At 45.2% G+C, this 144179-nt stretch overlaps 1 protein-coding gene and 2 long non-coding RNA genes across 22 annotated transcripts; all 3 read right to left on the minus strand.

The window, feature by feature from the left end:
• Positions 1-4747: 4747 nt before the first annotated feature.
• ATP11B (ATPase phospholipid transporting 11B (putative)) lies at positions 4748-77512 on the minus strand. Of its 20 annotated transcripts, none has more exons than XR_011142957.1 (32): positions 77243-77400; positions 61881-61997; positions 60946-61035; positions 58473-58553; positions 53650-53757; positions 53321-53449; positions 53079-53212; positions 51629-51676; positions 49218-49282; positions 48574-48655; positions 47079-47229; positions 44239-44436; positions 43801-43959; positions 43337-43509; positions 42868-42936; positions 41815-41888; positions 41625-41728; positions 41299-41480; positions 40273-40476; positions 39878-40031; positions 36666-36768; positions 35280-35425; positions 34037-34096; positions 32884-33011; positions 31888-32026; positions 28257-28322; positions 27960-28063; positions 27147-27312; positions 23181-23266; positions 17584-17706; positions 14209-14342; positions 9941-10403 (listed from the first exon to the last, which is right to left on the minus strand). XR_011142957.1 is itself a non-coding variant. In XM_068955196.1 (31 exons), exons 1-30 carry the CDS (start codon positions 77267-77269, stop codon positions 14240-14242), a joined length of 3450 nt encoding a protein of 1149 aa, XP_068811297.1. In that variant the 5' UTR covers positions 77270-77400; the 3' UTR covers positions 4748-4954; positions 14209-14239. The 20 variants fall into 20 exon arrangements, 16 of the variants coding, with proteins under 16 accessions (XP_068811297.1, XP_068811301.1, XP_068811303.1 ...); XR_011142958.1 differs by lacking the exon at positions 9941-10403 and adding an exon at positions 12777-13893; XM_068955196.1 differs by lacking the exons at positions 9941-10403; positions 17584-17706 and adding an exon at positions 4748-4954.
• Positions 77513-118029: 40517 nt separating this feature from the next.
• On the minus strand, positions 118030-124954 carry LOC104149963 (uncharacterized). Its single transcript, XR_695452.2, has 4 exons — positions 124735-124954; positions 124511-124640; positions 119700-119864; positions 118030-118964 (listed from the first exon to the last, which is right to left on the minus strand). It is a non-coding gene; the product is annotated as an uncharacterized lncRNA (long non-coding RNA).
• Positions 124955-141276: 16322 nt separating this feature from the next.
• LOC104149962 (uncharacterized) lies at positions 141277-142993 on the minus strand. The gene is made up of 3 exons (XR_695451.2): positions 142927-142993; positions 141929-142169; positions 141277-141557 (listed from the first exon to the last, which is right to left on the minus strand). It is a non-coding gene; the product is annotated as an uncharacterized lncRNA (long non-coding RNA).
• Between the last annotated feature and the right edge of the window lie 1186 nt (positions 142994-144179).

The raw sequence follows: 144179 nt of genomic DNA on the forward strand, positions 1-144179 counted from the left end.
CTAGGAGCTGACTACATCATTAAAGAGCTGCTGAATTAAAAAGCTTAGGGTGGATCGAGAATAGGCTTTTGCATTGTAACACACAGCTGAATGTCTTAGTACCAACAGGGTAAGGTAGCTGAATGAGTAAACATGTAAATGAGGTTTTTTTTTCCCCTGCAATGCCAACCAACACCTGTAACTCTTAACTCAGAGCTGATGCCGTACTGGTTTCAAGATCTGGACTTATGCTTTAGAAAGCTGTTTCAACACCTTGTCCCCAAACAAATGATGGTATGTTCCCGTTTCAAATTGTGCCAACGATCACTTCTGACTGGTTGCTCTCACCGCACTCTTCTCTATGTGACGAGCCTGCTGCTGCCACAGCTTTTTGTCTTCCACAGCCAGGAAACTGCACTGAATAGCTCCCCCCCCCCCACTCCATATGATGATAATTATTACCCTCCCTTGTGTCAAGGGAGGGGAACACACCTTTGCCCTGCAGTGCTCTGTTACAAGAAATGTTGTGCTGTCACGCCTCGGAGCATCTTCTGATTTTTTTTTTTTTTTTTTTTTGGGGGGGGGGGGGTTCTCATTTTTAGCCACTACTAGACAGGGTTTGAATGCCCCTTCAAGGATTCTTTCCTCTTCCAGCCCTTCTGTTATAACTACTTTTCCTGCTTAAGAAGCAGCAGTAAGTAGTACTTAATCCTTGAAAATGCTGAGTGTGCTACCAGGCGGTGATTCAGCACTGACAGAAAAAAGACCAAGGGTTTTTTTTTTTTTTTTGCTCAAAAAAATGTTCAAAGTCACTCTGCTTTCCTGAGTCAAAAAAAAAAAAAGGTCATCACATGCTATTACAAAAGGCTTCAACATGGACGCAGCAAAGAAGATGACTCCAGCTCATTCCTTGAGAGTTGGCTAGTTTGACCCCAGAACTGAAGTGATTTGTTCAGACCAGCATAATCGCAGAAAGGCTGGGGCAGCACTGCAAATGTGCTGAACAGATAGCTAAAGAGTATGCAAATTTTTTTTTGCCGGGGGGGGGGAACAGGATGTGATTAGACGGGCACCAGCTTGCAAAGCCAGGACTGCACTGTCTGGGCAGAGAGTCTCTCTCCTCCCCCCACCACCCCCCCCCCCCCCCCCCCCCCGAGTGCTGTTACATCTTCTTCGTTGTTGTTTGGTTTCTAAATTTATTATAGGTCTTGTGGAGACTGATTTTTTTTTTTTTTATTTTTATGATGTGACCTTTCTTTTCTTTCTAATGGAAAAATGAACCCATTGTTGCTGTGACAATTGCAGTAGTGCTGTCAAAGGACAGGAGGAGAGTACATATGTGACTTACTTTCTACTTCTATTATCATGGGGGGGGGCTTCTTGTTGGGTTTTATTTTCTGTGTATACAAAAAAGTTTTAGAAGTAAGTAAGAGGGAGGGAGGGGGAGGGAGGGGGAGAGAGAGAGAGAGAGAGAGAGAGTGTGTGTGTGTGTGTGTGTGTGTGTTTACAGAAAGTTTATATACAAAAATACATATACACCCCCCCCCCCCAAGGTCTACACACGCACACAAAGTCAGTAATACATAATGAATAAATGCACCTGCATGAGCATGCACACATAAGTACATTTAGGAAGTTTGCTCTCCCCCTGCCCCCCCACCTACCCCCCCCTCCCCCCCCCCGGCCTGAGCCTCAGGGCAATGCTGCCAGGCTGCTGGGGATGTGTGGGGAGGGACAGTGTGATGGTGATGGGGGTTTGGAGAAGGGACCCCCCCCCCCCCCCAAAAAAAACACAGCACCTCCAACCTGGACGACAGGAAACATTGCAGCCTCACAGCCCCCCCCCCCCCCCAAAAAAAAAACGAGGAACCCCCCCCAACCCCAAGAAACTTTTTTTTTGAGCCACTAACAAACAAACAGCTCTAGACTAGTAGTTAGTATTAAAAAAATTAAGTGTAAATGAAATAATTGAAAAAAACTTACTTAAATAAATGGATTGGAACACATGCAGCTAACACACAGTTTAAAAAAAAAAAAAAAAAAACTGTCCTAGCAGGTTGTGGGTCTTGCTAGTGCTTCTGCCACGTGTAACACATACACACTCTATTAATGTATGTATGCATTATGTAATATAGGTACATTTTTGTATGTATGCTTCTGCAGATGTACAAACTGCACCTCCCCCCCCCCCCAAATTACATATACTTCATAAATACACATGTGTGGAGGAAGAGCCCATGCTGCACGTTGCCACTACGAGGCCAGCACCACTGCTTGTGGGTCCTGGGATGCCCTGGCTAATCCCCATTGCTTTCACCTCAGTTTGCGCAGGCCAAGTGCCGAGCAGCTCCTGACAGCCGTGAGCGGTGGGCAAGTGCAGCCAGCTGCGCTGGGGCAGTAGTGCAGGCCAGAGCTGCTCAGGCCTCACACACAGACCAGCACTAGACAAAACTGCCCCCTTACCCCCCCCCCCCCAAAAAAAAAAACAGGGCTAGAGCAAATGTATGTAACACCACATTTAAAAAAAAAAAATCTGCAACTCGTTTTTTTCCAATCATCACTTTATTTTACAGCCAGACTGCTTACATACCTATAGTGTTTATACCTTAAAATACATTTCCCACTCCCGAGAAAATTTTGTCGGGAGTGGGAAAGGAGAAAAAAAAAAAAAAAAAAGGCACGTGGTGCACCACCCCGGACCTGCTGTCCATCCCCAAATCACCAAACGGTTGAGGTTGGAAGGGACCTCTGGAGATCATCTAGTCCAACCCCCCTGCTCCAGCAGGGTCCCCTAGAGCACTGTGCCCGGGACCCTGTGCAGACAGCTCTCGAGCACCTCCAGCAAAGGAGACTCCGCCGCCTCTCCGGGCACCCTGCCCCAGCGCTCCGCCACCCTCCCCGTCGAGAAGTCCGTCCTCGCGTTCGGGCGGAACTTCCCGGGTCTCGGTTCGTGCCCGTCGCCTCTCGTCCCGTCGCCGGGCGCCGCCGAGAAGAACCCGGCCCCGTCCTCTCGACGTTTTCCCTTCGGACACCGACGCGCCTCGATCAGATCCCGCCCCCCCCCCCCGGCCTTCTCCCCTCCGGGCCGCAGAGCCCCAGCCCCCTCGGCCTTCTCTCGCAGGAGAGACGCCCCGGGTCCCTTCCTCAGCTCGGCAGCCCTCCGCTACCTCGTCTCGGGCGCCCCGCGCCCCTCTCGCGCCGGGGAGCCCGGGCCGGGACGCCGTCCCCCGGCCGTGGCCTCCCCGGGGCCGAGCGGAGGGGGAGGGCCGCCTCGTCGCCCGTCGGGACCCCCGGATCCTTCTCCGCAGAGCCGCTCTCCGGCGCGCCAGCCCCCGGCCCGGACCGGCGTGGGGGGGCGACGCCTCCCCGGGGGCAGGACCCTGCCCTCGCCCCCGCGGAACTTCGGGAGGTTCCCCTCCGCCCGGCTCTCCGGCCCGCCGGGGCCCCTCCGAGCGGCCCTCCGGGGCGTCGGCCCCCCCCCCTCCCGGCTTCGCGTCGTCGGCGACCTCGTCGAGGGCGCGCCCCGTCCTTTCGCCTAGGTCGTCGGCGAGTAAGTGGAGCACCCTCGGACCCGGGGCCGACCCCTGGGGGACGCCGCTCGCCGCGGGCCTCCGGCTAGCCTGCGCCGCCGACCGCGACCCCGAGCTCCGTGATTCGGCCCGTTTTCGACGCGCCTCCCCGTCCCCCCCCGTCCGGCCCGCGCTCGCCGGGCTCGCTTACGAGAACGTGACGGGAGACGGCGTCCGAAGCCTCGCCGAAGGCCGGGGAGACGACGTCCGCCGCTCTCCCCTCGTCTGCGCGGCCGGTCGTCCCGACGGAGAAGGCTCTCCGATCGGTCAAGCGCGACTTCCCTCGGGTGAATCCGTGCCGACTACTCCCGATCACCCTCTCGTCCTCCACCTGCTTAGCGATGGCCTCGGGGATGAGCTGTTCCATCACCTTTCCGGAGGTGGAGGTGAGGCTGACAGGCCTGCAGCTCCCTGGCGCCTCCTTTTGGCCCTTCTTGAACACTGGGGTGACACTGGCTCTCTTCCAGTCCTCAGGCACCTCTCCTGCTCTCCAGGACCTTTCCGAGCAGATGGAGAGCGCCCTAGCGATCACATCCGCCAGCGCCCTCAGCGCTCGTGGGGGGGCGTTCCGTCAGGGCCCAGGCATTCGCAGCCATCAGGTCTGCCTAAAAGATCTCTAAGCCGATCCTCCTCGACCAAGGGAGAGTCTTCCTTTCTCCAGCCTTCCTCTCTTGTCCCCACGGTCGAGGATTCCCGGGGGGTGGCCTTAGCAGTAAAGACTGACTGAAGCACATCCTGCTCCATCGCCCCTGATTTTCTCTTAAGGACCCTAGACTATGACTTCCTACAAGCCATTCGGTCCGTTCCTGACGCGTCGCTCGCTCGCTCCCTCCTGCACGTGGCAAGGAGCCATCACCCGGCTCCAGCCTTCCCTTGCCGCTGGGAGCAGCTGACTGCAGCGGCATGAAAATAACAACTTTGGGAGAAGATTTTTTTTTATTATTTATCGTTGCCCTTACTTCAGTAACCTGCGATACAAAAGCTCTCGGGAAAGCAAGACCCGTCTGTACCGCTCAAGTTCTGGAAGGCTGATGAGGGGCTGCAAGAACGGGCAGCCCAGGTCAGTGCCGATGACCCCAGCGTGACTTGGCGCGCGCGGGCGGCCGGGCACTCTCTCCGTGTTCCTAACCGGGCCGTCGCAAAGCGCCAGAACACGCACAGCTCGTAGCTGCTTGCAATAATTAACAAAACGTCTCAGCTAGAAGTGGAAGTTTTATTTCATAAATATACTTTCCATAAACTGCTTTTTAAAACAACATCTACTGACAGAGCTGTACAACGAGCAAGCATACTGACGTGCTGTCAGAAAGTCTAAAAGGAATGTGAGGCAGCCACAGTGTCAGAGGTCCAAGATTCTTTGTACTCATTATTGCGACAGTTTCCAGCTGACAAGACCCCTCATTTACCTAAAAGTAGGGAGTGAGATCAACATCACCACAAAGGTACCCTCCGATGCTTCTGGCACAGGTACCGTTCCGGTTTTCCCTTAAAAAAAGAAACCACCTCGACTTCCTCCTGTTTCTTCCCCACTGCAATACAATCGACTTGCGCTTGTTCTTTGGGCAAGGTACCAGAGACGTGAGAAGTCTAATGGGGCCATAACTGGGAATTTTAAAAACAGATTCGTGGGTGCAGTCACAACATCCTAGCTATACCTCCAAGCGAGCCCGGTTTTTAACCGCTTTTGCCTTTCTGAACCACGTGCCCCACAGAACATCTTTCATCCCGCTGCCAACGCTGAACAGGGGCGACTGACCAGACTCTGGACGATTTACGAAGCAACTCCCTTTAGCGCTCCCACGTAACAAAATAACACGTGCCGCCACACATTCAGGCGCGTTCCAGGGATTCTCTCGGCCAGGTCGCCCTTTACGTTGTGAACCGCGCTGCTCTTCGCAGCGCGCCCCACCCAAACCACTGCAGCTTATCTGGAGAGCTCTTTGGCCCACGGTCCCTCAGGTTTCATTCGCGTCCATGCATTTTTACATACGGGAAACAACCGCAAAACCACGGTATCTACAGCAATGACGATCGCGTACGCTTACCGTCACACAACATCATAGCGCGGCAACAGCTAGAGCGAGGCGACCACTTCAGAGCGATGAGAACGCTCACTTCAACGGAAGCCGCAGAAGCTCTAGACAGCACAGGGGGGTCTCTCTCCATTGCACAGTTCCGGACATCTCCACGAGCAGCACTTAGCTGAAGGATTTCAGCTGTGGAAAGCCGGAGCTTGGCAACTACAGGCACAAACGTCTCGTTGCTAAGGCGAGCAACGGAAAGAGCCGCTACAGCCACGAGCGGCCCGTCTTCCCTCCTCCTCCTGTTTATAAACAAGGTCATCGACACGGGGAGCGGACACCCGACGAGTCACGCCACCGCAAGCAAACGTTACAGAACATACAAAACGACCAACCACCACCACGTTTGCGGAAACACACCCTACGTTTTGCAAAAAACAGCCTGCTGCAAAAAAGGAAGGGCTACCCAGAAGGCAATCGAGGGACAGGAAAAAAAGGCTAAAAAAAAAAAAAAAAATCAGTCCGCGTTTCCACGACGAACGCTTCGCCCCGCTCCGGGATCGTACCTCAAACGCAATTGCTACGGCGTCGTTTTACAGTCCTCCTCGTTCCGCGACGGCCACGCAGCTGTTGGGTATTCTACACTAAAAAAACCCAAGACGGTCTCAACATAAATGGTTCAGAAGCATCCAGATAAGCACTTTCCAACACCAAATTTCACCGATACCGTTGCGTCCTTCAGAAGTATAGAAAACGTCAGGCAAAACGATTAGAAAGAACACAGACTCCCGAGTCAACAGCTTTGAGACATTTCTAACACTGGAAAAGCAAGATTTTTGCAATACAGACGTCATCCTATCTTAAAAAAAAAAATTTCACACGTTCCAACGTATTACCAAACGTTTCCACTAAGAAACCACAGGTGCCTAATACACACCGTAGGTTGCAGCGTCTTTCCTCAAATAACCTTTTGCACCAAAAAAACCCAACAAATCATCCTGCAAACGTTAACGCCCACAGTTTCAGCACTCCTCCCTTGGCATTTTTGCCCCACCTCCCCCCCACCGTTCCCCAAAACGTACAGGACACGTTAAGCACAAGACATACATTTTAGTCTGTGAAACAACACAGAACATTTCCCATCTGCTTTTCCATCTTTTCCGCTGCTCCCTAAAAAAAAAAAAAACCCATACACTCGGCAACCAAAACGACGGTTCCCTAAACAACAAACATCAAACGCCACTTTTCCTAAAACAGGAACTAAGATCAGCTGAAGACTCCATCCTGTCCGGAGGGTAGCTGCAGAGAAGGTGCTCTGTCAAAGACGCCGCACAGTAAAGGCTGACTAAACACCGTTCTTGCTTTAGCGAACCAAGGACGTCTACCGTAGGCTTTTCCGCCGTACAGGAAACACTCCTCCGAATCCTCTGCGTGGACGTTTCCTCCGCGTGGCAAATTCCTCCTCACCCGTTCACTCCAGATCAAAAAGAATACCGCCACCGTTAAACTAGATTACGCATTTTTGGTCATTTTTGCATAGCACTCTATGGGTACGGACCCAGCGGCCGCCTCACACGCTTTAGCAACGAGGCACACGAAAGCTTCTTTCCTCGAGCAAAAGGAAGGTGAAACGATTTGCAACATCAACAAAACACAGTCACTTTTTCCACCTGCGGGACTCGTCAGACCTAAAGTCTGGCCGTACGCAAACCGATTCGACGCTCCACTAAACGAGAAATTACTGCCCGAGATTTACCGCAAACAGAAAAATACACCTTAGCAGGCCGATGGCGTCCGAAGTTCCCCCCGAACGCTTTACACGCGTGTTTCTTCCCAGCGGTTGTAAGGTCACCGAAAAGGGACAGCAGCGAGAAAAGGAAGAAGAAGAGGAAGAGACGGAAGGTTCTGAAGAAACACATAACGCACGTCAGTTACCCTTCGAATACAGCTCTGCGCTCCTTTGGCACAAGCGCAGTCAACATATTGGTACGGTAGAGGCCAAAATACGTACATGCCCAGAACTGAACCACTATAAACGCTTGGCGCCGGGGCTGCGTATCGCCGTCTCAGCCACCCGCCATACATAAGTTTTTCACAGCTTAGACGTCCGTAAATGATATCCTAGCCGCACAGACTAACGAGGTCATAAGGCCACCCAAACCGACGGGACGATCAGAACGTGACGGCTGACACGGACAAACAAGCACTTTCGGGAAGCGACACGCTGCAGTTTAGAACTAAAAGACGCAGCTAAACAGCAGATATCCGACTAGAAGAGGGAAAAGAAGCCACAAACTGCTTTATTTCTCAGGTATCCCGGGCATATAAAGACTGCCTCAGAAGCAGAAACCGCTGCGAAGAAAACCGTTATTAACGGCTCACATACGCCAGCATATACAGACAGGCAGAAGAGCAGGCAAAAACCGAGCCCGTTCTCTTATTTGGGCGTATCCGGACAAACGTCTCCTCGCTGACCAGAGTTGACAGTCCGCTCCTTGCATCCCCGCGCAGGAACCAGACCTCGGAGCAGGTCTCTCTCACCCAACAGAGAGTCATCGAGTGACATCGTCATACCCGTTACACGCAGTTCGCAGGAGTCGATTTTCAGACGACGCGTTCTTACCGCGATCCGGACGCTCCACGTGGGGACGTAGCGTACGACTGCAGTTGTCGTGCGTAAGCTGCGCTGCGAGCGCCTAACTCACCGAACGCTGCACGTACATTTATCGACACCGGAGAGTTGGCCACGCTTCCATTTTCTGTCTCGCCTTCTCTTTCATAATTCATTTTCAGCGCTTCTCCAACCCATTCGTGAATTCACTTTCATCTATGCCAGCGAAAGAAGAAACGCGCCCGTTGCACGCTCGAGCCGCTACGAGTTTCAAAGCAAAGCTGCAACGACAGTTGCTTGATCGAGTAAACGCCGCCTTTACAAATGAGATCTGGAAATGCCACCTCTTTTGGCAGCCTTCAGTTTATTTGGACAACAATGACAGGAGGCTTAAGAGGAAAACCGAAATAACGCCAGTTACAGGCACGCACAAGAACGACAAAGAGCAGAGCTGTCTGCAGGAAGGACCACCCGCCGCGTGCGACGCCGGGAGCGCTGGACCTCTTGCACGCCTCTTCTCCCTCAGCTCACGGCACGCGGGAGATTTCGGCAAGTCGTAGCAAGGGGGACAAAGGCTCCTCTGGCAACAGACTGAGCACTCACATCAGGAGGCTAGGATTTTTTCTGCGAATTTCGAAAAAAGAAGTCTTGGCCGGGAGACTGCGCTTCACACCGTTATCAGAACCTTGCGGGGAGCAGCTGATACCGTTCGGTCCAAACCCTGAGCTTCACCGCATCTCTATTTAACAGGTAACTTCAGGTGCTATTTAGGGGCTAAGCTCCATTGACAGTGTATTCTACCAAGACAGACTCTTCCTGCGCAGCTTGACTTGCTTAACTGTCTGAGAGGAAGATTCTTCCAATACAGACGGGGTCTCCACGTCAGAGACTGACCTCAAGCTGCATTCTCAAGCCCAAGTCCAGAAGCAGCAGCGTCTCCGCCAACCTAGAGCTGAGGGCCACCTAAGGCAAGGCTCCACAGATTGCGCCGGCAGGAGCGCCGCCGTTTCACCTCCTGCGTCTAAATACAACCGGGAGGTTCAGTACTCCTAGCGGAACGAAGGGACAAATGGGGCTACCCGGGCCCAAACGCGCAGACACGTTCAGACCGGAACCAAGATGTACCTGCAAGACGAACCGTTCAAAGCTGCGCCCGCGCAACGCGCTTTCATTGGCATACTTAGCTATCAAAACATTGCCATCCGTGCGTCAGCTCCCTCAGAGATATGAAGATAATTCAGCATTACTTATATCTTCCAAGCACAACGGGACCAAACATAAACACGTTAGAAAGAACGCAACACGCAAAAATAAATTCCCCAACGTGAAACGGATGCGTTACTCAAAACATTTACACCAGGCAGACACCCGCACAATCAACTTCGCCGTTTTCTCTTTCCCATTTCCCCACGTGAGGGTCAATAACCGTTAACAAGACGCCGGGGCGTAATGAAAAATGACCGGGTTCTACAGCGACCTGCTCTTTCCCCTGTTATTCCACAAGATGGTCCGGAAGTTGACAGTCCTTCCCAACGTGCTGAAAACCATCCTGCCGTCCATTAACCAGCCTAAATATCTGAATCGCGTTTCCCTCTCAAAAAGGACTAAACCGATGGCTCTCCGAACGTAGCTACCGTCCACGGAAAAAACAAGACCGCTCTGCAAGCTACTAAGACAGCAGCCGCGAAAGACAGCTCAAAAGGAACGCGCGTACGTGAAGCGAAGCGAAGCAAAGGGTCACCACGAAAAACACAGCTTACTGTATTTTCAGCGCGTATATTCAGTTCTATTGGATCGCCCAGATTCGGGAGGAGAAACATTTTGCCACCGGGCTACAGTGACGTCAAGTCGCAACTGCTGGATTCCGATCTGCTAATCCGGCAAGAGAGGCGATTCGACAGTCCGAGGTAAAAGCGTTTCTTCTTAAAAATTATTTAGCAACTTGGGGAGACAGCTAGAAAAATTATCGGAAGCAATTACTGTCCAGATGAAGGTTACGCTAGGCCACATGACAAACCACGGTCGGTTTTCAGAGGTTTAGGTCACGCGAGTCTTCTCTAGGGCAGGGATACGGCACTGAACTTGCCGCAAGCCCCGCTACAGGTACGTGAGCTTCCACAAGGCTTTTACAACCGTCCCCGTTAGCAAGCGGGCGAGTCCAGTGCGGAGAGAGTCAAGAAGCTTCTGTCGTTGGCATAGAAGGGATCCGACGAACTCCACCATCTAAAGCGACAACAAAAGAAAAGTTTGGCTGACCGGGAACCTATAATTCAGAGGTCAGGAGAAAAGTCTACAAAAACAAACAAACACACAAACAAAAAGGTCAACGTAACTCTTTAAAACTAATCAATTATTTTCATGTAGACACCTGCAATTCATTCAAACTCTGGCAACTACACTCCAATCGACCGCACGACTCACAAGCCTCTGTTGGCCAGCAAGCTACAGCGCACTCACAACTCCGGAGGATCGGCATTGCTATGAACCGAAATAACCAGGGCTTTCCAGGCCAGCTTTACCACTACAGTTTGACTATCGTGCCCCAGGAATTGAAACCGAATCCGGCACGTGTAAGTTCAGGGACCGCGAACGCTACGATTTCACTTTGGCATCACCTCTTTCTCGTGAAGCCGCGCGGTCCGCGCAGCTGACTGCGGTAGCCCAATATATTGGCGTTCTAACGTTAAGCCTCCCGGGCTGCCTGCGGTCCCGGGCAGGTTCAACTCACGCCGCCTCACCTACACCCAGGAACTTATTTCACCACTGACCGTTCCCTTTAAGCCTCCGTTTATGGCAACGGGAGAAACGTTCCAGCGGTCACAGCTTTCGATTCAGATGCGATCTAGCAACGTCCCTCTCTCAAAGAGGAACCACTTCTACCGGTGATTAAATACTACGTACGGGCCGTTGTTCTCAGTCGAGCTCCTTCTCTGCGATACTGTAGGATCCTTTGTGAAAAACTGGAAAGTAAAAGGTAGCAAGGCAGGAAAGGCAAATACAAAGAATTTAGCCTCCAAACTCACCTCCGTCAGTCATCTGCTGCTTCTTTTGAACTTCTGCACGCGCTGCCTTGCCTAGAGCAGCACTAACGGGCCATCCAAACGATTCGGTAACGATTTCCCTCACACGAGAGTATACGCGATGCAACATTCTTAGCACTTTAGCGACCGACAAGGCGACAGTCGATTTAACGGAACAGACACACAGACGTGCACTCTACCATCCTACGGCACACCCTTTACATTCTAATCGGTGAATGAACCTGTGGAAACTGCTTCCTGCACGCACCCAAAAAACAGTCAGGCAACTGCAAGAGACTATATTCCTGCGGCCCTCTACTCCTTTAAGCACTTACACAACTTGGACGAATCACAGTTTCGATCAAAATTTGATACGGCGTTTGATTTCACGGTCAGCTATCATATTTGACAGAATACCAGCAGCACGTTTTCGACAGAACCCCGGGAGCGCACCGAAAAGACAACGCAAGCTGTCTTACGTCAACATCATCTCAATAGGCGATCCCGGTGGCACAGCGCTCTCACGGACGAGGCGTTTCCAGGCATCGCCTCATCCAACGACAACCATTTGCAGCTACCTCTCGGTGGAATAAGAAGCCGCTTCATACCGCAGAAGCGCACAAAGCGCTCCGTTCGGGACCGCGCGATCTTCCGAAGCCACCGACTCCTAGGTACAATCACGGCAGATCGAGCTGGCAAACAAACGCCAAGCTTGAAATTTAGAGGCGTTTTATAAATCCCCAGAGAGAGTTCTTAACTGACCCTTCATCTTTTCAGAGCTTGCCGTCGTCGCACATGACTTAAGCCATTAGTACGTTACTAAAACAAAACTTTCACGTACCGTGCGGAAAGCGCGCGGGAATAACGTTAATTTCCTGCTAGCACCTTGACTTTTAGACTAGCGTTTAGCTGTAAACGCTGAGTGAAACGAGCGGAAGACAGTGGAAAAAAGCACATAAGACAAGAAGCAAACAAGACTGGAATGCAATAAAGCGCCTTGTTTCTATGTCTACCGCTCGCAAAATCCAGTGAAACTAGAGGGTTAGGAGCCATTTCAACCAGAGGCAGAAGCACAACCGACATACCTTCAGGCCTTTAGCACAGCACCACCACAGTTTTGCATATTCGGTTAATGCGTGCGCCTGCACGTTCCAGCAACGCTAACATTATTCAGCTAGATGGAACTTTGTGTGACAGCCACAGGTAAACAGACAAGACGCCTGAGAAAAAGCAGTCTTCCAAAAGTGCTTCGTATTCTGTCAAATATGATTTCATCTTCAATAAGTATTTTGAAGCGCTCAGAGAAAATCAAAACGGGCGGAAAAGGAGGAAGCAGTAAAAACGCAAAGGCGTAGCGGCAAATCAATCCCAGAACACCTACCTCGTAAGACTGCGCGTTACTAAATCAAACCTCAGCTAAAAATCTACACTTCTCGGATAAGAGCAAAGTGAAAAAGCTGCCGAGCTCCTCATTGGCAAAGCACAGCTTGCCAGAGGACAAGCGAAAATCAAAACACTCAGCGGGACCGCGACCCAATCGTTGATTTTTAGACCAATTAAACGCTCACCTCGTAGATTAAAAATCATATCAAACCGTTTATTTTGCACATCGTGCCCACCTTCTATACAGTGAGAGCTTTGATCAGAAATGCGTTCGATCGTAACAGTTCATTTCTCTGTACGGACAGAAACATTTTGCATAATCACGTCCTAGATTGGCAGAAACGTTAAATTAATTTTCATAAGCAAGCCAAGAGAGCGAAAATGACCGGAACCACGGACACCGCGCACCACGCAAGTCTGAAAACAGAGATGAGCTTCATACCGAGTCAATACCGCAGGGTAAAATTCAGAACTGAGGAAGCGCATCAGTGAAAATGACTCGCGCCAGATCTGATACCAAACGAATGATGCCATGGCCTTTAACCACAAGGGACAAAGTTGCTCAAATGCGAAACGAGTCCCCTCGAAAACGCGGGAGGCGAAACTTCTTCGGGCCTGCCGTTGGCGTGATGAAGGACCATGACATCATTCCGGTGAGGGAGAGATCACGACGTACAAAAGACCATTTTTATTTCTACCCCCAAATATTTCCGCGTTCCTTAGCTAACCCTCTCTACCGGGAAACGGGGAGATGGCACGTGAGCAGACGTAGCGAGAGCTTTTATCACAGCCACGCCTGCTGCAAGAGCCGGACGGCTCCTCAACACCGTTTCCAGTTACTCTCATGGGCTTCAAACCCATCGAGGTTTGCTTCACACATACGGTTTGAGGAGGCAAACATTTATTTAGCGCACGCTTTCCAATGGCACTCACGATTTTGACGAGATACCTTCTAAAACTGAAAAAAAGGCTTAAAATTCTTAGAACCCTAAAGGCTCTCGGCTGTCAATTACTTGGATTTTAGAAATATATTATAAAAGTTATACTACAAAAATATTTAATTTTCCTATCGATCACCAGCTGAAAGATTTAAAGGCTCTCCCGCCAACAAAATGAAGTTCTACTAAGGGCGGGGAGCGTGAGCCTTTTGCATATCTTCAGAAGTAACGCAAACTCCAAGGTAAATATTTGGAGGTCGTACATCAAGAACCAACGGCAACGGTCTCCTGATTTTACAAACGCCTCCTGATTTGCAAAGGCAAAGACAATCAACAATCAGGAGAACACGCACAGCGTCGCGGCTCGATTTTCTAAAGAGAAGAACGTACAAATTAAGAAAAATTACGACAGATACAACACGAGATCTTGTACTAAGCCCAAGTAACCGTTTCAACAGCAATCTTTGGAAACCCACCTCCCCCCCTCCCCGCCCCGAAAGAAAACACTCAAAAAGAAACAAGAAACTAATATGTTAGGGTGAAAAAAAGCACACTACAGAGGTGCGTTTCCTATTAAATCCACACAACCTGCAGCGGGTGCACTAGACATCTACCGCTGCGGGCTCATCGGGTTCCAGTTTATAGGAGAATCGCCTGCAGCAAAGGCTATCGAGAGAAATTCCACACCTGTTGACCCGGGTCGGACTACATCTTCCCATTAGTCGTTCCAGCCTTCTTCTAAGAGGTGCGCATGCTGTTTCCCCATCTGAGAGGCAGCACATGGAGTCCAAGCAGTTGACACCTGAACCTGTCTCAGTAAGCTGGAAAGAAGGGGGCAAAAAAAAAAAAAAAAAAAAAACACAACAATCAGTATCGAGCGACTCTAGCGAGCAAGACGTTATCTGAAACTTTCCTAAGGCTAGCGCGGAACATTTTTCAAGTTTACAGGGAAACCCCAGCAATCAAGAACACCGCCATTTCCCGGGCTATAAGCACAAACGCTCAGCCCGTCGAGCTCGCCAAGGTTCGAACGCGGCCTCGCCAAGAGTACGGTGATCGTTTCGCACCGTCTCTGCTCGACGATGGAACTAAACTGCCTGGCACTTCTACGGGTTATAGCTATAGCAAATCTCCGGAGCACAGCCTCATGCGGCGTAAGCCGTCATGCCTCGATTAACCCCAGGGGAGGTCCAGCCATCTGGACAAGCTGCAACTCTGCGCTACTTAAAGCGAGCTCTATCCAGAGACCAAACTTCAGAGCAAGGCCACAAAACAACACGCAGCAAACCGATCGCAAGCTTTCATTATTCCTCCACAAGCACAGAACGCTACTTCCCGTAGCGATCGAGACGCCCTAGTCCAGGTGAGACGACTAACGACTACCCCCCCTAGCTCGGGAAAGGCGCCAAAGCGCGTTCCTCCCCTGGTAAAGATCTTTGTCTAAATACAAACGGCAGACTGACATTAAGGAACTTCAGTCAGACTCACGCTACTATGAAGCACAATTCACAACTAACACAGTACGCTTTCTACTGTCCGCTCTGAGTATGTGAGAAAGGGACCCAAATCAAACGAAAGAAGTCACACGGACACGTAACGGTTTTAAACGCCGTCTGTCGGCACGCTCCTCTACGTTAGTCTCGAGCGCTGGTCAACCGCAACGCAACTAAAACCCAACAGCAATTTTGCGCTACCGCAAAGCTGGAGAGCGAATATCCGAAATCCATTTTGCTATCCTTTCCAGAAGGACATAAAAACACAGGGTGCGGGCAAGGCTTCTTAATTCACTTAAAAACTCCACGAGCGCATCCTGTCAAACAAAGGCCCGACACAGGGGCCGTTTTTAAGCGTCCGTTACCTTCGCCTCGCTCTCGGTCGGCAGCGAACGACAAAGTCCGGGAGGAGTCGTCTGAGCCTACGGCAGGACACAGCTCACTTTCAAGAGCTCCCCTCGCTTTGGCGCGCTACGGCAGAAGCTAAGGCGGACGACCGCTGCTGCCCGACAGACTTCAGTTTCCAGACCTAACGTCTTTCCACGCCTCTCACGCTTGCCCAGTTCTGCAAGGAGGCAAAGAACCTCATCCAAGTTTCCCTACCGACAGGGCCCATGATGCGGAGACGTCCTCCTTCCCAATCCCCCAAAACCGGCACCTGCACAGACAACCGTTTCAGAACGGCACGCTTCCTACTAATCGCGACCAAAGGCTCTCGGAAAGCCAGGAGAAAACGGCAGCTGGGGGGAAAAGGAGGGAGCACGCGGGCCAACCGGCCAGCCTGATCTTCCACGCCGAGAGGAACACGGAGGCTCACCCCGGGCAGAAGCGGCACAGACTGGCACTCCTTCCCACGTCTACCTCTCCCCTCAGCTCTGTTCCGCTTCCCCGCGGTCTCTGCGGTTCCTTCCCCCACGCCGCTTAACACAACGCTTATAGGAGCGCCAGCTATTCGCAACTACCCTAATCTATAGACAGCGTTACAAACTGATACCCGTTTCAGTCGCAGGAGCTCAGGGGCCACAAACGAGAAGCGCGCTCAGAACGCGCGCCGCCACACCCCTAACGCTCGCTCTCCAGGTCTCCTTGCCACAAAGTCAACTTTTAAAAGGACAAGGTACCTTTGTAAACCCCTGCGAGACAGCAGCAGCAGCACCACCACCACCACACCAGACAGAGCCAGAAGGGGCCTTCGGTAAAACAAAACAGACAACCCGCTACGCCCCGCACCCGACGACGACGCACCGCGACCGCAAACGTCAGCAGAGCCCGAGTCCCGGAACTTCCTCAGTCGACGGCCATCCTATCTAGTCACAACGGTACCGTCACGGAACGTACCACCATTACGAAGAGCACCGATCTACAGCTTTGCCGAAACAGCAAATACAGCCTTCACGGCGATCTAACGCTGCACTCGCAACATATCGAACGGCAGACTACACAAAGGAATTAGGCGGTCAAAAGCAAGCTCCCTGAAGCGTGCGCACTGATCTCCAGTGCGGCGTCAGCAGCAACACAGAACAGCACAAAACACCTCCAATCCAGGCACCGCAGAGGGAAAGCACAACCTTCAGAGCCCCGGGCAGAGGAGGTCTGGGGGATACTACGTGCCCACGTGAGAGCCAGCAGTCCCAGACGCCACTAAAAACCGACACTAAGAGCAACCAGAAAGTCACCCAAACCCGCTCCCGAGCACCGAATCCTCAGCTCCGGATTTTGGGGGGGGGGGGGGGGGGGGGGGAAGGCTCCTCTTCACTAAAACTCTTTGGTATTCTCAAGCCAGGTACTCCTCTATAAAGACTCAAAATCACACGTGCACAATGACTGACAGAAGGCATAACGTCCTCTTCTTTTCAAAGAGCAAACGTGACCTTACAGAACCTCGGACGCGATGCTTACTGTCTATCTAATCCCCAGTTAAGCGTAAAGTAACATTAGGAGAGCGTTACAGACACGGCCTGAAAACAAATGCAGTTTTATACGTAGGCACGCTGCGTGTCACCGCCCGGCAAATATAGACTTTTACATTTACGCCAGCTGCCTGGGAGACAGACGTTTATATTATGCCAGAGAGTCTCTTTCTGTCACTTTCCTCTCTGTCCCAGACAAACGCAGACATCATTTCACACCAAAGCAAAGCCCGACACAGTAAGACGGCGGAGCAAAACCGTCTCCGACAACCCGAACCGCGTCCTCAGGAAACAAACGGCAGGAGGCCCAAGGCCCAGAAATTTCAACAAACCTAACGAAATGCCTGCTATTACTGACCTCGGGGCTGCAAATTAAGTAAGGTCTTCTCAAAAGGTAAGATCCGCGATGACAACCGCACGATACTTGATAGCATAACAGGCCATTTCCTGCGATGCACCAAAAAGCCCTTGACACGCCAAATAAGAGAGAGCGATTCAGTCCGATAAAACACCGCCAAAGCCACACTGCGACGTACGCTCTCTTGCAAATAGCAAAAATAGGGGTGTTCTGGGGAGGGCCGCACGACCGACTCGATACCATAGATATGTAAACACGTATATACACACACAAACACATCAGGGTACAGCGAGAGTACTACCTAGCGAACGTAAGAACTGTCCTGCAGTCTAGATGGATCTAGCAGTTGCCTATCGTCCTCCCCTCTGCGCTCGCTTTCAGCAAAGTCACGTGCTGAGCTGACTGAACCCTTATCTTCTTCCATCTGGAAGGACAGAAAAGCAACACAGCTTACAGAGCACCATGCTTACATCGATTTGCAGCAATTATCACATTTATTGATTTTTCCACTTCACAAACACGCTCTTGCAAACAAGGCATATTTACATGGGAAAGAGGCAATTTCCCCCAAGTTAATCGGTGACTCAAACATGGCTTACCAGCACACCGGTGTTCAAAGGCACCATAGACTCTTTGCGCACCACGGACTAAAAAGCAACAAAGCAGTAATTTGGAAACCTAGTTTAGATTTCGGGATCCGTTTCTCCTCCTCCGAACAGGAAGGATCGTTTCAGTTTGTTCCTCGTATCAGAGGGGGTCCTACACGCAGCCGCAAGACAGACCTTCCAGCTAAACTTTTAATCGCACTGAAATACGCAGCGGGTGCTTTGTTGAAAATGAACCATATTTATCCCCGTACAGCGAGTTAGGAACGCTCCAGCGTATTTCCTTGAGCCCAGGCCCTAGCCGCCAATCCGTCTGATGCCACACGGACGCTTCACAGCATCACCGAACGGTTGACGTTGGAAGGGACCTCTGGAGATCATCTATAGTCCAACCCCCCTGCTCCAGCAGGGTCACCTAGAGCACGTTTCCCAGGATCGCGTCCAGGCGGGTTGTGAATATCTCCAGCGAAGGAGACTCCACCGCCTCTCCGGGCAACCTGTGCCAGTGCTCTGTCACGCTCACAGTAAAGACGTTTTTCCTCCCGCTCAGACGGAACCTTCCCGGGTCTCGGTTCGTGCCCGTCGCCTCTCGTCCTGTCGCCGGGCACCACGGAGAAGAGTCTGGCCCCGTTCTCTCGACGTTTTCCCTTCAGATACATACTCACACGCCTCGATCAGATCCCGCCGCCCGCCCGCCCCCAGCCTCCTCCTCTCCAGGCCGAACAGTCCCAGCTCCCTCAGCCTTTCCTCACAGGAGGCACGCCCCAGTCCCTTCCTCAGCTCGGCAGCCCTCCGCTGGACTCTCTCCCGGAGCTCCACATCTCTCTCGTACTGGGGAGCCCAGAACCGGACGCAGTCCTCCAGATGCAGCGTCCCCGAGGCCGAGCGGAGGGGGAGGATCGCCTCCCTCCACCCGGTGGCCACGCTCTCCCTCACGCAGCCCAGGATACCGTCGGCCTTCTCGGCCACAAGGGCACGTCACTGGCTCACGGTCAACTTGTCGTCGACCAGCACTCCCAGGTCCTTCTCCGCAGAGCTGCTTTCCGGCAGGTCAACCCCCAGCCTGGACTGGCGCAGGGGCTTATTCCTCCCCAGGGGCACGACCCTGCACTCGCCTCTGTGGAGCTTCATGAGCTTCCTCTCCACCCAGCTCTCCGGCCTGTCCAGGTCCCTCTGAACGAGAGCACAACCCTCTGGGGTGCCAGCGGCTCCTCCCAGTTTCGTGTCGTCAGCAAACTCGCTGAGAGCGCACTCTGTCCCTTTGTCCCTTCGCGCAGGTCATCGGTGAATACATTGAACAAGACTGGACCCAGCACAGACCCCTGGGGGACACCGCTAGTTACAGGCCTCCAACTAGACTGCGCCACTGACCACAGCCCTCTGAGCTCTGCGATTCAGCCAGTTCTCAATCCACGCAAATCCACCGATTCAGCCAGTTCACGAGAGGGCTACTACTATCCTACAAACGCTGGCCCGGAACAGCTACACCGCCACTTACGTTTGCAACGTTCTTCCAGTTTTTCTCCTCTCCATCTCCTTAAATCAAGTAAACCTACTACTGCTAAATCATGTCATTATTTCAACGCCACCAGACAAAACGACCTCGACCTAAGAACCTTCGCGCGCTTCCGTGACTCAAGATAAGCGTCACAGAATCCGTTTTCTCATTTATTCCCTCTTCCTGCTGCAGACTAGCTCACAGATCAGCACCGCCCTATGCCAGACGCTATACAAACCCATGAAAGAAGACGTTACGCTCGTTCACAGTTCAGCACGTTGAGACGTTCCGGTCCGCTTCACTAGCACGAGCGCACGTTGGCACGTGAATAGACGGTCTTCTGGGAAATCCTACGTTCCCTACAGAAAACACGGACTACAACAGGAACAGAAAGCTGTCTGCTCTTGACTTCCACACAGCTGGAGAGGACTAGGTCCGATAGCTATTAGGAGGGAAATCAGAAGCAGCAGCAACTAGAGGGAAAAAAACAAACAAAGAAAAAAAACCATCCCAGACACGTAACGAAGGCCTTAAAGATCGGGCCACGAATCTTTGCACGGAGACAGCTAAAGAAAGCAGATCTGCACAGAGAGGAAGCCGCCCAAACGTCAAAAATCCAAAAGCACAGAGAATTGCATCAGTGATTAGAACTGCCTTCAGAGACAGATCGAAAAAGATCCGTTTGAGCGACACTGCCCGCTCACACGTGGCTTAAGATGTCTGCCGGTTCTCAAGCACCGAGACATTACGCACGCACGCACGCACCTTTACGGGCAAACAAGCCTCCCGCCTCCCGCGCGGAACTTCGTGCGCCCAGAAAAAACCGAAAGGAAACACCGCAGAGCCCAATTAGCACCCCAAGACATCTATTGCACGCGTTCCAAGACCCTCAGGAGAGACAGCCACGGAGGAAGGAAAGAACTTTGTCGAAAAGCAAGTACTCGGCCATCCGTCTACCGGAAAGCATAAGGCCTGCACCCGAGCCGCACTGCCCGATTTCCTCTTCGTCCCCGTTTACAGAAGCGACAGGGAAGGTCGGAGGGAGGAATTCAACAGCTGAGCACAAGACCGCCTTCCTGACTTAGCACGAATCACACAGACACCTAAAAGACCCTCCCCCCAGGCTGCTAACCAGTATACCACCAGACGTACTTATCAACCCGAACGTTTCACGTACGCTCCTCAGGCCCACGTCGGCATATAAAACAATCGGTAATACCATCACACACATCTTTTCACCCGCGTTCACAGCTGCATTCACAGTCATTCTCCTTTTGCCCATCAACGGGACAAGAAGCACGTTCGCGGAACAAAGCGTAGCTCCGTTCAACCGGGCGCTAGATCCCTCTCCAGGTTTTTACTACACGGTTACCCAGCACCGAAAAACCCACCAAATTCCTTCCAACAACCTACGTGCTATCCGCAGTCACAGAGGACGCAAAATTAACATCGAACGGGCACGTACAAGCGAGGCGGGACAGAACTAACCACTTACCGCTACCTTCACCGAGCGGCCCTTTCTTTTCCCGCTCCCGCTTTCTTCGTTTCTTCTGCTCTGTAACTTTGGAAGCGCAGACGGCCGTCCCGGACGCTACAGAAAGCGGCCAGCGGTCTTACCTCCACATTCATTTTCGTTTAGCATAGAAAAGCGAGCAGTTTCCATCTCTTAACTGATTTTCCCTTGCCCGTTTCAAGTAAGGATCCTCAGAATGGCTCGACCTTCGTCTGAAGACTATGAACAAAGAGCCGCAGAAACCCGAGTCTGCGGTTCTTTCTCGTTGCACTTCACAACTTCAAACCGGCAGCGTAAGGCACTCGGCGCGTACAAATCCCTGGGATTTGGACACCTAACACCAGCTACTCGAGTCAAAGCGTGCTCTGCCACGCATCAGAACCGGATGTGCGCGATCACTTGTAAGTTTTTCCAACTCCTTCCCAAAGTGTAATATAAAGTCGTGCCCCCCCCCCCCCCCAATTTGCACACGTTCCCCCATTCTCAATATTTTAGTCACTGCACTGCTACGTTAACAGACAGCTTTATCTTTCCTTTACCACCCAGCGGCATAACCCCTAAAACGGGCTCAGTTGTGAAACATTTAAACAGCATCTTTTAGCATAAAACCTTCGGGGGACCAGCGAGGCACCGCGCGGTTCGCTGCAATAGCCAAGCGGGAAAACAGGCTTACTGGAAATAGACTTAATCCAAAGTTTCAAAAGGCAAATCACTTCAAGGACCCTGACAAATCAAGAACTTAAAAAGCCAACCTATACCGTTTTTGCAGTGGAAAAAAAACCCCAACACGTTCCTAAGGTTACTCAATTCAAAGAGGTGTACTGCAGTCGGCCTCTGTTTTAAAGGTAATAAGAGCCGAGCTTTAAAAACACTGGCTCCCCAGAGCGTCTAGAAGTCTCAACGGCAGACCTCCCGGTAGATTTCAGCCTGCCAAATAACACTTACAACACGGTAACAAGGGAACTGAACACAACGGCCCCTTCAAGCTTCTCCTCGCAAGAGCCTAGCGCTCTCTGACAGAGGAAAAGCTAGTCCGCAACAAAACGATCTTCCTTTTCCCCCACACTCCTTCCTGCCTTTTACCTCCTTCTCTCCCCTTCCCCCCCCACCCCACTACTTCCCTGCTTTTTAATCTTCCTTTCCCCCCTTTTCCCCACTTTTTCTCTCCTCTTTTCCCCTTCTTCCCGCCCCCCCCCCCTTTTTTTTTTTTTTTAAAAAAAAAGGACTTTTGTGGCCCTGGTTGCAATTAACTGTCAAAAATCTTCCGCCAGTCATTTAAAAGGTCAGCTTCCTCTCTCCTCCTTTCCCCCGTTTAAACAAACGGGAACAAATTCCCACCGAGTCTAGGTCGCCGGCGTGCCCTAGTACTGACCGGCAGGTATCGATACCTCTTCAGACGCCACAGCGACCCCGCCAAATCACGCTTAAAAAAACGCGTTCTCCACATTACTTCCTGCCACGGGACACCGACGTAGACAAGGGCGGGGCAAAACGCCAAACGGGCTAAGGCATCATTCACGCATAAGCGTGTCTCTGTCTTACAAAGGACAACCAGCACGTGATAACACACACATCATACAGCGACCTCGGGGCACTTGACCAGTTTCAGAATCCTAACCTACACACACACACGGACACGCTCTAATCTTCTCTCCGACGGTTTGTTAGATTTTGTACTCAAACGCCTTTGGGAACACGCATCCATAAAACAAGGCAAACAAACAACACTCGCTTCACAGAAGCGCGAAACCAACACGAAAAGCCTCGGCTGCACACGCGTACGTACGCGCCCGCGCTTCCAACGTTTCCCGCGCTTTCCCCGCACGTGAAAGCAAATTAAAACGGGCCAGCGATTGGCAATACGCCGCTGCCTGAAACACGCGGACCTGCCTGCCGCAGCCTTATGAAGCTGACGCGACCCGACATGCAAAAAGCACTGTTAATTTGGATCACAAAGAAATTAAAAGCGTTACAACCATGCTAGAAACGGCGATTATTTAAAAACGGATGCAAGAAGGGCTAGGCCTGTACTCTGAGGGTTGAGCATCATGCTAGGGATGTTTTCCCCTAAAAAAGAACGTCCCGCACATGCCACTCGGGAGAAGCGTTCGGCTCAAAAACACAGAGCAAAGCCAGGAAATATGCCGCGCCGATTGTATCTGCGCTCCAGAGACCGCCCTCTCGACCCGCGACTACTCATGCCTCTTCCGTCTCTCTCAGCACTGGTTAGTTCGTCTTCAGCATGCAAAAGAGTTGACGAGGAACCGTCCCTCCTACTCTACCTAATTTTGCTCAGCTGATTCCTTGCCCTGGACAATGGCTGCAGCGCGATGAACTCGTCACTTAAAGCAACTCTCTTGGAGTACATCTACAATGGGACAGAAAAGGGATGGAACATACATGTCAGTAAGTAGTAACAGCAATTTTCTAAGAGAGAGACACAGGACAAGACATAGTGGTTTAAGCGGAATACACATCATATACAGAACACACGCCCGATACTTTCGGGACAGTTCCCGGGATCAACACAGCCGATTATCGTTCGCTAGGACCACACTTAAACGCTCCTCAGCTTTCCTGCCGAGGATAAAGGCCTATACGCTTATAGGCCTGTGCTTTACCTGATGCGTTTATCCAGTACTAACTTCCCCCCTCCATACTGTCGTGACTTACATTTACCCAATAGATTTCCATGTCAATCGAGAGCCTCCTTACCGGTCACTTCTTCCCACACCGTATAGGAGTCGGAAAAAGCGGCCAAAAAATTACACGCACGCACCCTCGGTGCGTTGGGGAAGGCAGAGCCAATCAAGCGCATCCTGCTATAACGGTCAGCACGCGCCAGCCTGTCAATTTTGGAAGGGACTGACTTCCCAAACACGGGATGGATTCCCCTCAACCCCCCCGTCCCCCCCCCCCCTTTTTTTTTTTTTTTTTTAAGAGAGCGGTGACACAGAACAACATTCGCATCTGAAGATTTATCTTTAACAAAATTCTTCCGGCGTACTCCTCTCACACCAGTTAAATCTCTCGGCTCCGTTAGGAGCAACTTAGCTGCACGTTAACGCCTAACCGGTGAAAAATTAACTACCTGCTCATGTTACGCCCTCATACTAAATTGAGGCACGTAACACCAAGTTCCTCGTACGGTCCGGGGATTAAGGCAGATGCCTACAGAGGCAGCCAACTCAGAGCGCCGCGTCAGCCGAGTCGCGCAGCCGGCGCGCTCTCAGCTTCTGAGAGGCACCGCGGGGCTGAGCGGTTCAGAAAATTGTGTTACGCCTGCTGGGGGAGGAAGCAAACATAATTGAAACAGCTACAGTTTTTATTATCGGTGACTCGTTCACGTAACGATTTTCCTCGCCACGATAAAAAGCCTTAGTAACTGTAAAGGAAGCTCTGCTCTTTTTTACCCTCGCACCCAAATACCCTCATTGAGTCATACAGTCAACAATGAAAAATTAAACATCTCCGACTTATACACAGGGTGCACCTATACTACGGAAAACGCATTAAAATGGCAATACACAGCTCTCCACTCACTCCTCGAATGACTTCCACAGAGAGTTTGCCTAGCTTGTAGGACAGAAAGATACTCTACCTCTCTGCACCTGCGCGTCAGAGTCCTTTCCTGTGCTTTGAAACCGAGAGAAAAACGTTCACTAGAAATCTCAAACGAGCCTAACGAGGCATAACCGAGAAAGCAGCGCTCCGTCGCTTCCTGGCGGCAACCGAGCCAAACAAGTCGGTCGTACGCGCCCCTTCGCTTATCTTTAGTTCCTCGCCGCAAGAGTAGCCTACGAAATTCAGTGGGGCCGTCCGTCCCGTTAAGAGTAGGAACATCTCAACAGAATAAGTCTTCTAAAAAGTAAAAAAAAAAAGAGGTGGCTCCTTTTGGCAAATCCATTTTCCACTGGGACTCCACCACCAGATACGCACACAGAAGCGGCTGAACGGTTGAAGAAGCGTTTCCGGTCCCATCAGATTTTAGACCCCTAGCTAAACTTTGCAGCGTCCGGAATTAGGTATTTTCCGAAAAAAGGCAGCGTTGCATTAGGCCCGGACAGTACCGCAAACGTTGTCAAATGGCAAAGCCAAAAGTGTGTGAGAAAAATCAGAATCGCTACTAGAGGGGCACAAAGCAAAATCTCCTTGGCTGTGAACCAAGTTATAGCCAGGAGAAAGAGGTCAGACAGGCACAGTTCTTCCCTAAAGGAGAGAGATCCGATCACGTCCACGATCACAGGACTGCAGCGGAGATGAGCCAAAAAAATACTTTCTGAGGACTTCATTCAGAGAGCAAGAGAATGCAAGGAGAAGTATACAGATAAGGTTAGGGACCAGAGAATCCCTTTTTCTTCTTTTCTTTCTTTCTTTCTTTCTTTTTTTTTTTCCAACCATTTTCGGGACCTGAGAAAACATAGCAACCGTACTAATCCACTGCGAGATGGAAACAGTCGACTGTAAACAGTGCAGGAAGGACGGAAAGCGTTCCGTAACGAGCTCTGCGTAATACGCAATCAAGAGTTTTATCAAGCGTAGCGGAGCAGCTTTCCAAAGGCTCACGGTTTTTTACCTTGCGTTTCGGCCGCTACACGCCAGGGCTAGAAAAAGCAGCTACTGTTACGCCAGTTTGGAAAAGGGTCAACGGGACCATCTCGGTCAAATTTAGCTTGGCCAGCCTGGCGTCGATCCCAGGCAAAGTAAGAGAATGCCTCATAGAGATTTGCATTAATACAAACCAGAAGGGTAGTACCTCGAGTACGTAGCAAGCATTTATCAAAGGAATTAAAAGGTTAGCCGCTCAAGGTGACAGCATCGACGTAACGCAGCTAAGAGCTCTGCAAGGCACGTAGCTCAACGTAGTTTGGATTAGGCAACTAGGAGACCACAAAAATCAATAGAGCACGCGTTAAAGGGACTAAAAACTGCTACCAGGTTTCAGAACGTTAACTGTAAACGGGACATCATCATCAGCTGGGTGCTTCTCTGTTCACTTCCTTTTTTTTTTTTTTTCCCTTGGCCCTACGCTATGAGGCTTCTCAGCAAAGAGCTAGAAGCAAAACAAAATAATCGCTATTTGCGCTTGCAGAAGAGAAAAAGACACAGGAGATAACAGGTCGGTGACCTATCTTACGGAGTGAGCCGAACACGCTCGGGAGACTCATCGCTTCCGTTCCTGACACGGACGTACGCTGCGCTGGAACATCGCGCTCAACGGCGATACCCAGAATTCACGGTGCAGGCTGAAGAACGGCAAAGATTATAGAAGAGGCACGAGAGCGATCAAAAGACTGGGAAACACGCTTCACAGAGAGACTCAAATTCAATCTGCTTACTCTGTCAGTGAGCAAACCGACTCGATCGGAAAGCTAACCGCGAATAAAAAAAGACGTTGCTAACAGAAGACTTCAGTTTGGCAGAAAAGGGAGAAAAGGATAAAACGCTGAAGACCCAAGGCAGGGAGAACAGCTAGCAGAACAACGCGCTAGGACGACTTCTCCGTAACTGTCGCTATAAAGAAAGAAACACGCTAACATAGACGAGATTTTTACCTAAAAGACAGCCCAATTTAAACGAGAACGATTTCAAGGTACGTACGCGCAGCCCGCGCTAGGAGGAGGAAGATTCTATCATCGCAGCAGTTCTTCGGGCCTCATCCACGCATTGATGAAAACACCATACAGGGTAATTATCTTTAATGACATAATCAGCCACCAAACACACGGCATACGGTACGATCAAGACTGGAGAAATACTAATTAAACCGAGCCCTCCCAAAGTAATTTTTTTAAATTATTGCTTTCCTTACACGTTAAGAACCGCGCAGTGTCAATTACAGGGGAAGAAAGAGTTTCCAGCTAGACAAAAAAACGAGAATAAGTTTAGTTACCAGGTTTACAGCAGTAGCATACACACGCGCAACTTGAACCTTCAATACCGTTGCAAGCGGAGATGGAAAAGAACTGAACGACGCCCCTGTAAATAATTCTGTCGCTATTAATAAATTGATTACTTGTTAATAGCGTCACCTTCTTGTAAAACGGCGCCCTCGTTTTGGGAATTTCAAATTAACATTGACCTTTCCAAACGAGAACGCTGTCTTACGCGTTCGACAGCGCAACGGTTTAAGAGGCAGATTAAAGGCCAAAACACCCCAGGAAAGATCAACCGGTTTTACGCGACAGATTTCAGTACACGTATTCTCTTCAACGCTAGCCAAGAGGGATATAAAAACAAAACATTACCTGAGCTTTTTCAGTACTTGTCGGTCGCAGATGTCTGTACAGCACTTTCTTCACCACGTCAAGAAACAGACAAGCGACTACTATGACGATTATGGCAAACCAAGCAGAACCACTCGACAGCAGTTGAACAAATACAAAGTACATGTCCTGGGTGTGTAAAAACGGCCTGAAAAGTTAAAAGAGGTGGCAATCACTAGACAAAACTTTTAGCAGCAACAGGACAGGACCGAGCGGCTAAAACTTATGCTAACGCGTGCCGAATCGTTTGGGACGCGGGGTGGCGACCGTACGGCGTCCGAGCGGAAGTCCAGGAATCCGTCGGGACCGATCGGCAAAGAAACACCGGGGAAGCACCAGCACAGAAGTTAGGAGGAAACCGGTCCCTTCTCAACTCTGTGGCAGGAAATCACGCGGTATCCTGCCCCTCCGAACCCCAAAACGCAAGCGAAAAGCGTATCGCTTCCCTGACTCTAACCTCACTGCTCTCTCGTTCCCACTGCAACCGTTTACCTGCTACACAGACCCTTCGGGAACCCTATCTGCTTTTTAAAAAGGAAATTCTCTTTACAGTCACAGGCTGCTGGCTACAAATAATTCCTGCCCCCGGGCACAGCACAGCTCAACAGCTACGCTTCTTTTCTTCAAAAAGAATCGCCAAAGCCAAAACGCCGCTCCAGGTTCAGAAATCCGTTTCCCGACACCCGGGACAAAATTCAAGGCAACGGGGGGGAACGCGCTACTTCAGCGCAGCGTTCTTTCATTACCTTCTTCCGTCGCGCGCGCGCTATAGAAAGGAGAGAAGAAGGCACTCACCAGATAATTCCCCCGTAAAACAAGGAGAATATGAAATAAAACACGATGGATCCCCAAGTAACAAAATGGTTTATCCACGTCCAGAAGTGAGTTTCTAGCGCCATCTAAAACAAAAACAAGCATGTCAATGAACTTCCTTTCTCCCCACTTTATGCTTCGCGATGGTTAAACGTCTTTCTCTGGATTCCTCCAGAACCAACTACTTCCGCCCAACTTTTCATTCGATTTACAGTTAACGTTCCATTATGTATTGGCCTACAAATCCAAGCACAGGGAACAAATACTGTAACATCATACCTTCATCGTAACAGTTATAACCATGACGGTGAAGACCAAAGTGCCGAACGTCCAGTTTCCGAACATCTAAATAAAAGGCAAGGCAAAAGTCATGCAAAAAGATCGGTTAGGAACATTCACGATAAGTTAGGTTTTTCGCAAGTCAGCTATGCTACTGAAACAAGTCTACGGACAGAAGCTTGTGGCTTCACTAATCACAGTTAATAATGGAAGAAGGATATGACACAAACCACTCTATTAAAAAAAAGAAAAAAAAAAGGTGATATAAATTATAAGAGCACAACTAACAGCCCACAAGCCCTATGCCTTCTCGGTTCAAAAGAGATCACCGAAAGGGCTACACGTAAGATGAAGAAGCCCCAAACAATAACATGGAATGACAGGAAAATGAAGATACCTAATCCACCCGTTAGGCGTAAACATCCCACGAAAAGCAAACATCGGGTGGAAAGCAGTCACTTCGACAAAAACACAAAACGCTCGTCAATTCGAGTTTAAACGTTTCCAGAACGTTCTCGACATGCAGCATCGTGCGCAGGCTCGCTTTTTTCCTAGCACAGTTTTACAATTCAAAAATAATGGTGCCATGGCATTTTTCAAAGAAAAGGCTAAGGAAAAGACACTTTGTTTCAAGGCTAACAAGCAAACGTTAAACAAACAAACAAACAAACAAAAAAAAACTAGGCTTCAATCCTAACGCGTTTTCCTGCCGTCACTTTGGTATTCTCTCGTCCGCGTCTGGCGGACCACCAAAACTCTGCGCGAGTTCTACAACCGCAAATCGCAGCTCTGGCAACCAAGCTGCCGTTCCGCAGGGGTCCCGCCGCTCCGCTTTCAGCGCGCGGGGACCGCCTTTCGGCGGCCGTTTCTGTCGCCGACACCTTTAACACTGGACAAGCCCTCATTTAAATATTTATCGTTAACCACCCACGCGAGCAAGGAGAGAGGTGCCACATGCAGACAGGCAATCAAACCCATCCTGGATTTGAGCGGTCAGCACGAGGCGCGTGGAGGCCCGACAGCGGGATTAACGCAGCTGTAGTCCTCGTTGCAGAGCTCTGACCAAAAAAACATACCAAAAACCCAACGACCCAATCCCCGTTCTCACAACTTCTTTTCTCATCTTTACACGTGGCAAAAAGTTAAAGCGGCCACGACTTTGGATTTACTGACAATTTTTAAAGGTAGCGGATCTTTGCTGTATCCGGTCTTCCGAAGGCGACTATAGGTTTGAGAAGCAAACAGGAAACGTGCGACAAGCAGCACGTCAGCGCTCACCCTGAGGGAAAATTCGGCTACTGCCTTCAAGCAACCTGTGAAAGAAAGTGTCTTTGCTAACACTGCTCTACACGGTCACAGAGTCAGAACGCAGACCACAAACAGGCTCTTGCCACCATTTTATTTTTGAACTTGCTTGCACTGTGGATGCTGCATCTTTTAATCCTGTGAAGTAACAGATACAATATTTTGCATCTCCTCCTCTCCTAGACTCTTACCATTTGCCTGTTAGGTTTCAATATCTGACGACGCGCACAGCATGAAAGAGGGGGGAAAAAAAGAACTCAAAGATCAGGTTGTCGCGCAACGTTCCGACGTAAACCCAACACACCACGCGCTTTAACAAATTATGTACAATCCGCTCTATTGCGCTGCGCTCCCCACCGATAACGGGCACGAAAAACGAGGCTACCGGCGGCGCGCTGCCTGGCGCGGGCACTAGGCCGCATCACACGTTCACAGGCCGAGATCCCTTCTCGCAGACTGTTGCGGGAGAACGCCACCAGTGCACACGGGTACTGGTAGCCTTTACGTCACGTTACAGAAAACACGAGCAGCCAAAGGGCATCTGAAAGCTCTGACCTCGGAGGCTCACTCTCTAGGTATAGTTAAAGAGTCGTGAAGTTATGTTATACGAGAAACCATACAAAAACCTTCTCCGTAACATTTACATCAACACGGACTCTGCTCTCGATTTTGCACGACGACACACTCTAAACAAACTAAACATCTGTCACTGAACGCAAAGTAAAACGTCTCTTTCTGCCTGCCGCACGTTCCCTAAGCAACTCTGAAGTGAAGTGCTTCGACTTAGTCGACAACTGCTCAGAAACGCACTGATCCGCAGCGCAAAGTCACTTCACTAGAAAACTACCGAAAGCCCGTGACCGGAGTCACAGTTATTTCAACTAGGAAGTCACGTAGCCCGTAAAACTGGCAGCAGAGAAAATCCATACCTTGATTATACAAGACGTTTGCGGCTGAGCCGCAACCACCTCCACGTTTTTATCAAACGTCTCACGATGGAACTGGTACTTCAGCTAGCTGCCTCGCCTCCCGCTACCGCTCCCTTCTCTGCACGCTAACTACCCACGCGCACGCTCTCCGCCGTGAGCCGCTCGACGATCCGGGCCATCGTCCGTTCATCGGTATACAGAAACCTTTCTCTTCCTAGACCTCCTGAGCTCAGGCCCATCCTCTCACACCAGGAGATCAACACGAAGATGTTATTTTTGGGCGAAGCGCCGTAACTCGCAACCCTACTCAAGGCTACACGAGAACGAGCGCGCGCTTCACGTCAGCGGTAAAAACGGCATCGTAAGGCCAGGAAACGTATTCCGGATCGCCAGCTAAAACAGCGTTACGAGAGGAAACCAGAATCCAATCGTTCCACACTGGGCTAAGGAGCTCGCAGCCGGGGAAGGGAGGAAGCAGACTTCCAACGGCTTCGTCTCCGTTTGGCTTTCTGTCAGCGACTTTTCCCCTTAACCGTCACCTCTCCAAAACAGAAAAGACCAAGGAAAACAATGAATTAGTGAATGAGATTATCAAATACTTAAACCAAAAAAACCCCAAAAATTCAGTGAATTAAAAAGCATCACTCGAAAGCAGCCTACACGGGCTAATTGTCAGAAGCTCTTAGTAATTAAACAACGCATTTTCAGGAGAAGCTTTAATACTTTCGGTTCCCGTCTGAAGGCGCCACATGTGATGACGAGCGCTCGAGAGAAGCCAGCGTTTGACACCGCGGTCAAGTTTTAAGCGCGACTCAAAACGAGCTACGAACGAACGAAGACAAACGCTCCTCTCGAGAGTCACGAGGCCTGATCTTGGCAAAAGAGTAAACACCACAAATTAAAACAAGGTTCTAGACAAGCGTAACACCTTTATTATCTAGAAAGAACCGGTCTTCACGGATACGTGCTTTCTGTCGACGGCAAGTCCTTCTTATACCCAAAAGAAAAAAAGATATTGAACAGAGCAGGAAAGCAGAGAGATACAACGTTGTATCGCTCCCTGCGATTTACATTTCAGAAATAAAACTAGAAGAATCGTGCTACCGGGAACGCGAAAAGTTCTGCGTCACAAGTTTTGCCAGAGTCACGCCCAAACGTTAATCCATCGCATTCCTCCCCGTTCCGTTTCCTCACGTTAAGAAACGTTAACGCTGAGAGCGTAAACAAACAACGGCAAAGCCTCTCTGATCTTTAGGCACTGCACAAAATCTAAACATTCGTAACGTAATTTACGAATAACGTTGAGTTATCTAACCCAAGGGGATTTGGCAAAATTCGTGCGCTAGAAAAAATTCACCACCAAGCACAGTAGAGGTATACTTCTTACGATGTCTTACCTGGCCGTTTCCCAGCAGAGAAGCGTCTTCTCCCATTAGAAGATACGAGCCGTAAAAGAAAACAAACGCATGAAAGAAGCCCAAGACGGTCCAGTAAAGAAACGGTTTAAACCCCAGATGGGCATTCTTACTGATGTCCCTGCAGAAACAAAACAGATTCGGGATTGCAGGTGGTCCTTACACGACCCATCAGCTATCGACTTTGAACGAAGGCTACCGCTCGCGTAAACGCAACCTTCCGCTGCCCCGAGATGCGCTTAGCGAACGCTACCGTCCCCCCAAAATTACGGAAACCTCGGGCAGAAAGGACCTCAGAGCTTACTGTCGCTATCTGCCTCCGCTTCGTGCGATCGGGCCGAACGGGCCAAGGTCAGAACGGCACAAACTAAAATTTCTCTCCCCAGAGGTCGAATTACGAGACGAAGAAAAGGCGAGCTCTCCTCCCATTTTCACGCCTGTTCCCCCTAACAGACCTTTGGGGGTGGGGACAAAGTAAAGGACACCCAAGAGACACTTCTTTTTCCCAAAAGTACGCACGACCGTCTCCCGTAAACGGTACGCAGCGCAACGCGCCGCCACTGGGAGGACGTCTAATCCTACGGAACATCACGTCTCTTTTTAGTAAAGCATTTTGGCCGCGATTCACCTAACCGCAGCGTCCCCGTTTTCCATTTTTCACGTCCGAGCGACTTTCACCTCCTACCCGTAAGGGGCGAGGACGTCGGAGGTCACGCGAGGCGAGCGCGCTCCGTTCTCGTCCGGTCTTAACGTGACCGACTTTAAAAGACGCTTCTCTCAGATTCCCGATTTGAACTACCTTTTGGGACGACAACTGCCTAACTGCAGTTCTTTCTCCCTTGAGGTAGCTAACGCAAACCGTTTCAGTTACGGACACAAATACTGTAGGAACGCCTAATGGCAAGTTCAGACTTCCACAGATGCCGCTGCTCTTCTAAATGACGTGCCACCGCGGCAACGCAGACAGGATATACATACCGATAGAGCACAGGTTTACTCTGTAATACGTGCGGATGCACATGCTGCTCAAAAAGACTGTAGATGAGGACAGGCAAGGAAGTGAAACAAATATTGTACAGAGTCAGGTATACGCTGTCATAGAGCGTCTGAAAACGGAAACAAAGACCGAGCGTTGTAAAGACAGTTATTCATATTTATTAAAATCTTCACTTAGCGCCCTGATAGTAGCACCAAGCCACCTAATTACGTGGGTTTACTAAGTAGAAAAGGAGCTATACTTACACAACCTACCGAGTAACATTGAGTTTTTTCTGTTGTCAATTATTACACAAGCTATCCAATTTTGAAAACAAAGCGAGACATGCGTTAAACGTAACATGTACGGTTTTCCTATGCGGTCACCCCTTTACACGCAGAAGCTTGCCAGCAGCAAGAGGAAAGCATGCAGAAGAACTCGAATCCCGCAAGCCTCCTACTAAACCTCTCAAAACGAGTAAAACGGCAAAAGAAAAGGTGCGTTACGATATGCGCAAGACTCGTAGAATCAACAGCACCAAATTTACGCGTACAGCGGCACAAAGGACTTTCTTCTGCTCCCCAGGAAAGCAGTTGTGTTAAAAAAAAAAAAAAAAAAAAAAGAGAGAACTTATATGCCAACTGCACGTAACCAAATACTAATTATGATTACATTTACTTTAAGCCTGGGAAACAAAAGTCCAGCGGTTAGTCATGCAATTTTGAAAGACGTCGTCGGCCAAATCAGCCAGCAAATTGCACTGCCGATTCAAAGAAGCCCCCGCCAAGTAAAGATTCCCTTTTGGAACGGAAACACTTAAGGGTCATTTTAAAACCTAGATGGTTTTGGACCTCTGAAAGAGCTTCGAGGCACGTATTTACTGATTAACACACAGTTGTTAAAAAGCAGGCTACTTAGCTGCCACATCGAACAAAAAGCTCCTGCACAGAGTTCACAGTAATAAGCAACCCTCCGTTATCCGTACAAATTCGCGAACGATACGCGACTCGCTCGTTAGCGATAACAGAACAGCTGCGGAAAATCAGTCCGCACGTTTGCTTTGGAAGAGGGGAAGAGCAGCAACTCGTTGCTTTCTCCCCGTTCTTCCAGCGACCCCATATACGCTTACCAAGACGTAAGGCATCCGATACTTACTTGTTGGGAAAACAAACAGAAGAACTGATATAAAAATTGCGGTGTAATAAAGCACACGTTCTGAAAGACAAGAAACGAGGGAAATAATTAGTCCTCTGGCATGTCCCGTACAACCCTGAAAGACACGACTAACTCTCGTCAGCTGGCAAAAATACACAGCGGGAGAGCGTAAGGCATCTTCTCACCGTTTTACTCGGCAAGGCGAAGCAACGGGCTTCGCCGAAGAGCCTACTTTGTTTCCCCTTCGGCGCAAAGAATCTAAAAAAATTGCAGCTTAATCACGTCTTGTGCTTGATGAACGCACCGCATGAGCATTAAAAACCGCCCACAGAAAGTCCTAAAGGAGGAAAAACCCCTCCGTTTCCCACTCAGTTTCTTTCGAAAGGTCAACCGTTTTCTTCAAAGAAGAGTTTCCATATTTTATCCTAGAAAGTCTGCGCCCCGCTTCGGCGAGGGAAAAGACAAGAGGACACCAAACCCCAAAGCCATGCAATTCTATTTAAAGGACAACAAACAACAGAAGACCAAAAGGGGCTCGGCTAGAACCCCAGATTCATATCAGGCGGGACAGTGAATTCCGACTTCCCGTCGCACCCGATAATCAAGCAAGAAAAAGAAGCCATCGACAAGCTCGTCCTGCTGATCGGTCCCTTTAGCTTCCCGCTGTCCTGCGGGCACCCTGAGAAAATTCCCTCTCTGGCGCTCGCTTCCCTCGCAGCGTTTCACCTCAGGATCTCTCAAGTCAAGGCTAAGATTAAGGCGTGCCTAGGGGCACAGAGCACGCTCTCTCCCCACGTGCTTTCTGCGGGCCCTTCCCTCCCTCAACTATTTGCTGTGCTCCTTCGCCCTTCGAAGGAAGATTAGGCGGTACAGTTGATTTTAAAATCAACAGAAAAAAATTCTTTAACATCTGGCTAAAGAACGCGGCAAACCTCGAGCCGGCACGCTGCTTTCAGCCAGCCAACGACGACCGCTTATCAGGGGATAACCGCCAGGGGAACCACTAGGGGAACTCCGCTGTGGTCTTCAAGACCTATTTTCAGGTGGAAGCGCTAAGCGACTTCACGGTTAAGCTACCGCACTCAGCTGCGGAAATATCAACCCCAGGACGTGTGTAAGCACAAAGGTATTTAATCTGTTCCCAAGGAAAACGCCAAGTCAGAAATAACTTTCTCACCGGAAAAAAGTTACTTTTTTTTTTTTTTTTTTAAAATGAACTTCACACTTCACTCCAAACACTTACCTTATAAAAAAAGTACTGTACAAGGGTTGCTATTCTAATATAGTAAAAGTGGCCATGAACAAAAAGCAACTTGGAGAGGAATTTAAACCGTGCTATTGCATAGTCGCTGTTTCTTACAGCTTGTCTTCCTTCCTTTCCCATGATTCCTGTTATATTTGGGGAACAAGAAAAAACAGATTAAGCACTAGCACAATGAAAGTTTCACAAACACATATGTGACAGCCACATCTTGCTTTTCATGCACTTCAACGTTATAAAGTCTTCAGCAACTTTCGATCCCAAAATAGGGCATTGTTTCTGACACTTAGGACCGAAGAAACTTGCTGCTTTAATGCTGATCCAAAAAAAAAAACAAAAAAAAAACCCCACCCCCCACAGTACTTCTGTCAGCTACGCTTAGGGAAACGATTTATAAGACAACATGGAAATAATACGCATACAGAGCCAAGAAAAATCCCAACCTTCTCAATAAAGACATGCAGCCCACTATCGATCCCTCAGTTTACTCAGTACCTTCTACTTCAGAGATAAAGCAGCACCTTCTAACGGTCCGTAACTTCCGCTAGCAGGCTGTATCCACGGCCTTCCAAATCAGGACCACAACCAGCCGTTACATACATCTTTTTAATCACGTAACGGCGACGGACTGCACGACTTCAAGTACTAAAACTTTTATAAAAGATCCTTCACCATTAACCGTTATCGCAAACGGCATCCAGAAAAAGTACGCAAAGGAAATACCAAAGCTGCTTCTGCGATGGGCACCAATTCATTTTGTGCTTTGCACCCGAGTTACATAACTCGGCAGAAAAGAAGCAAAGCAGGTTTAGGCCAGGTAACGGAAAACATTATAAACAGAGACATCTACCGAGCTCAGCTCAGAATCGATAACGGTCTCTCAAAAGACGTAACGAACACCTTTTCCTTACAGACAAACCAGACATAAGCAGCGTTTCGGCAACGACACGCAGGCGGTGCAAACAGCGGGCCAAGAAAGGCTAAGGGGTCAGGTTTACATAGCAGTTCACGCTCTGACCGTGACCGAAGTCAGAGCTATCCACTCCCCGTTTTTCATGCCGAGCACTTCCGAGATTCTGGCTAAAGAAAACCTTTTCTGCTCTTACGCCAGCAATACGCAGAACCTCCGCGTAGCGGTCGACTACATAACGTGATCGTAACGCTGCCGAAAGCAAGCGGCTTTGCATTTTGCGTGTCACTAGAATCACGCTACAGCGGATGACAGATTAATGCCCTGTCATTCAGAGGTACAAAACCTTTAGAGGCTGATCTGTTGGTAAATACGCGTTCGGATTAAGATTATTCACGCTGTAACTCTCCCCTAAAAATTGCATCTCGTTTGTTGTTACGTCCACAGACAAAAATTACCTATGCCAACGTGCGCTTCTTGTATCATGCTCACATCATTAGCGCCGTCACCGACCGCTAACGTTATGGGTTTCTCCGGAGAGGTTTTTAACAGTCGCACTACCTGGAAGAAAAGGCAGAAGTTTTAGAGTGAGACAGATACACTAGCTGCAGGCCACGCCGCTAGATCCCGAGCGCCCTAGCGACTTACCTGCCAGTAACCGTAAGTACGCTTCAAGAACGGGCTAAGAATCGGCTAAGAAACGCCTCTGGCGTTTCACGTACGCCAATTCACGGCGCCTTTAGAAAAAACGTTCCCTTCGGAACGCAAGTCTAATTTAAATATTAAACCTGCTGAGTTGGCACAAATGAAACTCCCGCATAGTCACCTCTTCCTTCACAACTCTTACTTTGTCGGTTTACCATACAGAACAGTCAAATAAGGGTTAGAACTGCAAATTTAATCCAAGATGTAATCCCCTTCATCAGACTGTCCGCACCCCATTTTCAGAATTATCCACACTAAAGTTCACAGAAGACGCTCTTATTCAGCGGTACAAGTAAACACAAGAACTCTCGGAAAAAAAGTTTATTACACGAACATCTCCCGGAACGGCTAAACAGCGCAAGAGAGGGACTCGGGCGGAGCGGGGCGGGGAAGCTAACTCATAAGCACCAGCATGTAGCGCTATTAAGGAGAACAGCTCCTCTTCTTTTTAAAGGAGCTTCGTTATCGCCAACGGGTACGCCCAACGAGGTACCGGAAAGTCACAGAAGAAGAGATGACAGAAAGACGAGACGCTTCTGTCAGGCCCTGGAATCCCCGAAAGAGCGGCACTGCAACCCTACTGCTCCCAGAAAGGAAAGAGACCCTTAACGCAAGAGCCAGCAATAGTCTACACAGAGAGGAATTCATTCGATGAGGTATTTGCTTAGAGAGACGTAGCAACTCGTTAGCCTGCCAGGTAAGACAGACAGCTCTAACTAAAGGCATAAGCTTCACGAATCCAATCCAAAACTGGGCTACAGAGGTGAAGGCGCCGCATGCAGATCCAGAGGGCTTTCTGAAGAAGGTGAAAACCTTATTACCAAAGAGATAACGTGCGTTTCCGCGATACGCCAGAAAGCACACGGGGGAAACAAAGAGAGCCACAACGGCGTGCGCCAAGTAGACCCAAACAACTGCATTCCGATAACCGAGGGCTAGCTGGCAGCGTTCAGAGAAGTCCGCCTGACCGCGGGAACGCGTTTCCTAATTGCGGGTACTGATATTCAAGTTTAAAGGCTCTCCGTTCCCAAGGAGTCATTATTTCAAGCACATTTAACACTAGTCAGTCTTAAAAAGGCAGCAAAACTGCAGTATGTCACCCAGATCCGTCCTCATTAGAAACCGAAGACTGCGGTAACGTAGACGGACAAACGAGGCCAAAAGGGCAAGACAAACCCTCTGGCCAATTTTACCAGCCGCCGTTAGCGGCAGCTCTGAGCGACCGACGCAAAAAACGCTTTCAAAGGCATCAGAGCCACGAAACGTACGAAAAATACATACAGAGCTAGCGAGACTGGTGGCCATATATTAACAGATCCAAAAAAAAACCCAAACCAAAACAAAACCAAACCAAAACCAGACAAACAGAGAAGATGGAAACATCAGGCCGAGCTCCAGCTCAACCACGCAATCATCATCATAAAACGCGTGCCTGTAGCAGAAGATCAAACACGAGGCTAGAAAAACCTGCCACACGCTTCCTTCCCCGCCCTACCCTGCCGTGGTGTATGGTATTTCTTTCAGCAGTTCATAGGCTTCAGCTTTACAAATTAAAAAGCCACGGCCTTAAAAATTTGGTTTCACTGCAAGTCATGACAAAATACAGGAAATAACGGAGATGGTCTGCTGGGCAGGATAAGAACTAAAGAGAGAATTACTAGCTGCTATCTGCCAAATTTGGCAGCAGCACCAACACACGTGACGGACAGGATTTTATGGCAAAATAAGAACACAGACACAACTTGGGCAAATACCTACACTTTAAAGAGACACGGGAGACGGCACAAATTTCAGCAGCGAACACACAGAGCGCGGACGCTCATCAGGAAAGCTGCTTTTCTCCGAGCAGTCGCAAACAACTTCCTTTTAACGTTTCACACAACTTGCTAAAAAATTAACCAGCGCACACCTGAACAGCTTTCTAAATAAGCGATTTCAAAAACGGCACTGAAACTTGAGCCAACTGTTGGAAGCAGGAAGGGAGAGAGACTCTCAAGCATCACTAATTTTCATTTACTCGAGACCCGCTTTGCAGCGGGTTAAGCAACAGTCTCTTCCAGGGCCTACTAGTCTATTGTTGCAAATAACTACGTTAACAAGCGAGCCAAAGAGTTCACCCAGAGGCTAAAGAAAAGCACGAAAAACAGCAATTCTGAAGACGTTTCCAGCTCCGGCCAGACAGGAGCCTACGCGTCCGTAGATCTGCAGGAGACAGACATCAGAACTCGGCTTTTGCAAGCGGACAGAAACCACTGCTCGACAGGATCCGAAGGGCACGGACGTCGTGGAACGCGCTGCAGCGAAGCAAGTAAGGCAACAGAGCTACGTATTTGTTCCGCTAACACGTAGGCTACAAGGACGCTTCCTTCCCTCTTCCCTGCTAAAGACACAAATCTGTGTAAATGCTTATGCCAGACTACTTGCCGTTTTCTCTCCATTTCGAGATATGCGTTGCAACAAAAAGACAGCACTCAAAACCAGAGAGCAGATATTTACGGAAAGCAACTCGAAAGCGGATACAGAGGTCGTCACACGTCAGACAGCGACCCGAAAGAGCGCCATCGTGTCACGATAATTAACCTCGCCATCTCAAATGAAATTCGCTTCTCCTCTCTTCCGCTCCACAAAGCAAAAGTGCCAAAATCTGACTCGTTCTTGTAATGCTTTATTCTACCAAAGGCTACTTCGCGAAAAGGACGTTACAAGAGGAACAGGTGGCGGTGGCAATAGCTCGTCTCTCTGTCTACTTACACGTTTCTATAAAAGCACGTAGCCGGTTAGCACCCTTAGTTTAAGGAGCAAGTTCCTCCAGTTCAACCGAGTTTAACAGCGATTCAAAAGTCAAAAAAAAAAAAAAAGGCCAGGCAAACGGACAAAGCGTTTGCAGAGGTCCTTGTCTCCTCGCCTCTTTTAGAGAGCGAGCAAAAACCACTTATAAGACAATCCTGACTATATCCTCACTTACCTTCGCTTTCTGAAGGGGTGCCATGCGACAGCACAACACTGCGGAACAGTTTTTACAAACTTCCATGAACAGTTTTTCGTGTTCCCTGAGCGCGAGAGAAAGGCTGGTCCCATCCACAACCAGTCCGTGCTGGATAACGTGGTCTTCCTTTATTCTATTCGGGGACGAGAGGGTTTTTGCATTGGTGGGAGGGAAATTTTTCAACTTTGCTACAAATTATGCAGTTGCTCATAATAAGCAGAGAGGTAGGCCTGTCAGACCGCTTCTTCAAGTCTATCAAAACCAAAGTAAATTCATGTGTTTGGCACGTCAATCAAAGCGAGGGCCACAGAATTTGAAATTTAAAGAAAACCAAATTAAGATCATCACTGGGATAGCGACAGCTGGTATTTTACCTCTTGGCTAGCTGCCTCAGTTGCTCTGCGCACGTACTGTCCGATTTGTGCTGCACGAGTTCAAGGATGTTCATGGTTCTATGAAAGTGTCCGCACGACAAACTGACGCTAACAGCGGTTTCGTGCTTATCTCCGGTGAGTACCCACACTTTGATACCAGCCACTCTGAGCGCTTCTATAGTTTCCTGGACTTTCTCCTGCAGCCTAGAAACAAGAAAATCTTAAATAACCAACAGAACACTTCAAAAAAAAACCCCAAAAAACCAAAAAAAACCACCCCAAAATCCAAACAGAAACAAAAAGCCCCAAACTGCTCACACCGTAACACCACCGCTACCATTCAGACGATTTCAGACCGCCCTTCCAACGTTAAATATAGTTTCAGAGAATTACAGTTCGGTAGATGACGTATTCGGTTACCACCAATATAACGAAGGCTTCGATGAAACCAAACCTAAGTAAAGCGATCCAAAACTCGCAATACGAACGTCTCGATTTAAATTAGGCAACACGCTGCCTTTGAGAAGCTTTAAAACAGTCCGTAACGATTGCCATCTCTTGCGATGTACGGACCATCTATCTAGCGCTCTACGCATACGCCCCAGCGTACAACACGCTCATCAACTTACAGAACATACATTACGCAGGCAGAATGATTTGTAAAGCCAGGCAGAATGATTTGTAAAGCAACGTACCAAAGTTCTCCCGAGGAATTAGCTATTGCCCTTAATATTCACTGAAATTATCCTGACTTTGTTTCACGCACATGTGTTTCACGCATGTGTTATGAAGCACATCTCTCCCCGTGCGGTACACGGCATGGCATTGCTATCACGCGAAAAATCAATCGGAACAATGCGTGTTTGAAAGCTCCTCGATCCAAAGACAGCGGTAAACATACTAAACAAACAGCACAGAACTTTTAGGCATTGCCGGACAGTTTTTCACGGCACGTATCATAAGGCAGCAACAGATCCTAAACTCGCTACGTTTCTGAGTGCAGTTGGCAGAAATTCCATCGCATACTTGTCTTCTACTCCCGTAGCCCCAAGCAATTCCAGATCCCTTTCTATGAAGCTGAACACATCCGCTAATTTTTCTTCCCGTTGCTGTAAGGCAGTCCTGGCCTCGTGAAGGCGTTTGCCGATTTCTTGATACTCCTCGGGTGTGAATCTTCTATAGGCTACGCACAAAGTTCTTAGTCCTTTCTGTGAGGAAATAAAAGACTACGCTCAGAGTAGACTAGACTCGGACCTAACAAGAAGGCGTCACCTGCAACTCGTCACTTCAAGCCTCAGAACTCGCACCAGAAGAACTTTCTTGCTATCAACTGGGCAGATACCTACACTTACCAAGGCAAATTCATCCACGTGTATCCTCGTTTTGTCTATTTCTCCACTCTTACTACGAGGAAGAATAGAAGATTCTGCTCCCTTCGTGAATAAAAGCTTCTCCCCTAACAAGTAAAACAGAATAAAAGTTAAGCACGCACGCGATTTAAGAAGTTATCAACTGCAGCTCGGGCATCTTCCGATCTCTTACCTGAGGGACTCTCTACAATGACGCTCATTCGTCTGCGATTCGGATCAAACTCCAAAACATGAAGCAATTTATACCTTTATTTTCGGTTTTCATAAAAGAGGGAAGGGGAGGGAAAAAACCCGATTTAGAAATCAATTTCCAGAGAGAATTACTCATAAATACACACTGACCCCGCGGAGCTTTCCCTGACGCGTCATTTTTGCATAAAACCTCCGAAAGTAACGCTAACGGCTGAGGAACAGCCACCGTTACCTCCATTTCTGCAGTTAATGGCTTCTCAACGCTCTGTGTACACCGAGTTCTGTCCCATAAGAATTACGTTCTCCGACCAATAGGAATTTCGATTCCTGAGCACTAGCTTTACATCCGGAGATCATCATCAGCTCCTAACTATCCGTTTATACTTGAAGTCACGCTAAAAGGATAACTTGGAAACAACGTTTTACTTTCCACGCTCAACCAATCTACGCAGTCGGGATCCCCAACGACCGGACTATTTTTGGCAACGCTCGGAAAAAACTAGTTTTAAGAAGTTAAGTCTGATGAACTGTCAGAACTGACTGAAACAGATCAAAGGGACAAAAGATGCTACGACACACCGCAGAGACAACGTTTCTGCTCGGTCGGGGCAAGTTTAAGCGATGCGATTACGCACGCGCGACAGTTGCCGGCATAGCCGATTCCGGGAACGCCTAGAGCCGAAAGCACAAACTAAAGCTCGAATAAACACTTCAGTTTGCCAACGCTAGCAGAGTCCCAATTTCTGAACAACGGGCAGAGCCGTAAACTGCTATAATATACGCCTATACAAAGCAACTCGCACATAAAATTCTTGCATTTCAGTACCATTTGGTAAGGAGTAAGATATAAACTGTCTTGAGGACAGCAAAGGAAAATCATTACAGACAGGGGACTTCAGGGAAAGGGGAGGGTTTTTTTTTCCCCCTTTGTCTTGTTCGGTTTTTTTGAACAGAGAGAATTAAATAGAGAACGTGATTGTAATCTCCAACATTGTTTGGCCCTTCAAAAGGAGCAAGAAATAAAAGGGAATACCTTTCTCGTTTTCCAAGACTTTTTACTTCCATAGCGTCCCCACTAGTTCCAGTGAAGACTACTCCAACGCTAAAAGAAAACACAAAAGAGACGTCGGATCGGTACTTCAGACGAAGCGCCTGTTCACCTGAACGTTACCGAACGCAGCAGAAAATAGGACCCTTACCCCCCGTTACCGCTCTCCGTTTCCAGGGAAAACGAAGAACGCCCACCTTCTACGGCATGTTAAATAGCAACGTATTTGGCCCAGTTTACTCGGACAAGGACTTCCATAAATATTTTTAAACGCCGCGTCATAATACATCTAAGTCTTTCCGCTCGTTAACTCTTTGCGTCTCTTACGTAAGCTGTCAGCGCTAGGCCCTGAGCTTTACGAACTTTTGGTGCGCTTCTTCAGATTGCTTTCAGAACACATTGTCCGCCCTGCCAGGCAATTCCTGCCTTCGGTAATCTTGGCATCACAACTCACCGGCTCGCAGCTTCAACTAACGCTTTCTCATCCGGTGAGGAAGCATAATATTCCAACGGGGATGCTATTCCATTGGCACGCCAGGGAGCGTCAGCACCGTCTGTCTGATCCGCGTTGATCTGCACCGTATGGCAAAGACAAACGGCTTTCAAGAACAGCTCTTCCTCTTTCACCTATAAGAAGCAAAAACGTTATTTGCAACATTTAGATACCCACCCAGTTTGGAACACACTTTAAAAAACAAGATGTTCTGACTTAAAAAATCTGCCAAGCACTCCAAGTTAAAAAAACACCACACCTCTCAATCTATTTAATACAAATCATGCATCAGTAACAGTTAATAGCTTCAACCTACTCAGAACATTTTATTCTTTACCGCACACACTCAAAGACTGTTTCTTCACAATGAAGTATTTGCTATCTAGCGCGTCTAAGCGGGGGGGGGGAGAGGGGGGGGACCTTACCAAATCATGCCTAGTTCCATCTGGAGAATCTTCAGACAGCCCCTCTGGAGTTAGCTTCCCATTGATCTCTTGGTACTTTATGCCATTGATGGAGCACTCACGAAACTGCATCTCATTTTCAGTTAGCGTACCAGTTTTGTCTGTAAACACATACTCTACCTATCGTAAAATAAAACAGAAAACAGGTTTGCAATAACATATACTTTCCACAAGGGGAAAAAAAAAAAAATCTCCACTCACTCTCTCTGTTATATACCTTTTTTTTTTGGGTCACGTAAGAGAACTTAAAATTTTAATCTCTGCCATGAAATAAGATGCTTATACCTTACTTTCCAATTAATCAAATCGTCAAAGCACAATCAATAAGAAGTCTGCAGTAATGACATTAAAAAAGTAAAATAGGAGTTTAAAAAAAAGCCAACGTATTTTATTGCCCACCTGTCCCAGCTCCTCATTGAGGTCTGAGGTATTTACTTGCGCTCTCTGGTTTGTTTCTTCGTGATAGAGGTCAAGATCCCAGCCGATAAAAAAAGATCCGAGAAATTTCTGCATCTCAACAGTCACGTAAAGTGAAATAGGTATGATAAAATTGTAGAGTACCAGAAAAGCAAGAAAATCCGAAATAAATCTCAGAATCTACGAGAGGGAAAAAAAAAAGAAAACGTAAAGATTACTGCAGGGATCAGGGGAAACGTGGTTACTTAGGTATAGTTCAGTACGTATGAAAAATGACAAACTAACAGAGCTGAAGGAGGCCCAAGTCCCCCGCGTACATAAGAGAAACGGCACGCGCAGCGACGACGCAGGCGTTTCCAGGCTGCCTCAGTAACGCGTCTTCAGACCGACGCAAAAAGACCGCCTCAAGCCATTACCGGCTGCTTCCGCTTTCAGGTTTATTAATTTTTGCCTTCTCTACCGAGTCTGTCAGGGAGGCCGCCAATTACTATCAGCTGCAGCGGCGATTCTGTAACCCAGAAACTCTCTCGAAGGAACTGAGACCGAACACACGCGTTGCATGCTCCATCTAATGACGTCACTCATAGCCTTTTCTAAGGAACCACACGCTGCGAAGGCGATACCCAACAGCTGATGCTCCACGTCGTCACAGACAAACCCGCAATATGCTCCGTGGGTATTAAAAACGGTTTAGGACAGCACACTGACAAAAGCGTTCCTGTCTACTGACGTCGCCCGGTGAGGCGGGCAACCCGCGCTACCCGACAGAAAGCGACTGTGTAGATTTCAACGGCGCAGACTTCCTTTACGCCTCTTCCAACCGCCACCGGGGACGTTCGAACGTTTCCCTACACAGCTGCGCAACACGACCACAGAAACTTCTCTCTACTAGGTCTGACAATTCTAAACCCTGAAAGGCAGTCTTTCGGCCTCTTCGAAGGTCCCTCTTCTAAATTTGCCCAGCAAACTCAGTATTTACGCTGTAAATACCGAACAAAGGAGATCCGAGACAAGGAAGACGGGGACATACCTTTCACCTCCACCAATATCTGGCATTGGGAAAGCATTTTGGGGAAGCGCAACATAAAGTAGTCAACGGCTCGCTGAGCTACCTAACGACTGCTCTTCCCGATCAGGGAGCGTTGCTATAATTACTTAACAAACATCAGCACCATCGATTTCGGTGCCTTACAAACACCCAGTAGGTTCTGTGCCTTAAGAGATCTTCAAAATTGAAACAGGCGAGACAGATCAAGACCGAGGGCAGTAATTCAAGAAAGAGAAGATACGCCAGCAGCGACGACGACTAAAGTCAGCGAGCTTTCTCAAAACCGGTACATCACAGGAGTAATCTGGAAGATACAGGATGGATGAACGGAGAAAGCATATTAAGTACTGGCAGCCTACCGAAAATTGCAAAGCAGACTGTGGAAGAATACAGTAAACAAGGCAAAGGAAAACAAAGACCAGAGGGGACAGAACAGAAGGAAAGCGACAGCGCAGAAACCGAAGAGGTTCCGTACGCTCCCGAAGACAAAGGTGAGGGGACGGAACACTTCTGTAAATACCCACCCTGTCTCTTCTCTGAACTGAAAAGGCTCAACACGTTATTCTAACTTTGATAGCAACGACTTCAAATTATTACAGAACCCGAGCCTTTACCGGACCGACCGCTTCAGACAGTAGAAAGTGTTTCCAATATGCGCAGCTACTACAAAACAAAGTCACTAAACAATTTGAAAACTACGCAACTCATTCGGTACTGGTCAACAGCGACACTTTCAGACAGAATATCTTGAAGTACACTGAAAAGGTTTTGATAACTGCATCGATAACAATCATTCAAAACAAAAGACGAAAAGTGAAAGTGGCGTGCTATAAAAAACAAAAAAACCCACTTAACTGTCCCGGAATCACAGAAATTCTCCAATTACTTCTATTTTCCTTCTCGAATCGCTACGTGCCAACAATAAGTTTCACTCTGCTCTTGAAGAAAGAACAAACTCCACTAACTCGGAATTCGAACTCTGAGCACGCACGGCAACTAGCGAGCACGTTCAACCCTCGACTCACGGGAGACAGAGGTGTTCGAAGTCTGGACGTCCAACTCCTGCGTTCGGAAAAAAATCCCCCTCTTCCGCTTAGCGTTAGCTTCGTTCAGCTCCTGAACTGCTTTGGAAAAAGGTACGCTCACACAGACATCAGAAGTTTAAAATTAAAAGAATACAGAAAAATACAGAATGACTACGTTATACAAAAGTGAGACATACTTCTCGGAACTGCAGAGCTCTAAGAACGTTTCAAGGAATCCTTCCAATATCTACAGAAAAGCGAGGAGGCAAGAGGGAGCTCGAGTAAAATTACAGCCTTAAAAAAGCGTCCGAACGTTCTCAACATCACAGAACGCCCGAAACGCCTAACCTGCGAAATCATCGCCACAGAACGGGCACAGGAGCAGCCATTCTCTTCCCCTTTTCCTTTAAGGAAGGGCACAGACACCCAGAAGAACAGCAACCGTAAGCAGAGCACCACCTCAGAAACATGCCGTGCCAAACATATCTATCTATCTACCCATCATCTCCCGGGCTTTCCGTAAAAGAAGAAAGAGTCCAAGCGTTCACAGACTTAACGTTTTTCTACACGAGGGTCAAGACACCTAAGACCAAAACTCTTGAAAAAATCCCGAGCTAACGACAAACACATACGCAAGCGGATCACGTGCTTGTGTAAGCTACATCCAGGCACGGAGACATTATAAAGGCCACACTCAACATCTGGCGGTTGAAGATTCCTCAGATACGCAACTGGGTAGAACACGTTACCTTACTGCTGTTTCTTTCATGCTCCGTTTTTTCATTGTACCAAGGCTCATCCCATTTTTCTTCAGCTTGCCAGGCGTATTTTAAAATAGTACTCAGAACGGCTTCAAAGAGGAGGATTATTAGATATATAATCAAGAAGGAATTCATAGACCTAGAGAGAGGCAAAAAAAAAAAAAAGAAAAAAAAAAGAAGCCGTTTCAGCTCATTTGACTTAACCTGCTGACACACTTAAAATATTAATCGAGCCAAAACTTATGAGACAATTTTTTTCCACGCAGCCTGCATTTCACACGGATTTAAAGTTTCGATATGATAAATATCAACAACACGAGTGAAAATAAATCCTACATCCTACACTCTACCTATAGAGATAGGAAGACTAGATTAGGGCGGACAGTTGACTCCCCAACAGTTGACTCGTGCCACATCTCGCTCAAGATTCTGGGGACTGGCTTATACTTCTTCCCGACATTCCCTTCTTCTCTGAGGATCGAGCGAGGCTGTGAGGGCATTACAGAAGACCAGCGCAGAAATCCAAGGCTGTACCTTTTTCCTCAGTTATAAGAGCACTTCTTTGCCCGTCCACTTACTTAATTCGGGCCGTCCTATACCCGGATGACCTTTCAGCCTTGTCAATATTCTGTAATGCCAGCCAGATCATCTTTTCACCCCTTGCTTTGACTTTCTTGTGCATCCTACAGATTTGTTTGTGCCTGCTTCTAGAAGAATAATCAGCTGCGCGATCGCGAAAGAAAAACATCTTGAGGCTAACACAGATTTTTTTATAACTGGAATAAAGGCAACATATTAGAACTGTTTCTCCTTTTAACATAATTCATCGAGTTCAACATACAAATCCGTATCATAGTAACGGTACTCCACCACCCAACTACAGCAGACAGATTTTTAAAACAGAACGTGCAACTCTCCTAAGAGGCAAGACGCGTTACAAAACGTATCTGCATAGGCCATATACCCTCCGGTATCTACGACACAAAACCGTTTTCCATCAGCGGCAATGCTAAGAGTAAAGAAAAAGAAATTTCTCAATGATTTAGACTTCGGTTGAGCCCATCCTCTTTAAAGGCCGGGTGCAGTCTCACGCTTATGATACAGCAAAGGACGCAGAAAACAGCAAAGGCTGGGACTGGCGTGAAAAGCATCAGCAGGCACCCGGGTCAAGGCGGCGCTCCACCTTCCATCGTACGATCCTCGCGCCTCAGAGAAAAACAAACCAAGCCCCCCAAAACCAAACACACTTTTCCTATTTCGGTCCTTTTTCAGCTTGGGTACTCATCTCTAAAGGCCACTGAAAGTAACGACAGAACCTTAAAAAAGAAACAAAAGTTACCACTGCGGCTTCCTACCGAAGACAAGGCAATCGCCCTCTCTTCCCCTGCCTGTAACCCCACAAGGAGACCGCACGGGCTCTACCGCTACCGGGGAAACACCGAGTTACGATTCTACAGATAAGAACGCTACAAAATAAACATACTTTTCTACTGCCGACCGTTTCTGAGATTTACTCTTGTAATTTAATGCCATCTTTGTCTCCATACCTGTATACACCGCAACACCTGGGAAGAAAGGGAGGGAAAAAGGAGTTATATTTTGCTTTGTGCATACATACAACTTGCAGAATTTTTAATTTTGTTTGCAAGACATAGGATAAAATCAAGAGGTGATACTGTCTATTTCAATACAATAGCGAAGCAGTATTTTCTAGGCGTTAGTAACATTCTGCAACAGCAAAGCCGGGCTATCGTAGCAATCGTGGCAGCTACTACGATGCCGTTCGTTATTACGACTGTACCGCTCTCCAAACGTACTTCTTATGGAAATCAGAACGGTAAATCTCAGGAGGTCTCGAACAACGGATAACTAACATCAATCAGGCATCCCTTAACGTTAAGTTACTCCTTTATCAAACCACTTCAAATATTTTCACATAGCGGGGCCGGAACCTCATATCCGCAGAGATTCTCGGGCATAATACCATACTTTCATCTACAGTCATATCCTCTCAGGTAACCAGCGGCAGGGTTATTAAGAGGTCTTCAACGCAAGTAGAATTAAACTACAGTTCATCATCACACTTCAGGAAGAGAACGCTCTTTAAGTACTTAGATGTCTACAAACCAAATATTTCTTTAGTGTTTTTTAGTCTTGCTCCACGGAGTAAGAGACTTTCAGGCCCGAGAGGTCTAAAAAGAAAGAGATACATGAGCATTTAAAACCAATTTGTTCCGTATTCCGTGACACTAACAAAGTCCCGTTTCCTACGCACTGAGGTCCTATCAGTTCCTACCCCAACTACTCCACCCCCCACCCTCTCTGGCCCCACTTGGATTTCTTCGGTCCCGTTCCCTCTTCTCCCCACCTCACCCCCCACCCCAAACTCCACAGAGCTCTCAGCGCCCTTTAACGTTTCCTTCGGGCACTGTAATAACTCCGCCACCACCGCTTTCAATATCCCGTAATTAGCGACTGAGCCTAACGTGCAGAACGGCTGGCTCAGAAAGAGCTACAAGCTATTCGCAACGCCAGCAGAAAAAGCCTGTCAAGCTCACGCCGCAACAGGAGCGCGCTTTCAGGTCTGGCTATTTTACTTCCACCCCCCTGTCTAACTGAAACCATCTAGCAGGTTCTAAGGTTACATCAGAGAAACACAGGCAACGATCTAGACAGACAGACAATACAGCAGCACAGGTTCCCGCTTTGTCATGAAAAAGTCTAAAATTTTACAAAACGTTTTTTCCCTCACACCTATCACACCACAGTAATACAATAAATCATCAGCTAAATTAACTGTAAACAGTGCTGTGTAAACAAAGCTACCGCTACGAGCAAGGTTCACATAACATTAGAGTCCTATGCTCTACTCCAGCGGCTGGATCGTCTTTGAAAAATGCCAGCACGGTTGGTTTGAAGCCACACAAAGGTGCCTTAAAAAACAAAAAGGACACCTTATGCATATTCCTGGGTTCGAGTGGCTTTGTAGTCCGCAAAAGCAGTTGGAGAAAACTCAAAATACAACACTGGAATCCGTGCACTGCAGACTACACGAGTTCATCTTCGGCAGTCAGAAGATACAGCTCCACCAGCAGCCAGAACCTGCGACTCTTTTTTCACGCTCACCTTAAAACGGCTCTGTTATATGCTGTCAACCAAATTATTTGGGAGATCATCCCAACGCTGAACCTGTCAGCTCGGCAGCAACGAAATCTGAAAAGCTCTAAGCTAAGCGGCAACTAAAGCGATCTCAGGAGACAACTGGGCATCGGTTCCCCCCCCCCCCCGCTTATTTTTTCCGTGCGCGGTTAGGGCACGGGCCTTGAGGCCAAGCGATCTGGCTTCTACCCTCACAGATTTCACGCAAAACCACAGGTAAATCATTTACTCGCTCCGAGCCTCATTTCACTCCCGTCTAAAACAGACAGAACGTCTACCAGCCTCATAGGAGGCTCACCGATTTAATTTAGGAGCGAAAAACCTTCTGTAGGCTATGCAGACTGAAGGCTTTATGTTCTAGGCATATATCGCATGAAAAATAATACTGTTTTAGTATTGTTTCAGGTTTTACTGAAAAAGATAGACTGTGTAAAAGATAACATTGTGGACATTAGAAGAGCGAAAGATTCCTAACGGATTACTCTTTCGCTGTGATACGCTCAGGCATCGTTAACACAGCCCTTCACATTTTAAAGACAGGTAGCAAAGTTTTTTAAAAGTTTGATTACCAGTACTTTTCAGCAGGAAAAAAAAAAAAAAAAGAGTCGCACGCTAATCATTCCTGAAAATCTGGCCAGCTCTCGTTAATTTAAATTGACTGGCAATCTTGGGAGGAAGTTCATAGGTAGCTCTGTAAATGCCTTCGCATCTTGAACTTGTTTTTATAACTTCCCCTGCGTTCTAAGGGATTACTCTACTTGCTGCAGTCGCACAGGGAAAAGTTTGCGAGCGCACGACTGCGCGCACACCATTATGAATTGGCTAGCACGGGTGTAAGCATTTACCATTCCAGTCCAGGCAGTACGGTAGTTTGAGATATATGCTTAAAACTATAGATTTGTAGCAGAGGTTTTGTTACAGTGGATCAGGAACTTCTCCCAACTTCAACACAAAAACACCCGCTCAGCGCCTTGGATAAGCAGATCACAAGCGCTCTGTTGGGGTCTACATAACCTGCTCCTGGAAAACGTTTAAGTTCAATAAATGTTTTAAATAATAAACAGCAACAGCGTTCCCAAACAGCAACAGCGTTCCCAACTCATCACCAGTACCTAAAACAACTATCCCGTCCGGAAACAGTCAAACTTTCCAGAACTACACGTTCATTCGTAAAAACGGGTAGCAGATGAACTTCCACTAATTCTTCCTCAGTTCCAGCGTAGGTACACAGTCACAACTGATGCTTCTAACGAAAATTCCCCCCTCCCGCTTTTTTTTTTTTTAAAAAAATTCAGCAGTTAACTCTTTATGCGATGGTCAGGGTTTAACCACTTTCGTTAGCTCTAAACACTACATTAGCCTTGTAACATTTCACTTACCGTACAATTTCCTCATTTTGCTGACTTACAGTTATTCTGCCAACAAATCTATAAAAGAAGGTAACGCTTCAGAAACATGAAGTCTCCAATGCATATACATAAAAAAAAACCACACACGCAACACCCCAGCCTACTATACCTGCAAAAAAGTCATTAACAGTACACGAACATAAAATAACTACCTTCAATTTATCGTTTGCAATATTACTACAAACAACAGGACAACACTGGCAAATTTTACAAGAGATTTTCAAAAACTGAAATAGACATCCTTCAGAAAACCAGTCCTTTAAAAAGCCCACTAGCCTTCATGAATAAAACCACAAAAAAGGATACTGCTGATTTAGTTGAAAGAGATCAGGCCGTTTCTTGACGGGCCAGTAAGACCTAATTCCTCAAATATATACCAGTTATCGTATTATCCACTAGAAGTAGCAATTTTACATTTAAGAAAGCCAATTTACTCTGTTTTGGCAGTCCGTAACTATCATGTGTTTTGCATGATTACTCATAGCCCAACAGCGAATAAGCATACAGTTGTAAACTTCGGCAGCAGTTGGACCTTACTCACTTAACGCTCTCTACACCCTGAGCTAAGGATCAAATATTTGAGCGTCCGTTTAGGCCAATACACGTACGTTTTCTAAGACTCTAACGTTCCTCAAAGATCCCAAAGCTTACTTAAAAAGAACTGCCGGGATACAGGTCGGATTTTAAAAACCGTTACTCGATAGCTACCGTTTTCGTACAATTCACCGTTTATCATACGATTCAGAAGTAGCGCGATATTACAATTTCATTAATCACGGTACAAACAGCCGGGTGGGAATATAACTTTTGTTTTACGTAACGTCATTTCACAGGCTCTACTGGATCGCTTGCTGAGGTTAAAAGCCAAAGTTGAGCGTACTGCAACGCCGCGGGTAACTACCTGGGTTTCTGTTCTGGAGAACGGCGTTCAAATCTTTTCCAGACCATAAGCAAAAGTAGTCACCCTGACTAACGCACATCCGTGAAATTAACGTAAGCCTACAACCGTTTCCTACAGTTAATTCCAAAAAAGTGAAAGTGCTACGCAAGACCAAAATCTCCCGGAGAAGCCGATACACTTCTTTTTCTTTACCCTGCTCAAACTTGCTGGTCATTTAATTTTTACCGTAAAACCGAGAACAAGTTTACTAGCGAGGAAAGGAACGTACATTTGTGTCAACATCAAAATATGAAAAGTAACTATGCTATAATTTCTAATTTACTACCGAAGCACTCAAATTTAACTTGCCGTTAGCAACTTTGAGTAAATACGTACGTATAACTACTTACGCTCATTATTAAAACTGGATATTTAAGCAAGCCTCTGAAGCAATTTTAACCCCAGCAAGATGCGCGCCACTCCTAGCATTAAACAGGTCGTTTCGATTTTATTTCTAAACCTTTCCTAACAAAGCGATACCTGTATAGATCTGCTTCTGGCTGCTGACACTCTACAACAGCTACAAGTTTGTCCAGGTTGGCAACCGACTGCAACACTGCCGTTTCTGGGACCGCAACGTGCGTCTGTAAAACAGTGTCCGTTAACTTAACGATCTAGAAAAACGGGGAGGGAGCAGAGAGGGGAAGGAGGAGATCCAATAGGCTGAAATAAAAGTGCGAACAGAAATCAATAAAATTGTATTTCATAGCAGTAACCCGGACCTTAAGATTGGTCTCTCCATCCAGACTCGCAGTAGTAACATGACACGAACCGTCCGCTCGGTCAGATGACAGAAGCACCAGATCAACAGGGAAAGTCTCATCTTTGGCTACTCTGACAACGTCACCCACCTAAAGAAGGGAACACAAACGAGAAGCATACAGACGGAGCTTTACAAGTGAAGAATTCATTTCAGCATTGCCCTGAATCGTTATGAAACGGGTCACAGCGATTAGCGATTAAACAATGAAGAGCCCTAGCTTTTTTTGTCCCCCTTCAGAACTTCAGCTGTGCAGCAGAAACCGTTTTCAATTTGTCTTGAGGCACATACCCGAATGTTTTTAGATCTAGTTTTTACAAGACCGCCGCTTCTAACAACGTAAACTGGAGCACCATTTACTTCATTGTCTGCTTTATGTCGCAGCCAGTCTTCGTAACCCTGTAGAAAACACAAAAACTTACATTTCAGCAAGAAACACACAAAGCGTAACAAAGCATCATTAACCCTGTTGCTAACTTCTCTTCAGATTCTACTCCAGCTGTTACTCAGGAATCTGGGAAATCTCTTAGTTTTTACTCGTTCTATACGAACAAGTAACGGCAAGTAAAGGAGCAAAAGCGGTGAAGGAATTTGCAATCCCACATCCTGTTAAAAACAAACACAGACTGAAATTTTCCAGAGACAAGAGAAAAACACGCTCATGCAATCTGAGACCCATATAGACTAATATACCCCAAAACAGGAAACAGCCATTTCCAGTCTCTCTCACAGATTTGGTTTTTTTTTTTTTTTTTTTAAACGGAAGCAACAGATTCAAAGTACTTTCTCATGTCATACCATACTGTTTTCAGAGAGCTTATTATAGCTGCTGCCACTGTCTATGTGTAAACTCTTCAGATTTTTTAGTTTTGCGTTATATGCTGTTCATATATCGGGGCTGTATAGCAAGCGAAGACGACAGAGAAAGTTCCAGTTCTTCCAGAGCCCGAACACAACATTTCTGAGTGAGGGAACTTTTAACAGTTTACTTAAGCAGTTCTTCTTCACCAGATATTCAACACCTCTTCACGAGCCCTTTATCCCAACCACACGCACGTGCAACCGTTTTTAAGTGCGAATGCAGGTGTATTTCTCCGTTGCGCATACAATCCACACATTGCTTATTTAATCTAACAGCATGATCACCAATAGTACGATCTATTATGCCCAAGCCCAGCTATCGCTTGGAAAATCCCATCACTGAGCAGCAGTTGTTATCAGTCTATACAGGCACTTCAGCTGTCACGTATCTTTCTGAAAATAAGAACAGCGCTTACATATAAGCGAGTATTTCCAAGCGTCTGTGTAGTCTGTCACTCGCTCGCTAATCCAGTCGAGATGCAGGAGCAAGAGCGCAACGCCCGCTATCCCACGTTCGACTCAAAACGACAAAAGCAGGCTCGCATCACGGGGAGAGCGTGCAAGCTCTCAGCCAGGCATCAAATTCAAAACGTGAACGCAACTAAGAGAAAAGTTGCCGCAAATTCTTTTTTATCATACAAAACCGATCACCAGCTTATCAAAAATGTCCTTTCCTCAAATACCTATCAGTCGTTAAAAAACAGAAGCCTCTACAGTCTCTTGCTATAACACGCTACACTAAGCAATTGACGAATGTCAAAAGACATTTTCTATCAGCTGATCCACAAACTTATTTTACCACACAGAACCAAACGATTCTTCAGCGCTACCATCAACAGCTGTTTAGTCATGCGCTAACCGCTGCACGATTACCCTCACGATTGCTTAGCGCTCCCAAGTTTGTGGCAAAACCACACACGTTGCGCTGATCATTCAACGGATGAACGTTCTTGCGCCACCTCTTACACCCTGGCAAGACTCCTACAACCGATTTGCAATAACAGACACGTTTTCTAAAGGGTTTTTCTGCATACACAAAAACGTGAAAGAGAACGAAGATGACTTTCCCGGAAGTTTGCGGACAGAAGAGGGAGACCTTTTAAACAGCGGGCATAATCCCAGCTCAAGCTAGAACACGACAGGCATTGGGCGGGAACGTCATAATACGAACGGTACCGATACAGCACGCGTGCTGAGCCTTGACTAGGCTTTGGAAGAAAGTTACGTGGCAACCTAAAGAACCAGCAACATACAATGAACTTTTTTAACCTTAAAGCAGACCTCTGCGATTCTTCACTCGGATACTACCCTCCACGTACCAACGCTGTTACTAGCACAAGCAGCATTACCGGCAGGGGGTAAATGCTTAAAAATAAATAATCAGAAGATGTGTAGTGACAGCGGCCACACAGAAAGATACTGGGAACTCAGAATCTTAAAATCTCTGAGTAAGAGCCTATAAGAGCATTTTCTGATCCGTTTGAGAAAGCATTAAGAATCTGTACCTACAGCTCCTTGTTAAAGGTGACCGATAGAAGAAAAAAAAAGGATTTAACTAAAATCCAGTAACCTTGGGGCATCCGTCTCGAATCTGAACAGCCGAGCAATACGGGCTCTTGGCAAAGAACTGAAGTGTACCTTCTTCAGAAAGTACAGATTTCAGCGCTTTCTCCATCTGACACCTACTCCCGACATCATAAGGGTGACACCTCGCAACAGGGAATTCCTACAGCCCAGTTAACTCTGGTCGGCTTAAAACAAAAAAAATTTTACCCACTGCGTAAAATTTTCGAGAGAGAGTTCTTTACGCTCGCTTGCAAATGTCGCAAGAATACCGTTAAGAAAAAGATGCGATAGGAACACATACGTTGTTGCTTAATCTCATGAACAGAAAATACAGACAAACAGTCCCTAATTAATTTATATTCTCAAAGCCTGCTACAATAACAGCATCAAAATACATGAGACGAGGACTATATCAGCAGGATTTGCATGCCCAGTCTTTTTCTGAATTTCCTAAAAACTGCAAAGTGGTTGCTGCTAATTCACTCCACCACCACGTAAACATTCATGAGTCCAATCAACTCGCTTGCCAAACACCTATGAACCTACTGAAAAAAGGACTACATTCCCTAAATTTCCTTGGTAAATTAAAAGATACACATATCTTTGAGGCAATAAGAAAATTCTGGACTCCGCTAAGGACTGCACATCCATCTTCAGAGGCACGAGGAAGGAAGATCTGCGGCTAACAGGTTTGACAAAATGACACAACACGAGCTGTACCGTTTTGCAGTCTCGTACGTCCTTCTTCCGAGCTAGGTGGCACCGCGCATCTGAAAAGAAAAAGTTCCGCTCCTTGCCCGAGATTAACGTAAGGCTGGGTTCTGAGGTTTTCTAGGGGTATCACGCTACCTGGCCTGCAAACAGGAAAGAGTTTTTCCCACCTCCTGCTAAGCCTCTCAAACCCGGACAGGGTTGACAGGGTTAACGCTTTTATTTTTAACTCTTCTAAACTTCTGAGGGTCTAGTAAGGTACAGTTCAACATTCGCTCTGCTGCAACTTTGTACGGAACGTGCGCCTCGATGCTTTCAAACAGTTTTCTTCCCCAGAAGGCTTCTTCCCGTTCCACTTTTGGTTTGAGAGAATAGGGGAAATGGTTTTCAGATCATACTTGGCATTTAACTTCTGTCCTCCAACGGAAGATTTATCTTCCTTCCCTACCATTTAAAGGTCTGTCCAAGGGCAGTCTGCTGGAAAGAGCGCGCTGAACCGTCGAGCTTGCAACTACCGTTGCAGCGGGTCAGGATAAAAACGAGGATCCGTCGTCGCTTTAGGTGGTTACCGATAGTCCTTGCAGACAGACGGAGACAGTCAGAAAAACTCTTAACGGTCTACAAGTCAACCACGACTTGAATTTTCTAGCAGGACAGCCAGAATCTCTGTTCTTGGCAGTTGATGGTGAAATATTTAAATTCGCCGATATAAGACGGGACATCAGGAAACAAGAAGGTGACAGAGGGCTTTGGACTATTTTGGGTTTTACCTAAGTCCAACTTCTTTCCGAACAAAATTCTAGTATTTATAATCACTTGCACGATCTCTTCCAGTTCACACAGCTTTAAGGGTAACTGCCGTTCCCGACTTAAGACCGTAGCTCCGAAACGCGCGCTTTCGGAGCGAGGATAAGAGGAGAGCACTCTGCCTATACAAATGGCACAGTGACAAGAGGAAACGGTAATTCAAAGACTCCTACAGCATTACGATCCCCTTTGCCCCAAACACTACTCTATCCGATGGAAAGCTAAAGCTATTTTTACTTCTGCCCCGATTCCGGGTGGGACTGGGTCCTACTGGCACAGGAGGCAACTCGAAATCCTAGCTGTAGCGTCAAAAACGTCTCCCGCTTACTTTTCAGTTGCCGCGACTGCATCTTCTCCCCAGCCAGAACTATCGACCCTTTTGAAGGAGCAGGTTCACGAACGCTACCGCGCTGCAGAAATTGCAGCCTCCGTTCATACCACCGCTTCATTTACCTGCTTGCTTCTTTCCCCTATCGCTCTAAGGGTTTAAGGAAACGGGAGGAGATCCTTTTCCCACTAGCCTTCCACTGCCTCTAGGTGGCCGCAGGGTCTAGTACAGCGCTTGAACAAGATTCCTGTTAAACTACTACTCAAAAGATTTTCTCATTACAAATGCTAAAAAACAGTCAAAAATCTTTTCTATAACCCCCCCGCTCCCCCCCCACCCCCCAACGCTTTCTGAACTGGATCTTTCACCTGGTAGAGCCTGACAGTTGATGTATATTTTACATCATGAAACACAGTCCTCGAGGCAAAATTTGCCTTTTACCTACTGGCAAACACGGCACCATCGCACCACATACCCCAAGTTCCTTTCCCAGTGCGTTACGTAGGAGGGCTGCTTTTAATACGTGGTGAGGTGTGCCAAAGGAACAAGCGAGGCGCTTTCAGAAAAGGTCTTATGCAAAGTGACACGTGCAGTTTAGACAAAAATGCTGTCTGACAGTCATTCACTGTCCATTTAAGGACGCTGCAGTGAGTCACTGGGCGCTTGACACCTAAGCAAAGTAACGCCCAGGGTCACGTGTCTAACGAGCAACGTTAAACACACAAATTCTTTCCAAAAAAGACATTGGTTCTTTTTCAGTGTCTAAACGTTACCTCGTTCAGAATTTTTAAAGGCACTTAACCTCAGAAAGACTTCGCGCAAAACAGTTTTTCCCTTTTACCTGTTTTATGGCTGTCACAGTTATGACAAAGAATAATGGCAATCCACTGGTAATAGGACTGGTAGGGGTATCTATCATGAGCTGGAAGAGAAGAAAAAGTGAAAATTAGTTCCCAATTTGATTTTACGATTGCACCTTCCAAAAAACCCAATGAAAAAAGACAAGTACTTTTCCAAACTCATCGTTATATACGGTGAGAATTTTTACTGCACGCTCTCTAGTATTTCCGGGCAACGTCCAACTAGCGACACCTACATAACAGATGTCAATAACGATGTAAACAAAGGTTCTATGACGCAGAAAACTCTACCGCATGTTTGTAACGCATGCGCCAACTTTACGAGCCTCACCGGAAGGAAGATTAATTTTCATCCCACAAAGATAAATTCCAAAGTGCACTGCAAAGGAAGGAAATCTACGTTTTGTGAAGCTGTTTCGATACTCTATGCAATATCTCGCTTTACAACGACATAGAGTAGAACAGCAATCACTTCAGAAGTGAAAATGAAGTCAAAAGCAGTAATTTCCTACAGTTCAGATATTCACGAGTCCCCTTACTAAGACCGCTCCTTTCTGGCTCCCGAAGTTAACATGCAGATTTTACAATTTGTGCTATCATTGCTGGCATGCCAAAAGTGCAGTGCATGCACTAAAACGCTGTATGTGGGGGGATGTCGGTGGTTCTCCGCTGCTGCAGAAAAAAACCCCAATACAGTAAAGTGCCGCAAAGAAAATAAACAAAAGAGCTGTTCAAAACCACAGACATTGGCTCGATCCACTTTACCTCAGACTTACGGCATTGCTTTGGGAACCATTGAAGAAAAGAAGAACATACGTGAGGCTTACTCTGTTAAAAGCCAACGATCTCATAGAGAAAATACATTACGTCACGTTACAGCACGTGCACGATCTGTTCTCTTCACTGAAACAAACCGTTTAGAAAACATGACAAAATCAGAACTAGCCTACAATTTTACCTGTTCTTCAACGGTACCATCGTGATCTCACCTTGGAATCACGCTGTCCAAAATACCCTTTGAAAGAACTGTCCAACTTCTGACTGGACAGGCTTAACCCTGACGTTTTTGCCATCTGCGCTCTCTCCTTCCTTCTCAAGGAAGCATCGTATGTGAAGAATGGAATTTCACGCTGGCAGAACTGTCACGGCAGCCTGCTCCCTCTTGTCGCTTTCACCCGAACACCACGGCCCTTTGCCTACTACACAGCTGGACGCGCATCCGTCACGCCTCCCAGGCGGGGAGCATCAGGCGACCAAAACGCAGTCAGTCACCGTGTTTCTGGCATGCGCACGTGAAGTGGACAATACCATTGGATTGTGCTGCACATTTAATCACACAGTGAGAACTTGCCCTAGCCCTGTCATCGCCAGTGGAATAAGGTGGTCATGACAGACTGCATCATCACAGAAGATACCATGGCGATAAGCTTCTAAAGGCACCTTTGCCTTATTTAAAAAAAAAAAAAAAAAAAAAAAAAGAAGGATATTAATGGAATTTCAAATGGCATTTGCATAAAGGTCTGTTCTGATGCTGAAGAACGAAGCTGACTGCAACCTTCTTCCTGTTAGGTTTCCAAGAATAATATCGTTCGAGACATCCCCTGCAAATTGCTACCAAAGGGGTTACGTCTTTTCGTTGTTGTTGTTGCTGTTTTTACTTTTATAAAAGAAATGAGGGTATCCACTCGGGCCACGAACCGAGAGAAGAACAGGATTACGTGCCGAATGAAAGTTCTGCCTTTACTTTAGAGCTGTATTTGTTCATTGACACAATACTGAGATATTACTCTGGTCAAAATAACTGAAAAGAAAGTGACTCAAAACTGAGCTACGTTGGAAATTTTGTGTTAGGAACAAATACAAGCTTTAAAAACAATGCAATGCTGTCTACGGTTAGGTTACAAAAGCCACAGTAATATCTATGACCTATATCGCACCGACAGCGACACTAACCGATGCCTTCAAACCTGACAAACCGTCAATCCCAATTGTAAATTTTTAGGTGTTCATTTTAGGTGAAAAAATTGAACGTGAGGATTTTAGAACCGCCTGACAGCTGCCGATTTACAAAAGCAAGGTTCCACGGACAATAAGAATACTGCACACCCAGAACGACGATCCATTCTCAGCTCAAGAGCGAGCGCATCGCCCGACTCGATGCAATAACTGCCCTTCTGCAGAGCAATGCCCCAGAGGCCCGCTTAAATATTTTCACTTTCATACAGATAAAAATCTAAGGAAGAGTATACTTCGAATTTGGATGTATTCTCTTTAAAACTGCTCTTTTACTTTCACAGAGAAGCTGGAAATGCAGTGTTTTTACAGACAGAAAATTTTAATAGAGACGATAAGCAATTCCTAAAACAGAAAATCAGTGGCAAGATTCAGAATATAAACCCCAATTACCAGCTTATCTTCTAAAACTATGCTAAGTATGAGTATTACCCAACTTACCTGAACCAAAAATATAATCAAAAAATAAAAGTTGGCTACTCTTCTGAATTGTTCAAATAAGTTTTTGGGAACAAAATTCCACACTGTATACTGAAGAAGAAAAAAAAAAAAGAGAATAATAGTTATTACATACCACACAACTTTTCAGTAAAATTCAGCTTTCTTCCAAACTCTCTTAACCTGCATCTTTTCACTTTTAATCTCTTCTCCCCTCCCCTAAAACCTCCTTCTCCTCTGGCCCCACTCCCCCCCAGAACCGCTGCATCCGATCTCGCCCCTTCTTTTGTGAGGGTCACCTAGAAGGGAAGCAGAGGTAGCAACGGCATTGCCTTTACAGTCAAAGTTTTAAACGTTCTCCTACCAACAGGGATAGGAGCAGCTGGAGTCCTTTGGCTGCTTACAGCCAGCGGAATACGGAAGCAATAAATTCCTGCAGCTGCAGCTTTCTCTCCGACACTCCAGTGACAAGACACAGCCCCACCGTCAGTTCTATTGATTCCAGCCCAAGGCCACACCAGGAGGGAAACTGCAACTGCAGTTCACTGCTATGATTTATTTTATGCAGAATACCGAGACAGATTTTGGCTATTTCATGAAACCTCACAACCTTCAGGCCTCCTCTTAAACAGTGTTGCGCATCACAACCAGACACGGACAAAGATGTTGGTTTAAAGCCTATTTTTCTTCAGCAATTCTGACCAACATGCTCACTCTGTAATTAATCTGGTTCTGAGGAAGGAACGACGGGAGGAGAGCAAGAGAGAAACAATACAGAAAGGAGATACGCTAGCTGTTTCGGGGGGGGGGGGAACAGAAGTTGTCCGACTTTGAATATCATACACCTACCATTAGACATTATATAAACATGCATTTTCACTATACAATTTCTTAAGCAACGTATCAAGTACTTCTCACATGGTAAATTGATTCCTTACTTTGGACGATATGATTCTGTTGTCTGCAAATTTCTGAGGAACATAATGGCCATGCTGGGGAAAACGATTCGCTATATAAATAGTTCGTGTATCACTTTGATGCGGTGGGTCAAAACCCTAAAACACAGAATAAAAAACAGATGATCAAGAAAGAGCACTTTATTAACGCCAGTTTTGCAGAACGCGGCTATCTCCGTGCTGAAGATATCCAGATACGAAGCAGTAGCTTTGGACTAGTGGCTTTCGAGCGGGAAACAGTATTAACCTGTAAATTAAACTCTGCTGCGTCCAGAGAATTTTCAAAAATTGAATTAAGAAATAAAATTGATTTAGGGTTGTGCCTTCATTCTGGAAAATAAGATAAAATATTCTCAAGTCTTACAAAGGATAGAGAACGTCACGCAAACTTAAAGTGTTGGGAAACTTAAGAAAGGAGAAAAGAAGCAGAAACAGATATGACAACGCATTGGAATTACAACAATTCACGGCTGCGCTCACGGTAACCCTAATAAAACGGACTACAAGCAAAGCGAAAGGTCAAAACAAACAAGTCACGCTAGTATACTGCGACGGCTGGATTTTGAAAACGTTTGCATCAGCTTAAAACAAAAACATCCCAAAACACTCTCACACGTATCTGACTAGACAACCGAGTTTTTCCAAACGACTTCCATCCCTAAGAACAAACGCTTTGTTCATTCTCAAATTTGACTCTAAATCCCTGCCGCTGCGCAACGCTACTTCATACTTATAAACGGAAAGCAAACTCAGCAAAAACACACAAATTCCACGATAACGTCTATTAAGTCCAGTGGATTCTTTTTGCCTCAACCGCTCAACTGGAGTCCAGGGAGTCACTGGAAAGACGGTACCTAGGGAACCAGAACGGAAAACACATCCGCGTGAGCAGCTTATAATGAATCCAACAAAGTTTGCCAGATGAACTTAAGCTGAAAGCTGCAGAGTATGCCCTACACAACATGGAATTTCATGCTACACGAGGAAAACGCAGCATAAATAAAAGCCATCAGCAAGCGGCAAAAGACGACATTTAACTAAGCTTCCACGTGGGAAGCTGTGCTTGCTCAGAAGGTTCTTTTCAGTGGCCTCAAATCACGTCCAATAATCCATTTTCCCCTGCGACAAACAACAAGTCTTGCATACAGGGCAGAAGCAGTAAATGGCATATCTGGATTTCTATAAGACTTTGGATGCTGTCTTACAATTGTCTGATGGAACAGCCGGGAGATACGTTTACATAAACTCCTACAAGACCGGTTAACAAAGTACGCTCAGGAACACCCATCCACAGTTTTTTTGACCAAAACACAAGATCTGAAAGGGGTCTCATAAAAGCGAGGCCGTTTCAGGTCTAACGTCCAGTATTTTCATCAACTACCTCAGCGAGGGAAAGGAGAATACACTTACTGAATTTGCAGACGACACCACACCGGCACTGCGAGAACATCAAACGACAAGAACAGATTTCAAAATGATCTCGACCGACCAGACACGCGGAGGACTGAAAGATATTATGGTTAGACAGGATTAACTACATCTGCAAAACCAGAACAAACGGCCCACGTAGGAATCGCGTTGAAAAGGACGAAAGGGCTACCGTGGACCACAAGTTGAACGCGAGTCAGGAACGCCACACCATTGGGAAGGCGGCCTCCTCCGGTACCAACAAAGCTGGAGGTGGAGCGGCAGCCACGAGTCAAGCACTGTGAACCAACTGGTCAGCATCCAGAGGAGTTGAACGTGAGCGACGAGATGCCGAAAACATGACGCACGACACAAGGCTAACCAATTTAAAAAGGAAAGAGCGAGCAGAGTAGGGTCATTTAGCCTAAAGGAGAGGAAGATCGGGAGACACTAACAAATCTTCCAATATACAAAAACCGCTCCGCTAAGCAAAGGAGTTATCCGAAGGGCAAGCAACAACAGAGACAGGCTTCGGCTGCCACTAGGGAGACTCAGCTAGGCTACCGGAGAAACAAACAAGAACTCCTTTCTGACGGAAAGGAATAATGAAAAGCCAAAATAAGCCACATGGGGAGACTGTGATGCCTCTGTAACAGAAGGGCTTACATCTAGGTCACTCCAGTCTATCTTTATTTGGGCCTTTCCTGGGGCTACGTGACTCACTGACAGCCCTTTCCAACTCTAACATTCTGGCCTGGAGAGGCAGGTGACAACAAAAGACAGGCAAGCAAGACAGTAAAAGAATAATAATTCAGATAATAAGCTGAAACAAAGACGAAAAAGAAACACCTTTAAGAGGTGGAACAAAGCGATAAATTTCAGCACGAGAATCACAGGCGCTTTTAAACGCGACAAATATGATTCGCGCTACGTATACAAAGTCTCCTTGCTGTTTGACGCCAAGTGAAAGGACAACCGAGGGAACAGGCAGAAAAGGCATTAACAATTCCACTACCGGAAGCGAGGCAACTAACTTTGCAGTTGCATTGCTCTGCTTGTGCAACCACGCTCAAACTTAGCCTCACTGTCAAATACAAACTGACACTTCACAGAACTCCAACAGATACTACTGCATCAGCTAACTAGGAAGGGCGATGAAAGTGAACCACATAAAAAACGGTCGGTGTAAGCAGCCAAGATTTATTTTTTAATCCATACAGTTGTCTAACATACGGCGTTAGGTACGTTCACATTTAGCATGGCATCATTTTAATGGAAAGGAATAACTAAAATACCCTATCACACAAGCTACTTTTTTTGGCATCACCAATACAGAAACACCGCGCTTCAGAAAGAAAGACGGTCCAGAAGAAAGAAGGGAGGAAAGAGAGGGGCGGAGATTTTTCAAAGAGATTTGAAGGAGAACCAACTTTGAAATGACAAACAGTGGAAGGCCGCTCTAATCACACACTCTAGCGCGAAAGCCTGCTTAGAGTGGAGCAAGGAGACAAAGGGGTAGGTAGGAGAAAAGACCGGAACAATATACAGGAAGCCAAGAATAAAGGAAGGAGTTGTTCGCAAAAAAAAAAAAAAAAAAAAAAAAGGAGTACAAGCATGAAGTTAAAGGGAAAAAAGATATACCTCTTGAGCGCTCACAATCTAAAAGGGAACAGTATTTCTAGCAAAACTATTTTGGATATCTGACACTAGTGGCAAATTATTTTTAAATCAATACCAAATATACCACAACAAAAATGTGTTGCGGGTAAGAAAACTGTACTTAATTAATAAGACTAGGCAAACAGCTCTATCCTATCTCAGAAAACGTCTGGCACTCACAAAACGCCAGACACTTCCAATTCAGAAAGCCACATTCTCCAGGCTGAAAAAATTCTATTCTAAAATAGACAGACAAAAAGCAGAGGTAAAACAGAAAAAACAAAGAAAACAGCTTCCAGTATTCTGATGACAATAAACGCTAATCACTGGGCTACTCATAGAGAGTTATTAACAGAAAAAACGACAATTTTCAAAGTGACTAGGACACTTAGATATCCAGTATCACTGTAAATCTTTTCCACGGCATTTATACGCCCATTTTAGGCCACTGTCAGGTCACCCGAAAGTTCAAGAGTTTTACGACACGCTCGTTATAAAGAGTGAGAACCACACTACAAGGAAAGCCTAACTGCATGAGCATCTCTATCAGAGAATACTTCTGCTGAAGCAGGCTAAACTGATTAAAAGCAAGGAACGTATCTGCCGAATCAGAACCTCAGGCCCTCAGGCCACAGAGTTCATACCTTCAGATGTGTGGCTAAGCAAGCTTAAAGCAGCAGTCCACGCAAATTTACCTGTTTTGTTGAGACGGACGAAGGAGACAGCGCAAAAACCGCTCAACCAGCAGACCTATGGAGATGGTGACGTGCGAGCAAGGTAGGCTGGGGACAAGAACCTCTTCAGCCACCAGAACTACGGCTCAAAAAGGACACATCCTTGACAACCTCAGTGACTTGACTGTAGTCACGGCAGCAAGTAAGCGGCAGAGCTGGGAGCAGAACCCAGATCTCCCACGTCTTATTTCTGCGGCTGTGACAGATCGTTCCAAATTATCCAACAACTCTGTCATTATATAATTCTCTGGTGGGACCGCAATCAAGCCGATCTTCCAGAGAAGTACAAATCACACATCTCTTCAAGAAAAAAATCTACAGAGAAGTTGAATTTAAAGGAATTTCACTGCCTGAACAACTCACTCAATTTTTCCTGTAACTATGCGGCTAGTCACAGATCCTGCTCCTGCAACAGAGCTGCACCGTAGCCTGAATTTGTCCCCCAAAAGCATTTTGCAGAGTATCTATACGCAAGCTATCAAAGAGATGCAGGAAACAAACTCTTTCCTGATGTCTCTTTTAGGAAGCTGCTTTTTTCCTAATATCATTATCAAACGCAACTGCAAAACCAGGGTAACATGCCCTTCGCCAAAAACTCCAGCAGCTAAATAGCATGAAAAGAGAATTCATAAACTAAATTTTCAAACTTACTAAAAAGATTCATAGCTGCCACTGATATCTTTCCGTAACAGTCAGTTTTCCTACAGTGATTCCAGTGAACTGTTATCTACCCATGTGCACAGATCACCGACTCCATAACAAAACCACTGTTTTCCAGGGTTTTTTTTTTTTTTCCCAAACCAATTAATTGAATCAGTTCCCCAAACCAATTAATTGAAGGGTCATACCAGTAGCTTGGCGTTATAACTAAGGGAGCAGTGCAGAAGAAGAGATTTTGCATGGCTGCTGAGGAATCATTACTAGTAGGAACAAAAAAATTAGGCAACTGGAGAAAACACGCAGCGTAACTAGCAGAGAAGAACCACTACTGGAAAGAGTTGTGTAAAGGAAGAGACTGCCCTCCTGGCGCCTGCAAGCGCAAGCATACGAAAAAAAGAACATTCTTTCAGCCGATTTGTTGGTATGATATACAGTATCTACTGCTAGACTTTTATACTCTTATTTCTTAAATACTAGCATTAAAAAAGCTTAACTCCTGGGAGCACGTATTAATGTTCTTCTTCAAACGCTCCAGAGCACCGTTAAGCGAGACGGCACAAATCTGCGGATCTTTCATTCAAGACTGATGACGTGAGACCAGCGCACAAAGTACCAAATGCTGCGTTTCAAGCTTTGGAATCAATACAGCAATAATTACAGATCATCTGAAAAGCAGTATCTGCTCATGATTTGCATACCAGTACTTGCACCTTACGACAACTACTTCATCAGGATCTCACAGCGTTTCTTATTCATCGTTCACACGTCTTACAGGAGAAAAAGCCAAATTATTACTTGCTAGAAGAACTTCTGCCACATAACCGGTTTTCAGGGAAAGGGACATAAAAGAAGGAAGTCTCAACTAGAACTTCTTCCTCTTTTCACAAACCACACTAAAACGCTGCTATGGAAAGTAACAGTTCCCCAGAAATTCCTTTGGGCACCACATACCAGGCAATAATATTAATTAAAAAAGAACAAAAGACTATCACAGGAAGTCTTTTCCCTAGGGAGGTGACTGACCCCGATCCCGGCCGCAGAAACAGAACAACATCAATATATTTCACGGCAGACAGCCCAGACGCCTGCTATGACACTGCCTCAAAGTTATACACTGCGATGAAAGCTGTTTTCAGGAACTGTCTCTACGACCAGGGATTTTTTTTAAGGATGCATGGAATCGTTTCCCCTTTGTCAAAAAGGGGATTTCAGAATGCACGTTTTCAGAACTCCGTGTAAACTGGTACTCCAAAATTCTTTCAGTCATATCACTGGGCAATAGTCAAAATTTGTCATGCCAAAGGTTAGCATGAAGAAAGAAACAGCCTTTCTTGCAGCGATTTTAAACACTGATTACTGCTGTACAGAAATAAAACAGTATTAAAAGTCTTGCACATGCAACCTCCTCTTTCAGCTGACTGTGTCTACAGTCGCTTAGCATACCCGATAGCAAATCCTGTGGTAACCTCCTACAACAACTATAACCAAACTCTATTATTTTGATTGAAATAAAAACGCGGTGGGAAACAAGGCCCAAGAAATCATGAAGCAAGATTCTTTTCACCGAGAAAAAAAATAACATAGTACTGCATTTGGAAAAGTCATGCTGATGCCTGGAACAAAGTCCTGGCAACGCTCAGTTCAAGGTCTCCTTTACCTTATTTTGACAAGCAGTCGACCAGCTGTACACAACAACAATTTGGAGAAATAGCTACTTAAAACTTAAAAAGGTATCTACTCCTTACTTGCCTTACTTGCCAGCTAAAGCGGTCTCATTCACTGGTAACACACTTCCCAGTTTCTCTATGCAAGTGACTGATGTCAAACACACCGGTCTCGTAACATCGGTAAAATCGGTCAGGAAACGAAAGCCGAGAAGGCAAGTGCGCACTGCTAACGCAGCGCTCTCAAGAACTGATAATGACATGACCAGCTTCCAGTACCAGCAAAGCGTTTTACCCAAGATTTAATAATACAGTTTCATCTTTAAAAAATCTCAACATTTTCTTATCCTCTCCTACAATCCACATCGCAATATTTAAAGCATAATCCATTTTAGACATCCTATGATAAGACCAAAATTAACGCTTTACCTCAGCTACTTTTTTCTGAGATTCTTCAACAGAATTCCAGGCTTTGCATTTTCTTCTTACAGGATTATTAGAACATTTTATTCTGTTACATTCAACCCATTTAATTAGCCAAAAGACGACAATACATCCCTCACTTGCTGCTTTACATCCGGACGCTCCCGTTTACAATCAGACACGCAGACTATGAAAATGATCATTTTGAAGATCAACATCAACAGACCCAGCGGTACTTTTGCTCCATTTCTTCAGCAGTGACTTTGCTAGGAAAAGTTCGTACACATCCTTACCGTTTTGTCGAACTGTGGATCAAGCAAAAATTATACGACTAGAAACGCCTGTTCACGCAAAACAAACTCAATAAGTTTCATCTGCCGTTAAAAATCGCAAAAAACGATTGATCTGGGGTATCAAAACATTTCCAGTTTCTCTCAAGAGCTTCTAACCACACACTCTGTGCTACCTGGATATAATGGCAAGCTAAAAATTTGCCCGTCCATACCGTGGCAGAGAGGAAAACGCGCTAGCAACAAGCAACGCATTAGGAAATCGCTAACGGAGAGGAAAATCAGCGCAGAGACTTCTGGCAAGAATCAAACGTACGCTTGGTAAAGCGATCGGCACCGGACATGACAGAAAAGAGACTTTACAATAAACATGTCTTCAACTGTAACAAAGAAAGCAATTTAATGAACTTCCAGAATCGACAAAACAATTTCTAACGTCAACGAAACGGCAAGCGGTTCCCAAACTACGCCGCAAGGCCGTTCAAGACCGTCTAACCTCTTCACTTAAAAAACAAACAGAAACAAAATACAGCCTCCAAAGAAGCAAATCAAGTATTACGATAAAGGTCCAAGAGATCTGAGAGAAGGATTAGGCTTGACGCTGTCCGTGGTCCAAAAACCGTGGTCTTTTGCGGCGATTCCCGAGGCAGCGCATCGCTCTAAAGAAGCGGGAGTCAAGAGACGCCTTTGAGGTTCTAGTTACACAATTTGAAACGCAGAATTAACACTGCTTTCCTCTGTGGGCTTTAGCAGCTAGTTATCCTCATCTGCAATACTATGCCCCGTTAAGACACCTACAAATGGATTCTAGGTAGGAGTCGCAAAACTTTGGACACCCATCAGGAAGCAACTGCAGGGCTTCATATCTGATAAAGTACGAACCGGGATCTCAAAAACCAATAGCCATTTTTAAGAATACTGCTCAAGATCAAGTACTTAAACAATGGAAGCGCCACAATTCTGCAATAATCAATCACACAAATAGCAGCTACTAAGCAAACTAAATCACACTAAGAGATACAGAACAAGTACGGCAAATGAGACGCTCAACACACAAACACTTCACATACCTGGCATAACCGTAATATCTTAAAAAAAAAAAAAAATCTGATTGTACCCTTTCTTCATAGTGACTAGGCTCATTTAAGTCACTTAATGTTGAAAGTCAAAGGAAAAAGTTCTACTACAAAATAAGGCAATTCAAATCTGTGACAGCTTATAAACTTTCTTTTTTACTTTACTAGACTGTACTAGAACGCAGCTCCAACGCCGTAGATTGCTATTTCATAATGCCGTAGATTGCTATTTCATAATATACAAAAACGACATCTGTCAAGTCTCCGATAGGACAAATTAAGAATCATACATCTCTTCATTTACCAGTATGTTATATGCAATATTATCTTAAAATGAAACGTGGTTTACCCACTTGTTTGAAGTCTCATTTCATAGCACTATCTTACCCAAGCACCAAAGGTTACTGTTATTTTGGACTACTCGTGTGACCTTCAGCCCAAACAAAAACATTTCACCTGCCGTTTTCAATATTTGGATTAGCTCTAGTAGGCCACGTCCGGTTAAGCCTATTAGTTCCTCTACAAAAAGCCTAAGTAATTCTTTTTTTCCCTGCCAAACAGTCTTCCCCAAAACTGCTCCCAGACAAAAAACTCTTAAGAGTTTTTTCAAAACGTGTGCCAAAATGGTACTGACAATCGCTCTGACAGTTGTTGCTCAACAAATTTCACAGGAGGAGAATTAGGTTCACAGTTAGAACTGTCTACTTCTTTTAACATGCTTTGACAAAGTCTGCTCTGTAAAACTGAACGTTATAGCTTGGAGTCTGTTCCGTTCCCTCTACCAGATACTGCTTTAATTTCAGTTTTAACTGAATTTCAAACATGAATTACAATCGAAATATCATTGTGATATACTCTTTCAGACGTGTCCGCGAACAGCTTTATCCCTAAGGCTTGCTAAATCCTAGGCTTCCTTTGTATTTTGTTGCAATTTTTTTTTCCAAACAAACATGTAAATATCTGCAAAAATCAGCAGACTTGCATATAAAACTAGCACAAAAAGGTGCGTAAGAGATTAAAGAAAAAAAAAAAGGAGTAACAAAATGTAACAAAAGATAATCAGAACACACATGTTGGCATATACCATTTAAAATCTCTTTTCGTGGCAAAATATTCAGACCGAAAACAAAATAGAGTGCTTTTTGTTTACGTCATTACCTTTCTCCGTCCCCTTTAAAGGACAGTTTCCCTTTCCCATACCTATTTTTACTCTCAAAGCAAACAAAAAGAAAAAAAACCTCTTAAGTCACAATATATGGGAGGCCAAGGAGCGGTAGGGTTTTGTTTTTTAAATCACGGTACAGCTGTCAGTCCTACTTTCTACCTTTTCCACTGCTGTTGCTAAGTGTTTTTCAACAGGAGGCGGTAGAAAAAGGATCTGTATAAAATAACAAAGTCTAGCTTCAAATAAGGGACCTGCGTTCTGCTGGAAGAGATTGACCTTGCATTTACAGAAGCACCGTCAGATTTTGCTGCAGTTCTTTTCTGATGGTTTATAAAGGCTCTTCGCGCGAGCAGTTAAAGGACTTTTTTTAAGGTATGCTGTAAATACCTTTTTCCTAGAGAAACAGTTACACAGTCATAACTACAGAGGACTCCACAATACGGTAGCAAAAAGCAGATGACAGATCGCTACTGAAAGACAAGTCACAACATTGCGTTTTTAATGAAATTTAACACATTCTTGCATTTTTCCTCAAAATTTCTTTCTCTCTCTACTCCATTAGAAAGCAAACACAAATTTCACTCAATTCAGACAGCCCATCCACGGCTAGGGAAAAGGGATGCCAATGATATCCACAACACGTATGTTTAATTATTACATTCAGCACAGATGTTCTTGGCTCAGATTATAAACTCCATTTTTTCATGCGAGTTCAGAGGTAATCCCTTAGCAGCAAACTAAAGAGACCTTGATTCTGACCATTCCCTCCAACATCCCATCTGACACCACATACTGACCGGGATGCATGAAAGAGATTTTACTCTCTGTCAACAAAATAATACTCTTTTTTCCCTTGAGTCACAAAAACATAACTAGATAGGAGCTCATCAGGGAGGTAGGACAGCGTTAGTGCAGAAATACTGTACAGTATTTCTGTACAACTCTTCGCTGAGGCAAATATGCATTTATTTTCCTAGTACACAAGAGCAGAAATTCATTTAATTTTGGCCAAACAAGTCCACAGGCTTCAACAAGCGACAAGTAAGTAAAGAGGGGAAAAATTCCACTCTAGAAAAAGTAACACGTGATTTCAGAAGCTACAATCCTCAGTAACTGGATTAGTTCAAAGTACTTTCAGTATTAAAAAAAATACAGGCAATTAATCAGAAAAAATTCAGTTCACTTCTTAAGAATGATTACGCGAAAATAATACACAAACGTCAGCGTAAACAAAGTGGTCAAACACTGCCCACCTCGTTCAGAATACAGATAACGGAAAGTTATTACAGAACGCCATCTGCTTCTCTCAGAATGCCTTACCAGATCCTAACATCTGGAAGGAAAAAGGGAAAAAATCCCAAACATAAAGGCCTCTAGCGCTAATCTGTTCAAGGACGTTTCTCTTATCAATAAAGAGAGTTTTCATCAGAACCTATCCAAACAATGCGTAGGAAACCTCCCACAGATACCGTCCTCGAAGGAAACAAAACAGGCAAAAAAAAAAAAAAATCCCCATGACTGTCTTTCAGCGCGGGCCGTTTAGAAGCTTTGGACTAGATGACCTCCTGAGGTCCCTTCCAACCTGAAGGGTTTCCTAGGACCCGTGAATTTTCCCGTGAGAAAACAGCCTGGTAACCAGTTTTTCTATTTATAGACAGCAATCCAAGGGTCTATGCATTTTGTCCTGGACTTCTAGTTAAAGATCAGAGCTGAATTTGCCCGAAACCTTGCTTTGCATGGCGTGAAAGTTGCCAAGGCACAACAGCGTTCAGGTTCTCAAAATGTAGGAAACAAGATACTCTGCCAAACACAGCCTAATTCTGCTACTCTTGGACCGTCATTTGCAAAAGAGAGATCATCCGGGTAGCTCTTAGGTTTTTCCCCATGAAATGGCTTTCGTACAACATTGCACTGTTAGACAGCAGATTGAGAGACTCAAACTCTACACAACGGCGACTAGAAGGGAAAGCCAGATACCCCTATCCAACGAGGAAGGGTGACAATTCAAAATCGGGCAGCTAAGATCGTGCATAGAAGAGAATTACCGCAGTTACTGAAGACCTCCTTGCCAGACAAAGTTTTCATTACTGCCTGTTAATACCCCTGCAACAGCTTTTAAATTCCATGTGTATCATCAGGACACTAACACAGTCCGAACACGGTCTTAAGTCAATCGAAATTATACACAGAGGCATCGGGGGTTACAAATGCCACACTTTACTCATGTTCTGTACTGGCACTGCATAAGCTTGATCAACAGAACTACAATAGTACTTTGCCGTACACAGATCAGCCGTTCCACGACAATTACACGGAAAGTCACATTCTTTAATAAGCTCCTTACTTGCAACCAAAAGGCTCAAATTACAGGACAATATAATAGAAAGTACTCTGGCGGAGAACATTTTTATACAGATCATTTTCACAAAACTGAACGTTGCTACCTGGCAGGAAGAAATCTTCTTTGGACTTCGGAAAGTATACGAGGAGTATACTTTCAACTGTGTTTTTCTCACAATTGAGAACTCAAATCCTATAACGCACTTAGCAATAGCCGCATTATACTTACGCCTTAAATGTGTTAAAGGGACTCTTGTAACAGATAACGAACTTAGATAATTTGCACACAAAATTAGTCAGCTGCTCCATCAAACACAGGGCAAAGTTACACCGTTAAACAACAGACGACTACATAAGGAAAAAGTAACAAGTTACTGATTGATATCTGTCCCATAACAGAAAAGTCAAGTCAAACACACGCTCTTTAACTCCCAGAAAAACTACACAGAAATGGCAGCTTTCACTCTACATACTCAAAAATGCCAAATCGGAACTACAGTTCTACATTTGATAGGCTGCAAATCATCGCTGACAAAATTCGGGGGTTTGTTTGGTAGTCAAACGCATCACACTTGGAAACGTAAATACAAGGTCCCGTGCTGTTTCTGTATATTAGCGACGCTTCCTATCAACTACTGTTTACTCAGTGCCTTTCTTTCAAGCAGAGTTGGCTGCGCCTGTGGTGTTATGCAACCCTCAACAAATCTAGAGGCCTACTGTCTTGCTGAGATCTCAGGACAACAGTGCTAGAATGCAAGCATCTTTTTTGCTTAAGGCTCGCCTCAGGAATATATATCAGGACATTTTACTCAATTTTAAAAGCGATTTATCGTACTCATTTATCTCTGCTTTTTTTTTTGACCCTCACTAAAGCCTAAATACTTCCAGCTGTTAACTAGTGAGTCGCACACTGTCAATGACTTACTACAGACAGTTAGCACGAGACAGCATTAGATGAATAAAAACCGAGGATCTGGGGGTTTTTAACCGGTGCTGAGCCAACAAAGCAGAAAACACGCCTACACATCACAACAAACTGACAACGTTGTAAGAGATTCCCATATACACACTGACGACTAAGTAACAGTCTTACTATCGCTACCTTTTATATACAGCAAGTCACTGAAAGGACAAGCGTTACTTTACTCGGTTAGAAATTTGTGGCGGACTTGTAAGACAATAATATAGATGTATAAAGATGTAGATATATTCTCAGCATGTCTCCTATTTTCAGAGGACTAATTTCATATAGCAAACAGGCACGCCTAGACCTTCAGACCGAAGAACAGCAAAGTTACCACTTAGAGTACTTGGCTGAAATCATCTGAATTGCCTAGTAGGTCTTCTCATTACTTCTAGGCCTACCTGCTTCATTTTCCCTGCCCTTTTACAGCACTTGAGAACACAAGTTCTCAAGCACATGAGTGTTCGGGACAAGCTCATTAATTACTATGTGAAATCTTGGCCTTCTAAACACACAAAAAGCTGCAAAACATTGCACAGACAGTATTTCATAACTGCTTCAAAGTGCCTTCAGCAAAGTATCAGTCCCTCCCCCTTTCCCCAGTCCCTTACTACTTTCCAGCATTTTTTCACAGCAATGTTTTTTCTTCTGTACTACTACAACATCCCACCTAAATCATACTCCCACACATATGCTTGGTTCCAAAACCCCCATCTGCAATGGAACATTTTTTCAAGCTCTACTGCTGCATCTAACACAGGTACAAACACACTTCCTAAAGGCATCTGAACCCATACGTTCTTCTCTCTACTCCTATCAGACATAAATCAAATAGGAATTTCGCCACCCTTCAATTCCAACCATCTCAGCAGTTCTTAAACTCCATAGCCACCTACGGCAAAAGCAACCCAATTTATGAGACCCCACTTCTCTTCCTGTGTACCGATTATTTTCTCAGCATCTTTCCCCAGCTGCTTAGCTCTTCCACGTTCTTTTCTAACGGAAACTAAACATCACAGTCATATTAAGAAACAAACATAGGGTTGGATCTAAATTAAACCATTGATTATACACAAGGCTGAGGTGTCTGGGTGTGCCTCCGAAGAAACCCTGCAGTATTGTGCCTATCTTAGGCCACGTTTCAAGTTAATGAGCAATGAAACAACTGAGGTGTTAAACTGAGGTGTTAAACACGGAGCTTTATAGAAAGAAAATCACAAATTACTTATCCTTCCAATCTTTTCTTTCTTAGTACCATATTTAAACTTTGGTTCAAGCCTCTTCACTTGTTATCACCCTTCGCTTCCGCAGTGCAAATCCTTCCTTGTTAAAACTAGTGCAAGGACAAATTTTAAGCAGTTCTTTTCCCCTCAAACAATTTCCTTTAGAAGGAGAAAAATCTGTTATGGTCAAGTTTATTGCTCATCTCCTGTTAGACTAAGTCTTCGTGCTTCATTAATGGCAAATCTCTGGAAAGCTGCTCAACATCCTTGGAAGACAGACAAGCAACCATGCTCGATACCTAATTCCTAGCGCTGACGCACCCCTCCTAACCTAAACTCCACGGCAGAAAACATAGCGCTGCTTTACAAAACAACATTCACAAACTTCATGCCATTTTCAAGGGAAAAAGTGATAACCGTGTCTCACCAAACAGTCCTTACCCTAGAAAACACGCGCGTGCTTGTAACAAAACAGAAGAGTGCAGTCAGAGCAATTAATTTCCAGGTCAACAAACCTTAGCGTCACACCAGGCTATTCAGCGCTGTCAAGCCGGCACCGAGACTATCACTACGAATCCTGCGTTTCGGACACAGCCTGCGCTTCAGAAACAAATCTTAAAAAAAAGCACAGGGCCATTACAAGACCGTAAACTAGTGGTCCCTCAACCAACGCACTGAATCAAACCAGGCTTAGCTTTGCTTTGGGCCACGGGAAGGGCAACAGGGGAAGAAAAGAAAAAATGTAAGGAAAAATAATCCCTTTCTGTAAAAAGGGATGTAACAAATTAAATACATAATGAGAAAAAGGTCTACAAATTAGAATATAAAAAATCTAATTAAGGTAACCTGTGATATAAGGTAACGCCAATAAACAGAAAAAAAATAAATTTGTAAGAGGGGTGTTCAGAAGCAACCTCTCTCATTGAAAACGTGCAAGAAAAATAACGTTGGTGGGCTGGGGAGCTGGCCAGCATTTCTATCAACACAGCCAAAGTCAACACATTCCAACTGCATCAGAGACATTACAGTCACTGCTGCTTTATTTCCCTGACACAACATAATACAGCAAGCACGTTACGCACTGCTTGTTTGAAGGGAGAAACCCTGTGTCAAGTGCAGCATTTTCCAAGTGGTCTTCCCCCGAAAAGTATTTCGGATACGATGTCGATGTCGTTCCATTTCTAGTCAGATTTCAAGTCTTAAGCCACTCAGCTGCACCTCCTCCAAAGGCCTCTGGTACAGGGAAATGAGACAGACACACATTAGGCCGAGGAGACCTGCAAGATTTCGCAAGATAAAGGAGGAAGAGCGGCCAGCAAATCCCAGAAGTGCCAAGTCTACGGAAAAAGTCACCGTCATTCCCCTGGGAAAACAAGTTTGGGGAGCCTTTTCCACGGAAGCTACAGGTAAGGAACGGCGCCTTCCTCAGCGTCGACTTGGCTTCAAGGCAAAAATAAAAAATAAAAAATAAAAAAAATAAAAAATAAGAATCCCTCTGCGAGTTGTTAAGAAAGAATCAGCAACAACGAAAGAAGCCCCAGGCGAAGGGGGCCCGTCCCCCCCAGCCCCTGCGCTCCCCCGCGCCGGGCGGCCGCCCTCAGCGCCGCCCCCGCCACCCCCAGGGCCCCGGCGGCGGCAGGCCGGGCCGCCGCGGCGGGGGGAGCCGAGGGGGCCGCCGGGCCGGCCGAGCGGGGGGGCGGGGGGGACACGGGGGGGGGCGGCGGCGGGGAGCGACCTACCAGCTGCTGGCGGATCCACCGCAACATGCCCGGCGGGGCGGGTCGCGGCCCCCGCGGCGGGGCCCCCGGGCAGGGCAGGGCAGGGCAGTGCCGCGCCTTCCGCTGTCGCTGTCGCGCCGCCGATCTCAGGCCAACCGCCCGCCGCGGCTCCCCGCCATGGTGGCAGGGGCCCGACGCCGAGTTAGGTGCGGCGCAGCCCCCCCGGCGCCCCGAGCCGCCGCGGCTGCCGGCGCCCCGCGGCCGCCATCACACGGCCGCCCCGTCACCCCGCGGCTCGCGGCGCTGCGGCCCTGCCCCCCGGAAGTGACGTCTGGGGCGGGCGGGCGGGAAGCGAAGGGTGGGGGCGGAGGAGGGGAAGGGGCCCTTGGGTGGGCGAGGTAGAAGCGGGGGGCGGGCAGGGGTGTCCAGGAAGGACCGCGAAGGCTTGGGAGCAACGGGAGAGGCTGGAGGGAAAGTGAAGGCAGGGGCGGAAGGCGAGAGAGCGAAGGGAAGGGGCTGGGCGGGTGGACGGCCGAGGAGCGGGAGGTGGCGGGTGGAGGCGGGAGGGCTGCGGGTGGCGTGAGGGGTGAGGCCCGAGGCCCGAGGCCCGAGGCGGGGGGAGCGGGGCTGCTCAAGGATGGAAAAGCAGTCAGAGGAGAGGGATCAGCAGCCCTCTCCCTTCACGGCGGTGGGTGACAGCGCTGTGCTCCAGGCGGCCGCAGGCCTTATCCAGCCTGGGGCTGGACTGTGTAGGGAGAAGAGCGGGTCCTGCTCTCTTGGCTGCCCCGAGGCTCCGCTTGAGGATTACAAGGGCCGTGACTTTGAATCCAAGCACTCTCTTCTAGGGACTCGTACAGAAATAGTCGCTCTGGAAGAAATCCCCCTTGCCTGAGCTGCTGTCACAGTGTGTCCCTCACATCTGTGGGCTCGTCACCGCAGGATCTCTCAGTCCACGAGTCCTTTTCCTAGTTTAATGAAGTGTAAAAGCTACTTAGCAACTGCAGTGCTTTAATTTTATCTTTGTTTTCTCACAATATTAAAAAATGCAAAACATGCTCAACGTGTTGCAGCAGCAGAATAAAGACTTTGAAAAGGGTTTGTGCTTTTACACAATCTTTTCTTGATGACTCTTTTAAACGAGCTTAAAGAGCTCCTGGGCACGGTGTTGGTATCCCGTGCCACCCTACGCGTGCTGGGAGAATCTGGCGCCTTTGTTTTCCTTTTCTTGATTTTGCAGGCTCCTCCGCCCACCTCTTCTTGCGCTAAACCACTATTTGGTTAAAATTTGATGTTGAAATGTGTTGATGACAGGTGATCTCTCTAAAACCTTCCTTTTTTGCTCTGAAAACAGTTACTCCTTGTGAAAAGAAAACAGTGTTCCGCTTCAAACGCTTCTGTACACCAATACGTGTTTGCAGCTTCTAGGCCTATGTGGCTAAGAATTAAAGGAGATGATAATTTTAGCCAGTAAAGACCTGGGTGCTTGTGACCAGATACAATTGTCACTGAAGTCAATGGCAACTTTGACATAGACTTAAAGAGAAGTCTTTCTTCTGAAGAGTACGAAGCTCTGAACACTATTCCTGCTGCCGCTCGTTTCCAGGTCATTACGATATATAGCAGCAAGTCACAGTTGCGTTTTTCATAGAACTAATGTAGTCTTTAGTGTTCAATTAGAAATCTAGACATAGTGCAGCACTTAGGGTAGATGACATTGCCTGAACGACTGAAACTTGTGGTGAACGCTGATGGTTTAAGCACAGGCGTTTAATTAGACACGTACCCCTAAAAGAAAGAAAATAAGAAAGAAGGCTATTTTTATGAGGCACTTGTGAAAGTTAGTATTAGCAAGTGTCTGTATTAAATGCTAGGCATTATTTTAAAACGTTTAAATACATCAAAGCTGAGCTTCAAGCAGCTTGCGCTACCCTATTGATTTAATGTGAAGTCTAAAATAACAGAGTGCAGAGTGATTTCATAGCTATGGCATGTTGCCTGGAGAGCGGCTTTAAGCCAGGAGCTTAACTGATACGGTCAGCATTCTTGCGCTCCTCCTTTCTGATAAGATATAAAACAGGGTCCCAGCCACTAGACACTAAAATTCACATGCCATTTCTGTGGCGTGTGTATTAGTCACTGTGTCCTTGCCACATTCAAATAGGAGTTGCGCTTTCCACAAGCCTGTATTTCAGCTGCTTGCAATTTGTTACATAAATGCTTTGCACTTCCCATTTCCACATTTCTGTATAGTGGTACTATTTCACCAGCCAGAACTCGAAAGCAACTTACAAATGATCTGAACCTTGTAATTTATCTTTTTCTGCTTTAAAGAGTACATATTTTAGTGGACGAAAGAATATCGATAGGATGCAATTACATTGCGATGTGCCACAGAAGGCTCTGACCACTTTCATTTTCTCAAGGTATGGCAAAACGCCACCACGATGATATCCCTGTATAGCATTCTCTCTGGTAAAACTTTGCACCTTTTAACTTGTGCAAAAGCCTGCATCAGACGTTTAGGAAGTTTCATATCACTCTTGAGAGGTAAATAATCTTCAGGAGAGAAAAACTGAGGCGGAATAAGGTTTATAGCAAAAGTCTCAAAAAAAGATTCCAAGAATAAATGTAAGCGTGTTCAGATGCCCAAGTTAGGTACTGATCAGCAGGAGCCCGTGATACTCTGGCACTTATGAAATAAAATCTCATCCGTCTTAAGACTGGAGGTTCCCAAATCAGAGCTCTCACTTGAAAATATCACCCTGAAATTTAACCTGCATTCACACGGCTGGCCTATACAGAGAAAAAAAGCAACTGCAGCAGAAGAAAATCGCCTTCTGGTATGAACTTTAGGTTTAACCCATTGACTAGGCTTTCTTAATCAAACTCCAAGCTTTCCCGTTAAGCATCCTTGAAGACAATGTTTTCAGATGTTTGCTTAGTAAGATGAGGACACAAATTTTGTCTGGTATAAAAATGTGTACGCTGATATAAAAGCACACGCTTAAATATCAGGTCCTGCAAGCTTTTAATTGTATGTCCGTGAATAATTCTTACGTAATCAACGGTATTGCTTTTAAGTTTATAAAAGTAAACGTTAGTAATCACAGAGTCCTTGCCTGAACGCACAAACATCAGCTAATCAGGTTTCGTTCATTGGGTTGCTGACCTTACTCCCTGGGCTTGTTCTTGGGCGAGATGTTCCTGAATTTCCATGTTTTTTCTGACCGGTGTTTTAGGGCCATTCTCCAGCGGAGCTGGTGAAGCCTTGGGCGTGCTGTATGGCCGTATCTAGCGTATCAGGTCACACAGCGCTGAGACAGACCGCGGCGCTGAGGCCTGCGGGTGAACCACCTAGAGCACTCCTGCTTCTGAAAGCTTTGAAATGCTCCGTAGCTGCAGCCTTTCCCCAGCCGTGGCACGGGGGCACCAGCCCTATCCCAGGTAGCTGCTGCGGCGCAGCCAAGGCGCGTGCTAGCCAACAGGGCCCGCGGCGATCTCGACCGCTCCGACACGCGCCGTACATCCAAACAGAAAAAAAGTAAAGCCTAAGAGGAATGGAGCAGGACATAGGTTGGTGTAGTAAAGGACAAGTAGTAGGTCTCTCCAGTTCACTGTTTCCCCAGGGGAAAAAAATCCCGCTCGCTCATTATTTTGCTTTTAATTATTTTGTCATCTCTTTAAATAGGCGTTTTAATCTATACGTTACTTACTCTGGTAACTACGGTGCTAATTAAAAAGGTACACCATCAAAATGCCCGTTTTGTTTCTAATCCACAGAGAAAAAGATCTGCCTGAGAGACAGAGGGGTTTTTCAAGGCCTCTTTAGTCCGCAGGCATTCAATTACTGGCTGAAGCACCAATTACGCAGATAATCAAGCGGCTGATTTTCAGTCACAAGGCTCTTCATCTAAACACGCACGCATGCACGCAGATCCTAGCCTAGAGCAACCAGTCTTCAGGGAAAAAGTGAAAGACCCTTAGAAAATGAACAGAGTGCTTTAAAGGAAAACCTTGTGCGTAATTTGTTACTCTTTTTTTGTGCCTTCTCAGAAATAAGATCAGATTACATTACAGGATGCTCTTTCTAAAGAGGGACATTTCCTGGACTGTTACTATATTTAGGCAACAGTGCATTATTGTAGTATTTCTTCTTGTTTTCCCGTCTCTCAATTACCGTAAACTGGATCCTTACTTAAAACCTCACCTTTCTATTAGTGTATTTTTCTTTTTACTTGAAAGCTTTGTTTACAGTGTAAAGCCTCAACTTCTACCCAATGCGTTAGGCATGTGCTCTTCTCTGCTTAATTTGATACGGCTAGCACTAAGGAAAAATTGAAGAAAGGGATGTATCGTGAGCAAACATAAGGAGACCGGGCAATTAACAGAACTATCTTGTCTGGGACAATTGGATAAAGCTTTATTAATAGCAAAAACATGCTTCAGGCCTCCTAGTCTGCCAGTTGTGACCGCTGAGGCCTCAGCTGTTCTCCGATAACAAGGCAAAACAAGAAGCTCTTCACCAATTGGCAAACCCCTGCGTGTACAGAGCTTGCTAGAGGTCTGGAGTCTTCTCTGTTGTGCTGCAACAAATGCATATGAGATGCATGAAAACCAATTTCCATTCAAAGTAGTGATGTGGAGAGGAAGCTTTGTGTTCCAGTGACTCTGCCACCAGGGCTGTTTCGTGGCAGGGCTCAGTGGAGCCCTGAGTCCCTGGTGAGGGGCTCCACGCAGTATACAGAAGGTCAGACACGTCAAGTCCACTGCCTGCACCCAGAGGTCTGTACGCTGCACCGTGCTACAGGGAAAGACTCTCTACACTCCTCTGTTGGTCTCCTGATCACGTAGAGTATGCTGGCCAGCTAAGTGCAAGCCAGAGAGCTTAAGGTCAGCGCGTCCCAATCTTCAAGGACCCAGGATAACAGCGAGCTCCAGAAAACTTTATACTTCATCCGCCCTTTCAGCCTCGGGGTTGACTTTCTAATTATGCGTTGCTCGTAGGCTACAATGTTTGGCTTAGAGCTTTCCCTTGCACTGCTTTTCTAGGGAAGCAGTCCAGCTTAGAGGAAATAGGAACTGCTTAGAGGCTGTTCCCTATCTTCATGAAGCTGAGTTTGGCCAGAATGAAGAATAAAGCTCCGGGCTTTTTTGTTTTTGTTTTGTTTTTAAAGAAAGAACTAGATTTTGAATCAAAACCTGTCAGGCGAACGGCCCTGCCTTGGTGGAAACCGAGGGACTCAGAAGCTCGCGGAACAGGGTTCAGTGTGGGACTGTGTTAAGATTTGTCAGCTAGTTGCTGTGTATGCTGGATAGCAATATCACTTTGCCGGTCTGGATTATAAATACAGATATCTTTAGGAAATGTGAATTTCTCTCCAGTCTCTTTACTGATTTACAAAAATATACTTTTCCAACTATTTCATTCTTACACTCCCCCTTTTATAACGATTTACTGATTTACTTTTATAATTTATTAGCACAAGTGACTATCGGACACCTGCATGTATTAGCTTACAGTTAGCCCTTGTAAAAAAATGTCCAGGCAGAAAAGGATGCATCGCGATGTTGCAGTTTCTTAGTAAATACTCCTCTCATTATGCATTCTGTAAGGACCTTTTTTCCTGTTTTGTAGCATCTCAATTAAGATTGGTAGGTGGCTAAGAAAGACTGAATGCTTAGAGTAAAAAGGCACAAACACAGGACCTAGTATCTACATCTCTTGTTTCCTGGGACACTCGCCTGACTTTTTTAACACGAAACACTTGTACACCTAGGTAGGTTACTTTGGAAAGCAGTTTAAGATCTTTATGGAAAATGAACAGAGAAATTCTGCTTCTGCACACTGTCTATGGGCTTAGCAGCTCTCCTACTTCAAAACGGGGTAACATCCACAGTTGGCACGTTCTCTGGGTCGTAGGAGATGGAATGTCAAACATTTTCATGTAGTAGCTGAACCTCTGCTTGCTCTGTCCTGGAGGAATGCGCAAACTACTGAATTTGATAGAGATGTTTGGGTGCACCTTCTGGTTCAGACCTTACCAGTCACATAAATGGGAAAAAGCCTTGTTTCTAAATCTCAGTGGGGCTTAGATATGATGTGCGCTTGTTATAACTGTGTTTCTTTACTACATTTTTGGTTTCCAGGGCTGAGCTTTTCTAGTGTCTGAGCTGGCTCCTTTACAGCTAGCTTAGATGTCCCTATCCGGCACTAAAACTGCGATGGGGCTGTTCCTCAAGGTGTTCCATGTGATGCTGTTGGCTATATCTTAGCCATCCTGAATACTGAAAAGCTAACTTGGGTGTCTATGGATATTAACATTTCCAGCAGCAATGAGTTGCTGTTACACAGGCTCCTATTCGAGCCAGTTCACTTAGCTCAGCCAAGGCTAAAAGGCAAAACAACTTGCGAGTGCCTCCATTCAGTGTTCTCCCTCAACCCCCCAGCTTTTCAGCACGCGCGTCAACGGTAAGTGAGAGGATATTCCCCAAAACAACTGAGTCTGGCCCCCTCTCAAGTGTGCAAGAGGTTAAACCGGTGGACAGTGACCCTAACTCTGCGCCTGCTTTATAAAGGTGCCTTACCGAATTACAGTTACTCCCTTGCTCAGAAACGCCCGTTGCAAAGTATGGGGCTCCAGCGTGTCCGAGGTCAAGGGAACGCCTCGGCAGCCAAGGCAGAGAAAAGAACGGCAGCTTAGAGACGTAAAGAAAATTTCAGTGCCTCGTCTAAAACTGATCCAGCCACCTTGGGCTGAAAAGGGCAAAACAAAAGATCTTTGCCAGTGTTGGCTGTGAGTACGGGTTTCAGATATATCAACCGGTGCGAGAACGTTTAACAGATCGAGACCTGATCAGTAGCTTGCGCTTGCTCAACGTTAGAACCTGTTCGTTAGCAGCAAAAGCAGTTTTTTTCTAACAGAGTTGCGTTTTATACGGCAAAAGGGGTTTAGCGCCAGCGTTTGCCACATAGAAATAAGTTGGCAAAAATACTTCCTTGCAGTACAGTGTTTGCAGTGAAGTTTTTGGCACATTAGAAATTGTAAATGAATCACATCACCAGCTGCAATTTCCTATGCTGTGATTTTGGAATAGCAGCCACCACAAGCTGCTTTTTTTTTTTCTTTTTTGGATCATGATTTTGGGGTCAACATAGTATAGCGTGGTTAATATGGACATACCACTCCTGAGGAATGAGACTTTACAGGCCTTTAGGATGGAGTGACGTAATGAAAGAACGATTTTTAGCACCAGTTTTATTTCATGGAACAAGCCAGTTTTAGGCAAAGTATTTGTATCGGGCAATGACAGGTCCGGGTGCTACTACTATTACAAGACCTCTGCATTTCACTTGTGGCTGAGCTGCAAGAAAGTCCTGCAGGCGCAGAGTTTCAAAAACCTGCTTATAAGTTAAACGTCAAACTTCAGAACCATTCATAGCTATGAATAAAATCGCAGGAAGTGTTTAGCACTTCTTAAACTCAAGCTTTATGAATCTGAAACCGGCCACCCAAAATTTGAAGTTACTTTTTAAAACCTATTTGTGGTATATTAGTCCAGAAATAGAGTACAATACTACATCGACCTTGGAGGGATGTGCGTGATCGCTGTAGAAAATAAAATAGCTATGAACATGACAGCTGATGTTACAGCAGCCATATGAAGCAAAGAAACATAGGGCTGCTTCTTCTGAAATTCCTACAATGCTTTATATCTTCGAGGGCGGCAAAATATCGGCCAAATAACCTAATTAAAGCATTTTACGCCTGATTCCTAACTAATATTGCAGATGTAAAACATGATTGTGGCATGTGTTTTTTTTTTTTTTTCTGCTGTACGTGACGAATACTGAGTACTCATTTTACCGAGTACTGTAATCAAATTTAGAACAAACATTATATAAGTACATAAGCAATCCTAATCCTAATCCTTTTTCTGCCGTCTCACTTTCTCCAGCTAGGCCTGCTGCAGCTGTAAATCTACAAATCTCACATATTTGGTGATTTGCCTGGTTGTTTTTATTTTCCTTTCCCATCCCCTGTCTTTTTCTGAAAACATACGTTTTTAGGTGGCAATGGCTCTAATGTACTGAGAGGTCCATTTCTGAATTGCACCTAGCCTTCTGTCTTCTTCCTTGTGGTACTGCGGGTTTGACTGCAGTGCAGCTGCTTTCTGATGCTACTGCTGTATTGGTGCTGGATCGTATCGGGTGTTAAGGCCCACCCCACTGAAGTACCGATCAGCACAGATCTAGAGGTCCTTAAACGTTTTTGACTCTGTGGTTAGCTGGATAGCAATTGTTTTCACTGTATCATTAATGTCAGCAGAATTTTGATGCCTACAATGCACAATTCAAAGTAGCCAGCAGATACCTAAGATCGCTATAAATGAGCTAGTTGGTAATAAAAGCAGTTCTAGCTTTGGAGCACTGAATTCTCTGTGGGCAACCTGACCCTGTTTCTGATTTTACCCTAGGATTTGTGCCATTGGTCTAATGAGAGGTGATTTTACTGGCTCACTTGAAAACGGCCAGGAGGGACAGGGTCCTGTACAGGTGTAGATGCTAGACTCAAGAAAAAGGAGGGAGAGCGAGCTCGTAATTGCGCGGGTTTTCTGATGTATTTCCAGGAAAGGCTTTGGAATTTACCAGCTTCATAAAATTCTCCTAAAACTTTATCAAACAGTCCACGCATCTTATTAATTAACTCCTCTTACAGCAATTATTTTTCTTAATTGTTTGTGGAAAAGTCCCTCTTACTGGACTGTATCTGCCTTTTACTTGGAGTATTGCTAGGGGTGCAAAATAGCGAAAGATAAGCATTAGAGCTGAGTGGTTCATAGCATATTCATTTACCCATTCTTTGTATTTGTCTACAAATTATTTATAATTTTATGTACTTGATTCATGACGTGGCCCTACTTTCTAAAATACTTGTGAGGTTGCCCCACTGAAATAAATAGCAGAGTTTTTGTTGACTTGAGTGGGAACAGTGTGAAGCCACTGGAGATTTTTCCCTACTCTATAGATATTACCAAAGTCAACCTTTGGAAGTACTGAAAGAATGAGCCATGTTACGTTTGACATGTTGTTACTTCCATTTCTTGCTGCTTGCTAAAACATACATTCGTTCTTAGGCAGAGGAGGAGATAACATCGTTCTTAAGCAGAGAAGATACACGTTTACAAATTGGTGTGAGTGGGAGTCCTGCAAGTATTCTCCAACATTTCTTTTCTTTTTCTTTTTATTTTTTTGCTATCATGCTTGCCTGTGAATCTGTTTGCTAAAATATATCTGGATGAAAAGCAGCACTAGCACTGTGAAAGTATTTTCAAATTAGAACCTATATTTATGGTAATTATTTCTGTGGAATCTACACATCTCTGCTAGGCGCTCTTTGGCCTTGCATAACTCACCCCTGGTGACATGACGGTATTATCTGGTCAGAGGTAAAAGAACAGATGCAGTTGAAAACTTAGGCCTGACGATGGAAATAAGGGCTCAGGAGAACGTCTGCTTTTCCAATTATAGCGACTGATTTAATTACTGCTGTTATACTTCTATACTAATCATGCGTCTTTCACAACTGTGAGTGTAACACCACAATATTAAGGAAGGATCCGGTGACATTATTGCTTGTATTAATTATATGAAGACTTCAAAACTGATATGAGATTATAGTTAACAGTGAAGCTTTTTGCGTAATAAATTTAACAACTGCTTGACACCTTCCAAATCTCATGGCAGATCCTACACACCCTAGCTAAAATATAAGGCAACGGCTCAGCATACAGTACTCACGTATATATTGTTAGATGAGGAGCAACAGCAAACAAACAATAGTGTTTCATGTTTTTAAGTAACTGTATTTCCTGCTCATTTAGTTGATGTTCTGATAGTTGCCCAAAAATATATTCAGACATTTGAATATCGTGGAGATCAGTGATGAGTTAGTTAGGCAGCAGTCTCTTCTAGGAAATAGGACAGGGACAGGTCTTCCAGGCCCACGCTCCTACCCGAGACAGGACCTGCTGTATCTAATCGGTCCTGACAGATGTTCATCCAGCTGGTCTTAGAAAACAGTGACAAAGGCTCAATATCGCAAAAGGCAGCAAGCCTCTAACCTACATATCCTTTGCTAGAAGACGAATCTATTGCTTCTTAGCCCGGCCCAAATGTGAGGAACAATATTGAGCAATATCACTGTATTCTCTAAAGACGGTCCTTTTTCTGTAACTGGAGGTTTTCAGTGCACCTGATCTGCAGAGCTATCCTGGAGCCTTTCTTGAGACAAGTAGGTAAAAGGCTTCATTACAGAGCACACAGATGGATAAAACAATTGTTGTTGAGCTGAGTGAGCTCTTTGGAGAAATGCCGCCTTAAAGTACCTGAAGCCGATATGAGCAAAGTGCATCGTCTAATTTTTACATTTTTAATGATGCTCGGCATGGTGAATTTATATGGTGCCAGCTGAGTTAGCCCTTCTGCCTATTGCCAAAGAGGTATTCCAGGTGACCTAGAATGCACAGCCGTTAGCAGCTGAGCTTAGATCATCTACACGGTAGATGAACTTTCCTTTTGTCCCTTTTCTACTTTTTCTGGTTTTACTGTATTTGCAGATTTGGAGTTGCATTAATGCTACTTCCATTATTCATGATACAAATCTAGTCTGTAAAACCAGCATGAAAGCCACCTCACAGAGTCCTGTTTTTGTCCATCTGTCATATGCTGTCAAACAGCAGCGATTTCCCATGACGTTTTAGGAGAAATACAAGAGAAGTTGAGAGATTCATGGACATGCTCAATTCTTTCATCAAAACGGATACCGATCTGGTTTATTCTTAGTAGATTTACTGGATTTTTCTTTCATGAACGTAACTTTTCTTTGGACCCATGCATCTTTTGGTTGAGTAAGGAACATGGGATTTGGCTGTGCAAAGGCATACATAAATTCAGGGAAGAATTCCTTCTTTTGATAGAAAAGGCTGCTATTTGAAAAAGACTGTGTAAGGGAAGATAATTCACTAATTCCTCTACTGCAGATTTGAGAATCTGATTTTCATTCTAATAGTGAAGAGTGCTATTAACAGTTTAATTTACCTATCAGATTAGCCTGTTCTCTTCTGCTGCCAACCTATATTTGGTTTCAGGGTTCCAGCGTTGACTATTAACCTGTTTAAATATTCACCAACAGCCTTCTGCCAAGGTAGGTTTATTTCCTAGATCATGTTCCTGTCAAGTTGTCAGATTGTCAGAAATTTTTCAGTTGCCCGCGCCCTTTATAACGACAGTGATGGCCGACAGCTGAGTAACAGCTTTTCTGCTGATATCCCCTGTTGCAGAAGCACCTCAAATATTTGGGAACCTAAAGCTTTCTGGCTTGGCAGCTCTGAAAAGTGAAGTATTTCAACCAAAAAAGCAAGAAGCGCGTACAGTAAGGAGCTGAAGTACACTCTTGTTTGGTCAGTGACAGTAGGGACCTGTAACTCCAACGCGGAAGTTACAGCTAAGGCTAAAGGAACGCTGTCAGTTCTTACTCGTTTTTCATCCAGAAACGTGAAGACAAGACACTGATATTCGTCATGGTGAAGGATTCTGACTCTCCCGCCAGTGGTGGCCATTACGCCGTACAAGTCATTCACGGTGCACTGAGTTTTACCTTATTTGACCATGTTACAATCCAAACCGGTGTCTTCAAAAATACCTGATTTCTTCTGGTTACGTTAACTTTTAGAACGTCTGTCTGGGGTTACTTAAACCAGAAACGTTCAAGACATACTTCTGCCACAGATTAGTATGCTTTCAGGACAGAAATACAGCTGCAGCAACTGCATAAAGCTCCTTTTATTGCTGAAGCACTTAGAGAAGGAGTATTAAAAGCACAAATTAAATAGAATGGTTTTCAAAAGCAAGTCAACTCTGTGGAAGGCCCTAAAGATAAATATATCATAAATATATGACCAGAAGGTGATAACCCTGACAAGCGCTTTTCAAGCTCACCCCTCTCTAAATCTATCACTGAGGATACGCGCGCAAGGGACGGGAGCAGGAAATTCAGCTCTAGCTGGAAAGTGATTTTTCCAGCGCCTAACTATGCAGAAGGCCAGCCTTCCAGGCAGCCAATGTCTTCTCAACAGCTTGGTTCCAAGTCCAAAGAAGACACCAGCCTTCATTTGGTTAAATACATTGGAAGCAGAAAAAAAAAAAATTCTACATGTGTCAAAAAAAATCTTATAATAAAAATTATTAGCTACTTTAAAAACAGATGACTAAATAAACACAAATGTGCATAATTAAATCCATACCCAACTATCTGACTGGTAATAAACTACCTAGATATCCTATCTCCTTTTTCTGAAAGAAGTTGGCATAAGGTGATTGATTTCAATGTAGTCTGTGATTCTGTTGAGCAGGTACTGAATTAGCAAATCTATCATTAAATAAATATGTCACAAATGTAACTCTACACGTGGGAGTACTTCCCAAGACATCGGACATGTTACAAATTAGTACATGGATAGACTGTGTTATGTAAGATCAGTTAGCTAAGTCTTCACTGTACACATTTCCACTCTGGTAGCTATGAAATGATGCTGTCAAGTTAAGAATGATAAAAAAAATGAAAAAAAAAATGTTTTTACCAGAGAATAATTAGTAATTGTTTTCAAGTCTTGATAGGGGCTGAATAATATAACTTGACCTGGAAAGAGGAAAGGAAAGAAATGGTCCTATGTGGCCGGGAAGGTCAATCTAATGACAGAGCAATTCTAACTGGTCCAAAGAAATGACCTCTTCCTGTTACCCTCAGGCTCCAGCGATGCTCGCACAGGGATGCCACCCAAGCAGGGACACGGCAGACCAGCAGCAGCCACGATCAGGGTGCATGGGGTGCCCCATCATTTCAGCACCCAAAGCGAGCTCCAGAAGAAAGCTATCATGGTCAAACGGAGCTGGTATATGTTTGTGTATTTTCGGGAAACTTTCCTGATTTCATGTGCTGCTAGGGAGGCAGGGGCTGCCTGTAGAGATCCTCCAAGTGTCAGTGCCTGGCTGTGAAGAAGGGGATGGGAGAGGGTTCCTCGACCCTTGGAGGAGTGTGAAGGTGCAGAGCATCCAGGTAGGCAGTCCACAGGGCTGTGAGCGGGCTGCACCGCAGTGCGTTTCATGAGGGACAGCTAAGCCCCATCTTCCTTGCCCTGGAAGGCAAGATGGTCCTATAAATGTAACAACCGGCCTTCAACAGTTTTTTTTTTTATTAGTATTTTATTATCACCTGCTTGCTAACAGCTTTCTGGTTTGCTCAGATGGCAGTGTCTGGTTCTGACAAACATCAGCAACACTTGACATAGAGTATAGAAAGTAAAAATTTAAATCATTGCTATTTTATTTGCCCCAGCGGGAAAGCTACTGTCTAGCCACCACTTCATCTTCACATTATTCTACTAAATGGATTAAGCTGTCCGAGTTTTTCGCTGCCAGCTTTATTTATTTTCCAGAGCTCAGTTGATTCTTCCAGCTTTGTTTGCAGAAAGGCAGTGCTTTGTGGAGAATCAGGGGGCCAAAAATGTACGGAATAAAATATTACGGATCGAAACCAGAAAAAAAAAAGATGCACCTGTGAGGGCAAAACAATGTCCGAGTATAATTGCTTTATGTGGGAAAACAGCAGCGCTATCTGGCACGTCCCAGCAAGACCTGGTTCTGTCGTGCTGCCGTGATCACGTGCTGCACACGCTGTCAGGTAGGTTTTGCAGAGCACTCGCTCCACATCACGTCAGAGACGAATTTTCCTTATTGCCCTAAATAGCAAAGGGAGAGAGACCGGCTCTTCCCAAAGAACCGAGACCAGAGCTCTGAGCTGAACCCTGGGGATTAGTGCAATGCGACAGTTTCACACTCGGTTTAAGCTGATGGGAGCTGACAGGCGCGCTCAGTCCTCCTCCCACCCGCCGCTGCTCAGCTCTCACCCTTGGGCCAGCGTGCAAGTGAACGGAGGAACCCATTCGGCTGAAACCTACTTAAACTTAACTTTTTTTTTTTTTTTTCCTGTTGCCTAGATCAGTTTCCCCATTCAGTTTGCCGTTAGAGGGCTAATTAGGAAATCCTAGAGCAGGGGCAAGAGTTCACTCTTCTCAGAAACTCAGGCTGACATCACAGCTGTAGTTGCAGCTAGGTGCCAAGGCAGGCTGGCGTGAAGCCTCAGCACCTGCAGTTTCCCCCAGCCTCTGGGCAGGAAGCCGAGAACGGGCGTAGACAACCCCCTCCGACCGCTTCCTCACGCATCCATAAATACAAGCTCTGTTTCAGAAGCCAACAGCTTGCTCCTTCCCCTTGACAGCCCTGGACACAGCATGGGGAATCTGGCTTCTCCTCTTTCTCCCCAGCAGCTCTTTAGAAAAATATCACTGCCAGGAAGCAGCGACTTGCAGCGAAGAGCTTTAGGGGAGCCACCCCGGCTCCGAGCCTGCCCCATCGCACGTGCTCGGGCTGCCGGGAGGTGGGAGCAGGCGCCGCGCGCCCTTCCCCGCCTTCCAGCCTTCCAGCCTTGGCCCACTGCGGCCCAGAGGGAGCTTTCAAAGGAAATGGAGAAGCAATACTGAATGGAGGGAGAGAGAAGGAATCGCGTAATTGCCGTCAAGGTTATACGCGCCGCTTTCCACCCTTTGCACAAAGGAATCGCAAACAGGAAAGTTGATACCACTGAAAACCTTGGGCTACCTTTTGAGGCAAAGATAACCATCATCACATGCTTAGGCAGTCAGCAAACAAACGGTAGCATTTTGCACTTCATTTGTTAGCCTGCAAGGCACGGGTTGTATTTATGTTTTATCTCTACACCCATCTTACCCAGTGCTGTCATGCAATTTTTTTTTTTTCTGTTGCCTAGATCAGTCGCGCTGATCAAATGTGCTGCATTTTTTTTGAATTAGCAATAATTATAAGTACATATACGCTAGTGAGGAAATGATATAGTCATTTGCTGTTTCCCCAAGAACCATATCACTGCTAACTGTTGGAGTTCTCGTACTGATATGCACCTGCTGCAGGGAAACATTCAAACTGGCAGGAGTATATAATCAAAAGCAAGCTGAACCATTCAGGAGACAAGAGTGGTCAGTATTTATTTGTAAAGTATAAATATTTCTGTGCAACGAGCTGGACTAATCAGCATTTCTCAAGCTAAATTTTCAAAGATACTAAGTACAAATAGCAGAAGATCTTGTTTCTATTTAAAGTTTGTATAAAATTATAAATTGCTGAAACTGAAAAACAAAGATAGTCACTTTGCCGGGGGGGGGGGAGGGCTCCCTGTTTTTTTTTTTTTTTTTAAGTTTTCGCCTTTTCTCTAGAAGCAAAGTTAAAAGCAAAATACAGAGTGGGAAGGTAAAATAATGAGAAGGGAAGGGAAAGAGAAAGAGGTGAGAAAAAGCATGATGAAAGGAAAAAGATTTAAAGTTCACCCAAATATTCAATGCACATAAAAACAGTTTTGTTCAAACATGGAGAATGAAAATGCTTTCAAAATTGTCAATATTTTAAAAGGAAGATGTTTTTTTTGGTTAGTCCTAGCCATTAGCTAGCAAAGTTTTGCGTTAGGTTCCTCCACTGAACTCGGTGCGGATGGAAAAAGCGTGGATCTCTGAGCCCAGAAGTGATTCCGCATTGTTTGATTCCTCTTGTGCTTAGGAAAAAAGGGACTTAGAATCGCTCAGCAGACGCCTGCTCTGATCCCCATTCCCTGCTCCTAATGGTAACAACCTGCTGGGTCCCAGCCTACAGCTCATTCCAGTCTTGCGACTTTTTAACAGAACCATTGGAGAGATTTTTGGCTTCCCTGTAGCCTCTTTTTACGGACTTCTAAAATGAGTAGCATGGCGGTGCCTTGAGGCTTCTCAGTTCTCTCCAGTACTAAATTCAATGCTGTCACAGGCAGAGAAAAATATCAAACACCAAAATCTGGATGCGGATTTTAAGCACACCGGGTTCAAGAATTGTTGGGATCCAGGGAACAGGACAGTCAGTCATTGTCTTTCCCATCAGTTACACTTTTTAAAAAGTACAGATCTGGGCCTTGCACAGACATGGTGGAGTATGACAAATGCTTGATTTTTTAGGCCTGTTTTCTACTGCTGACATATGAAGAGAGCGGAAACACTACTGACGGATGAATGAGCAGGACTACCCACAGGTTACACCTTCCTGGTAATTAGCTGTACTAGTGCTTACCTGGAAACACAGACAGAAAACCCAGTAACCTTTCGGCAGCTTAAAATTAGAGAAGCACAATGAAGAATCAGGAAAAAAAAAAAAAAAAGATTGCGATGTGAATTTTTGTGTAACCATTGATGTCAATTTGCCTGCCTCAGTAAGATCCAAATAGCTGTCTGGCCATTTCTGAGAACTCAAACACTGTCACAGGAAGTGAGACCACTTCCTGCATGCACAGTACAGACATCTGCTTGACTTCTATTCAGCATCTAAACAGAAGAAGATGACCCAGCATTCAGCTTTGGGGAGAGGAAACCCCCAAAAGCCACCGACCCTAGGTTCAACATTTACTGGCCCTCTCTGAGCACCATTCTTATGCCTCTGGCTTGTGGTGCTCAGTATACGCTCAAGAGCTAACATGCATTTTAATGGCATTAGCCTGCCCAAGGAAACCTCGGGACTGAGGTGATGAATTCCCGTCCTTCTCAAGTCGTGAGCTGTACAAACGGGGCCATGATCATTCGCATTGCAATGCCTACCACAATTCAGCAGGTTCTTTACTTCTAGCCATTATTGCTCGCAACAGACTGTTTTAACTCTGCCCATTTTTTGCTTCTGGCACCTGAAACCATTTTTCACTCAAAGATAGCCTCAGTTTCAAAACCTGTGGGGAATACTGTTCCTCAAAAACCCCCACAAAGCAGCTGTGGGCCGCACGGTATTTGTAAGTGAGAATGAGGTTATTTCAGGGATGGGACGTAGCTCAGAAGCCGAACAAAGATGACAGAAACAAAAGCACTTTTATAGGCATGAACTTAAAATCTTACTAAACCTGAACACAAAACTAAACAATAGTACAGCTAAAACGCTTTGATTTATGTCGGCTCCTGTCAGCACACATAGGCAAGCACAGTCAAAAATCATCACTGGGAAAATAAGAGACAGCAGTGAAAAGCAGACGTAGTAGCTTGTGCCACTTGTTGACGGCCAATGCACCATGAAAAGTGCTCAACATCGGCTAAGGAAGAGCCAAACCAGGGACAGCAGGGACTATGCTTTATCAGCACATCTGTAGGTCAGGCGATACGAACAGAAATCCCGGCTATATCCGCACCTTGGCTAGCTTTCCTTTTCCTAGTCGGGCCTTTACGTCTCACAGTGTGTTACGCTATTCTGCAAAGAGGACACTCTTGAAGAAATCAATATGCCAATCCTAGGTGTTTCTTTTGAAAGGTGATGTAATAAAAATATACTTCTCCGCCCTAGAAAATGTTTGCAAAGGGGTTAGCACGATGGAATGAGATCCGTTCAGTGCTTCAAATAATAAATGATAATTCCTAAAGTGTTATACTCATCTGTTGCTCTACCCTCCTTGTCGCTCCTGGTGTCTATACCCTTTTATCTCTTGTGCTCTGTTGCTCCAAAATCTACCTACAAGCTCTGTCGATCTGATGAACGTGCACCTGCTATAGATGCATCATATTACCTCATCTCAGAGACAAGGTAGTTTAATAAGGTCCTCTCCACCAAGCCTCCCACTCCATATCACAGCTTGGCACTCTGCTGGTTCATCTATCATCTCCCGTGCAAGTGGTGCTTTGACTGCACTCCAGAGCCTCAGAATCCTGAGCAGACTCAGGCCCAGGACCTTTGCCTACAAGGCACAATTATGTAACACTCGCTCCGCTGCAAGGCTTTGGTAAACTCAGTCTCTCATTACAATTACGGCCTCCCTCACTTTCAGGCCATCACTTATTTATACCATTCAAAGTACTCGGCTCATTAATCTGTCATTATAATGCAAGCCCAGTTAAGTTTATTTCATTTGCTGTTTAATAATTGCATTTGTTTTAACAACGTGACATACGTTTGTCTGGACTTGCGCACAGCTGGAATATGATGAGAGTGAGGGAGGAAAAAATCCATCAGGGGTTTTAAAGACTTTAATCGTTCGTATAAGCAGGCAGATGACTGCAGTCACTCAGACTAAAAACAAAATCAGAATGCACAGACTTCCCTGGGCAAGTGGTTAGCTCTCAAAATGACTAACCAGCTAAAATAACTGGTTATTTTAAAAGATACAGACTAAATTGTACTCTTTTTAGGAACTCTGATAACGAAGGAAAAAGCAAAATAAAATAGGAACTGATAATGGGAGATAGAGCAGGATAAAATAGGACGATTTTCCAAGTATTCCGACTGCGCTGAAACAAAACAAAGCAGATTGCTTCCGCTGAGGAGGCTTCAGCTCTTATTACTCTTTTCAAAAGGGTTGTGTCATCAGGATTTATTATTAACGTGGACATAAGCTTGCCAAGACCGCGTTAAGAGGCCTCAGTCAGGACTTAAGGTGCCAATTTGATATAACATATAACTCGAGGCAGACGCTTAACTTCAGGCTCTGTTACCATTCCCACCGCTGATCCTGCAGAAATCATCTGCAGAAAACATGCCGGTTTAAATGGCCAAAATTGTTACCACAATACAAACTGAAGCAACTGAATTAGGGCTCATGTCCCGTTCCACTGATCTCCTTGAGATATGTGGTATCTCCTGTCAGAAAGGCAAAACTTAGACTCGTGGGCAGTTGTTTCTTAAAGCCACGCAGATGGATTCTTCAAAGGCAGTCTATGAGAGATCTAAGGTCAGGCCGTCTTAAAACTGTGGCCTGAGCAAATAGTTAACTGGAGAAAGACCGAAGAGTTCAATCTCAAAACCTGAGTTGTGACTTTCCAGATTGGAATCGGCAACAGGCAAAGTTCTGCGGAAGAAAAAAAATGCCATCTCTAAACATCCCCAGCCAGTTCCAGGAATGGAGCCGGGAAAGACGAAAAGACTCTCTGCTTTCTATGCGTTAAGAATTTCAGACAGTCATTGCACTGCAAACTTCCTGGTGCGGGGCCTTCAAAAATGGATTGGGGTTCTCAGAGACAGAGATGTGCCCTTACCCAGGAGACAGCTAAAAGCAAGAACTAAAGTTTGTCTTCTTGGCGAGTGTTTATTTGCACATCAATGGCTTGTTTCAACTCATGGCACGTGATTGTTTAATGTTATCCAGAATCTCATACAACGAGCTGAATACCGCAGATGGAGACGATAGCTCCTAACAGGTAACTCCTGTTACGTCTCTCTCATTACACATGGTATTGCTTTACAGTTTCTGCTGTGTAGTAGTACATCCAGCTGAATTACTTTATCAAATGCTCTTAACAAAATTACAAAGCAGCTAGGTCAGGATAAACTAAAAATAACTTCTAGAGCAAGCTATTGGAAAATTAATTAGTTTTGGGTCTACTCCAGTATTCACTGCACTGCCATGGAAAACCATCTTCGGTAAGCACAAGGAATTCATATAGATTCTTTAACCTTGGCCAAGCTCGTTACTTAGTGGTACCATCCTGGATTTGCGTTTAAGTGGTGAAATGAGGATCAGAAACTGGATCTACCTCTAACGGTCCATTTCGGACATCTGTTCACTGGTCCTAGTTCTCAATCAAAACCAACTTATTTTACACATACGCTTGTGCTCTATACTGCCAGAGGTGAACCATGAGTTAAGTTTGCGGCTGTGTCCTTAGAGTACTCTGCTGTGTCATGAAGGCATCTTTCCAGCTCAGGGCAAGTTAAGGACAATGTCACCATTAACTGTGAACTTTCTTGCTTTTGCTGCTTTGGTTCATGACCTCAGTGTTACTTAAACCAGAAAGGAGAGAGAGTATTAAAATACAAGTCAAGGTAATCCAAGGAGAAAGTGTGAAGGACTCCTTAAGCTTTAATAAACTCTCAGTCCTTTTGTATTCTTCCCGCAATATTCTCCTCCTATACTTGTGTTAAGTAGCCCTAGACCTCACAGCTACAGAATACTTTTCTCCTCCTTTAAGCTTTTAGGTGCCAATTTCACTGTCGAATTAAAGGACCGAATTCTTGTAATGGTTTACTTTGGTATAACTCTACTGGGGCAGATCCACAGTTACTATAAACTGTGTATCACTGTTAAAAATCAGTGGTGTTATGCTGATTTACATTTGCTGGATATGCTCTCACAGAGCCACTCCTCATTTACATCAGTGGAAGTGAAAGTTTTTGGTGAAAACACAAAAGTTTGTAAATGTCTAAGGCTTCAGTTTTCATAACGTGAAGACTCCATAAAAATAATGCAGTTGCATTCCCTAGCAGGAATTAACAGATGAGTAGTTCCTTGAAGCATGCACAGGTACTCTACGATTGCTTGACATACGCCACTTTCTTTCTTACTCATTTCCACGCTCTGTGAGCATATTGAGAAAAGTCGCTTATACAAGCAAAGATCTGGGAGACGAGACAGCTCAGGGGCGCCACCTTTTATCTCCAAGGCAAGGTTAGGGATTCACTTCAGCAGAGACAGAAGGAAGGACAAAACGAGAGCAGAGCCCTTGGCTTTCATAGTAAGTGTGGCAAGGGAGAGTCGATACCCTCGCGCTGTATCTTTAACCCCCACACGTTGCCCTTAGCATGGTTAGGGCCGGCACTCTGTTTGGGGAGGTACCGAATTTCCTTCTTACCGGCAGGGATGGGAGCCTTCACTGGATAATTACAGCAAGTGCAGATTTCTCTGGTGCTTCTGCCAGCTTCTCCTCTGTAACATTTGCCACAGCCACTTGCATCTAGCTTTTAGGGTAGAGATAATTTCTCAGTTACAGAGTTGTACAGCATTAAATCTTCACAGGCACGGTGTGAACATCTAACTTCTATAGGAACTGACGTTTATTGGAGTCCTCAGTCCCAGATCTCTCTTCTATGCACGTTAGGAACTTAAAATGAAATATCCTTAGAAACCAAATGAAGAGAGCAACCTCAGCCGGGAGTGAAATGCAGACCCGAACCTGCATCACTTCTGTTCTAGGGGAAAGCTCTGACCATCAAGCAAGCGTCTTGTGGGATGCAGCTTGCCTGCTGAAGCAGTTCTCCAGTGAATGAATAAAATAACCACTGGGGCAGAGAGAGACTGATTTATATCACACAGTGGCTAGGACACTCGCTTGAGATGCGGGTTCAGGTCCTTGTTCTGTGAACTGTTGCAGCATCTCTGCATTGTATAAACAAGCAAGCAATTTAGAAAGATTCCCTCTCAATAGCCCACCCAGTGACAACATGTCGCTAAGTGTTCCTGCACTGTAAGTTCGTATAGGCTGGTTAGAATAACAGTATTCCAGCAGTTCAAGGTTTCACATAGAAACTGTAACACTTTTTACGAAAGATACAGTTCAGATGACGCATAACTAATTCTATTTAGTCCTCTGTCCTTTCATCCGCTTGAATATTTGTGCAACTGGGACTAGTGACAGATTTTCTAATCAAAATGTACTTAATCCCCTATTTCAGATCTGAGAATTGTAACTTTTTATTTCACCAGTATAAATGATTAAGTGGTAACATGAATGAGAAGCAGCTACATATCAGCTAAGCTATAGAAGAGGTGACCTACATCACTGGTTGATCTTGCTTCTTGATTAGTGTAAGCTTTAAAGCTCATAAGCCGTACTCTGCACTAACACAGACATTTAGTATGAGTGATAACTAGCTAGTAGCATGCAGTTTGCTAGACTCTAGTTCAGACTAGAGTCTACTTATGAACATCACAGATCTTTACTTGTCTGTATATATGACACCAGCCACCAATTTTTTGAGATACTCTGAAATCACATATTTTCAAACGTATCTTCCTGAGTACATGGCTCTCCTAATCAATATATATCATTAACAGCAATTATTGATGAAAAGAGCTAAAACCTGTAATAAACCTTGTCTGCGACTCATGGCTTTTCTGAATCTGTTGGAGATTGCCACAAAGCTATCGCATAGGAACATATACGTCTATAAATATGTATATATGAACAGCCGGCCTGAATCAGCGTTCCAAAATGGGCCACAGCAGATCAGGGAAGGAGACTGAGAACAAGGGACACACAGAGTGAGCCCTCCCTGTGATCTGATTGCATTTTGAGGCATTACGTTTGGATCGCATAATAGCTGCTAACCTTGAGTATCCCGCAGGTAGTTTCAAATTGGTGTCAGCTAGGTTGGGGTAAAAAGAAACCTTACGGCTTTATTTGTATTTCTTAACCATCCGGTACACAGTTATACTCCCCATGTTACTTCCATATATTTCTCTCTCTCACAACTGGAGTCACAGTCTATATGGGATCATGCTGGTGAGGAAGGGGTAGGAAGGCTCATTCTTACCAGGCCTGCTCATACAGCAACCCTGCAGCAGGAAGAGCAAGGACTTCTCAGCGGTTGCAGATGAAACGGGAGGGGAAGGCCGCAGGGGAAACTCAGTTTTTAAAGGCAGAATCCCCTGCACCATTTACTCACTTACCGTAGCACCCAGAGTACCTGGCTGGGGGCCTAACCGGAAGGAAGCTGCTCTGTGGAACGGGGTCAGGTATTGAGGAGATAGACAGATTTTTAAAGCTACTTAAATGGCTAATGGTGCAGACAGGCAATAAGTGGGACTTTCAAATTACATTTCCTGATTGCATAATTAACTACCTGAACACATTCCATAACATTTCGTCTTTATTCCTTCTAAGATCAATGCAGGGAGAGAACAGAACAAATTGTGAGCCGCTGTGCAACCAGCCAGCCTAATTTTATGTGCCTAAATGCGATGATCATGCGAAAAGTGCTGATTCTCACATCTTCCCATATAACCAGCGTAGAGAGAGCGGGTTCTCCAAAACATGATGCAGAATAGGAGGCAGCCGGTCTGACTCATGAGGATCATCAGTTCCGCTCGGCGTCACAGCGCTGAGCTGTGAGCTGGGCTGGAGCTCACCAACAAGCCCTCTGAGCGTTGACACAGGATGCGTGGGCAGGCAGCCAGCGGTGGTAATCCTGCCAGTCGTCCTGGGCTAAGCCAGCCTCACTCAGGAACAGATCCCTAACTCCAACCCTGAATCGGAGGGAATTGGTGGGAATTGGAGCTGCTCAGTAGGCTAAGGTTCCTGAGAAGGTGGGGGCTTTTTTGAGACAGTTGTCATGATTTCTATTTCCTCCTACACAGGTTCAATTAATACTCCAGGCTAGACATAGTGGCAGTTTGAAGGCTGGCTCCAAGCCAGCGAGCGGGAATGAGATCTTGGAGAAGGAGATGAGACAGGTCTGTAAGGTAAGACTCAGGTCAGTCTCAGACCTATCACACACACAAAAATCAAGCCTTTCTGTGATTCGGAACAGTTTTTCTGGTGAGCTTACATTATCTGTGCCAGACACTAGAAGTTACAGGATGAGAATATCCCAGAAACGTTTTTTTTTTTTTTTTTGCTGATTTGTTCTTACGACAGTTCAGTTACACAGCTACAGCTTACAGAGACTAACAGGAAAAAAAAACAACTTATAGCATAGCCTGAAGTGAAGTGACAAGAGAAATTCCTCTCTGGGGAAAACTAATAAGGAAATATATTTGAAAACAGAAGTGTTAGAAGGTTCAGAAAGTCATTTAGTGTGGGAGGGCAGGGCATGAAGACACTGACAAACTAACGCGCTAAACTAATACAAACTAATCTTCCCAGATGAAGAGCTGTCCTCCAGAGGAGACGGGGATCATTGAAGAAACACAGCCCAGCTCACACAAACGTGCTAAACAGCTTTGGTGACTAGTTTTGCACAGACCCTCTATGCCTTCCACGCTCATCCCTAGCGCTTTTTTTGCCCTGCAGCTGGTTTCTTATCCTCTAGGGCAAATCGCTCCCTGCTTTCTAACTCTTCAAATCTCCATCTCCAATCTGTGCTCCCCAGAGCCTGGCAGTTCTGTTTACGGTATTCTCTGAAACTGTGTGGCCTCCCCTGTGCTTGGGGGACTTTCCTTGCTCTGGCTGAGAGAATCAAATCCCTATGGGATGCTATCATTAGTTCAGGCAGGCAGACAGAAAGATGGAAGTTAAAAGCGGGTTGGGAACACCAGGCTCGCTGCTCTTCCATTATCTCACTCCTGCCTCATTTAAAAGACAGAAACCTCTTTCCTCCTCTGTGCATAATAGAATTTTGAGACAGTTTCCTCCTCTATGCAAATAGAAATAAAAAACAAACAAAAAAACCAAACAAGAGCGTGAGAACGCTTGAAAGATTCAGATCGGATATGTCCGACTGACAGCTCCTTGGACGTGCTCTGGCTGCATGATAGACTTCCTACATCCCTTTGGACAAAGTTCAGACTTCTTCTGACCCGAATCCTAAAAGCACTTGCCTCCCTGACTTTCAGATGGGACGTTCAGATGATCCGCTCACATAGGCCTGCCTCAGTCCTCTTGATCTGGCATCTAACCCATTGAGATGCCTTTGCAAATGCCAAACACAAGCAATATTGTCCAAGTACTTTTTCCTTCGGAAATGGATCTTAGAAGTGCAAAGTAGCGCTTGGAGGATGACTCTGAAACGGTGATATGTTTGTTTCGGAGTATTCTCAGGATAAATTTTCCCTCTCTTTTCTGGTGTGATAGCTGACTCTTCAGGTGCCCCTGGCAAATCAGCTATAACAGAGTAATCAAAACATTGGGGGGGCTGTTATATTTCTCGCTTCCGGCTGACCTCTTCTTCCACTACAGCCACAGACCACATTAAAATCAGCTCTCCTGCCACACTGAGTTGCATTTCTCGCTGCTATTATCTGTTTGAATCCAGCTAGAAAGTTATAGTTTGTCCAGAACAGTGAAAGAGCATTAGTTAAATCCATTAGATTTAAAAGAACAACGGCCAATCAGCTGACTGACAAGCAAACAAAGTTGCCATTAGCTTTTGAAACCAAACACACTTTCAAAATAATGAGAGAACAAGGGGAGAAAAAGAGCAACGTGACTGAAGTCTGTCACAGAGGCAGGCTCTGGAAAGCTCACCCATCACTTTGGGTAGCTCCCAGAATACATTATTTATCCCTGTAATCAGGACATTCAGGGAGCTAATGTAATAGAAGCCATTCACGGAGAGTGCCCTTAGCTGGGGAGGACAGTACACAATAGGCTGATCATGTTGGGCTCAATCACAATTAAGCACTTTGCAAGTGAAGTCAGAAAAATGACACCCACGTTGAGCTACAGCGGTGCTTGCAGAGGGCTCGGAGACGAGCAGCTTGTGTTTAGTCACAAGCCAAAACGTGCAGTTAGGCCAAAACCTTCACTTGCAGCAGAGTGAGTCTCAACACCAGGTGGCCAAGCAGCTCCTTGCTCTGCAGAAGGGGAAGCACTACAGCATTTAATGACAATGGGTAGACTTCAGCTTGAGAAGCGTGCTGAATTTTAAGGCCGGTGAATTGCCTAGCATCCAAAGCTTCAACTTAGAATGAAACAGCCTGGATATAATATTTGCCATCTTAACTTTCCCCAAGGAATCCTACTCGCCCAGTGCAGTCACCAGTTTTGCATATTTCCCACCGGTATTACTGTGACTTACGAGATGTTTCAGACTAGTTGGGCTGAGCTAAATGCTGCACACGCTCGTAACAACCAGCCAGGAGGGCTCAGTCTTACTGGGACTGTTCGGCGCTATGCTCACAATTGTTCAAAACTGTAGAAGCATCACGTCTCCTTAACATTAAATCACAGAAACTTTTCCCCAGCTGCACAGGGAAAATAATTCTTCCTTAGGGGAATAAAGTTTCAGTCGTATAAGCAAGTTCTCCAATTTTACCTCTGTGGGAAGGAAGCAGACACATTTTTCATCCGTATGACCTTGTTTGAAAAGGTTGATTTGTCAGTGATATAGAGAGGCACAGGTCTGGGAAAATTAGCAGCTTCATTTTAAGCTTTACTTCCCTAAACACCGCATCCTTTCTGCAGCTGGTATTTCCCTCCTTCCTCACAAGCAGAATCTCCTTTGCCTTTCCAGAGAGCTTTAAGATTTTACTCATGGAAACACAAACACATAGTATAAAAGCAGTTGAAATTAACATATGTTAAGGCTAACAAGGGCACATGTAGAGTTTTAAAAACTCAGGAAAAAAAAAAAACCCAAGTAGGTTTACTGTTGATTTTCAGAGGACGTAAGGAAAAGGACATTTTTTGCTTTCCGGCCTTGTGGACAGTAAAATCAGATTTTATTTCAGGGAATTCCGTCTGGGTGTGATCCTGGGCAATATGCTCTAGAGGTCCCTGCTTGAGCAGGGGGGTTGGACTAGATGATCTCCAGAGGTCCCTTCCAAACTAAACGATTCTGTGATTCTGTGCTTCTGTGAATGTGGTTGAATTTCTCCTTCTCATCAAATTCCGGCAAAATATCAGTGACTGTCCCTCACAGAGCAGTTCAGCTAAAACCATCCACAGCGAATCATAGCGTGGACATGAACAAAACAGTAACGCAGCTTCAGAGCTACTGTGCACCACATCCTGAACACTATTATCACAAGAAGTCTGTGGAGTCAGACAATCTACTGTCAAATAGTATTGGACCAGAATGCAACGTACCTGAATCGTACCAGATTTTCGTTTTAATTGTACCAGCCATATTCTGGAAGTTACCTTCCCAAACTATACAGCCTGAAGGTTATTCTGAAACACAGCTACACTGCAAACTTCCCAAAACACAAAAACACTCAAAGACACACAAATTGCCTCATTACATATTTGCCGTGATTGTGCTGCACAAACAAATATTTAACTTAAAGAAATCCTTCTGTCACAAGGAATTTGCTGATTGGGGGTCTCAGCAAACTGGCGTTCCACTAAGAAATAATTTGTTGCCATTGGCAGCCGGTGTTTTCAGCAGAGGAAAACTAACGTATTATTAATAATAGAGTATGGCAAGTATGATGCAACTGAGGCAGGCCATTAGAGAAACTCGCCCGGCTAGGTGCGCGTGCTTCTGGACCCCTGAGCTGAGCTCCCTTTGCAGAGAGTGAATCGCCACCTTAGAAGAGTTGTTGCAGCAGGGCCATACAGTGAGGAGATACTCAAGCACCATCTAGTGGAAAAAAATCTGTGTGAGCTTAGACATCGGTCAGGACACACTCACTGACTGTTTGGCAGTAACACGCACTAGGGAAAAAAAAACCGAAACTGGGTATGGAATTGATTCTTTGGGAATAAGTTTTCTCTTCAGGAGGAAGTCAGGATGTAATCACAATTGAAAAAGACGTTGCGGCTAGGAAGGAAATAAAAAGGCGACTACTCATTTGGATTTCAAAACTCAAGACTCCTGCCCATGTATACATATTACTCCCATTACTCCTCTATGTCCACCTCCAGCTTCTCGTATGTTCTCGTATGCAGTCTGGCCATGCAAGTAGTAACAAGTGGTTCAAGGAGGAAAAAGCCTTTGCTCATTCAGATCCACGTCCCGTTTCAGAAGTGGGTGGAAACCCATCATTTCACCGGCAAGGAAGCAATCTCTGCAAGCCTTGTCCTCTTGGCACCCACAGGAGGTGGAAAGAGTAATCTTCAATAGCACAGGGGCCCAAGGACTCTGTGAACATATCCTCTTTACAGTCAGGGCTTTCCTGTCAAGAAAAACGTGAAACCAACAGTCACTCCCCTCTAGGAGTGGTACAGAGGACTATATGCAATGGTTGAGTTTCCCAGTAGACAGGCAACCCCTTGACAACCACTGTGCTAGCCAGCACCTTGCTCAGCTGGCACAACAGCGAGGTCTTCGATGGAGACCTCGGAGGCTGTTGCTGGACCTCATTATCAGCACTCGTCTACGCTGGGCCACGTGGAACGCTAATCCAGCAGAGCCGTGGCCAATAATCCTGTCCCTGTTTATTCATCTATTGCCACCTCTACTTACTGCTGTTTTATTTACCCTGCTGGGCCCAGACACTCGCCTACAAGCACAAATCACGTGTCATATTTTAAAAGCACTACCTTCAATTAACAAAATCAGCCAAACAAGACATTTCCCCCCTAAAGTTTTCCTTATGATTTTCTAGTATTTGTTCATTTTGATAGCGAGTGGCTATCGCGAGTGGTACACGTGGATGTAAAATAACGATTAATACAAACTTAATCTGTAGGATACCGTGTTTTAGCTTCACAAACATGCTGCATATCTCCTACTCCAGAACTCAGATCAGTTCTCTTAAGCATTGACTCATGAAATTGTAGCCTCTTTTAACATCTTTCTGACTGCTCATGAAGGCTTTGCCTGAAGAGGAGCCAGCAAGGGAAGTCTCATCAGCATGAACATGCACAACAGAAGCCCTGTGCGCTCTAATAGTTACGCCTTCACTGCTGAATTTTTTAAAAGGTACAGAAATCCCTGAGGCCAGCAATTAAAAGGGAAACACAATCACATGCAGTAAGTGCCATGAGTAAGATAAACGCTCGTAATAAAGACACTTTCTTCTGGATGCCATTCTGATCCTTTCCCAAGCTGATCCTTTCCAATTGTGGCCTTGTAGCAGCAAACGAAGAGTAAATGGTATCTATGCTTTTACATTCTACCTGGGTAGGAGTCCAAAGGGGGCAATGTGTGCACTGGACTGCCACACAGATTGAGACTACGCTGACATTTGAAGGTTAGGAGCTGAAATAGAACAGTGACTCCTAACAGCCATGGCCCAGCTCACACCCTGTACTTGTGACTATGATGAGACGAACCATTAAGTTCGGATACAGCTTGTCTCAAGATCCCCAGAGCTTCTGCTCAGCATCCAGATTCCATTAATAGATGATGAGCATGTGTGTAAATCCTCTCTCTGGCTCCAAAAAACCTTGATGTACAGCTTTAGAAAAACAGAGATAAAAACTTAATACCTTAGGTTATTAAAATCTCAGCACTTCTTTTACTGCAGCTGCTTTTTGCAATATCTACTAATCCTTTTCCTCCATAAAACTCTGTATCCTATCTCATAATATACTTTGTGTTATTGCTAATCTTTAAATTTGTGCATGTTCTTCAGTAGGTGGACATTAACACACACACTGTTAGAGCATTAAAGTTTGAGTATACCTGATGTGTTGGCTTCAGCAGCCAAGTCAACTTAAGAAATGTTTCCTCCCCTCAACGCCTACCCTACCAACTCTGTCAGCATGACAGGGGCTGGGGTCTGAACTGCAGCATGGGACTAACGATATGCAACAGGCTGTACAGCGGAGGGGAATTCTTAGCAGAATTTTTCTACCAAAGCCAGTGTATTACGCAAGTAGAGCCTTAATAACCCCTCTTAGAGACCAGGTCATTCTGCAAATGGTGGGATGTTCTTTGCATATTGAAACTCTGTCCTTCACCTCTGCTTTGCAGGAATGAAACGAGCAAGGAAAGAACTATAAGGCTTGGACGTACAAAGTTACAGGTTGTGCTTACAACGCTTTTTGGCAGTATCAGCTCGAGTGGTTTTGTTCATGCCCCTACTAACAGGGAGGAACAGAAACCTGCAATTCTTTTCCCGTAAAAAGCCATTCTCTCCCCCACCCGCCTCTCCCAAGGAAGTTTTTGAAAGAGTGAGACAATGGTAAGCTTGGGATTATACTGTATTCACCTATGAAAATAGCTTTAGGATAACCTTTATGACCAGCTACATACAAAACAGGTTTGCACTAAGTAAGACACATGTCCCAATATACACCATGCATTGTTCTAATATTTCTGAAAGAGAAAATGCCCCTGAGAAAGCAGCCAAAATGCTCGTAATCAATTAAACAGTCGAGCCTATTCTAAACTCAAAAAATGCTTCTATAGAAATGAGACTTTCAGAAAACCATCACATCAAACTACAATTTACACGTTAAAAAAAACAGTTAACTGAAAAGAATAGAGGAGGAAGCAGGAAAAAACATAGAATTTTGGCTGAGGCAAGAAATAAAAGCACAGAAAGTCTTAATATACCAATATACAGTAGAGAGTATATTATTAGAGCGTATATCTTAATATAGCAATATACAAGTAGAGAGAGGCTGTGGCATGGACAGACCTGCATAGGACACAGAGGAAGTTAACCATAAAATGTAGGTCTTCTATATCTACATCTTTCCCCCTCTCTCCCTGGGCCCATTCTGTCTCCCATTGAAGTCAGTAGCAAAACAGATGCCAATACAGCCAGATGAGCATTCTTCAGTGTTTCAGTGTCACTCTTTTCTGCTTCAAATGCAATTGCAATGCCCTCTGCCTTTGTTTCACCTCATCAGTAGTTCAGGAGCTCACATCCTCAACCGACTAACACTGGAGCTTGTCCCCTCTTTCAGGCTGCTGCTGTATAATCAGAATCGAGAGAGGCGGCCTTCAAAACGCTTGTCCAGCACTTTCATTTGCTGTGCTATACTGTGGCTGCTGTAGTCGCTGAATATGTAGATTTAGAAGTAAGTTTCATAAAGCAGCGCTCAGGAGGCACGCGTGTTAATCCCATTATCTGATAACAGGCTTTATGAACACACCTCCCACCATCCTGCGTATTAATAATGTACCCCTCAGTGTCACTATGAAATGTAATTTAAATGCTTGAAGAGTCGATAAAAGGTATGTTCAAAACCACGGAATTAAACAAAACAATTTTATTGAAAGTTGCAACATTGTCAAGATCTTATCCCCTGCTCCCTCCTACAGGCTCCTCCACCCTTCACAGTTGCCAATTAGACTTGCTACCGATTTTCCGCACATTTGCTGAATATGCTACCAGATGCAATTGGCCTTCCTGAAAGTGTGCTGGAAGCACCTCTGACACGCGATCTGACCATTCCTGGGATTTTTGACGTTTAGATTCTGATCTAATCAGACATGCTTTAGGAGCCATAAGTTAAACCCTGAATTCTTTAACTTCTTTTCTAAAACACAACAAATTGCACAATATTGGTGTTTTCAGTATATGTATTTTAACCTTATGTGCCTGCACATTATCAGTATTTTTCATCACTTAACAGTGAAGAGAAAGGATGGTAAAGAACTTTTGGGGCCCGGACAGCTAAAGGGGTTGATATTGAGATCATACCTTTGCAAACAGTTCACCAGTCCAAACTCAGTATAAGGTTGCCAGCAACTCAAACCCACTGGTTTTCATTTATCTGCACTGCATGGATATGGAGACTAAACTTAAATTCTCATTATGAAGACACAGTTTTAGGGAAGTGGAAGAGACCTTGTGCCCTTTGAATAGTTATCAGTGGCATGGTTTTCTTTCTTAAAAAAAAAAAAAAATCTATGAAGGCAGACATTGCAATGTGAACTTTAGTGGTTAACAGGAAACCTGAACTTCAGCAAAGCAAGCATTTTGACATGCTGAACCTAGGGTAAGGGATTGAAGAGAGGTGTGTAAAAGGAGAATAAACTATTTGCCAAAGGAAGAAAAAAGCAAGAAAGGCAAGCTGTACTCATTGCCCCAAAAGTTAAGGCCAAGTGCTAACTCTTATTAAAAAATGACTTCAGTCACGTAGTAAAGACCAATAAAAAACAAATCAGTTCCTATGGAAAATGGCTGCAAACCTAAAACTTGTATGGGATCTGTGGAAAAAATAGCCTAGAGGAAATCCTTTACTGTAACCTGAAAAAGTCAATATAAGATTTTGAAATTCAAACATTTTGTCCGCAAAGGCATAACTCAATCAGATCTTCACTGACAACATTTGCAGTCATAGTTGCTCTGATAACAGGCACACTTAGCTCTTAAGCATTACATATAATTCCAGATTTTGTAAGCAATATGTCAAGTCTTCCCAGCAGTCAATAACTCCATGGGAACTGCTAAGTCCCTTCAGTAGGCAAGGTAAGTTAGAAAAGATCAGGCTAGAAATGATTTTTCTTCAATGTTCAAATTTATAAACAACATAGGATAGATACAAGTCCCCACGCTATCTCACAGCGCAGACATCCTTAGCACGCCAGAGCCATGAGCCAGCACCCACTCCCAAAGCACAGATTTCCATAAGCACAGTTCATACGCTAGAGATGACCAACCTATTTCTGTGGAGTCAGTCACTGACGTTACTGTTCCTGTCCCAGTTTTCCAGAGAAGTCAGCTCAGTCTGCCCATGAGGGCAAGAAAAGGGAGAGAGACCATATGATACAGTGCTCCAAATGCCCAACACAGGCACTATGATAAGCAGGGAGAGGGAAGATGAAATAAGCCATATCTCAGCACATGAGAGGTAAGAGGCCTCTACAGCATGGCCTCGTAGTGACAGAATAATTCACACCCAATGCGGAGAGGAGACCATTCCTTCCCTCCCACCCCAAGGCCCCTCCTTGGGTGGCCTCTTTGAGAGGCAGCACTCCCCGCAGATAAATACTTGAGTCCTGAAGTTTTCCATTACCCTGGGCTAGAGGTGCACAGTAACAGAGCACATTTGTTTTTGTAACCTGCTTGACCAAGGAAGGAAAGAGCTGCTTCAAGTAACAGCAGTTTCAGCTCTACAAGCTTAGCATGAAAGAGGTGCTTGGCTTCCAAATCAAGCATGAGAACCAGCTCAGCTGGGGGCGGGGTTCAAGTCCAGGCTTCCAACCAACAAAGGAATCTGGCTTTTTGCTGGACAGAGACTGCTCCGAATGAAGGAAAGGTCGGTCTTTTCGTTAGGAGATAGAAGTTGAGAGAACTGGCATCTGTCCCATCTCTAACAGAGACTCCATTCAAGATCCTTCTCAATACTGCTATTGCCCTGTCCAAAAATGGAATTTGTGTTAACACCTCTACATTGCTAGGGAGATAGCTGCATTTCATATTCCCCATCTCTAAGCTGCTGTGATTTTAAGTCATTAGAAGCCAAAGACAAGGTACGATGCATTGCACGCCGCAGTCCACTAAAGGGAGCTCCAGGCTCAGCACTCAACAGTTGCTCCTATTTAAGCAAATGACACTAAAAGCATTTTCTTTCCTCTTGCAATAACTGGGTGCATAGAATTAGTGGCGCATTTACAGGGACCTTCGTGAAACGCAAATCTGCTCCTTGACTTTGGAAGCAGCCACAAACTCTTTTGGGAGCTTAGCACACCTTAAGGACGCGTAAGGCTTATACAACCTTTCACTTGCAGTTTCCCAGGAACATCTTCAGGATACGTTTTACTTGGGAGCTGAGCACAGTTGTATGTGTTAGAAAACACAGCCTAAGCTTGCCTGCATACACTTAAAAAACCCAACCCCATTCCTGTAATCTTAAAGGCTAACAGTTTTAAAACAGTGCTGTGTGGCAGATGCATCAATGCTTAAAACAGAAACAGGCACTTCTGAAATAAAGTAGATCTCTACTGATGTAATCTGAAGAGCTTTTTAAGAGGTGGTATACAACAGCTGAGTATTTGAAAGGTAAAGTCATGTCTGCCGAATCAGGCATTGCCCTTGCATACTAAAGGGCAAATTGTCCTCGCACATTAAATTGCACAAAGCAATTATGGATGCCGGGGGGCATCATCTGTGAGATCACTGCCTGTCAGATGGGGTAAATACATTGCAACAGGTAAGGAGAACAGTTCCAGGAGAAACATCCACTGGTCTCTTGTGTGACTGGGAAAACAACACACAAAAAAAGACCTAATTGGTCTTTTGCAACAGCTGAGTGATTTAAAAACCAAGCAGTTAAAAACCCCAGGGAGCAGCATCCACTGTGTGTGGCAAGTACAGCCTCATAATTTAAGTGTCCCCGAGGCAAAAAATCAGAATATGTTTAACAGCCAGAAAGGACCTCCGTAGCCAGAGTGATAGGTGGGAAGGGCTACTCCTGGGGCCGGGGAACGGAGCAGAGAATATTTCTCATTTTGTTGAAGTGTTTCCAGTGGGTGAGGAAGCTATAGAACGAGCCGTTCTCCCGTTACGAGCAGTAGTGCCCTCCCCAGTTTTGCTAGCCCTCCTGAGGCAGCTCTGATTAGCCAGTTTTGTTCAGTCTCTGCTGGAGTCAACTGTTTATTAAAAAAGTGAAACCCTCTCTTTTCTGTATTCTCTTCCTAAAAAAATAAAAAATAAGAAAATCCTTGGGCTTCTTTTGGGGACTGCTCAAAGTACTTTTTGTGCACGTCCTTTGTCTTAAGCAGACTAATGAGCGGATAGTATTTTTATTACCATTATTCTTTTAGCCCAAAGCAGTACATACAGTGCAGAAAGCTGTAGGAACAAACAGGCAGTCTCAGCAAGAGCTGAGAAACCTCAGAGAGGAAGGAAGTTCCCTCCACCAGCTTGTCTGTCATGCCAAGGCAGTGCCTGTACAGATACAAAACTGTGGGTATGCCAGACAGCTTATGATTCACTTGCTTTTTATCACAGAAGACATTTACAGGAAAACAGGGGCTTTGTTTTTCTTATGGTTTCTTTACCCTCGTGCTGGCTCCTCACCTGAGGACAGACTCCCTCCTCTCCAGTCCTCGGCAGGACGGCAGCTGATGAACGCAGACAACGTCGTGGGGCGGTGAGGAGAACACCCCGACTATGAGCAGGAGCCCTACAGCTGGTAGCACGGAAGGGCCGCATCCTGCTCTCCTTCCATGCTAATCTCCCCCCAGGCAGAATTTGGTCATCTAAGTTATATAGCGCTTGATTTTCAAAGCATAAACCAGTGAACATTGATCCCCTCCCTGGACATGTGGGCAGCGGTGCTAAGCCACCTGCCCCTCATCCAGAGATCTTCCCAACCTGAGACAGGCAGCCGCTATCCTAGCTTCAAAAGCAAACACATCTGTCCACACTTCACACGCACTGCTAACTGCAGCCCAGCGGTGATGTTGATGAGGTTGGCCCGGGCCAGGCTCCAACACTATGATTTGCTGAAGCGAGGCGGTTGCTGTCCTGCTTCTCACACCAGAGCAGAACTCATTCTGCCGTTTGTCATGGAAATCTCATTTTACTCCCTTTTTGGGGGAGGAGGAGGAAAAAAGGAGTCACTTTGGCCTTGGATGCCTCTTTCCCCTGCCCCCAAACCTGCTCTGGTGGGTAGGATGTAACGCGCCGAGAAGGTTTCTTCCACCCTCTGCCTGCCCTCCTCCCAGGCCTGGCCTGACCAGGGGCAGCCGTGAGGGGAACTGCACTGACCCCCCCCCCCCCTTGCTCCCAGTTCACTCTGGAGTAACGACAGCATTTGGGAGACTTCTTCATCCCCACGCAGGCCTTTGCAAAAAGGCTGGTACAACCCTTAGCACTTTGCTAATATTTCCCAGCATCTGGAGGACAGTTCAGCGAAGCAGCCACGGCCTGTTCCCCGGTTGCTCACGGCGTCCCCTCAGACCCGATGGCAGGAGTTAGATGTCATCTGACGGAGCAGGAGAGCCTGCGATGGGGAAATCCGCTCCGCTGCAAGACTAAGGGTGTAATGCACGGTGAGGGGTAACTACAGACTGGCCTGCTGTACGGGATGCTGACGCTCAGTCCAGTTCTTGCCCTGCTCGCGCCGTGTTTAACGCCGCAAGACCTGCGTCCCGCCAGCCCCGGCACAGCACAGAACAAGCCCTCAGCACCAGGCGGCTGTACTGGCCATGCAGGGAGCCGGTCTGGCCTAAGTTTCAAAAAAAAAAAAACCACCCAGCCAACTCAATCCAAGTTCATGGCCTGCAGGTTTCTCAGCCCCTCTTCAGAGAGAATAAAAGCCTCCAACTAAACTGAATTAAAAAAAAAAAAAAAGGAAAAAAAGCAGACCGTGCATTTAATAAGACAGTTATCCTCTGCTGCTAACCCTGGCTGACTGCTCTCCACAGGGCCACAGGTAGATGCACCATAGGGACGGGAGGGGGGGAAAAGAAAAAAAATCCTTTAGTTCACACCAGTGGAGCAGAGCTCATTATGTGCCCTGCTGCCTATTGCTGTGAGGGGTTAGGAACGCTTCTCTTTCTTTCTGCTGCCCTAATGCACTTGCTGCCTTTCCCATTCTGTTTATTTTGTGCCACCAAAGCAGTAACAATCAGCCATTATTCCCTAGTCGTTTTTCTCTGAGGTGAGCACATTCCCGAAAACAGGAGCGGCAACTTCCAAAAATTAAAACAAAACAAACATATGTTGGCCACGTCAATTTCTATTCAAATTGTCTGACAGGTTTCTCTAGTTCCTTTGCTGGCGACCAAGGTTCACTTCCAACTCTCAAGTCTTCAGTAGCTCAGGACAGTAAGTGCTGGCACAAACTGACACCTGCTGACCTTCCTTTGAGAATATTAAGTCTTGCTGGAGTTTGTGAGGTTAATCGAGTCTACTCAACCCACTTGCATGAAATCCTCGGACAGGAAAGAATACGAAGAGAAAAAGCCAAAGGAGATTTTCATGCAATTTTTATAGCTGCAGGATTGCTTCAATTTACAGTGGTATTTATCTCATAATCTCACCCTGCCTGGGAAATACATCTAGATACTCATATTATTCCTTAAGTAAATAAATAAAGCGACCACTAAACTGTACCTTTAATTCTCCAACAGCTTCCAGGTTATGCTACATTTGAAATGCTAAGCAGCAAGGTACAATGCAATTTCATGACATTATCAAAACTGTTCATGATAGTCTAGTGCTTCCCAAGGGCTTGTCTAGCGCTTCCCAAACTCAGGGAAGAGATTTACCTTGTGTAGACTGGCACCCAAAGAGTACTAAATGTCGGGAAGCTAATTCAACTCATTATAGTCACATAGAGATTTCTGTGTTAAACACTGGCTCATAGAGCCGTCCAGGCAACAAGCCTGATAAACTTGCCAAATGCTCTTTCCTCCTCGTCGCAGTTGCCAACACAACCATTTATGTTGACCTGGCACTTGCAAATGTCATTTTGTTACCCGAAAGCCAGACCACCTATCACTTTGCAGCGGCTAGAGTCCACTGTTACCTCTATATTTAGGATCTTTCTCCATTCCTGATATGGGAACCACTTACTGACTTCCAGGCTTTCCTCAGGTGGCAGGCTGCAAGGGTGGGGTGCGGGGGACCTACATATAACATCAGTCTTTCACATGATGCAAGAGTGAACAGCACATCAGCTGAAATACTGAGTTAATATCCTCCCAGCTCCCCTGGCTAAACCGATCTCCAAAAGGTTGTTGCATCAAAGGTGCCAATCTTCTTGCATCCAAGTTTGGCCACGCTTCGTACTCCGTGCAATGCTGTCATTGTGAGCCGGGAACCAAGGGGGACCCCAGGGCAGGCATACTCGTGCCAACAGGGCAGTCCCACAGCATCTAAACACAGTGGGCAAAGCTGCATACTGGTAACGGGCTCCAGTGGCAGCCCCAGACAAGATGAGCAATGAACCAGGGCCATCTGGGGGGCCCAGAGCAAAAGGGGAAGGGACCAGAGGCAGAGCTGAAGACACAGCAATAGCGTGGGTATAGAAAGGGCCACAGACTAAGCTGGAGACAAGCTGCAACATACCTACAAAAGGTCCATTCAGGTGGCAAGCTGCCTGCAGCACAGGTCCAAGGTCCATCCAGGAGGCTAGGCTGTAGATCAGCACAACTACAGCATAGCCAGGGCAGGAACTGATGGCCCCAAGATGAGCTGAGATAGGGCTTCTGAGTCCTGGGCAGGCTGTGGATGGCAGCCTCAGGTGAGGCAGGTCAGGGCCATTAAGGCCTATTAGTGCCCTCATGGCCTTGACAAATACCGAGCTGCAGAACATGAGGCACCATTCAAAACAGCAGATCTGACCAAAAGGATTTCTCTGCTGCCAAAACATCACCACCCCAGTGTCTTTGCCTTTCTTCTGTGATCAGCACTGCATTTAGTTTGATCTGGATCACTCTGCCTTACAGGTCTCCAACCAAACTAGCTGGAAGCATTACCAGGAGAATCCACATGGGATAACTGGGCAAGTACTTCTGGCACAAACCTGCTTTGCACAGCAACACCCACATCCCTAAATAGCTGTGTGATTAAAAACAGCTCAGTTTTGGACATCTAGTAACCGAAAATAAAAAGCGATAGGCATATATTTAAATCAAGACATAATTTCCAATAATGTAGAGTGATCCCTAATTATTTGCCACTGTTCATAAGGCTATACTGATATACGTTACTCCACCGTATCACTTTCAGACCTCGGAAACACTACACAAATGTCACATATGAGTAGCTTAAACTCTGAGCAGTAGTCTTTCTATTCATTCAACTTAAAATTTTTAATTTTTTTCCTGTTACAGACACTGATCAAGAGTGCTATATAATCTTTGGATTCATCTGTCTGACAATCATCTAATTAATTAGTCATCTGATAATTAAAATGCCCTCCTTTTGACTGACACCTGATCTCAGGATGGTTCAAAAGAAACTTGACACAGCACGTTGTGTCATGTTCCAGCATAACCCACTACAGGTATGTTATCATGTTATGCCACGTCTGGTTTTCTGAGAACAAAATGAACGAGTGCGCAAATTAAAGGAGGAACCAGTTGTGCAAGTATCTATTCTAACCAGTCCAAGTATCTGGCGACTTATAGGAGCAGATGAGCTTCTAGAGTACCTTCAAGGCTGTCATTAAGCCCAGAAATGGAACTGTTTTTGGATATGTTTAAGCAAAGGCATCTGATCCACAATCACCTTGCAACCCCTGACACACTAAAGAGCTAAAAGAACACTTATAAGGAAAACGTGACTAAAATCTCAGCTAAATTGACACAGGGATAAAGTACTACTGACAGTTCTACACAGGCAAATGAAAGTCCACTGACATTGAATCTGAGACACGTGGACTATAAAGGAAGAATGAAAGGGACCAGTCATCAGATGCATCATGCGCTTTTCTTAAGCAACTTCCTATTTCACATGGGAACTTCAGACCACCCAGCAACTCCTCTGATGCCCCTTCAGTTCACTTTGGGATGGTGGGAAGAAATTCAGGCTCCCAGGAGCAGAACAACTGCCTCAGAAGCTGCCTCACAGTAAAGGGCTACCTCTAAGTGCCCTGTGAATCTCACTTCTCCAGCTACGATGAATCCTCCAGCTTAGGGCAAAGCTGCTACCCTATCCAGGGCACTTCACACTGTGAAAACAACATGCCTCGAAGGTACCGGATGTCATTTGCATTTTCTAAACATTTGCTCTTCAGTAGCATTCACCTAGAAAAACAACGCGCAGGCTTGACTTCACTATTAAAAATTCACTAGCTGGTAATGATAGCGTTTTTCATGACTGAAAAGTTTGCATGGTTCCATCCTCAGGTCCAGTTAGCATATTTAGGAAAAACTAGGAAATAGAACACAGAGAAGATGACAAGCAGCACCAATCCTACTGTGTCCCATTACTGAAGACGGCCAAGGACGAGTAGCAGCAGACCTACAGTGTGTCAGAAGAGGTGGAGATTAATTGGGGAACTTAGGTTTGATCTTTTGACAGCATCCCCTTCTCGCCAGGCTCTCTCCCCATCACATGATAGAAACACCAGTTTCCAAGGCAATACCTCTCTCCTCATGGATCTTTTCTCAAGTCAGGGAGGAAATGAATTTTGTGGGAACAACAGTATCAGTTACAGAGTTGGTGTCCTACCCTTCTCTCACAGCAGACTGATGCAGGAACGTTTCCATTGAACTCAGTGAGGCTGAATGGTGAAAGCAGAAATAAACATTTACATTTATTTTATGCTGATGCTAAGTAGAAGCTTTTTAAAAAAAACATGAAATGCTAGTGAACCAAGATTTAAGGGCAACAAAGCTATGCAACTATAACAAGTTGTGGGTCTCCTCCCAATGGGATATAGGTTTTCAGTATATAATTAATAACAAGAAAACTGTATCCTGACTTTAGGGCCTGCATGAGCATCCTGGAACAAAAAGGGCCATAAATTAACATCAATTATGTATTAAAGTTCCAATTAACCTGGCTGACACTGATATACTTTAACAAGGTACCCTTAGATAAAAGAAGCAACTCTCTAATTACTTGGAACGGGACCTCCTGACCCATTCTGCTCTTTTATCCCAATGCCAACCTAATGAGGAAGGAAGGAAGTGAGAGGTAGGAAACTGTGCATAAGGCAAGACTGTAGCACCACAAGACGCCCCTTGGGAAATGCTTTTACCTTCTTAAAACTGTCAATGATTAATATTTTATTGCTCTCAGTGCCTTTTAACCGTTTTCAAAAGTGTTTTTAAGGCTGAAATTGCTAACGTTCACTTTAATGTGGAATCCTGCCACCTAATGAACATCTTGGTCACCGGTTCCTGGTCTGTAACACACCATAGCCACAGTATTTGTGCTGATGGTACCCAGGGTTCCTGTATTCACAGTATATACTCAGTGATGCTCCTTGAAATGAAATATCTTAGTCCTGAAAAGAGAAAGGAAATCACAATGATTTTTATATATTAACAGGAAGAATTGGTATAAATGCATTTTACACTCCTGAAATTTTGTGGAAAAAACAAAGTCAAAAAGGTAGGTCTGTATAAAAAGTGTGCTGTTAGCAAGGCAGAGCTACAATAGTCAGGGAAGTATGCACACAGTATCTAATAGGGCACATCATTTTCCCCCACCCCCTTTTTTCCTATGTTGATTAGAATCAGAAAACCCGGGACATCTAGTATGGCTGGTACAAAGGGAAATAAATACACATGCATCTCCTGTCCCTTAAAAAACAAAAATAATGTACAGAGATTGTATAGCCTGGCGGTCTAATGCATCTTGTTCAGTTGTGTCGAGTGCTTACATCCTTTACCCTTCCTTACCTCCTGATCGGACTTTGAGCATATGCAATTATACAAAGGCTAAAGAGGGCTGTTTGTCCTGGTGTTGGGTTTTTTTAATTACCTGAAACTGTTGTACTTTAGTGTTGAATGAAAGTTCACCAGAGCAAGGCAATTTCTATAATGGGAACAGTGGATGGACTAGCTTGTCCCTGCAGGGCACTCCTCTGTCATTGTCATATTGTCAGCGTTGCAAATAGTTTTAAATTCATGATGACACTGTCCCCTTCTTTATGGTTTTCCAGTGTAAAACCTTCAGCTAGGATATAGTTGGAGTCTCTCGGCTTTCACAGTCAATCTCCCACTAGCCACAAGTCCGACTTCTGTCCTCCGGGAGGAAAGGTGTTAGTGGATCCCATCAAAGGCACCTCCTAATTAAAGTTGCAGTCTTCAAAACTCAGAGGGAGGCAAGCTAAACTTGAGGATTTCTGCTGGATGACTCCTGCAGAGAGCACTTTCCTGGGTCTTCACAGCCAAAGGTTATCTTTCACAGGAAAGATAAGCCATGTCAGAGTTTAAACTTAAATGCTTTGGGTCATGCTCTTCCCCAGATGGAATTTCCCCGCAGAGGGAGGAAGATTTGCTGTAACTGTGCTGTGTATTTCCACAGCGCAAGAGGAGCCTAGCAGCTTCTAGGCCCTGAATCACAACTCCTTTCCAAAGCTAGGGCTGCTGGAAGTAACATGCTCCGTTAGCAAAAGCAGTCATGAGACAATTGCCCAAATCATAGGCTCTCCAGCAAGATTTCCAATATGTCTTTGCTGTAGTCGGGAATTTTGCCTTTATCGTCTTCCCCGTAACTTTGAGCCTTTCTGCAGAAGTGAGCCGAGAATGAAGATGGAAACGTAAAACATACATTCAGGCCTCTTTAGTCTCCCAAAGGGGTCAGAGTCAGGTCACTTGCAAAATCTGAACAGTTGATGGTTGTCCCGAGCTAATGTTGCCATGTACATTATCCTCCTCTCCTGCATACGCCACGTTTTCTGGAGAAATATATCTGGATCATTGAAAAGGCTGTGTGGAATCAAAGTGACACAATCACTTTGTATGACACTGTGTATCAAAGTGATACAATCAATTTCTGTCTTTTGTGACATCCTCAGATACTTCAGTAAGCCCTCATGGAAAAAGACACATCCCTATTTCATATATGATACATAGCCCTTGATCCATAGACCAACAGACTATTGCATATACCAGAGGGTACTTGCTATAAGTCTCTTGCGGAAGACATGCTACTTATGCAGTATCCCATTCAGCTAAGTGACCTACTTATTGGTTGCACATTGTAAGCTATTATGATGAGTGGAATGTGATCCTTGCTGTTCTGCTTTGAGTAAACTTTAGCCTTTGGGTATGAGAAGATTCGTGTAACAGAGGACAGCCATATATGTTCAGAGTGCGATTTTCAGAACCATTCAGCTCCGTCCTGAAATCAAACACTGGGCAGGATTTTTTTTTTTTTTTTTTTTTTAAAAGGGATCACTGGTATCCTCAGAAGGTATATTAATATAAATACTTTGTTGTGAAGCACTTGTGGGATTTGTGTAGCATATAGCCGCCAGAAAATGAGAAGCAAAGCTAACAGCATACACCTCTACCTCCTCTCAAACACCCGTCTTGCCATTACCTGCAGTATCTTTCACAGATTACACATGATTTCATCCTGCCCTTTTTTCCTTCTGCATACCCTCCATTACCGCATTGTTTTGCCCACCCCATCAATAATGTTGGAAATATTTCTCTTACCAATTGAATAGGGTTTCCAGAAGGAGACTATATACAGAAAGTTTGTGAAGAGCAATAATGAAAGTCTTCGGGCAGAGTTAGGGTGGTAACTTATAGCACGCAGCAGCTAAGTGCTTATACAAATACAATATTGATGCTATGCATACTCTGAACTGATAAAAGTAACTGCAGAAAGGAGAGAGAAAAAAAAAAATTAAACCCTGGTGCTCACAGGAAAATAGCTTCTTAATAAATATCTAACTAGCTTTGTTATCTGTCACACTGGTTAAAAATGTGCCATTCACCTGGGAAAAATATACCAATTATTTGGTAGTGCTCAGCTACAGGTGAGCATTAAAGAGTGCTGTCATCTTTGCTGGTTACTATTTGAATGGAAAAAGTCCAGCCTCTTCTGGAATATCAGTGATGTGAACAGGCAGCAAAGTACAGGGCTACAACTTTTTGCCACCAGTTTCTCCTGTTGATTAATTAGATCCACCACCTTCTCTGTAAGAGACTTCACTGAGAAGTGAACAAAAGTGAAATCTACCACAGCATATTCAAATAAAAAAAAGCATCTTTTGTAAAAGACATGGTGGGGAAAAAAAGAGCGTCCTCCTTGAGATCTTATCTCTTTTCTTTCCAGCTTTACTTCTCCATAGTTTCATTCAAAGCAAAGTATTGTCAGATTCCAGGAAGGGCTATCCTTATCTGCTAGGGCCGTTCTGGTACACATCCCTCTATACAGCGCAAATAGAGACACGCACCTGGTTCAGATGACTCTGTCCAATGGTAAGTAATATGCGAAAACTCTTCAAAGTGAGCCAAGCCTGACAGTTTACTCAGTCTTTTATAACTCCTCTGACCCTGCCTTGTTCAAAGAAAAACTTTTTTTTTTAATTCCCCCCCCGCCCCACGCTCTCTTTTAGAGGAATGAGAGAAAAATTAAGTGCCCTGCTTTGACACTCAGCTTGCTGCTTGCACACAGTCAGCCCAGCTGCCTTCCCAGATCTCCACTGCATTGTCGATATGGTTCTTCTTGTGCCAAGACAAAATTTATAAATAGATTTGCCCAGTCAGTAAGCCCTTTCTCTTTAGAAATACAGGGATTCAGCCAAAAAGAGGATTATTGATAACATGCAATATCTTTATTATGGCAGAGACTGCTACTGCTACTATAGTTAAGGACCTGTCAGCATTTCCATTGTAAGATTTCTTTTTTGTGCAGGGGTTTAACTTGGCAGTAAAAATTTAAATGTACTTGAGGCTAGACTTTTTCTTGCAAGAGTTCAGCATGAGAGTTAGACATAGGGCTGTCTCCTCCCCCTCTTCCTAATTAACAATTAGTTCAAAGAGTTTTAGAGTTTCTCAGGTGAATATACCTCTCCTGGTAGCTGAACATACCTATCCTGGCATCTGTGGGAAACAATACCTGACCCAACATCAAATAGTATAGAGCAGAGCACAGCATCAGGGCTTTAGGAGACTGCTGGACAAACATACAGGGCCAAATCCTGCTCTTATTAGTAATGGTACCAGAAAAAGTCCAAAAAAAAACAAACAAATAAAAATCCCACACCACCTAGGTAGCTCATTTTCTTTATGACGCATCCTAGTTGGCAGATAGGTCTGCCACATCTTGGGAGTCACCACCTCCCCTCTATCCCCATGTAGTCCATGGCTTTCTGTTCAGCCTTTGGCAAATTGCTCACGTTCTTTTCAGTTTCAGCATTTAGGATAGAAAATGCAGAAAATCATGCAAATGATTTTGCATGCGGAATTCATTCTGCTTCAGCTCAAGCACTTGCTGGCAGGATATAATCCATCTTCCTTTGACTTCAGTGGTAATTAGCCTGAGTTCAGAGCCATGGCTTGTTATTGGAGAGCTGCTAGCGTTTATAGACATGCTTAACTTCAGGGAGTCGATAGTTTGAGGATAGGACTACTGAAACACCGCAGTGGAGCCTACACAAGCTTTGTTAGAATAAGGCCATCTTTGCTTTCATGCTCACAAACATACAGACGTAAATGCTGCTGTGTGCTCTGTGATAAATCATCTGCTGTCTTTCAGGTTAAAAAACTGTACATGGGTTTCATTTTTTTCCATTTTGAAGGAGGAAAAAGCCATAGCTAAGGTGAAACATAAACACCATTTTCTGCTAAGGTTTTCAAAAAATATGGATGTTAAATTTTTTGGGGGCGGGGGGGGGCAGAGAGAGAGAGAAGGGAGACTGGAAAGGTGGATGCAGGAGTGGTAGATTTTCTTTTTAGCTATGCGTCCTAGTGGGATGCTGCATGTGTTTTTGGGCAGCTGACAACAGAACAAGTGTTTTGCCCTCGGATTCTGAATTGCTCTGCTCTCAGACTGAAGTCAAATCCTTAACATTCAGGGAACACAGGCCTTCTTTAGGGTGCTTTAAGCCCAGCGTAAGTTATTTAAAGACCTTTACACACATGGTACAAAGCTTTCCTTAGCTAGTGTCTCTCGATATTTGTATTTGTGATCAATCGAGTAGTATCTTTTGTGCACCAAATCCTACACAAAGAGTAATATTTTCTATTTTGTCTGTTGATAAGATCTTCAAATCCTACTGCCCCTCTGACACACAACTGAAATTTAAAAGAGTATGTTTCTGTCTACTTTTATTTTTTTATAATATAAGGATTTAGCTAAGACTTTGACACCGTGGAAACTAGACACAGGATACGATCCTGTTCCATCTAAATATATCCCCCGACTTTCAATCACACTTGCCTCTTTTATATTTCATGAAAACTGCTCTTTAGCTTCCTCCATCTATGCAACTTTTTTGGCCAGCAGGATCACCTTGTGCCCATCCCTTAGCTTTCATCACCAGCCATTACCACTTCAAGAGAGAATCACATGCGTGAGTGCAGAGGAGGCAATTCAAGAAGCTAGGCCCTTATGAAACTTTGATGTAGAATAGCAGTAGGGTAATTCTCCAAAAAATTAAATGTTAAGTGGAAGGCAACTTTTAACCCGCTCAACTCAGTGCCAAACGCAGCTTTGATAAGAAAAGCAGACCAGCTTTTTCGTTCTGATTATAAGGAGAATGGGCTGTACGTTTAAGCCATCAGTTCCACCACAGATCTTTGGTACTTGTTTATTGTTGTCTTTGGGCATTAGGTTTTATGGCTTGTTACAGCTCGCAAGTGTAATATTCATCTACAGGGCTAGGATATTACCATGTTTTTGACCAAACTATCCATTGCTTCTATTTCACACAAAATTTGCTGGAGTAAAGGAGATGGGAGAGTCAAGTCTGAAACGCCGCGTGATGAAAACAAAAATCTCCCATTTAAGATAGCCTTTTCTGCTTCAGTTTTAGATAGCTGCATCTCTAGAAGAAAAAAGCTATTTCTGTCTCTTAAAAACAAATTCATGGTATTGACGGATCTGGCTTTTCATATTATAAGTGTAAAAACGGAACAAAAATTGAGCTCAGAATTACAGGACTTAATACAATTATCAGGCAGCACTCGTGCTAGTCAGGATACATGCTGTGATCAGCCTGGAAGACAGGGCTGCCTTTCCACTCCACCAGAGGTAGCAAATGTAGCTCTAGCAAGGGAGGTGGGGGGGGAACCCAAACCAAACAAAATTCAATATTTCTGCCCACTACTAAGGGTTATTTTTAAGCAGCTTGTTTTAAGTGCCAACATGTGTTATTTTACCTACACAAGACCATGGAGCTCAAAGCTTAATGAAGGAGGCAAGACATTCAGGAGGAGTTGGAACAAATGTCTTAAATTTTTGAACCTGTCTGTTTTGCCAGTGACCCATACAGTGAGTGGCTGTGTCAGCTAATCACTTAGCTGGCCACTGCTGACAGACAAATACCTTGTGGTGACATCTGATGGAGTTGTTACAAAGCACTAACCTTTCCAGGGGCCTGCATGCTTTCATCAGAGTCGTAGGCTGTGCATGTTGTATGCACGAGCTTGGCGTTTGTGTATAGAGATATACTACAACCATAATAAATGCTCAGCTATGCACATGCTAACTCAGAGGCGTTCAGACGAATTCTTTGAAAAGAAGGCGTTTGTGTTTACTTGGGCATTTTTATTTTAATCCAGTGATGATAATTAACTGATTAATAGTATCACAGTCATCAAAAGAGATAGCATGTTTTCAAGAAGCATGCAACAATAGCTAACCCCTTTTATGGCTTTAAATGTAAAAGCAAATAATTACATCTTTTTCAAGCCTTGAAGAGAATTGCTTTCGACTATAAACACTAACTACTGAAAAGAAAATTCTCCAACACAATACTCATTTTTAAATGGCCACTTTTCCTAAAAAAAGCTTGCAACAGCTGTGTTTCAGGTGCATATTTAGGGACTAATTGCAGACGTGGAAGGTACCCAGACTACCAGATGAGGCTCTGCTCACCATTAGGGTATTTTTACTTGCGGATCAGTTCAGCCAATGTCTTTTTTTAATGCGCGCATGCAATACTGATCACACGGGGAAGAATGCAGATTATCTCAGGACTCAAGACAGTGCCCCTACCACGACTCTATAGAACTCGGCAATGCTGGTTTGTTTTCCTTCTCTCCAAATCTACTCCCAGCACCTCACAAATCATCTCACATTCTTTATGCTTACTGAAAATCAGGACTCACTGTAAATTCTGCATGCAGACTATAGAGGAAGGCAAAGCATGAATCTAGCACTGTCATTTGCCACACAAACCTTTTATTTATATTCTGATAGAATTCAGTGCCTGCAGCTGTGCTATCTATAATACGCGCTACAAGCATAGCGCAAATAGGTCAGCAAGGACTCCCCAATAAACAACCCTAATTACCTTTATCTTCCACTTGACCTGCACAGTCAGCGGGGTTTTTATGTCAGCTTTGTTCTCTCTTGACTTCTCTGGGGTCTGACCAAATCCCTCCAAAGCGACAGCAGAACTATTGGACAAGAGCTGGACAGAGCTTTACACAAAAGGTGATACTCCATTAGGTAAACAAAGTTTACTCTCAAAACACAAGTGCCCACATTTAGTTGCTCACATAGAAACAGACTTACCAACTTATATATGAAGTGCTTGCGAAGTATGGAACTAGACCAAAAGTCCCTTTCACATCAACAGTCTTGAGCATTCAGCACTGAACGTTGTTGCTTTGAATGTTTCCAGCTCCTGAAGCAATTCCACACAGACATGCTGACAAAAGAATAGTTTTTGCAGCATATGGCTGATCACAGCATCCAATTCCACCAGTTTGAAACGGCCCCCATAGTGCACACTAGCATTTCTGCATACAAGTGGAACAGATGCTGTAGAGATCAACGTAATAACAGTTTAATTAATTTTAGTGTCAAAGTCAAACGCTTCCCAGTTTGCAGTTGACACATCCCTAATTTCAGGGTTGGCTCTGAAAATTCTGAAGAGCAGGAGGACAAATTTTATACCAGAGTGAAATACTGCAGAAAGGCCTGATGAAAGGCAAAAGAAACTTTTCCATTTTCATAATCTGCATAATCTTGAAGTCATAATAATGGCTACTGTCCACACTTTGTTATACAGGGTTTTACAGATACAGGTTTCTTTTTTTAAGAAAAAGAGAGACCCTTTCATTCCTTACTGTGAACAATCCTGTTGCATAAAAGCGTAACAGTGGCATGGAGCTCCAAGTCAAGAACAAGGTCCCGTTCCAGATGGGATACTGGGCCAGGAGTCAAGAGACTTGGATCCAGTCCTTGTTCTGCAATTGAGGCTTTCTGTGAAGAGAAAGCACCGATAACAATGATCCCTTCTGCAAATTAATCAACCACTAAAAAACTCTTTTTCCTTAGAGCCCACAGCTCTTTATAAACAGTACACATTGTACAGATTCAGCCCCAAATTACTAACAGTGTTCAACAGATGAGCTGGAGCAAGGGGGAAGAGGAAGAAACAAAAAAATGACCTGCCCAAGGCCATATTGCAGGTCACTGGCATCACCAAGCACTATCTGCATGACTTGTAAGTGGAAAGACTACATCCTGCATCTCCCATTAGCACCCTTCACTCTATCACCAGAGGATAACAGGAAAAGCAGCCCAGTAAAATCAAATATATTTAACAAGCAAGTAAGGCACCCAGACTTCCGGTCAAAGAAAGTGAAGTTAAGCAATTTATTAGTAAAACACTTCTAGGAGAGGTAAACATCTTTGTGGTCTAGATAGACTTGGGATTGTCACAACAGTGAGAAGAGGCAGAGGGTGACGAGCGATTGCTTGTTGCGCAAAGTGTTATGTTGAGTTGCGTTCAGTAAATGTTTATTCCACAGGCAGGAACTAGTTGTACTTGTAGTGATCACTTAGGCCTGAAACCCAAGATCTCAGTGATTTCATCTGAATGCATTTGCTGGTGCATGTCACCCCGTGCTCAATATAGGCAAGTTCTCAGATTTCAGCAGGAACAAATCTACCATCCTCCTGCATCTCTCACTTCAAATGACCCAAACTAAAGAGCATCATGCACACCTCACCTTCTGACACTCACTGGGGTATCACCTCACAATTAGGACTCTTCATCCTGATGTATTTCATCCAGCAAGAGGAGACTGTGACCGGGACTCCACACACATCGTCAAACAAAGAGGGCCCAGATCACAACAGCCCCAGCCATGGAAATCCCCCACCTCTCCAGCAATCACCTCCAATCTTGAAACAAAGACAGCTTGAGGGGAGAAGTGATGGGGAAAGGAAGGAGTGGACCCTTAGTGATGCTTAAGCAAACACATTTGGAATGAGGCTTAGATTACTACACATGTCAAGGTGAATTTTTCCTCCTCCCCCCTCCTCATCATGCTGGCAAACTGTTGATTACCATAGGCAAGGAGGCCTCTTGACAGGGCGCTAGCAGAGAACAGAGGCAAAAGGGTGGGAGGGCGGGGGTCATTTTGCAAAGGAAAGCATGTAAAAACGCACATCTCCTCGGGGTCCTTTTGTTCTACGGTCATGCTCGACTTGCAAATCCTGTTGCACTAAGATTGCAGGCTGCAGATACCCTAACAAAAACAATACCAGAGCATGGCCTGTACATCCCAGTGATTTTGGGGATAAGCTGTTAAGAGCAGGGTGACAAACCACTGTGATCCTTGAGCTTCTGTGTGCAAATCTGAAGCAACTCCTTGCACTAGGATATTGCACAAAGAAACCCACAAATCAAACACAGTAATATCAAGTGTATGTATAGCATGTTTTACCTGCGGCTCTTGGAGCGATTACAAAGAGAAATGGAGAAGAAAGGCTCATTACCACCATTTCACAGATAAGGAAACTGTGGCACAGAAAGGAAGTGATTTGTCCTGCAGACCAGTGGAAGAACAGGGCAGTCAAGTCAAGCTTCTTAAGTCCCAGTCCGATGCCCTCTCCCCTGAACTATTACAGCTGCCTCTGACCCTGCAGGAACTTCACATTTGTCATTATGCTTTACACCTTGATCATGAGGCTGGGTGTCTTCAAAGCACTGCCCTCAGCTCCTTGGCCAGGAGAGGAAAAAGCTCCCATGTACCTAATCAAATATAATTGCCATTCCTGGAGAAAAGAGATTCCTTCTCAACTCCTCTGGATGATAATTCACCCTGTGTTCAGGTGTAAATGTAATGCTATATGTGAGCCGAGATAAAAGTAACTCCTCTGATCACTTTTAACTCAACGTCCCTTATGCAGTAAATTTCATACATCCCTATTGAAATAGTACCAGGAATTGGCTGTAATTTTGTTGTCTATTAACACAACTTCATGCAGCAACTCTAGAGTTTTCTTACCAAAATATATGCTCCAGAGAAAGTCTCCTCAACAATAAGAGCCCTTCACATTTAAATATATAGATAGCAGAGGATTAGTTGAGCTATCGAGCTGCAGCTGAGGGACCAAGTTTCAAGGAGGAAAGGCTGGAAGGGCACCAGTCCACCATGGCTCCTGGTTCCTTGGGGGCACAGCACACCACTCCTCCCCATTACAGCTGGGGTTGTATTGCATGGGAACAGGGAAGTTGCCAGGACAGGAATATGGGTCAAAATCAGCTCTTAAAAGTTGACCTGGAAAAGAGTAAATTGCTGTGGAGGTTCCAGAGCAAGAGCACAGCCTACTTGAAAACAGGGACACTAAACAAGCTATCTACAGCGTATTGCTCCAGCTGTAAGCTGTGTGGATTTGGGACACACACAAACACAATCGCACAAGACAGATGACAGCATCCTGGTGGGTACATGGCAGGTTTCCTTCCTGTGTTGTTACCGAAAGGTTGTAACGGTAACCAAGTCAGGCAGTTAAAATATCAGGCATATGAACAGACAACAAATGGGGTCAGAAAGGAACGGATGTTTTCCCTTAGGTGCCTTGCGTAAACTTGCAGCAAGCTATGCACTAAAGGTGGCCATAGGTGAATTGTAATCCGGGCCAAGAGTAGAAAATCACAGGATTAAAAGTGGGTGGTCAGATCATTCGTTTGACTTGTAGAAGGGGGAGAGAGAAAAAGAAAAAGATATCCACTCATAGGCAGCAAGCAGTTTTGCAGGGAACAAAGAAACCTCTCTCACACAGACAAAATTGGTCTGCCAGGAACTGAGCCCATCTAGCTCCCCACCTCCCCGCCACCCTCCCCATATCTTCCCCTCTAAAAGGATCTTTTCTGGGATTCAGGGAATGTGTGTTTATAAAATAGTTCCATTCAATTAGGGCACAGAGTACAGCAGCTTTATATCAGAGGCAACCCAGAGCGCGAGCTCTGTGGAAGTGCAGGTACACGGTAATGATGACAACCCTGCACTGGTTGTAGTGTCATCACCTCTTATTCTTAATCAAAAGGCTTCCAATCCCTTCTCGACGTGTGCACTCGGAAATGAAGGGACTGCTGGAGAATCATTTGAATGTGGCAGCCCTAGATAATGATGAAACGAATAAAAGGCTCACTTTTTTGTTTAGGTTGGAAGAAGAATTCAGGATTCCTCTCGCGAAAAGGTAGCAGTTTAATAGCAGCGAGGCAGAAGGGCTTCTCGTTATCCGCAGAGGCTGCTGTTGGCGCGGCGCTAATGGCCACGGCACGGGCTTCCCCGGATGCTCCCGGCTCCGCGGCCCCTCAAGGAAGCCGCACACCGGCAGGGTGAAAGGAGGCTGTTTCAGGAGACTGCGCAGCACCGAGCAACAGCGCTGTGCTCGAGCACAAGGGCTTTGCTTTGCAGAAAAGGCAGAGGGCAATTTTTTCAGCTCCAAGCGAGCGCCTCGAGCCACGCAAACCCACAGCAGGTGGGCCAAGCAGGGCATACGGGCACCCACGCCCCCAGCATGTTTCACCCTGCCAGGGGTGGCAGCCGCATAAGCGATCGGGATGCTCCATGCAGTTGGAGTCCGTGTAAGCGGGCTCTGTGGCAGGAACCACTTGCACGGAATACAGGCCTTGGATGATAGGCACATAACGTACCTGAGCTTGGAAACGGGCCGTTAAGAAGCCCTGCCTTTCAACACAGTGCCTCTTACAGACAGTTTTGATATTGGATTTTGGCAAGAAGGATGCAAAGCAGCTGAGCATTCTCAGTAGCTCATATACACCTCACAACACAACTTTTTTTTTAAAATATCTCACACCACATTTTTGCAATATCTTTTGTACACTCTAGGAACCAAGCACTAACTCATAGAGCCTTTTTTCTCTGGAAGGTCAAGAGCTGCATCGTGTTAAATCACCTCTTCGATACCTGCTTGTTCCGTTTGAATGCCTAACCATGCCAGGCAAGAGAGACGGTAAAGGATTTTTTTTTTTTTTTTAAATCAGCATTATTTCAGAGAAATAAAGTTAAGTAACAGAAGCTTTTTCAGTGACTTACAAAGCCAATGGAAATAATTTTTGCTGCTATTTCATTATTGGCTTCTCCGTTCAAAAGTGAAGTTTTCGCACACACACAAGTTCCTGACGTTTGTAAAACTGCAGCCACATCTTTAATTTTCTACCTAGCCCTTTTTAAGCATTGACATTTTTCTATGCCAAAGCAAAACACAAAGAAAAAAAAAGTCAAAACAACTCTGGTTTAACGCTAGTTAAAGTTACTCTATTCGCTGCAGTAACATTTGCCCCAAATGCAGAGCTAGCAAGGTCAATGGTTTCACTTTTCACGCTTCAGCTACATTAATATAATAGTTTGCCATTCCTGTCTATTACTATATACGTTCAAAGCTTCATAAGCTATCATGCGCAGCCTGATCTCTGACACACAAGACATGTTAACAACAGCTTTTCCCATTCAGAAAGCCAGCAAGAAAGAAGTCAGACCTTTCAACATATGTTAAGTAACAAATATAAGATCTCCATGATGTCCTGCATGATGAAACACCTTACAGCAGGTTAGAAAAGGAAGTATGTGGAATCAATACATTTCTTCTCACAGTTGCATAGCTGCATACATCACCACTTTTAACTTCACTGTCTTCAATCCAGCCTACTGTGTCCACAAGTAATATCATACGGACAAGGCTATAGAAAAGCCAAGGGCATTATAAGCGAACAATGTGGTTATTCAGCGCATATATCCAGGGTTAGGACAGAATGACCAGTGACACAAAAAAAACCCCCAAATTATGATGACATTTCACTGTATATCAGTCTCTGGTGGTTTGAACACCTAATATGAAAAAGAGCCAGCAGATAAAAACGAGCTTACAAAGAGCATACAATAAACATAGTCAAGCAGAAACAGATATGCACACAATTTTGTGATTTCCCCCACCCGCACCATTCACGAAACCAAAATGTATCAGTTAAGACAATTGAGTCTCCTACCTGATGAGGGACAAAAAACTCCACAGCTCTCAAGAAATCAGGATTCATTCAAGAAATCTGCCTCAGAGCAAAAGAAGTAAAATCATAGTCAAAAAAAAAGAATAGATGAGAAGTCATTTACTAGTTTCTTGTATCATTACTAATAAATAAAATAAATCATCCCATACAACACTTTTTGCCCAAATTGCCTTTTTTTTTTTTTTTTAATTACTCCTACATGTCTGCTTCTGACAAGAATGCTTTCTCTAGCTTTTCCTCCTTTTATAGTCTCCCCTGCATCATCCTGGCAGGCAGAAAATTACCTCACCTGTGGGATAACAAACGCAATAGATGCTTTTATTATTGCTATGTTTCTTCCTCAGTCACTTTCAGTGGAGCAATTAAAAACCTTAACCAGATCAAGGTGTTCTCCACCTGCTTTGCATGGAGCATAGCTGGCTATGTGAAACACCCAGTGAAAAAGAGTCAGGAGCTGTGTGTACATTTAAACTAAAACTAGTACAAATCCCTGAGAAAATATTTTAATCTTGGTTTTCACCAACTTATTTGGGTTGAGCTGAGATTGTTTCCTAATCAATTTAAGCTATATCAATCATAAAGGTGCCCATACAGACTTTTGTATGAGTTTTATAAAACCAGTCTATGATGTCTTGCTAAACCTCTTTTAAACTTGTTGAAAGGAAAGCACTGGCTATGCACGTAGGAAGATTCAGTGAATACAAGCCATAAGGAAAAAAGAAAGTATATTTTTACAATGCTTTAGTTGTTAGATGGTCAGCTGAGGAAAAGCTGATGTGAGAAAGGTCATTTTAACCCTACCGGGGCAAAAGACAACAGTGTTTTCCTACTTTGGACACGTTAACTCCGGTGAGCTCAGAAAACAAGAAAAAAACAGCATCTACACTCCTATAAAGTGTGATGAAGTCCTTCTCTCAAAAAGTTGCTGTACAGATGTATACTCTTACCCAAGGTTAATAAGCAGCCTAGTTAACTCTAAATTAATTTAACTGCACAGTCTTAAACACCCTGCTCAGCTGTGACTCTCTCTTTGTGTTAATAAATTGCGCCATTAATTGTGGCATTTCGGTTGCTAATAAGTAAACTGCAACGTATTTTACTTGGACTGGATAAGCACCCTGTAATTAGTGCTAACTCACCTGGCTGCAACACGGTCACCTATAGTCACCAGGAGCTGAGGCTGACTGATAATGGCAACGGTGTGTTTTGGCCACAAAGCGTTCTGCAGCTTTGCAGTGCTATTGCACTACTATTGCGGATATCCTTTAAGTCTCCTTCTCCTAAAACTAGATTTCCTTGCTGTCTGTGCTTTTGGACCCACACACTACTCACAAGCCTGCAGGCAAAACCAGCTGATGTCTACAGAAGTAACTACCATTACATTTTAGAGAAAAGGGACTGCTCAGTAATAAACAAATCTGGTCTTCCCCCAGTCTTGAAAACTGCTTTTACTGCCCAGATCTTGCATTAATGGCCAGAACTGACGTGGACAAGTGTTTGACATGACTCTGTTAAATGCAAAGGAAAGTCTCTCCCTCTACCCTGTCAGCCATCCCCAGTTGTTTACTTCTAATTTTCCCCCCATTTTTGAGTAGCATTTGAAGAGGAAATCCACTAGACAGTGTGAGCCTAAAGCCAAGTGAATATATGTTTTATTGGCAGATGTATACATTTGTATACCAACCCAATGTGCTCTTGGCTCAAGGACATTAGAGACATTTATAAAGCTTCCTGGCAAATGGCTGTTGATTTCTTCACCCTGGCAACTATGCGAGGAGATTAGTGCACATGGTGTTGTGCCTCATCTGATGCCAAGTCAACTTCAGATGAGATTCTTTTTTTAAGTTCATGTAGTTATGGGTGATAGACCCTTGGGGGCCGTGGTTTGAACGGTATAAAAGTACCTTACACCCGTATAATTCTTTTTCTCACTCATAGATGCTGGTCCACAAAAAAGATTTTGGTTCTCTTAAGGGATGTGTTTCTCTGGTACACCGTCTTGGGATCCTGGGTGTGCGAGGAAGATCTCAGTGTTACTGCCAGATGCAGAGACATGTAGCAGAAGATACCAAGGAAGATCTCCTTCTCTGGGCTTTTACCAAGCGTGTCTCATCCTTCAGCAGAGGGAAGAGGGTTACCTCAATTGCCCTCACTCTAACTTTGGGACAGATAATGTAATCACGAGCCAATGCAAGGGATGCTCCATGGAGGCTCCTTTGGAGCTCATCAGGACCAAAGGATCAGGGCAGGAAGCAATGGCAAGAACATGTCTTTCTGATAAAGGCTAAAATTGACCCAAAAAATGGTGTGTTCCAAAGTGAATAGGCACCACTGACACAAAAGGTGAGTTCCAGACTAGTTTACAGCAGTAACAGAAAATATACTGTACGTCTGCTTGGTTCAGTTTAGGCAAACTCTGCTGTGTCTGTGGATACAAGAAAAAGCCAGAAGGGAACAGGGGTGGAAAAAAAATCCATTCCAAGTGTTATGTACCTGAGATCAGCTGACTTACAGCAGGCCTACATTCGGTCCAAAGAATCAAGCGGCGGGAAATGCGTCAAAATAAATAAAACAGGCCCTCTTAACCGGTAGAGCATCTATAACCATGTTGCAATTAAATTGTTGATGACGGTCTGAAAACATGGCAATTTTGTCTTCCTGGTCTCCCAGCTTGATTTGACAATAATCCCCAGCCGGAGAGCAGGTTTCACCCTGTGGCCCAGTTTTCTATCAGTTGTCAAAGGAGGTGTGAGGACACCCTTGTTCAGGCCCAACGTCTGGCCGTGTCTGCCCTCCGTTGTCTGTTAGTGCCTTTAATCAGCTTTTTTGTTTTCTTTCTGCTCAAGTGAAAAACAAGAATGCTGCGATGCTGGGAGAACACACCTGCGGGGCGGTCGCGTAGCAGCTGAGCCCTCGGAAACCCTGACCGCCCAGCACGAGCTGTGAAATCCAGAGCTTGAAGCGTTCTCCAAAGAGGCTGAAGGAATGAAAACAAACCATGCCTGCGTTCCAGTGAGCACAAGGTACTTAATGACTCTCTGAGGCCCAAGGTGAAATTAAGCAAGCAAAAGTTTACAGTCCGATTATTTTTTTTAATACACATTAATGGCATAATTCAATACAGGCAGGGCTGCCACTGATTGTTCATTCAGGGTAAGTTCCCTGCTCCTCAGAGATTCAGTTACATAGTTATTAGTGCTGGAATACATATTTCTCTGGAAAGTCCCTAGGAAATGCTGCTGTTCGCTGCCGCAATTTCTATATAGCTCACTCCGACACACAGCAAGAGGTCACAGCACAGGGGCTGCAGGACTGGGACACCCTTATGCAGAAGGACCTGTTCGCACGGGCACACTCTCCAGCCACAAGCCAGCACGCAGGCTCCTCACCCGCTATGCGCCTGACGCTGCACAGCACCTCAAGCCAAAGCAAGAGAAACTTCAGCCAGAAAGAGGTTTTCAACATCATTAGCAAAGACAAATGAACAGTTTTAGGGGAATGGATCTGTTGAAATACAACGGGATGAAGAACAGCTCCGTATTCCCAGGGACAATCCAGCAAAGGCCCTGTCAAGAACAAGCAAGGGCACGCCAGGGAGGGGGCCAGCAGAGTCGGGGGGAAGCACGCTCCTCTGGGGAAGACATGGGGACTCAGGAGAAGTGGATTTAGCATCCAGTTCCACTACAGACATCCCAAACGACCCTGAGAAAAACACCTACTCCCTCAGTTTCCTATCTGTAAGAACTGGAGATAAAATGGTGTCTTTTCCTCCCAACCTTCTGTCTTATCTGTTTAAACTCCTGTAAACTCTTTTAGCGGGCAAGTGCATGCAGGACACACTCTCAGCAAGGAGATGTCACTGTTACTGGAATACAAATAACCTCAAAAAGATTATTCTAGGTCTGCCTATGTTCCTTTTCCTGTCATTTTGGTTGCAAAGTGCTAGCAGCATGCATTAGAAGATTTTCGGTCTATTGTGTTTGTATTTTGGACTCAGACTTAGATCTTATCACGTGAAAATGCCTCAGCTAATGCATAGTAGGACGTGATATGCTCCTTTTTGCACCGCTGTATCATTAGCTGGAGGAAAGAGGGAAAAGGGGAAAGAAAAAAAAATCCACCTTTGTGTAACTAAAAACTTCTCAGTGAGATTTGTTTAGTGTGAAAGAATGATTAGTAATTTTTAGTGATTAGCAATTTTCTCCCTCAGGTGGCTTTTCTGCATTCCTGTAGAGCTCACGTACACAACAGATGTGCCAAATGGGAAGAAAAAGCTGAGACAGAAAACACCACACAGCAGTGAAAACTCTAGTAGGCATTTAAAATAGATAGATATATTTTACTGTTTTTAAACAACAGGCCTAATCATCGTGAGGAATGAAATCTTCACTTCTAAAGCACTCTGTGTTTGTGCAGAATTGCTCCTAAAGCCCTCCAGATCTTACACGGGTGACACAAGCAACTTAGGAAGCACAAATATCTATCTATATAGATAGACATATTTATGCTTTCCCTTCTTCCCTGTATTGTTTAGGCTGAGCAGAGATGAAAGAGACCCCTTGGTTCAGCCAATTTTTTTTTGCTCCATGACATGCTGAGGAAATTGTACTCTGGTGTCTAGCAGGACTGGTTTTATCTGCCCCATTGTGCAACTAAAGGTGATTTTTAATGTGGGTTAGAAGGAAACACTTTTTTCCTTCTCTCTTTTCCAATTGATTCTGCTGCAGGAGGGATCTTGCTTTATTTTATGAGAGAGCAACATAGGGCCAGATTCCCACGGGGGTAAACTCTTACTGAAGATGGTAGAGTTGCATCAGGGATGGATTTGACCCACGCTATGTTATTTTTTTTTCCCTTAACTGCAGCTCTCCTGCAAAACCTCAGTCATTACACCTGGTTAGACTAGAGACTTGACAACCCGTGTGGCCTCAGAATTTCCTTTTATGAATCATCCCCTGTCTCACATAAAGATATCCACGACGAGCTGAACACGACTGCTTAGTTTGATGGCAATCGCACCCTTTGCCCAGCCCAGGGCTGTGAGTCTAACCCTTTCCAGGATCTGGGAAAACAGTCTTGGCTTAAAACATCCCATTTAATGCTACCGTTAGAACAAGAACAAGAATATCCACTGCATCTATTGTGAGGAAAGGTGATGGAATGAAACCACTGGAGACTGAAGTCCTACAGAAGAGGTGCCACCTCCGCTTGGTTGCCTCATTAACGTGCTGCCCTAGTAGTTCACCTCCAGGAACAAGAGGGCGAATTAAGATCTATATCCATGCAGCCCTAAACCAATACCCAGAAAAGCCTGCAGCAACGGTGGGTATTGACTCGGCCGTTTCACGTGAAAACGGTCTGAGATTTACTAACATTCTGGAGATGCCATTGAACGCCCCTGGCTCAGAGCCAGACCCCAAAGCTTTCTGCTGTCCTTTCCAGTCCCCTGAGGATCTCAGCCATGTAGTGGGAGAACATAAGCGATATAAACACGCTGTCCATGGTCCTCTCTGCCGCCCCTGTGAAAGGAGCAATACAAGTCTGGAGCTTGAACCAGGGTTAGATACAAGTGTCCCAGAGGAAATGCAGCCAGGAGTTACCATTATTGAGGCTGAAATCTCTCCCAGGAGAAGGGTGAGATAGCAGACATGCTCCTGGCAACAGGATTCATTGAATCAACCTAATTGGAGCATCTTAGACAAGAGAGGCATGGTTGGACATAGCAAAATGACCAGTCCTAATGAGGACTTTCAGCTCTCCTGCTGAGCGGACGTCTGAGAAGCACAGCAACTCCTATCAGCTTCTTCAGAGAGGAAAAAGGTTTGAGAAGACACTCTTCTCACTGGCAGAAGGCCATGAGCAAATCTGGATGAAGTGAAGTTTGCAAAGCTTTCCTCAGGTCTTTCCCAGCTGTTTTCCCATGGAAACGTGTGGGCTCCTCCAGGGCTGGATTTGAACTGGCGATCTAGAGATGAAAAGCTTACTTCATAACACTCCTGGAAAATCAGAATGGGTAGCTGGTAGGGAGGCTGAGCAAATATAGTGTCTTTCATACTTCCCTCTAAGTTCTCTCTTCAACTTTGCCGATGTCCTCAAGCCTCACGCTACCCAGTGCTCTATGCTGAGTCATCCTGAGAGACAGTTACAATAAAAAAATGCCATACACACTGAGAAGCAGATTTAAACGGGGAACATCAGAAATACACATGATCTGTTTTACTTTTTATCAGAAGAAATGGTTACGTCCTCAAATTTCCCCAGGATTCAGGACGTGACTACTTAGCAGATGAGGCCACTAGGAAAGATGGGATGCAGACAGCTTGGAAGCCTTGTGTTTTGCTTTGTGTGTGTGTGCTGATCATTTAAATGAACCAAAAAAAAAGGCTTCCTTTACTGCAGCACTAGCAGCTGCTTTTTTATGTTCAGATCGAGGATACACATTTATAACCTTTTCCCCCCCTTCTACTTAAAGCTAATAAATTGTTGTGCTGCTGCTTTACCTGCTGCCTCCCTTCTCCCCTTCACTGATTCTCATTCCCAGTGTACCACGGACCATGTGGAGCTAGGGTCCGTGGATGTCCTCCATGTCCTCCATGTAATGACATTAACAGAGCTAGTTAGAAAAAACTTATTTTCCCTTAGGCCACCACATCAGAACTACTGAAGACAGCAATAAATACTGCAAATGACAAATCAACAAAGTGGAAGAATTTAACCATTTTAAGAAAGAAAGTGCTTGCTTAAAAGCAAGCACCCAGAGTGAAGATTTTCTAACTTTTCTTTGCAACTGAGAAATAGAACAAATTGTCTAGGAACATTGTTTTATAATTAAGAAAGGCAACTTCATTCAATATTTTTGTTCATTCAGAAGCCCCGTTTCACAATAAATGAGAACAAAAATGGAAAGTTTCCAAACCAGTAGTCATGTTTGTGTACACGCGCACGCGCACGCGCGCACACACACACACTCACACTCACACACATGCATATGGTATTTCACGACCAGTCCGTTTCCTCAGTTTGCTGCTGGCCCTGGATCTTCATTCACCCAGACAGCCTGATGGATGGATGTTAACGTGCTTATGCTTTAATTTCCTTTCTTTAGCTGTCAGAGGTTCCTCTGTACCTGAGCAATGCAATTGGCCTTATTGGCAATGGTGTTTGCCCATGCATTCCTCTTCTCCCACCGTTTGGCATAAGCATACATAAACAGGTCCAAACTGGGTTTAGGAGCACTAGTGTGTGTTGCTGTTGGGAAGGGAATTCGGTACACAGGCAACAGCACCAACAGCTGTAGGCAGGCTGTCTGGCTAAACCTCTCTGTAGGCAGGACCTGCACCCCCAGGGAAACGGGCAGGCCACCCTGGGCTCAGCCTCATGCCATCAGAGCACACGTTTACCAGAGCGCACACAGTCAGAAGGCCGCATAAGAGCGCCCCGTGGGTTTGCTGAGGGCAGGGATCCAAGCTGTGAACATTAGGATATCTGGGCTGTCATTATACACAGTTTTGGGCATATGCTAGCCCTTCTTGGACTTCAGACTAGATGCCCTTGGCTGAAGAAATGATTATTTCCTGTTGGAACAAGACTTGCGTTTTTTCTTATTGTAAAAAATAAAGTTCAGACTTTATTTTGAGTGTCTCCACAAAGAAGCAAAACTGGATTCTGCAGAAAAGGTGAATTTCTATTTAATATTGGAGTTAGCAGGTATTTAGAGGGAAGGAGGCTTTACTGAGGAGAGAAACATTTTCCAGGCGCTACATCTATTCCTTCCTTCCTTCTGTTGTCCCCAGGAATAGGATCCTTGATCCACTGATGCTTTTTTTCTTACTTCTGTTTGCACTATAATTTATATGAGAAGCTTCTGAACTTGCATGCTGCTTTCACACTCTTGTAGTATCACTGAATTCAGTGGACTTCCTCTCCATTTACACTTTAATGAGCAAAAGAATAAGTATTCCTTTCTCTTTGAGAAGGGAAAAAATGAAAAGCATTTGATTTAGTAGTAATTTGTGTATCTCAGAGAGGATAGTTGAGAAAAGAGCTCTGAGATCCCAAGGGTAAAAGCAGTGTGGAAAGCCAGTGTAAAGAAGTAGAGAAGTAAAGTGAGGCACAGAGCAATTAAAGTGACACAACTAAGTTTATGCCAGCCAGCGCCCACAGTGCTGACCAGTAGAAGATGATGTGTTCTACTGATTTGCTTAGTGGGAGTTACTCCAAGACGACTAGTACAAAAAAGAAAAATGATACAGTTTGATGGAAGAGCACATCAAGCAGAGCAAATATTTATACCGGTGTTTGTTTTGGAAACAGAGTGTATGTTCAGATGAGAAAGTGTCCCAACTTGCAGCATATTTTAGATTGCCTATATACAGAGCTTCCTTGGCTTTTCACAACAATTGCATCCACTCTTTTTGGGTAAAATGACAGACCATCTATTTGATACATGACAACCCTCAAAAATGAAAAAACAGAGGCCAAGCACAAACTTAGCAGAATAATCTGCCATAAAAATCAACAACTATTTTTCCTTTAATTTGGAAAGTAATTAAGTGCTAGAGTTCACGTTTCCTGAACTATGAAAACTAGATAGTTATCACGTTGACTACAATTGTAAAATACTCCGGCTCTTTGCTTTGGCCAAATCCATACCAATGTAAGACCTAGGTCTAAATGTTCCGTTCGAGAGTGCTCCCACAACCAGCACACTAGAGGCCAAAGATACAGGGCCTACAGGTCACATGAGTCATATCCCTTTGCATCTTTCTCTTCTTCACCACCTCACACAATTCCCTGCTTCTTCAAGACTGGTGTCTACATTAAGATGAGGTTGATAATATCCTCCAGCCCAACTATTTAGCTTTCTGACAGGCACTTTTACATTTTCTCCCGTGCTGCCTCTCAGACAGGGAAAAGCCACCTCTGAACCTAACTTCTTGCTTTTCCTCAAGTTCTTTTCCAATGTGTTTCCAAGATCTTGATTTCTGGCCCTTTCGGGAAGCTGTATTGCCTCCTGTCTTGCCTGTGAATTGGAAGCGTGACAGGGCTTGGTTTTTGCAGAGCTCGTCAGGACCATGACTGAAGCCTCTAGGCTCTACCACTGCATAAATGCATTTTCAAATTAGATCAAGCATGCTGGAAAGAATTTTCCATAGGGAAAATGCAGCTCTCCAGTTCTGCTCTCAGCCACTCTTACACAAGCCATGAATGAAAGCAGTGAAATCACGGCTTTGCCTGTGTCAGACCCACATAACTGATGACAGAGCCAGAGTCCTCAGCACAACTTACTTTAGCTACAGGCAAAGTAGGTGGTTGACTGAGATGGCAAAACCAAGACTTAAGCAAGAGGAACCAGCCCAATGCTGCACATGCATGTGGTGGATGTGGACTAGAGACAAAGGGCATAAACTGAAACAGGAGCAGTCATGACTAGATATAAGGAAAGACTTTTTCCATCATTAGGACAATCAGGCATTGGAACAGGTTGCCCAGACAGGCTGTGCAGTCTTTTCCCATCCTTGGAGTTTTTCAAGACCGCTGGCTAAAGCCCTGAGCAAGCTGACCCTACTTGAAGCAGGCAGTTGGACTGAAGACCTCCTGAGTTCCCTTCCCACCTGAATCATCTTGTCATCCTATGATCCAGCAGCAGCCAAGAGACCATGCATGTCTGCCTGCACTGGGTGATAACGGCAGAGCGCCTCTCCTGGATCCCATCCTGCCTGAACAGCTCAGGGCATGCAGGCTTCCCACTTCCCCTGACAAATCCTTATTGCCTCCTCTCTCTCCCTCTGTGCTGTCTCCTTGCTGCCCTGGGGAGAGGCGTGGTACAGGCAGCCAGCTACATTAAGGTGCAAGGAAAGGAGCAGCGGTGTCTGAGGGTGGTTCTTCACCTTTCCCTGCTTAGCACAAGCCATGGGGCAGAATGACACTCTTCAGCACAACACTGAGTTCATTTTGTCCTCGTTCTCAGAGAAGCCAAGTGTATTCGTGACTAGAGGGTCAAGATGTCCTGCTCCCAGGATCCACTCACAAACCGCACTGACGGCCTTACAGAAGGAGGATAAAGGTGGGGTAGTGAGAGGACCGCAAAACCTCCACTTTCCCACATACTCCGCACAATATAAGCAGAATGTCTGTATTTATTTGGTTCAGAAAATGTGTTAACTGAGTGAGTCCTTACCTTTGTTGTTTGAATTCTACTTCCCAAAGAGCTTCTAAAACCCTGAAGGGCTGTTTTCCACATAATTCTTGGCTCAATTCTGTTTATGTGAATTTTTCCACCTGGTGCTTTGATTCAAATCCACCTTGACTCCAAATGAGGGATCCTGACACCAAGGTTGTTAGAAAGCATAAACCTAAGTACTGTAAGTGGCCTTCAAGAAATCCATTCTCCTTTATTTTTTCGGGATCATATCCTTCATTCTGGGGCATTTTACCCTTGATCGAGGGTATCATGCCCCTCATCTCTAACCAGAGAGATTCTTCCAAATCAGAGGGCACTTCAAGTCCTACTGCATCTCCTGCTGCCTCTAGGCAGCATTTCTCATAGATCACCTGTCACCACATCCCCAGAGTCACTGTCCCACCCTCCCAGGATGAGGAAGTTTGCCATCCTCCAGGGAGCTTATTATACTCTTTCTCCAGCATTCAGATGCTTTCTGCCAAATTTCTCACCCCCAGCGCTTTGCGTTTTCTTTGTCTTCACTGCTCAGGAGCCTCATCTCATCACATAACTGAGCTGCTTTCTGACACTCTCTTATTTTCTATGCCCAGAGAAATGCAGCTAAGGGTGAAGGAGGTGACTCTGGAACCTGCTGCACCTTTACAGATCCAAGCAGTAAGTATTTCATGTTGTGCTGCTTTAACCTTTCGCAATTCAGGCGCTGAGCTGGAGAATCTGTTCTTCCCTTTTGTGTTCGCAGATGTAACTGGATCCATGCCCGTGCACATTACTTACATATTCCAGCTCAGTGCTGGCCACCGCATCGTGCATCTTCAGTTTTGCAGCGAATTGGAAATAATCCCATTTCTCAGTACAGTGCTCTTTCCAATTTGAAATAACATTTTTCTAGGACAAAATGGAAAAATCATATGGACAAACTTCTTCTACAGTTTGGAAAAACATGCAATTTATCCACTAGGTGACACTGTTTACCTACAGATCTTGTTCAATTTGTGAGCAACCCCACACATCTTTCAAAAGTAAAATACAATATGTTTTGCCCTTAAAGAAAAAGGAGAGTGGTTGCAGAGGAGAAGGAAAATGGGCTGTCAGTCAGGTACAATTAAGGGCAAACCTACAGTTATGAGACTTTACGGTCTGGTTTCAAACTATTTACTAAAATGAATTTTAAAAGCTGCTTTTTATCAAGCCCATTTCAATGCCTTAGGAAACTGTTTTATTTAAAGAAAGAAAAAAAAAGAAAGAAAGGCACTCACCATTACCACAAATCTCAGCCAGGCTCAGATTTAGTCTTGGAGAACAGCATGAAGAGAACTGCATGGTAAGAGAGCCGGGGATGAAGGAGAAAACAGAAGAGAATTTCTGCAATCTCATCTGAGGAAAGCTTGGTGGAAAATTGTTTTCCAGTCTTGCAAGAGGTTTCAGAATTTCACTTTTTTTCCCCTTAATCTTAAATAGGACCACAGATGGCTATCTCAGTCTCTGAAAACTGAGAGTCTGGAAGAAACAAAACCTGATTAGATCCTGTTTGGTTCTTATTGAAATGTTTTGCCATTATTTCACATGCAAATATTAATGTTTCTTACTACAGTTTTTCCTATAGAATCATATGTTTTTATTTGAAAAAGAAAATGTTTCCTTATACAACGCTGACCATGTTAAAACATTTTAAACCGAAAATGAGATTTGCCAAAAACCAAGAGTTTCCCACAAGATGTTTCAGTTTTTAATTAATATTTTCTAATTAGAAAATGCTTCACTGGAAAATTCCTAAACAACTCTCCTTCTGAGCATCGCTCGGCAATGGCTCGATGCAGAAATGATATGATTGGCAATGGTATTAAGGAAGTCTGTGTTAGACTTAGCTATGTCGGGGACTCACACTTGCAAGGAAACTGGATGCATCTGTTTGAATTGGGCATGCGTTTTGGAAAACCTTTTAAGCCCATTTTCTTTCTTCTCTTGCATGCTACAAACAGGCCAAAAGAAACACGTCTCATTGGAAGCGCTTTGGCTAGTTTTTCAGAAATATTAAACAGTCACTGTGCCAAGTGAAGCATATGGGATTTCTGGGTGCTCGGTACCTCTAGGAACAGGCTAGACACCTCCAGAGAGCTGGGAGGACTGCATGGGAACGTGCCCACCCCATCCGCTCCCAATGTGAGTCAGCCTTTTTTTGTAACCACAGCCCATAAGAGGCTTACAGCCCAGTTCTTGTTTAAACATGGCCATAGTTTTTAGAGATCACCTTTACCTTCAAGTAGAAACCAACTGGCTATCCATATTCAAATACAACATTTGGCTATGGCTCCAAGCACTGCAGCAAAATATAGTCTTTGGGAACATTTCTGTATAATACTGTCCACATTTGTATGGGTAGATCTTCTTTCCTCTGTCATTTTGGCATTTCCCTCCTTGGCTCTACAATACATAATATGTCTAGCTGTATTAAAGCTGAGACTTTATTTTCCGAAGCCCTCTTCTCCATCTGAACCCCCATCCCAAAACACAAAGCCCAGCATCAGCTCACCTTAATGAAGCAGGACATCAAGTCTCTGAGAGGCAAAGCACTGCTCCCACACCACCAATAACACACTGCTGTCCCTATTACAGCTGGAAGACTGTCCACAGACCCCAGCCGAAGAGAGGTCCTCTTCATGCACTCCTGCTGAGCTCCAGTATCAGGCTCTCTTTTCTTTTCTAAATGTTCATTCTGAGGCTCAGGGGTTTTCCAGATGTCTGCAATCATCTGGAGTTCCACAGATTACGTCTAAGGGTGCACGAATAGAGATCAGCAAGCCATTGACTACAGATTTGAGATTGTTAAGCAGTGGCCACTCTTCCACCGTGGAATCTGCAGGGGCTTACTAAAAGAAAAAGGTTGAATACCACTGGTCAATAGCTGGGAATATTCAGTTTGCCCGCAGTAATGATGAAGTAAGAGGAAAGCCTTGCTTCAAACCTCTTGCAATCAAAGAGCAGAAGATAGGAGAGCAATGGAGGTACAGAGACCATCTGGGGATTTCTGCCCCTGGCCTAGGAAGCTTGTGGCAGAGCCAAGCAGTGTGTGCGGGTCACCTGCAGACCAGGGTATGGGGCAACAACCACGCTTCTGCTGCTGTTTGTTCAATCCATAACGAGGCCTGTGTTTCAGTCACTGCCTTTTCTGAAATCCACACAGTATAATTGATAATTGCAGGAAAAGCCTTGGGGGTTGGACAAGATAATAGCAGTTTTACAAGAGCCTAGAAGACACTGAAAACTTTTATCGTGTTTTTGATACAAAATTATTATTTTTCCCCGCTGCTCAATGCACACAGTAGTTGCTGGCACAGATTCAATGGTTAGGTGGATGACATGTTATTTTTACTTTTTTGAAGTGGTTTTTGGGCCCCTCTCACACAGATTATGGGAGAGAGAAGGAGAAGCAGAGGCTTTGTTAAGAACCAGCTAAGTCCCTATTTTTTCTCTCAACGTGGACAAGACCCAGGTTGTGTCTGGATTGTC

The sequence above is a fragment of the Struthio camelus genome, chromosome 9 (genome assembly GCF_040807025.1).
Source record: "Struthio camelus isolate bStrCam1 chromosome 9, bStrCam1.hap1, whole genome shotgun sequence".
Taxonomy (NCBI): Eukaryota; Metazoa; Chordata; class Aves; order Struthioniformes; family Struthionidae; genus Struthio; species Struthio camelus.

Excerpts from the sequence above, each read along its gene's own strand:
- ATP11B (XM_068955205.1), bottom strand. The coding sequence starts at position 77,269 with ATGTTGCGGTGGATCCGCCAGCAGCTG. Across the intron at positions 40,032-40,272 it reads CTGAGGCAGCTAGCCAAGAG|AATAAAGGAAGACCACGTTA; the intron begins GTAAAATACCAG and ends GTCCCCGAATAG. Across the intron at positions 34,097-35,279 it reads TACAGTACTTTTTTTATAAG|AACGTGTGCTTTATTACACC; the intron begins GTAAGTGTTTGG and ends CTTGTCTTTCAG.